At 33.7% G+C, this 137,810-nt stretch overlaps 8 protein-coding genes, 2 long non-coding RNA genes and 1 other non-coding gene across 25 annotated transcripts; 6 read left to right on the top strand and 5 right to left on the bottom strand.

Moving 5' to 3' along the window:
* Positions 1 to 4,449: 4,449 nt before the first annotated feature.
* Positions 4,450 to 6,096, bottom strand: LOC147394833 (uncharacterized). The gene has a single exon (XM_086454869.1). It carries the CDS (start codon positions 6,014 to 6,016, stop codon positions 5,177 to 5,179), a length of 840 nt encoding a protein of 279 aa, XP_086310995.1. The 5' UTR covers positions 6,017 to 6,096; the 3' UTR covers positions 4,450 to 5,176.
* A 12,605-nt stretch (positions 6,097 to 18,701) lies between these two features.
* On the top strand, positions 18,702 to 25,113 carry LOC147394832 (uncharacterized). 12 transcript variants are annotated; one of them, XR_015181628.1, is made up of 9 exons: positions 18,702 to 18,872; positions 18,993 to 19,042; positions 19,183 to 19,293; positions 22,136 to 22,208; positions 22,352 to 22,436; positions 22,536 to 22,606; positions 22,991 to 23,322; positions 24,461 to 24,543; positions 24,662 to 25,113. XR_015181628.1 is itself a non-coding variant. In XM_086454449.1 (7 exons), exons 1-7 carry the CDS (start codon positions 21,272 to 21,274, stop codon positions 24,235 to 24,237), a joined length of 315 nt encoding a protein of 104 aa, XP_086310575.1. In that variant the 5' UTR covers positions 21,055 to 21,271; the 3' UTR covers positions 24,238 to 24,290. The 12 variants fall into 12 exon arrangements, 1 of the variants encoding a protein (XP_086310575.1); XR_015181627.1 differs by lacking the exon at positions 18,702 to 18,872 and having other exon boundaries at positions 18,880 to 19,042; positions 22,991 to 23,042; positions 23,209 to 23,322; XR_015181629.1 differs by lacking the exon at positions 18,702 to 18,872 and having other exon boundaries at positions 18,880 to 19,042; positions 22,365 to 22,436.
* Positions 25,114 to 26,771: 1,658 nt separating this feature from the next.
* LOC147394831 (putative inactive poly [ADP-ribose] polymerase SRO5) lies at positions 26,772 to 29,942 on the bottom strand. Its single transcript, XM_086453727.1, has 6 exons — positions 29,784 to 29,942; positions 28,962 to 29,678; positions 28,601 to 28,842; positions 28,367 to 28,503; positions 28,174 to 28,269; positions 26,772 to 27,195 (listed from the first exon to the last, which is right to left on the bottom strand). Exons 2-6 carry the CDS (start codon positions 29,594 to 29,596, stop codon positions 27,109 to 27,111), a joined length of 1,197 nt encoding a protein of 398 aa, XP_086309853.1. The 5' UTR covers positions 29,597 to 29,678; positions 29,784 to 29,942; the 3' UTR covers positions 26,772 to 27,108.
* An 11,198-nt stretch (positions 29,943 to 41,140) lies between these two features.
* LOC147394830 (cinnamoyl-CoA reductase-like SNL6) lies at positions 41,141 to 47,852 on the top strand. 4 transcript variants are annotated; one of them, XM_086454758.1, is made up of 6 exons: positions 41,141 to 41,474; positions 43,126 to 43,176; positions 43,348 to 43,547; positions 45,843 to 46,037; positions 46,131 to 46,284; positions 47,417 to 47,852. In XM_086454758.1, exons 3-6 carry the CDS (start codon positions 43,371 to 43,373, stop codon positions 47,701 to 47,703), a joined length of 813 nt encoding a protein of 270 aa, XP_086310884.1. In that variant the 5' UTR covers positions 41,141 to 41,474; positions 43,126 to 43,176; positions 43,348 to 43,370; the 3' UTR covers positions 47,704 to 47,852. The 4 variants fall into 4 exon arrangements, with proteins under 4 accessions (XP_086310884.1, XP_086310885.1, XP_086310882.1 ...); XM_086454759.1 differs by having other exon boundaries at positions 43,014 to 43,176; XM_086454756.1 differs by lacking the exon at positions 43,126 to 43,176 and having other exon boundaries at positions 43,351 to 43,547.
* A 2,692-nt stretch (positions 47,853 to 50,544) lies between these two features.
* Positions 50,545 to 50,633, bottom strand: LOC147394829 (small nucleolar RNA snoR1). The gene has a single exon (XR_015181896.1). It is a non-coding gene; the product is annotated as a small nucleolar RNA snoR1 (small nucleolar RNA).
* A 25,898-nt stretch (positions 50,634 to 76,531) lies between these two features.
* LOC147394828 (uncharacterized) lies at positions 76,532 to 81,016 on the top strand. The gene is made up of 2 exons (XR_015181296.1): positions 76,532 to 76,939; positions 80,016 to 81,016. It is a non-coding gene; the product is annotated as an uncharacterized LOC147394828 (long non-coding RNA).
* Positions 81,017 to 82,665: 1,649 nt separating this feature from the next.
* Positions 82,666 to 86,369, top strand: LOC147394827 (universal stress protein A-like protein). Its single transcript, XM_086453136.1, has 4 exons — positions 82,666 to 82,919; positions 85,517 to 85,638; positions 85,740 to 85,858; positions 86,113 to 86,369. Exons 1-4 carry the CDS (start codon positions 82,730 to 82,732, stop codon positions 86,219 to 86,221), a joined length of 540 nt encoding a protein of 179 aa, XP_086309262.1. The 5' UTR covers positions 82,666 to 82,729; the 3' UTR covers positions 86,222 to 86,369.
* Positions 86,370 to 88,359: 1,990 nt separating this feature from the next.
* On the bottom strand, positions 88,360 to 91,621 carry LOC147394826 (Tudor/PWWP/MBT superfamily protein). Its single transcript, XM_086453135.1, has 2 exons — positions 91,484 to 91,621; positions 88,360 to 91,332 (listed from the first exon to the last, which is right to left on the bottom strand). The coding sequence occupies exon 2, from the start codon at positions 91,285 to 91,287 to the stop codon at positions 88,618 to 88,620; it is 2,670 nt and encodes an 889-aa protein (XP_086309261.1). The 5' UTR covers positions 91,288 to 91,332; positions 91,484 to 91,621; the 3' UTR covers positions 88,360 to 88,617.
* A 1,767-nt stretch (positions 91,622 to 93,388) lies between these two features.
* Positions 93,389 to 97,233, bottom strand: LOC147394825 (ADP-ribosylation factor-like). The gene is made up of 7 exons (XM_086453783.1): positions 97,073 to 97,233; positions 96,235 to 96,392; positions 95,125 to 95,195; positions 94,538 to 94,657; positions 93,968 to 94,086; positions 93,787 to 93,868; positions 93,389 to 93,653 (listed from the first exon to the last, which is right to left on the bottom strand). The coding sequence occupies exons 2-7, from the start codon at positions 96,380 to 96,382 to the stop codon at positions 93,648 to 93,650; spliced, it is 546 nt and encodes a 181-aa protein (XP_086309909.1). The 5' UTR covers positions 96,383 to 96,392; positions 97,073 to 97,233; the 3' UTR covers positions 93,389 to 93,647.
* A 3,878-nt stretch (positions 97,234 to 101,111) lies between these two features.
* On the top strand, positions 101,112 to 104,311 carry LOC147394824 (uncharacterized). Its single transcript, XR_015181394.1, has 3 exons — positions 101,112 to 101,239; positions 103,092 to 103,209; positions 103,809 to 104,311. It is a non-coding gene; the product is annotated as an uncharacterized LOC147394824 (long non-coding RNA).
* A 19,942-nt stretch (positions 104,312 to 124,253) lies between these two features.
* Positions 124,254 to 131,814, top strand: LOC147394823 (putative boron transporter 2). The gene is made up of 12 exons (XM_086453159.1): positions 124,254 to 125,703; positions 126,231 to 126,313; positions 126,413 to 126,605; positions 126,692 to 126,830; positions 127,594 to 127,759; positions 127,895 to 128,061; positions 128,413 to 128,586; positions 128,721 to 128,816; positions 129,454 to 129,591; positions 129,679 to 129,998; positions 130,935 to 131,199; positions 131,295 to 131,814. The coding sequence occupies exons 1-12, from the start codon at positions 125,600 to 125,602 to the stop codon at positions 131,586 to 131,588; spliced, it is 2,139 nt and encodes a 712-aa protein (XP_086309285.1). The 5' UTR covers positions 124,254 to 125,599; the 3' UTR covers positions 131,589 to 131,814.
* The last annotated feature ends 5,996 nt before the right edge of the window (positions 131,815 to 137,810 follow it).

Genomic DNA, 137,810 nt, shown 5'->3' with positions numbered 1-137,810 from the left:
ACACCCTTGGCCTCTGAGTATTGAAAAAACTGACCTTTCATTTTCATTACATATTAAAAAAAAAAGACCTTCTTCTCTCACAAAGATTTGTCATCTTCAAGCTCTTAACATCTTAGATAAATCTTTTATCAATCAAAATATTTTATTTTTGATGGGTGAGTTGGACTTGAACCACATCCTCAAAGTTGTTTTGCAATATGTCAAACTAACTGAATTATGGGTCTAAGCCAAAATTTTGTTCTCAAAATAGATAATTTATCGCTTTGAAAATTAATTTATAAATGAGCTGATCCTATAAATAACTGATTTTTCATGCATGACTTGGCAAACACCTTTATTTCAATTATTGGACAATATGTGATTACGTGTAATTTAGTGTGTCCACCAGACAATGTGTATACTTATGCAAAAATGGATTTTGATCCTTAAAATGAAAAATGAATAATAACTGCCCTCGCAATCTTGGCTAGCTTAGAATATCGGCATAGACGAGACACTCTTGAGCTGACTTGAATGGGTCAAACAAATATATACTAAAATTTATTAAATAGTTTAACTGTATTTTTGATATTTTAATAATTATTTTTGTTTCTGGAAAAAAGAGAATATCAAATAAAATATATAACTTGGCCAACGAATTTCCAAGTCAACCTGACTTCAACTCAACAAATAGGTTCACACAAGTTTAACTGAGTTAACTAAAATAAAAATTGCATTGAATCGATTGGGCAGAGTTTAGAATCGACTGCATCAGTTTTAAATATCATGGACACCACCACCACCCACATTTGGAGATGTCTATGGGGTGGGGCTGGGCCAGCCCATAAGTGGTATGTTGCTAATTGGGCTTCAAAATCATCCCTAAGCCAAACCTGTCTAGTGGCCGAGATGGGCCAAATATTGATTACCTATGCCCAAGTGCTCCAATTCATGGCAACAAGTATTGGACCAACTTAAAGATCCGACCGTCAGTTTTCTTATATATATTGTTACCAGATATGGCCATCCATGGGCCTTGCTCCCAATACCGGCCCAAAATATGAGTTAGGCCTGGCCTGTATTTAAATGGGCCTGATACTTTAAAAAAAAACTAGTCCACTATAGACTGGTTCAAAGCCCGTTTGAATCCCAAACAACATTTTATCAATAATAAAATTACATAGCAAAACTCCACCATTGATTTATTTTAATATCTTCACTAAACCGAGATAAGGGTTTGGCATGGCTGAGATTAACTATCTTCTACACCTCAAATATCCGTCGACTGTTTTTTTTTTTAATGGTGATTTGAACTGATTCTTGGCAGAGTTACTCGGAATTTAAAAACTGCCTTGGACACGTTGGGTCATATTTTGTATTCGCTAATTAATATCAAGATCTCCAAGTCCTAAAACAATTCTCCTACCTCATTTCTCCCTCCATTAAGAGTTTATAACGATCTTCGGACAACATTGCTTGGAACTGAGGTGGCTCTATAGAATCACTTCTCATCGAAGCACTTCTATAAGAATCACAACAGTGAGATGGAATGTTTCATGATAGTGTTTACGATTTTTTTTTTTTTTTTGGGTGGGGGGATTGCCATATATAATACATCACTAATTTTGGTCTTGGATGGTAAATAAATACTTTGTATCAAATATAATGTTCTTTAACCCCGAGGGGTTAGCCTAATGGCAAGCGGAGCCTTGATAAGCTCCTCAGGAAGAGTGGGTCAAGTGTTTGAAACCTCATAAAGCAATGAATTCCTTGGGACCACCTTCCAGGGTCTTGTTGATCCTAGACTCAACTAGTTGCACGTAGGACTTTCCGAGGGGCAATGAATGTGACCGTGGAATTAGTCTCACTTGAGTGGTGGGGATGGCCACGATAAGAAGAAAAAAAAAAAGTATTATGTACTTTGGGGTCACACTAATTCAATAACATAAGTAAAATAGAATATTTTATATTTTTGATCTATTAGAGCTACAAATGTTGGTATTTTGTTATGGTTTGAGAGGATGTTCGTGCTCAGAGAGGTAAGAAAATGGGGTTGTCTAACCATTTAGGATGGGTCGTCACCATTGGAAATTGATTAAAATAAAATAAAATCGCAGACAATGTAGTAAATATTGTTTAAAAAAATTCAACCAAGACATTTTGGTAAATATAAGAAAAGTGGGGGACAAATCCATCTTATTTACTTATGTTCGACAACCCGTCCAAATCTAACTTTCCACAAATGTAAGAACTCAAAAACACTCCATGATGCTTCTGCTTCTAACCAATTTTTGACTTCAAATTCTTGTGAGAAGCAGCGAGTTTAATGCTTGTCAAACATTATCTATCTTTAAGTTTAAAATCACTTTTGAGGGTGCAAAAAATGGAAATTAGGCCCTTTTTATCGTGCGTATGATCACAAAATTTGAAATTCATCAAATTTTGGCAAAAATATTATAAGAAAATAGACTCTGCCAAAATATACAGCCATTAATTGATTGGTCCAAAAAAATAGGTGATTTTTTTTCTTTATCCCTTGATTCTCAGCTAATCCTTTCCCCCAAAAATTTGGCGAGATTAACCAAACTAACCAAATAATGCAGATTTCTTCTAAGTTCTATGTGCTAATATTCATTAGATTGATGTTGGAGTGACCTCAATGGGTGACACACGAGGACATCTTAACAAGGTGGTGTGCGCATGCCCATAAATGTGTTGTCTCTGGGATACGAGTAAAATGCATCTACGGGCATATGTGCACCACCACATCAATGTGTCCTCCATATGTCCCCTACTGAGGTCACTCTAGCACGACTCTATTCATTAATGCTTCTTCTTGATATTAAGTAGAAATGTTGTGGTCCTTCACTCAATTATGTGGTCTGGAAAAATGACATGTTCCAACTTGACTAGAAAAATACGTTCGATGTTTTATTTTAAAGCAAAAATGAGTATTATGCAATTAAGACAATTGTTTTGGACTACGTCTTCCAATGATAGGCCACTCTCATACAACAAACACCAAACCTTCACTTTTTGTCACTTGTGTTCCATGACCATAGACCCATTATGTTCCACACAATTACTTGATAAGGGTTTTCCTCATTTTAGGTTTGACGATCGCCTAAAAAATTCAACTTTTGATTCTTTTTAATGTGTCAACTCATTTATACATTCCGTGTTGAGATATACTTGAATTTGAATGGCAACTGATTATCAGAATACCTAATACTATATGTTTATACCCAAATTAGGAGGAGCGGGTGGGGGGTGAGAGAGATGTATAACATCAATTTTCTCTCCATGAAAAAAAAGCTCATATTCGACGGCCCAAAACCATCACATTTCTTAAAACTTAACAGACCATGATGTCAAATTTTTCATTATTGAATTTTTTCTTCCAACAGGTCGAAACCATCAAATCAATGGAAAAGGGAGAAATTTAATAGCTTTAGGCCATCGAATTTAAGGAAATCACAAATTACTACGGTCCTAGGTTATCGAATTTTTCAATTTTCAGTAGTGTGTACTCCCACTTATGAGGTTCATATAGACTATGTTGTTCAGTTGACTAAAATCTAAGGCCTTGCTTTGTGCATAACACATCATGTGCATTTGCAAATGTTTTGCAATGCAAATAATTTGAGATAAATGATTTACTATTGCTTGGTAATCATTGCGAAATCTCTTGCAAATCTTTAGTTGTGATTAGTTAGTATTTTATTTTTATATTTTAATTCATTGTGACTTTTCAAATGATTTGCGACACTTTTTGTGTTGCAAATCATTTGTTGAAATTTCTGAAGAAGTTAGGTCATCAATGCAAATTTTCTTGCATTGTGAAACCTAGTGCCAATAAATTGATTTCAAAAAATTATTTGCATAGGGCCAACTTATCTAGTTGCACCTCTACCCTTACTAAGGTACCTATCAATCCCAAATAATCGATCCATTTTAATATTATTAATTATATAAATTACTACTCTCACTTAAATTAATCTTAAAAATGAATTGTTTAGATTTTTAAGTTTCAAGTAAATTTAATAGGGCTAAGCATGTCAAAATGAATTAAATTTTTACAAGGATGGTCTCCGCAATATGGATTCTTCTCCTTTGTAAGGTTGTATCATCCAATATGTCGTGTAAAATTATAACTTCTTGTCTGAAAGAATGAAATCAAATGCAGAAATGAAGTATTTTTGGTTAAGGTGATATGAGAGATGTGTCATCCATGATAGTCAGATCTATTGAGCCTCGTATATCTTGTTGTGTTCTACATGTTCTTATTTTTTTCAATTGTTATGCCGTTATGGTTTGCTATGGAGCTTCATTTGGCCGAGAAAGATACATGAACCATAAACTATCAAATTTATATTGATAAAATTTTGATGTCCTCAAACATTTGTCATCCAAATTTGTAAAGTAATTATATCTCAAACTTTACTCAGAAGGTACATAAAGAGAGTGAGGTTCACAATTATGTTTTATTATATAGATGAATAACAAGATCATGGTGTTTCATGAAAAAGCCCAAATCGAAAGGCCATGAATCACTTATCTGATTATCACGACACGTGATATTTAGCTCGTGTGATCATAATCACGAGATTTAAAAAACAACTGTTTCCACTCATTCCGATTCCAGCGAGTCAAAACACGAACTCCACCAGTGAGTACAGGATCAGAGAAAATCCTTCCCCGCAGACTCGCACTGCAACATGAAAGAACCTCGTATATTAAAGAGCTGCCACGTTGACATTTACTTGCACATTAAAGTTGTACGACGATCTGCTCTGTGTTCTTGAATAATGATTTTCTGTTTAGAAAGTTTTCACTCGATCAATACTCGGTTGACGTGGCACAGATACAGAACTATAGATATTTTCTCATCCGGAACAAGTACAGATCTAGTTCGAAAATCATCCCATCCTGGTACTTTTCGTCTTTGGCCGACCAACACATTAGCTTTAATGGAAATTTCAATGACCTGGGAAAGATGATTTTCTTTCTCCATTACAGATTTAGAAAACTATGTATAGGATTTGGGAACCCTTTTATTTACACGGCGCGTTACAGACATACTTCAAGTAGAGATCTTACCTCGACTTTCGTCAAAAGAAAAAAAAGAAAAAAAAATCCACCATAATCAAAGATCAAAATTAAAAAAGTAAGAAAAACAGAGAAAATATGATGCAGCTCAGAACGGGGAGAGATTCCTGCTCAAGCCGTTCACGTTGGCAAAGAATCCAATGAGATCTTTCCTGTACGGAAGATACGATCGTCTTCGATCGAGCTCCTTCGAGGCTCGATTCCTCACGTAATGAATCTCGTGAGGTGACGCTACTGGATCGGGTGAGATTCTTTTGGTTTTCGCTTTTTCGACCACAGTAGACTCCTTAAAATCGATTCTTTCCTTCGAAACTTCAGATTTCTTCTCAATCTTCTCCTCTCTCTCCTTCGATTTTGAACAATTCGTTGAACGAGCCAAGAACACCAAGGTATCCTTATTGTCGCTGTAACTACGATGGATGAGATCTCTTAATCTCCAATTCTTCGATGTTCCAGTCGAATTGCTTTTCTTACATTTCTCGATCGATTCTCCTTCTTCTTCTTCAGATTTCGGACAACAAACACAGTAAGTTACAGCTTCCGAAGAAGACGAAGATGTCTGTGAATCTCGTTCATCACTCAAGAGTTTCTCTAAAGGAACTCGTACGGACGAAGGTTTCGGAGGCTTATTGAAAATCGGTCGAATCTGGCCGTTATCAAAGATATCATCCGCGGAAATCGTTAATGCTTCGTGATCTCTACAAACAGTCGAGAATTCGAATTCGAATTCGACCTCTTCGTCATCTGTAACCTCATCAGAGTGATCTGGATCTTTTGTTGCATCAATTACAGTAACACTAGCTGGTAATCCAAATTCCTCTCTTTCGTTGATGAATTCTTCGCTAACTTTAGTGGCGATTTCTGCAAATCTGACTGATGTATAGCTACTAAAGCTTGGAGAGATCGAGAGAATGGAACCACTTTGCATTTTTGATCGAGTTCTTGAGTTGGCTAAATTAAAAGTGAGGACTTTTTTGTGGGTTTTATAAGGTTCTGAATCTGAACCGGTTTGTGGATTTGTTATAAAAGCAAAGAAAGCCAACGCCGTCAATATTAAGTGGTTTTTTCCGTGATTCGCACGCCATTTGGCACGTGTCTCTGCTATACGTGTATGTATGACTGTATGGCCATTTTCTTCTAGTAGGTGTTAAATTAACTAGAGTGTGGATCTTGTAGTTCCTGAAGTTGAATCGAAACTTTACTCCTGATCTACTTTCGCCACGTGGAAAGCAATATCTGGTCCTTTTGTCAAATTAAAGAGAATTTTTATTGGCACCCCAACTTTTACCCATTATATCCTAATTAAATTTAAAAAAAATAAGAAAAATTAATAGTATGAGAATGTCAAAGTGAGGGAAAAAGCGAGATGTCACCATCAAGAGGTCAGAGTAGTCATTGATGTCCACTTGTTCTCTTTGATGGATTATGTCAATGCTGGCAACTCTCTTTTTTCTTTTCTTTTTTATTTTTTTTATTTTTTATTTTTTATTCTTTATTTTTTATTTTATCTTGTGCAGGTATAATGAATTTTTTTTATTTAGTTTTAGTTAGGATTAAAATAATTTAAATAAGTGGAGTATAATAAGTAAAAGTTGGGGTGCCAATAGAACTTCTCTTGTCAAAACTACAGATTATAATTCAGTTTAATTAGTGGCTGGATTCCGAATATTTCGTTATGGGCTTATTTAACAGGCGATTGTAAAGAGAGAAAATAAGAGGGAGGTGAGGGTATTATGATCATTTTCATAAGAGTAATGATAATCTGACATCCCACGTGGTATATTCAAATTACTCTGCTGACGTGGCATGTGTCAGAATCATAGACTTTCTTTGACCGGATACATATATGCACAGATTTATGGGGATGTATAATTGTGTATGCCGAGGCAGAAAGTATATGGTTCTAACACATGCGGCTATGGGAGAGTATTTGAGTATGCCACGTGTGAAAGTCAGGTTATCACAACTCTTTTAATAAAGATTATATATCTTAATCTACACTCCGCACGTGTACACAAGGGCAGATGAGCTCACTTGTGTCATGCGTGACCAATGCGCATCTAGAAGGTCCATGTACATCTAAGCTGGATTATGGTCATTTCCATTATGCAAAATAATGATATTTAATACTTTGCCACGTCAACTAAGTTTTCTAAAATCTACGTAAATATTAGAATTTTAGAAAAAATCTCCCTCCCCTCCTTATTAGTCAGGCGTACTATCCATGCCTCTTTACTTAGGTTTAAAATTAATTCAAATTTTCCTCACAGATTTCATAGGCTCTCCACTGTTTAACACGTCAAACCTAACAAAGGTAATTTTGCAAATTAGGGATGTTTTCAATACATGTGAGTTCATGTAATTGGTCGATCTTTCATCTTGTTAGATTTGTGATGAAAAAGTCTGTGAGCAAAAAACTTTTCAGAATGCCATGCACTCTATAAGTATGATTGCATTTCAAAAAGAGTCTTGATTTAGAATAATGTCTATGTTGCATTTTTTTCATTAGAGATTAAATACATTGGATTGCATGTCTATATAAAATAAAATAAATTGACTTTATTAAGAGCCCAATACATTTTAAACACCTACAAAATGGTGCAAGACAACGTTCCTATTCTATGGGAAGTGGACACCATTCTTGACCAAGCTTCTTTCATAAATAGGAAAATTTTTCTCCTTTTGGAGTTTAAATTAGTCAAATTAATATTAATCTTCATTGTTTGGAAGTTGCACTCCTATTTTTAAATCTCAGACCATGTTTTTTTTATATTAATGAAATAAAATAATAATAAAGAGAGAGAAAAGAAATGGAGAGTTATTGACTAATGAGAATAGACATGATCCAATCTTTTAGATATAATATCCAATAGTTGAGATTTATGCTTATCTTGATAACATATATCTCAGAGATACTTATCCCAAGAATAAATCCCAACTATTGGATATTGTATCTAAATAACTAAGATCATGTGTTTTTTTCATGAGTCATTTTTCACGCGTAAAGGGATCTAATCCATAATAATAATAATAATAATAATAATAATAATAATAATAGAGAGAGAGAGAGAGAGAGAGGTATAACTTGTAGGAATATTTGAAAATTAAAAGAAAAATCATTTTTACAATTGAATTGAAACCAACAAGTTATTGATCCCACTTGAATTTATTTGAGGGTTAGATTTTAAATCCTATAAATCAAACGGTGGAGATGAACAAGCGGCATCAACATTGATGCACAAACTTTATGCTTTAGCTCAGTAATCATCTCGATTTACATATTTACCATGATTGCTATGATGAACAAGGGAGAAGCATGTTTGAGGAAGAGCATGGTAATTTGCTAAAGTGAGTTGCATCATCATTCATTTTGTTTAATTAGAAATTAGTAATCACAGAGGCCAATAGGGTAGACATAGTGCTAGCAAGCTTTGAGTGCAAGTAGTGTTTGTGTTTTCTAAATAATTACAATTAAGAGGTTGATACACCTATGGACAAATACTAATCAAGTTCATATTTTGAAATTATTTGATCGACAAGATTCAATTTGGGTAATTAAGACAAATTGGATGAAAAATCCTAAAAGAATTAGGAAGTAAGCGATGTTTTTCCGATTTCCCAAGCATCTTCAACCAAGGGCGGAGCCGATAAGTAGGCAGACAGAACTTTGAGATGCCCCTTATTTTTAATTAATTACATATCTTATTTTTCCTGCACTCCCTCATTTTCCTTTCCATTTGCCTCTTCCCTTCAATTTTTTGAGGATGAAATTGCTTATAGTCAGAGTCTTCTCTCATAAACTAATTAGAAATGACCTAAATACTTTTCTTTTCAACTTCGAACAAAAAAACCCTCTAAACTGAATTTCTTTTCAAAACTATTCATCTTCAAGTCTTTTAAGTGTACCATTAACTATAATTTCCAACCCCACCCCACCCTGTATCGTCCTTCATATTTTTCTATATATTGTTATTGAGTCTCAACTGAATCACCTCTCCGGCTTTTTAAACTGGGATCATAACTCGGTAAAGTTGATTGCCTCATCGACAAACAAACATACAAATATGAGTACCTAGTAGGCTTTATAACCATGTCGCAGGCAATAATAACAAACTTGTACCCAAACAACAAGGCAAATATAATTATTAATGACCAACACATGCTGCTCATCATTAATATAACTAAATAAAGCGCCCATAAATAGCCACGTCATCATAATTGCACAACTCAATTTCTTTTAGGATTTTGCTGTCGTGAGCTCACGTTAGGTGCATTAAATATACTTTCCATTTTGATATTTGTATTGAAATTGCCCTCAAATTTTTTTTAATTGCGCGAGGGTGAGATAGGATTTACTGTGCTTCTCACAATTATGACGTGGAGATGCATACATAACCGTAGATGATTTTTATTCGTATCACGAGGAAATACATCTATGATTATGTGCACATTGCACGTAAGACTTGTGAGAATCGCAGTTAATACCTTTTGTCATTCCAGCATTTTTCATTTTTGTTCTATTGGTGTATTTAATGCACTTTAACATGTGCCCTTAGGACACATTAACAAGAATCTTTTTTTTATTTTATAAATATAAAGATAATTATATATATATATATATATATATGGTCAGGTTCAAGGGCCATGTGAGAAAACATGTAAGAAAACTTTCGTTTTTCAAAATAAGGGTTAGAGGTTTTGGATTGAGCTGATTTTTTGCAAGGATGGTCACTATGATGAGAAGATCATCCTCACAAAAAATCAGCTCAATCAGAAACCTCTAAATCCATCAAAAGTGATTTACAAATTAGTGATAAAAATTGAAAAAAAATCGACGGTCCACATTTTAAATCACTTTTAATGGGGTTAGAAGTTTCAGATTGGGCAGATTTTTTTTTTTTTTTTGGATGATCTTCCCATCATAGAGATCATCCTCACAAAAAATCAGCTCAATCTAAAATTTCTAACCCATATTTTAAAATTTTATTTACCGCTGAAAGTTTTCTTGCATGTTTTCTCACATGGCCCTTGAACCTGACCCATATATATATATATATATAAAGAACTTGATACAATCTCTTTGAAAATTGTCTCGTGGCACAATGAATGGGATTCATTAATGCTATAGTATGTATTCTCTTGTTAAAACTATAAATAAAAGAAAAATTAATTTGATAAATTATAGTAAATAAAAAAATAACCCAAAAAAGTAGCTATGAATTAATTATGAAAAATTATCAAATCCAATAACTTAAATCACCATTAAAATTGGACAAGTATATAGATCTACTAAACCTCTTATTGACATAGTGAGCAGATTGAATGTCCCATAAAGCATTTTTTGCAGGTGTAAGACATCAAATTGTTTAAGTACAAGTAACAAAAAAATTAATTTAAGATTCTCATGATGTCTTGGCTTCTCGAGAAGCTTTACATGTGTGAGGAGCTTTCATCAAACCCGGGCTTCTGCTTATCATACGTTACTGAATTTCTCAGGATATACCCTTAGGTAATTTTTTAGAGTCATGATTTTCTGACTCGATTTTTTTCACTCAATCTGTACTCGGCTGACATGCCAAGGACACATAACCATAGATCATTTTCTTCGGAATACACAATGAAAAAGATCTATGGTTCTGTGCCCTTGCCACATCAGCCTAGTACGTACCGAAGAAGAAAATCGAGTCAGAAAATCATTAGTCAATTTTTTATGTTGCCACACTAAATACGCAGATAATTCTTGAAAGAAATTCAAGTCTATGACATTCAAATGTTCTTATTTTAATAAATATATTGAGTTAATATCCTTTCGATACCAAAAACTTATTTAGATGCCTAATGATCAAATAAAAAAGGATTTAAGATGAATTAATGCAAAGAGAGACAAATCTAATATAAAGTCAACAGAAAGAAACATATATTGTAAATAAATCTAGTCAAAATAAAATTTTAATACTTGCTTAGGTGCTAAGTATGAATTTGGGGTCAATGGGTCCACATTTGCAGAACTTCTGGAAATCCCAGACCAGAATAATATTCTTGGTGAACACTTCAATCCCTACGGTACAATTAAATCGAATTATTTTTGTTTCCTCCAAGTCCTTGTTTTGTGGATAGGACTTATGTTTGGGGTCCACCCACACCAAGAAAAAAAATATAATAAAACCCATATAATAAGCGTCCGTGACCGTAAATGGTTATCTTTTGTGTTGTCGATGGATCGAATCAAACCCCATATTTCTAGGTTTGGATCAAAGATTAATGGACTTGATTTGATAATTTATTGGATTGTGATTTGGTAAATCAAGTTATAAACCTAGACGAAATGTCTAATATGTTAGAAAATGATGTATGACAAGTTGTAAAAGAATTCATGAAACGTTTCGATCGCCATAACTCCAAACGTACGGCTTAGACCCACATGGGCCCATAGGCTTGAAGGGGCGACGAATTCAAAATCATTTGAGAAAACCCATATTTAAACAAAAACGTTGAGATCACTAAGATCAATTGCTTTTCATTCGTTTACTTTGTTTTTTAGACAATTTTATTATTTTGGTAATTTTCATTTAATTAATAACTTTAGTTATAAAAGTCAAAATCATGAACCATTGTTACTCCCTTACTAGTATGGTTAATTAGTGTATATTTCGTTGTTTTTACAATTTTTAGTAATTATTACTATTTTGGGCAAATCTTGTGTTTTACTAGGATTATGACTTTTTTCTATAAAAGCATTGTAATTGAAATGTAAAGACATCTTTAATTTTAATAAAATATTTCTTTGAGACTTTTTTTTTTTTTTCTGATGGATTCCAGATTTCTTATTCTTTATTTGTTTCACGCTGTATTAGAAAACATTTAAAAATTATGTATCGTTTGATACGATTTGTAATTTTTTAATATACGTGTGATTTTGACATAACCTCTAAGTCCATGGTCTGGGGCATATTTGAGATATCTCGCGTTTTCAAATTGATGACATATTTCTTGATCTTATTCTAGCTAAAATGACATAATCGGCCATGTCTTCAATTGAAGATGAGGGTATTTAGGTCATTATATTGCTAGAATTCTAGTGTAGACTGAGGTCAAGACTCAAGAGAGATGTATATCATTTGTTTGAAAAAATTCTGTGCTCATGATCCCATCTATTAAAATATATATGAAATCCAATGATTATACATATCCCGATAATATATATTAGTAATACATATCCCAATGATATAATCGGATGGTTAAATTGTGTTTTAAAGGTTTTTTCCATGAATTGACCCTCATCTATGTTTTAAATTAAATCTAATGGATCTAATCCAATTGCAATTGGATCGGTTTTTCTTCTGATCCAATATCCAATCCAATCCTGATCCATTAACAGTCCTAATCATCCCACAAAGTCCATATATTAGATGGTCTTGCCTATGTTAAATTCCTCAACAAAGTCCATATATTGGCAGCCTGGCACTTGTTAATCTCTTTAAGCAGTCACCAAGTCCATTATTTCAACAATCACGATTTGATTGACTAAGATGGTAGAGAGAGAGAGAGAAATAAAGTGGTTACTTTTGAAAATCGAAGCATGTTTTAAGAAATTTTCAGAAGAATCGCAATCCAAAAAATCATTAATCAACTTATTGTACCTATCTAGATCCATAAAGTTATGTTACCTAATTCGTTGACGTTGTATTGAACTATGAATCAATTCGTTTTGTACTAATTCGGTTTTGATTTGCACGAACCCAACTTTGAAGTTGATAGTCCGCTTCAAATTTTGAAGAAATCTCGTTACAAGACACGTGGTATTTTGTATTTATTTTATATCTTACATTTTCATCAATTTTTATAATATCTCCTTAGAAATGTCACGGGTGATTTAAAGGAGAGAGGGTTCCTTTGAAATTTTGAAACGGGACGGCCCGCTTCAAAGTGAAGGGTACCAATCAACATTAAATGTCGATGTTGTCAACCCCTCCACTTTTTTGTAGTATTTAAAGAGTACTTATATTCACACACGAATTTAACTAATAACACATCAAACTATATGGAAGCAATCATTTAATTTCAAAAGGATTAGTGTGTTATAAGTAAAATTTGGTGTGCCAATAGAATCTCTCTATTTGAAACCCCCCCGTAAGTTTGAAAACTGACCGAAGACTCATTTGACCTTGGTCATTAATAAACTAATGAAAAATAATTAAATGTCTCATCCAGTAATCAAATTTAAAAAAAAAAACTATTTCAACCTAATCCAACAAATTGGTTTCATATATTCTAGAGTGACGAATCACAAATTGTAAACCCAAATTCGAATTAAGCAAACTAATGAATCAAGTAACATAGACACGAACATGCATCGAATTATTGTATAAGGGGTATGTGCAAATGAGTCCGAAATGATATATTTTTAAATAATGCTGAAGTTACTTCAAGATTGTACCTCATATCGTACATCTTGATGTGGAAGTGTGTAGGAACAATAGATGCTTTTCATCGAGGTATGAGTCAAAAAGCATTTATGATTCCTGCACACTTTCACGTCAGGATGTGCGATATGAGATATAATATTGAAGTCACTCTGGTACAACTTTTTTTTTTTGTTTTTACAAGGTAATCGGTATCAAATTGTTCAAACTATCATCTTTGTCAAAGTCTTATTTTCCCATTCTTGAAAAAAGTCAAAATTGTGAAGCTTTTGTACCATTAAGGACCAAGTCATCAACCTTTGTCCGTTATTCATACTTTAAAATGACTCTCAACCATTTATAGATTTCAAGCTTTACAATTGAGTCTTTGACCAACTAAATTCCAAAAGCCTTTAAAATCTGGAGCCTCTAACCGCAAACTAGCTTGGTTTGAGGTCATTTTATGTGGTTAAGATGAGACGAAAGATACTTATTTCCTAGATGAGGAACAAATATATATAGGTAAGAGATGAAGGTGTGGAGGAAAAAAACTGAGATTAATTCAAATGGATCTCAAGGAAACCATATCTTGCTATTAATTAAAGAGACGATTGCTCTATTTTTTTCTTTCATGGTTTGTAATTAGCAAGTGATGGTGGGTTTTGAATGAAGATCGTAGGATCAATATTCATAAGCTTTAACTAATTTAGAACTTGGAATTATTAAAAGAGACGATCTCATTTTAATAATTCTGTCGAAGAACAACTTACCAAGATCATGTTTAGTAAAGCGTGAACTTAGGTAACACGTTGAAAATTTGTTTTTATTAAATTGGTTTATTATTACATGAACACTAATAAGATTTTTTTTTTTTAATAAAGAATTATAACAATGCAAAATATTGAAAAATACTTAATTATGAAAATTCTAAATACCCAATTCATTATTATTTTCTGTCTATATAGTCCTAAATATTTTCATAGATAATGAGATGCTACTTCCCTATTTTAATGATAAATACCAAAGATATTGATTTGGTATATCACATTTACATTTATTGAGTACCCCTCTATGATATAATAATAGATTTAATGAGAAAAAAAAAGTTATTCTTTGCATCTAATTGTCAAAATTTTTGTCAATGCTATACCAACAATAAAACTTTGGTATAATAGTCCACGAAAGTAGCTCAAAATGTCATAGTCAATAATGTACCATGTGTCAATAGATATTTTTAGTTTGAGTTGTGATAATCTAATTGTGATACCCCGAGTTCTTAATTCATATCTCAAGAAAAATCAAATAGGAAATTTTGATAAAATTCTGAAAATGGAACTTGGGATAAAACGTTCGGATTTTGTTATGTTCACTTTAATGAAATCCAATCTCATCATTAAATTTAAAATGGTCGAAAACATACTTTAACCTATAAACACGTTCAAATTTGAATTCAAATGAAAAATTACAAATCTTCGATTTTCATATTAGATGAGGATAAAAAGTGAACTTTTGTTAAAATGAAAATTAGAAGAATTTGATTGTACCATTAGATCCGCAACGAAAAATTATGGAGAATGGAATATTCACTCGTTAGTTTTCGAGTCCAGAATGTCGAATTATTGTAAAAAAAATTGAAAACAAGTTTAAAAATATCAATTTCGTCCCGTAATTACTTTATATAAAATATCTATAATTTTCTTTTATGTTCATTGTCTTCTCTAAAGCGTCAAAAACCAGCAACAAAGCTAATTCAAACAAACGTTGATTTTTCAACCACTTCGAGTCGAGTTTTGTCGCGATTAAGACCCCATTAACCATCGACAAAGAAAGAAAAATTATCCCCATCATCGAACACTACAAATCCACCTCATCAATCTCTCTCCCTTTCTCTTTTCTTCTCCTCTATTTTTCATAAAAAAAATCATTTGAACCACATAGTGAGTCTTGATATTTTCAATTCAAAATTTCATCGACTTAAAGTACAAACTGTTTTCCACTAAAGAAGGGGAAAATAACGACATCGTCATGATCTTTGAAATCACTAGGTTCGTTTCAAAATCAGTCGCATCTAATTCTAGTTTGTCTCGATTTTTGTATAGTTTACCTCAATTTTCGCACATGTTTTTTGTTTCTAATGACAAAAAATAAGTAGGGGGCTTATAATTCTTATTGATAATCATAGATTTTAAAAATGCATTTAGGATTGTTATCAAATTTTTTTGTTTCAAAAATTATGATTTCTTTTATTTCAAATTCATGATAAATATATGTGTTTGATGCGTTTTAAACATGTTTTATAACAATGTATATGTAAGTGGGTTCGTCAATTTGATCTTGTGCCATTGCCAAGACCTTATTTGATCCAAATTTTATAGTTTTTCAATTTAAATGATAAAGTAAATTTTAAATTTTGAAAATTGATTTGCTAATAAAGAAATTTACATTGATTTGATAAATATTAAAAAGTTCGAAGAATGTTAATTTACTTCTTATTGTCACGAGGTAATTTGCATGCTTATTTACTTTTTGTTAGCTTGAGGTGTTGTTTAAATTTGTGCAAGACTACACCGTACTGTACTGTTATTCCATCTAGTCTAGATGGGCACAGTTGCATGGTAGGAAATTGGATATCCCTTCTTAGCACTGTCATGTTAATTTCTTATTTATTTTCAAAGAAAAAATGATATATGTGTGTGTGTGTGTGTGTGTGTATCTATTTTGTGAACTGTCAAAGAGTTTGTAAATACTTGAAGAGATAGTCTGTCATATCATTAAGAGTGATATACTGTCTTGAGATATACGGTAGGGACATTCAAGCTCATACGTAGTATGAAATACGTATGAAAATGACATCACAACTGGAATCCAAGTTTATTTATTTATATCTTTTTCAGTGAATGTTAATGTAAAGGTGGTCATACATGAGTGGGGATGTATAATAGGAATCACATACACGCCTGATAGGCATAGACGAAGATGGCTAGTCAGTGATCACTAACAGTCTAAAATAATCGAACGTCTTGACACATTGAGAAAAGACCTATCTATTATGGTCATGTCAAACGGCCAACTTGAGATGGATAAATGGTCACCCAAGTGTAGTAAGTTGCAACGACCGATCACAAAATTAAGAATTAACAGTGCGATTCCACACTGGTGTAGCATTAGAACACGATGACTCGACTGGGAACTATCTAGTTGTAGAATCTCAACTCTCAAATTTCACTACTCCACTATTATATATTATGTATTTGTTGCGTTATTTTAAATTATAATATGAAAATTATATTTACTAATTCAACTTTATTAATTATAATTGTATAAAAAGAAAATGATGTAGTATGAGTACTGTTGATTGATGAAATGTGGATTTTAACTGTTTAGTTGTTTATCCCTAGGTATATGTACCAATTAATTGTAGTTTATTCGATAAAACTTTTGCATGTATTGAAACGATTTAAAATGCTTATTTGTTCATGTTAGAAAATGTTTTTAGTCGGAATTGTTTGTGTATCTACTAAATAACCCATGTTACTCAAATTCTTTTTCTCGTTTTTTTAGTTTCAGATCCAGTATTTGAAGAGGCGGGTGTAAAGCAAGTTAGTGAGAATCATCTGATAGGTTAGATAGACAACCAGAGTCTATTATCTAGTAAGCACTATGACTATACCTATTAGGTTGGTCAGTTCGTTCAGGTTATATCATATGTTTTGATTGAACGTTAGGATTCTATTAGTGAAAGGAAACTTTATAAAAATCATGTATATTAATTACTTTCTCCGCACTCTGATCTAGCCTACGTTAGTAGATGTAATTAAGCTTTCGCTGTTTTTCTATATATATAATATTATTGAAATCGTTTATCAAGTGAAACATGTATTGAGTGCCTTGGAATGTTAACATAAACACAAGAAATCATGTCGAAATTTCGAGGTATCATCTAGTGCCTCGGAATCTGACATGAGATTTTATGTTGTTTCGGGGGCACCATACTGGCCTTCTTTTCTTGAGACACCCCCATCACAAAACCATACATCATTTAGCTCAAGATACACATGAAAAGATTTATGGTCTATAACTATCAGGTCAGGGATCGTATAGGTAGGGGAAGGGGGTTGGATATGAAAAAAGGAGTGTGAGATTCTCATTAGTCTTGTAGTTTAGTAACATTACTCAACTCCATTGAACGCAAGTTCTAAACATGGGATTCCAAGACGTTGGTTGTAGAGAGATTATTTAATGTGAATATTATTTACTTGTCAAATAATTAGTTTATGTATAGGTGAAATATATTTAGCATTGTTCACATCAATTAAGGATTTGGATTAAGTGTATGTAGTAAAACTTTTGAAGTTTGAATGAAGGTGGTCCATCTTTAAAATCCAGACTTTAGAAGCTTTATTTATAATCGAAATTCAAAAGTTTTGAATTAACGATGGATGAATGCTAGGTGAAACTTCTGAAGTTTGATTTCTAGTTTCAGACTTCAAAGGTGTTACCAAACATACACTAAGATAGCTATGACTTTTTTCTAAATCCTGTTAATGATTGTTTGATCACTTTAAAGTTAAAAAGTAGATTTGAGTAAAATATAAGATCAAGAGAGAATTTGTTAGTACTTATTGTACCATGTTGGCAAACTATCGTCCCTAAAAATTAGGTCTAGGGCTGGCAATGGCGCGGGCTTGGTTCAGCTTCGGCTCAGTCCTAACCCCACCCTAAAGATGTGGGCTCTATCCTAATCCAAGACTAAACCCCTATCGGGCCTAAACAGGCCAAACCCTAACCCGGTCCACATGAGCCCAAGCAGAAATTGGGTTTTGTTTTAGGCTTGAATATTCTAAACTTGGCCCGGCACAAACTATGAGTTATTGATCCTCAACTAGCAAGAATGAATGACTCCCAACATTGCTATCAAAATTTTAATTCTAAGCTAGTTGTAATGACAAAACATGGAATTTCACCTTGACAACATACAATATTGGGTTCAAAATAAAAATAAAAAAGAATGAACAAGAAATTATTAATTAAGAAATCAATCACAATACATGAATTTACGTGACATACACTATCCACTACGTGAAAATCATGAAAATTAAAGAAAAAAATTGTTGGGCTCGGCCCGACGAATTTTAAAAAAATAATTTTGACGGCTACGGGCCCACGAAATTTAGACAAAATTTGCGCAGATATTTTCCCGTCTCTCTCACTCTGGTTTTTTATGCGTTTTCCCCCTCTCTCTCACTCTCTCGCTCTGATTTCTCCGTGTTTTTTCCTCTCTCTCTCTCTGCTTCGTGAGTAGCTCTCCCGATTTTGAGAAATTTCCTGCGTTTTTTTCCCCTCTCTCACTCTCTCACTGGTTCGCGAGAATCTCTACTGATTGTAAGAATATCTCTCTCTCTCTCTCTTTGTCTTCCTCGATCACATCTCTTTTTATATCTGATCGATCTCTCTCTGTATCTGATTTCTCGATCTGTCAACACTGAAAATGATGGAGTGAAGATGAGATCTAGGGTTAATTGGAGCCTTAAAGTGATCTCTCGATTTCTTAGGTTGGTGGATTCATAATGTTGTTCAGTTTATTGAAGATGAGATCTAGGGTTTATCATTCCACGAACTTTTCGATCTCTGAATTGGTATTAATCATTATTTACTTGGTTATGATTTTTATTTTTTCTGTGAATCTAAACAGCAAAGATCAATGTTCATATCTCAAAGCTAAGTTGAAGCCATATCTGTTGATCCAGTCCATCGTCCCTCACAATCCCACCTCTCTCCAGCTCTCTCATCTGACTTCATCAAGGTTCATTTTTTTTTTCGTTTTTATGATGGTGATTCATAGATCTGATCTTTAAAGTAGGTTTTTAATATTGATTTGGTGTTTTAATTACAGCATTATTGTTTTTTTTTTATTGAATGTTTGTGTTTTGGATTCCATCTTGAATGTGTAGCAGTAGTTTGGGGGGAAAATTCTGATTATATTTGGTTCAAATCATGTAATTTTCTGGTAAAATATTTAGAATTAGATTATGTAAATAGATATTCAGAATTCAAGATCTTGTTTTCTTCTTGTACTATTTTTGAGAAGCTGATTTCAGACTATAGAATTAAAATCTCATTTTCTGAACTTGATTTTGTAGTTGTGACACATAAAAGTAGAAAAAACACATTTTTACAAATGCAAGAAACAGATGCTGTATTATTTTGTAATTTTAGCTTAATGTATTTCTAATTATGAGATAATTGCTTTTATAATCCTAATCAAAAGTGACATCAGATTTTAAAATCAATTATTGGTGAAGTTGGAAATCTGAACCAAATGCCCACAAATAATATCAAAGTTGCATGCTAATTTAAGTTAGAAGTGACTCTTCTATGGCATTGAAAATCCTCGAGAGTGAGTGTGCTGGATGGAGCTACAATAATTAAGGAATGGGAATTCTGCTCAAAGCATGATTTTCCTCAAAGTCTCTCTCCATAGATTCTTTAGAAAGCTGGGGGGTTTATTCGTCGTCAAAACCTTATATCAAAGATTTGGAATTTTCTTTAGTACCAAATCTTCAATAAAGTATATTGAGATTGATTTTTTTAACTATCTCAATCCACATTCTTTTATAATAGTGTTGTTCGTTTAGAATTTTCAATCTGCATGTTCCTTCTAATTACGATTGTGATGTAATCGGGGCATGTATTGCATGAGATACAATTCTTTGATTTTGCAAGTTTTCATTTTTAACTCACCTAATGATGATGGTAATGGGATTACCAATTTAAACCCAATTATGTGTTTCTATAAATTATTTGGTGCATGCAGATGTTTTTTATTTCAGTTTCCAATAACTCTGTTTCTTTTAGACATTTAAATAGGATGATAACATTTGAACTTGTAAAGAAAAGCACCTTCTATCACTTTCTAGTTGATCTATCTTATGACTCTTAGTTCTCTCTTCCTGAAAATAATCAATAATAATATGAGACCGCTCAAAATGCAAACGATTTCAACTTTTTCAACATGACCCAACTTGTAAACATTGGAATCTATAGGTGCATATACTTGAATATTCTACCAAACTCTAATAGTAAAGAGGGGAGCTTAATGCCTCTTCTTCCATGAATTCTACACAAGTGCTCACGTGTATGTGCGTGTGTGAGAGCTTGTACATCTGTGTAATTGCTTTTGGCAAGGATCACGCTATTGTAAGCTTTTTCTATTTTGCTTATAATCTTGATTTTGGGTTCCCTAGTTGCCTACAATATGACTATGCTAGTGACAAACATCATTAGTATTTTTCTGTTGTCCTCTATTGGAACTTATGAATTCCAAGGTATTATATAACATTGTTTTTAGAATACAACTCATCACTTATCTTAAATGGTTCTATCTGATTCTACTTCAGGGCACTTTCTTAGGAAACAAAACTCCTCCTAAACTGTTGTAATACCTAATAGTGCCCTGTTAGTAAATCTGAGCTGTTTAATACTTTTATTTTCAGAATGCAAACTTCCAATTTCTATTTTAATTGGTGTCCAATTTCTAGTTTGAGTGTTGATTAGATATTCGATAGGGTCTGTATCATTTAGTTTAATTTCATATATGCAACCATATTACAATTTGATTATTATAATCTCATATGTTCTTTTTTTCTTTTTCTAGCACTAACTTATGATTGTTTGTCGTTCGTGTTAGAACAAAGTCCCATTGGTTTCACAGTGAGGGGTGCATCAATTACACATTTATCTTCGTCCTTGCCGTTTTCCACGTTCTCTACAGTGTCATCACCATGGCTCTTGGACAAGCAAAAGTAAGCAAACCTTCTAACATTTTAACCTATACCCATATCTCAAATCCATATTTTGTGTGATCCATAACATGGTCACACCGATCAGTGTCATCACCATGGCTCTTGGATTGTAAGATTCATTCTTATTTGTTTTGTTGATCCCATGGAGTGACTTAAGAAAATTCTCAAACTTTTTACTCTCAAAATTGGCAGTTTGCTTTCTTTAGGCAGTTTTTCGGTTCGATAACAAAGGTGGACTATTTAACAATGCGCCATGGATTTATCAATGTAAGATTCATCTCCGTTGTGTCTAATACACATATGTCGTGTGCATGGCCATGATCAAGATCTGACACTGATCGGTGTGACCACGTTATGGGGGAGGTTTTAGTTGACTAAAACCCATTTTCTCTTTAAAGTATGTGTTATTATTATACCCTATTAAAAGAAAAATCAAATTTCAGGAAACAGTTTGTGTTGTGGCTTGAGTTGCATTCCTTCTCCCTTTACATCCCCTGTTTCTTGATAGTAGTGCATAGTTGTCAGAAAATTTCATTGTTATTTTTCTCATGCATTTTTCTGTGCTTACATTAAGGTTCTAAACTAATTGCTTGCATTCAGTTCAAGCATCTGAAACCTAAGGTTAGGAATTAGAAGACTTTGTATTTATTTATTTGCTAGATTGGGCAGAAGATCAAGGCTATCGTTTCAAAAAGCAGGAAAAAAAAAAAAAAAGCCTTATTTTCAAGAAGAATAAGAGATAGGAGGGGAGCAACTTGTTCAGCTGGAGTGATGACCATATAGGTGAAACTTGTTCCCTTTTTAAATTGATTTCTCATGTTTATTATCTTCTATGGATTACAGGTGAGATTATGGGAACTGTTGGAGCTGTTGTCTTTTCAAAGAAACGGAAGAATTTCATCATTAGTGGTAGTAGGTGAGCCTTATTTGTTCCTGCTTGGAATCCCTTCTTTTGAATGTTTATAGCCCTTCATCATTCATGGCGGTTGCTTGTAATCTCTTCTTTTGTTTTGAATTTCTTGAATGGTTTCTACTTGCATGTATGTGTTTGAATTTTAGTTGTGTGAAGTAGAGGTGTAGCTATTCTGGGACATTCCGACCTCCAAATTGTCAAGTTGGTTGTGGCCAACCCAACTCAATGATGGTAATGACTCTTATAAGAAAACTTTAGTAATAGAACGTGCCTCAATCCATCAATGATTTCTTACTATAACCTTTTTCAAATTAATGTTCACCTTATTAGGTACCATGTGCCTCGATCTTGGGGATTTTTCAGGAACTCCAAGTTGACACATTTACTTCAAGATTCATTGGGTAAGTCTGAGTTGAACAAAGTCGTGCTTGTTCAACACCTCAAGTTACAGACTAGTATCAAACTTGATATTCCATTTTAGTTATACATTCATGAGTTTAAGTGCATGGTCGCATCTCATTTCAGGGTCACATATTAAGGATACATGTCCAAATAGAAGGTGCTTAGACATTGTCTAGTGTTAGTGAGTGTCTGATCTGACCAGAAACAATATGTTCTTAATGAGTAAAATTGTGGCCACCATCCTTTACTTGATCAACATTCTCCACCAGAGTATACTCTGGTGGGTACAATGGCAGCAACATTAATTACAGTTGAAATTAACTTAGTGATTGATTGTATTGATGTTTTTCTAACTTACATGTTTGTCTTCTTGTAATTTTCAGAAAAAGCAGTGGTTTTTTCTAGGGGTGCATCCATGTATCGTAGGGTTACAAGGTACATGAGAATGTCATTGAACTCTCTCTCTTGGAATTAGTAGCCGAGTAGAAGCTTGGGTGATTTGCTTCATAGTAGTAAAGGACGGGTTATCCAACTTGCATCATGATTGCGTGCCTCCAATTGTTCATCAAAACGTGAAATCAAATAATGTTTTGTTGGACAGAGAGTTCAGTGCACAAGTGGCAGATTTTGGGGGTTTCCAAAGTGGTTGATGTGATCAGCATTGGGCCTAAATCCATGTCTGCGATCACAGGTTCATGTGGTTATATTGCACCAGGTTAGTCAAGATTACATCATACCTGTTTATTCTATTTCACATTGTCATCTTTAATTGAATTATGTTCTATTTTTCATATTGGGTATTTGAATTTTCACCAATTTATTTGCCATATAAATCTTTTCATGGTGTATTGGCTTATAATATCTCCCATTGTTGTTGATCTACAATGTCTGATTACATATATTTTCTACTTAGCTTGTATGATCGATTTGACGAGCTTACATAGTTATTTCTATCGGCCCTTGTTCTGTTTCTAACAAACTTACACAATTAATTCAATATTTCCTGTTCAATTGTTTTTTTTTTTTGTTCCAATTTTAAATAAATCTATTGTGTTTGGCCTTTGTTGATTTTTAACCGATTTGAGGGATTTTTCCTTCACCCCTTTGGTTACATTTTGCAGAATTGGCAACTGCCCAGAATTTTCATTTTATTGTTGACCATTAACTAGGGTCCATGTGGTTGATTGGATAAATTATAGGTGTTGTAACTGCTACTGACCACCCCTTCCCAGCTTCCCCAAAGAAATGTGGGCTAAGATTTTTGCACACTAGGCTTAACCTTTTTTATTTTTTGGTATATTGGTAGGGTTCACCTCATTTGTTACCAGAACCAGCACCATCTCTCCAGTTCAAATCTAACCATTAAGTGAGAATCAAGGGCATTTATAGAAGGGTCAACCTGGGAAAAATGGCTATTTGGGTTCTAATGTGAAAGCAGCCACAAAGTGGGCTTCTACAGACATTGACTGTGTTAGAATTCTGTTCAGTTACTTTACTATATGCAACTTTACTATGCAGGTACAATATGCAACTTTACTATGCAGCCTTATTCGTGCGATATATGTGATAAAGCCCTTTGAAATGACATCATTCAGTTACTTTGTGCAGGAAAATGGTTTTGATGTGTTGATCAAAAGAATTGTAGCCAAGGCAGGAGATTGTGTTGAAGTGAGCTTTCCCCTCCAAATATAAGCTCCCACTTTTACTCTGGAAGATCCTTTTGTTTTACTCTTTTTATTATGTGCTCAGTTGTGCACTTGGTTCCTTTTATAGAACATGAGAAGAAGTTGAAATCACTTTATACTAAAATATCAATAATTGATTCGATGATTCTGGGTGTGCTTGGAAATCAGGTGAGGTGCTTGTACCTGAAGAGTTCCATGGTAAAGCCTGTTCGCATCTTCTGAGGAGTTTGTTTTACTTGTCATGAGAAGAGGTAGTGTGAGAAAGACTGGTGAATGTTTTGTCGAAATGCTTAAAATTTCCTTTAAGTTGATTGTTTATGAGTGATGATTCTCTGATTGCCTATAAACAAGATGATGGATCCATGACAGTGAAAACCTTCAATGTGACCTCTTACAAGAACATCGAACGGTCGAAGATAGCGTTCGATGTGCCCGAAATGGAAGCGGAGTACGTAGATGGTGTGATGAGGCTATATGCTACGGTGGTGTTGCCGAAGAACATGGCGGGGGCGACGGTGAATCAAGTGTGGCAGGTGGGGTCATCTGTCACTAATGGAATTCCTAATGTCCATGGATTTAGACATATAGTATTGAGGAGAGTTGGTTCTCTTACAGTTTGTCTATAAAGTTACTTCTTAGGCTTTCTCTTAGGTATCTCTTAGAATCTATTATTGCTTCTTCAATTGTTTGTGTTTTGTGTTCTAAATTAAATCAGGAGTGTGACATAAATAGCTGTATATATATATCATATACTGCTTTATTGTCAGTTATTTGTAGTTTCGACAGAATTTTCGATCTTAATAAATAGGTTTACATGTATATTAATTTTGGGTTATTTAGTTTAGTTTGGAGCTTGTTTTATGATTTTTTTTTTTTTTTTTCTTTTTCTGAATTTTTTATATATTATTTCGTTCATTGTGATTGGTGAATTAGAGGACCGTGATATTGTTTGTTAAACCTCCAAATTTGACGGTCATACTCTATGGATTTTTTTTTGTTTTTTTTAATTCCATTCTCCAATAGTTTTTGATAGTCCAGGGCCGTCAAAAAAAAAATTCTACAAGAGAATATTTGACGGGCATATTTGACAGGAGGGTCCGTCAAATTTCTCAAAATTTGACGGGCTAAGACCGTCAAATATGAGCCTTTTTCACATAGTGATCGGAGAAAAATCACACAGAACCACACCAAAAATCCTAAAAATCCTTGAACATAGTTGTGCTAGAGCTAATATTGGGGTTTGATACATACATATATATATTTTAATTTTATTGTTTAGAAAAACTGTTCTACTATCTTGATATTTACAAATCCGTAGAAATTTCTTTTTAAAGAAATACTACATAGGAAAAAACTCATAAATTTATATATTTCAGATAGGGTTTAAGATTAGGATAGAGGAAAATATAGGCTTGGAGGCAGAAAATATTCACTAGTGAGTATGAAATGAGCATGACAACTCCGAGTCCGAGGATTGCTAGGTCTCAATCCAATCACCGAAAAACTCGAATCTAAAAACCACTCAAAGACATTATAAGCATCACAGGGAAAATTACAAAGATGTAAAGAGATTGATCCCCAAAGCGTGCAGTCCATTGCTCTTGTAAAGGGAAAGCGGTCATCAAGAGTAAGTGAGGCATGTCACCTTGCTAACAATCACTCTTTCATAGTGGTGATTACACAGGACATGCAAACTGATATGCATCACATAAGTATGGGATTGATAGACTTGGTAGGATGTCGATACATGCCAACTCAAACACGTGTTGGCGTCCATGAGCATGTTATTGACCAAGCAATCTCTGATCCATATCTTGCTTGTTACCTAAATCCCATGCAAACAACTACACAATTACAGTCTACATGATCGACCCAATCTAGATATGGTCTAAACTATTGTTTGCTTGTTGAAAAGCACCTAAGGGAATGCATTCAAATATTTGTATCTTTTTTATGTTCATTGTGATCGAACATTGTAGTTCCTTTCATGTCGAGTCCTCAAAACTCCTGAAACCTCTAATTGCTTTATGTTTCAGAGGCAGTTGACCAAGGCCGTCTCTTGTCCGGTATACAAATTCTGAGGGGAGACAGGGTTTTCAGGGAAAAATATGATAAATAAATTGCGTTTTCGAACTAAACACTTTTCGAAACGTCAGGGAACTTGGTAGAAGAAGGCAATCATTGGCACTATGCAATTGGTCGCCTGAAAGTATCCAAAACTCTGTGAATAAGGGTTCATTTGAAGGCAAATGTAAGTAATTTTCCCAATCATTATCCTGTATTCTGCCAGATTTTCAACCAACTTAATTGATGACACAAGAAGTAACCAATTCCAATTCCATATCATAGATGAACGGGGCACTAAAGGCCGGATCGAGATTTTGTACCACACTAAGTTCTAGGGTCTAGTAAAAATATTGGTGCAACTCTACTAATGAATCATATAATCTGTAACTTAACAGCAAGATGTATATTACAATTAAATTTCCAACTCAATTAAAACCCATTCATTGATATTTGATATATTCAGTACACAAGTATTAGAAAGAGGCCCCAATTGCCAAAACAACCAGACAAAAACAAAACAAAAACAATGCTCATGGACCTGGCTTTGTGTTCACAACTTATGCCATTTTCCCTTGTAAAGGAACAACAAGCTTTAAAGTCCCCTATAATTCCAACTTCATTTCACCGAATTGCACTCCTTTTAGAGAACGAAGTAGGAGTATCCTCAGGTACTCAACCTTGTTGCTGCAATGTAACAAATCTTATAAGAAGTCAGAACGCCACATTGTCATCTTCTTCGTTATGTATAATTAGGGACTTGAAGGCGGAGAACAACTCAAACTAGTTTGAACTTGCTTTGTGTGGGGTTGAAGCGTATCAGCTGTTGATTCTAGTTTCTGAAGACACACAAACAAACAAGACATTAAGGTTAACATGTTCAAAACTTGTGGACATGAAAAGTGAAATAAAGATAGAATCAATCCAAAGAGAGCACAATTCATGAATTTAATCAGTACAAAAGCATTTGGTGAACATTCTTATCATTCCTTCATAGAACACAAATATGATAGATAACTAAAAATTAAGAGAGCACCGCCACAGCTTTCATATGGAGGGCAACTCTTGACTGGAAATAGGGAGAAGAGTGTTGAGAGTTGTGTTATCCGCCTCTGCTCCCAGGAATCACGTGCTCACGTACCGTACCCCAGTTCGACCCATGACCCTCTTATATTCATAGTTGCGCCTTCCTCATTAGATCGGTCTTTTGGGGTAAATGGTTCGTCAACATGGTATCAGAGCGCTAGGTTCGTATAGGTCATAGATTCATGTCTCCTTGAAGGAATTTTTCACCCTCATGGGTAAGGGGGAGTGTTGAGTGTTGTGTCATCTGCCTCTGTTCCCGAGTATCACGTGCTCGTGTATCGTGCCCTAGTTCGACCCATGACCCTCGTATATTCATAGTTGTGCCTTCCCCATTAGATCGGTCTTTTGGGGTAAATGGTTTGTCAACAAATAGTGGGGAAGGTTTTTTTTCCTTTGAAGGGTAAGCTGGACTTAAACCGACGATAAAAGGGTATATCAAGTTGTTCATTTGTTGCTACTAGAATCAGCAACCAACACAAGAAAAGGGAATTTCATCAAATTTCTAATTTCTATCAATATATCCTAATGATGTTATTTACTTAAAAGTCGGAATTACAGTTCATTCGAGGTACTAGTGCTGTGCTAAGTTTTATTAAGATTGGAAAATTTTTCATCCTTAGTATCACAACGCTTTCAGTGTCAACAAAATCTAGATGCAAACGTTCGGATAAAATAAAGTATGAATGTTATCAACAACAAGAAACCATCTATTTCATGATAATAACTCGCACCTTTCCTTGAAAAGATTGAATTACTGTAATTAGCAACTTGTCTCCCGCTATTTGTCTCAATCGTTGTATCAGATACTGTCGTGCAATTTTCTTTTCCTATAAAAAAAATTTGCACAAGATCTTAATACCAAAAGCAAATTATACGTTATCTTCATAATACTTTATGATCATATATAATGTCAAATGTACTTACTCGGTAATCACTGTGATATTTCTCGATCAAATCGATGGTATTAGGAGGTAAGAACTTTGCAAGTTGTGATATCAGAGTCGGAAATGGCAACCAAGCTGACTTGGGTTTTCTCAATTCCTCTTGTATTCTCGAAAATCCTAAACAATTAGACAAAAACAAATAGTTGATGAGTACCAACATTTTAAGATAATCTAGACTTAAAAACACACCTATTTGTGATGTTGAATTACTAACCTTCCAAGATAGAAGGAGCCTTGAAGCTTATAAGGTATTCTGGCAAAATATGGGTGTTCATATGTGTGCTCCAAACTATATACCTCTTAGGAGATATCAAATTATCTACCCCAGAATCAAATTCCTCGGAACTCGGATGAAATTGTTCGGAACCAGAGCGAACGACCTCCATATTTCCCAAGATTACACGACAAAGCAACACATGTTGTAACCCGCTTTCATCGATAATAGAAGATATTGCTCTGAAAATTCATAATTAAAAAAACACAATTTGTTACTCTTTTGAAGCCAAAAAAAGGAGTTAATTTCAAGGACAAAATAAACAAAAAACCAAATCATGAATCAAAGAAGAAAACAATACCCATCAAGCGAATGACCTTCGGGCGAAAGATAGACCCCGGAACCAAACAATCCGCCATTGTCAGGTCTTCGACATTGACCAAAACCATGATTAATGATACTGTCGATCTCATTCTTAGAAGAACCATACCAAGCAAATTTAACATTAGCACTGCCACTGCTGCATTTTTTCGCTGTTGCCTCGGAAAAAATCCTAAATGATTGCGATCGGGCTTGCCCCGATAAACTAGAAAACCGATTCTTATGTACAGAGACCACGCTGGTATGCGATCCAAAAGAACCCATTCCAGAAAGAAAATTCTTCTTGATGATGTTGAAATCTTTGTCTTCTTCTCCCAATCTAACCAACCCATTTTCACCACTAAAAAACCCAGTTTGTTTCCTTGAATTTGAATTTGAATATGAATTCGAATTCGAATTACTACTTTCAGAATCAGAAATCGACATTTCTTGATAATGAGTAGTCTCCAATCCTGAACTAATATAAGTATCTTCTTCCCTCTGTTTATTTAACCTATTTTTTCTTGATTTCTCTGTTAGTAAACCCTTACGCCTACCGTTAGTAATGTGTTCTACACTCAGAACTGGTGATCTACGCTTCGTTATGTGTTTCTCCATTGTTGGAATCGAATTCATTAAAGGAAAAACGAATAAACCCAATCTACAAATCGATGATTAAAAACAGAATTACGCCCTTTGATACCCAAACATCAAGAATCTGTATTAAAAAAAAAAAGATCAGAAATGAGGAAACTTAATGAGTTTCTGAAACTTAATCAGTAATCTAAAAATTGAAGCTCAATGGAGAAGATGGAAATAAAACCTGTTTGAAGCTTTGAATTTGGAAGATTTTAAAGGTTGGAGAGAAGTCAAAGGAGAGAGATTTGGTTGGAGGGAAAGAATTTCTTGGAGAGGAAGAGAAAGGGTTTGAATGGTTCTTATAGCCGCCTCGCAAATTGTTTTCGTGGCGGTGAGGACCGCTACTTGTTTCGTGCCGACTGTTTTCAATGAGATAGGATGAGGTCGTGGCCTTGTGGGGGGTGTTTAGAAGTTTTAACCGACTTCAACTTTTGGGTGATTTAGATCTACCCCCCTATGTTTTTATGGATATTATAAATACGCCCCCTTTATTTCGAAACTGATGACATGCATCACTTGACCTCAGTTTTTTAAATTGATTAAGAGGAAAATACTCTAATGCCCACATATTTAATCTCTAGCAAAAATTTCAGATTTTTCTTCTCCAAATCAGTCATCTTCAACTTCTTTTGGATACAAATTTTAACTTTAATTTATTTTAAGATTGAATCTACTTCAAATCTTCATCGTTCAAATATCAAGGCAAGATACAATTTTAGAGGAAGTACAAATTACAAAATTATGACATTTTAGAGAGAAAATTTTAAGATATTTTACTAAAAGAGGTAAAATAGAAAATGATGGATGAAAATAAGATTGGATAGATTAAAGGTATCTTGCAGTTGAAGAACTTGAAAATAATTGATTTTAGGGAAGAAAAATCTGAGTTTTTGTCTAGTAATTAAAAATGAAAGCATTTGAGTTTTTTCTTATAATATATTTAGAAGACAAAAGTCAAGGGATGCATGTCATCAGTTTTAAAATATAAAAGGGTCTCTTAAGTATTTAAAAAATATAGGGGTATGTCTAAATCACCCTTTGTTTTTTCTTCTTTGTGGGTCTTGCCAACGTGTACACTTACTGCACACGTTGAAGTAAAATAAATATACTTTGAAAATTGGTATGATGGTATTTTGGTAAAACTAATTTTTTTAAGGATATTTTCGGTATAAAATCCAATTTTTAAAGTGTAGTTATTGCTATTTCACGTGTGCCGCACACGTTAACAAAGTCCCTTGTTTGTAGGGAAAATACCAAAATAGTCATGCATGTTTGCTTTTTGGAATAGGATTCGTTAGGAATAATGATTTTATGAAACCCCATCAAACATACGCCCTTGACATAACATGTGCTAGAAGCATAGATTTTTCTTTAGGATATACAATTGCACATATTTATGGGGATGCATAGCAGTGTTTCCCAAGAGTAAAAAATCTATGATTCTAATCAATGCCAAATCAAGGGGCGTGTGTCTGTCACAATTGCGTCAAAAAATCATGGTTCTTTTGTTAAAGAGAAACCCTTTCCTTATTAGGATAGCAAGGGAAAATGCCTTACTAAGTCTCATCAATCGTTAAAAAGACCTTGAGATGCATAAAATACGAATCACGATGTTTCTTTTTTTTTTTTTTATGGTGGATGAGACGTAATAAGGCTAGTTGGATTATTTTATTTTTTTGTTGGATTATTCAAATACCCTATGATTCAAACGATGAATACATAAAATAAATATGCAATAAAATAAAATACAAAATCAAGAGTTACTTTATTCAAAAAAAATATCTTATTTTCAAGAGAGACAATAAAAGTTTCTTATTGATGAAATTATATTAATCATAGGATTTTCTTGATAAAAAATATGTACAACTTATTAGGACTTCCAAAGTATTTTCTAGTATCGAAAATATCTCCAGGAGTTGGACAAATGCCAAAAATGTCTTCACCCCAAGTTCTCCATTCCTCCACTGAAGTAACCTGGGATTAGGGTTATAAATAATAGTTAATGTGTTAATTAGATGCGTTCAAACAACTTTTTAAACAAGTATTTAAGGGTATTTTTCTGTAGAAATTTTTTTAGGGCATCTTAAAGTGTGTCCTTAGGGCCCATTAAAATATATATCAAAGGAGTTATGCATCTAATCTGGTATTTATTTATTTTTATCAAAATGAGTATTTACTATTAATCACATTTATAATTTTATTTATCATATCCTTTTTAACAAAAAATTAAAAAAAAATATTGAATCATATTTAGGATTTACTTTAGATTGAAAATAAGGACATAAAGATTAGTTCAGCAACATGCATATCCTTTTATGAAAAAGATCAATTTATTTGTATGAATTTCAGAGGGAGGGGGAGTAATTGAGTTTAATGTCATTATAGTAGATGTTTACCCTCAACATACGCTCCCATCATACAATCATAGATTATTTGGCTTGGGACACACAAGAAAAAGATTTCATGTTCTATGTATCCCGAGGCAAATGATCTACGATTCTGTGGTGAGAGCGTATGTTGGAGGGGCATCAGAAAATCATTATTCATACTTAAAATATATGACCGGACCAATAATTTTAACAAAATACTTGATTATTTTGGTAAAATATTTTGAACTTATTTAATTTTTTCTAAAACTATTGATTTTACCCTAAAATCTATCATCATCAATGAAAAAGTCATTCAAATAAATATTTTATTTATTAAAATTAACTATCTAAGGGGTATGTATGTCATTTTGAACTCAGAGGACATCTTTCTTCAATTACCCTCCTTGGTGAGATAGGATGGTAGTATTTTTAGGGGTAGAATAATATTTCAGATATTTTCCGGCAATATACGCGGCATTAATGATGGCTATATAAAAATTATGATAAAGTTCTCCTTATCGAAGACCAACAAGAGCTTTTCGGGGCAGTTAGGCGGAGATAACTGTTAACGCGGTTAATGCGTGTGAGAACCACCAAAGCAGATACGTACGTCTTGTTCGCTTGTTGTGTTGCGTGACCTGTCTGTCTCGCTGTCTCTCTCAAATCTTAAACACCGCCGTTACTTCTCTCAAAAGTTGTCTAAATTATATTTTCTATTGTATTTTGAGGATTCTAGATAAGCCCTCCAAATTTTGATGAATATTTGAAATGCCATTGTATTTTCAAATTAAAGAAATACCCCCTACCTCAATCTTTTAAAGACTTTTATGTAATGATCTTAAATGCACCCATCTTAAAAATGAAGCCTAAAACCCTTGATGATCTTCTCTCCCGAAAACCCATCATGTCCAAGTTCTTCAATGTCTTTAGTAAATTAAACTTTGAACCCTTTGATTTGGCATAATTTCTTGTTGATCCCTTAATGTTTTGACAGTTGGACTTACCTGCCTTATAATTATCTAGTGGATTCATTTACCCCCTTTTCATATACTTGTCGTCGTCCAAACAGTTAAAAATGATTTTTTTCTTTTACTTTTTGTAAATATAATTTTAGCCTTTTAATAATATTATTCTTTTTTATAAGCAAAATAATTTTCATGTGAAAAAATGGGTTTACTTGTGAAAGTTTAGATAGAGACATTTTTATAATTTTATAATTTTATAATTTAATTATTTTGTATACAAAAAAGAAGATAAAATAAGTGGGTAAAATAGCATGAATTTCAACACAATGTAAAAAAGCAAGGTAAGTGCAAAATGTTAACATGTTAGGGGGTCAACAAGGAATTACCAAACTACTGGGGGTCAAAATATAATTTACCCTTATTTTAACTATTCAACCTCGTCTCCAATCATTATCTTCGTCTTTGACATCAATTCCTTTAGAAAATCCTTGATTTTTCTACTAACAAATCTACCATTTGCTATTTCCTGATATCTTGCACTTGAAATTTAAGGGTTGGAGGAGATCTTAAGGTAAAAGTCTTTATTTTAGATGACAATTTTGAGGAGAAAAATTCACGAAGAATTTTTTTTCTTTCCGAAAGTCTTGCCTCATGCTTCAAGTTTGAAGTCTAAAGAGAAAGAATCTCAAGATTGAAAATTGGAATAAAAAACATATCCCATGTGAAGGGTTTGCAGGGAGAAAAATCATGAGCTGTAATCATAGGTTGAAGATGAATGTATTTACGTGATTTTATTATTATTATTGCAGTGTAGAGAGAGACCATAGAATAATATTATCACTAAAAAAACCTGGGTATCTCAAACATTTACCAATACATGACCCCGATACATAAATGGGACCAATTAGTTGCACACCAACCTTGGAAAATAACCATTTTTTTTAACCTATTAATTGCATTTTATTAGTAATAACATTAAGATTTAGGATTATTCACCTTCTTGTGTAAATTGTAAACATACTTGTTATACAATCAAGTGTTTTCTATAAAATATATTGAACCAACAATAATTTATTTGAGCATGATTGAAAAACAAAAAATAAAAATCAACAAACAAAGGAGTACAATATTTTTCTTTATTTGAGTGCAATTATCTAAATGAGGTGCAATTGGTAGTGGGTGGTGTGCAACTAGTCGACCCCTACATAAATAAAAATTTTCTTGATTCTTTGATGCACCTAAGTTTTTTCAAGTTATCCTACTTTAAATTCTTTGACCAAGAAGTCAAGGGGGCATGTTATCAATTTGAAAACATGGGTATCTCAAACATTACACTTATGTTTTAATTGATCCTATACTATAAATTCCTTCACTAAACGACACCGTGGGTGATAAAAAAAAAAGAAAAAAAAGGAGGAATTTAAAGAGTATAAAAAGGAGAATAAAAAAGAGAGAGAACAAGGCCTTTTGGTGAGTCAAGTGGTGGCACATGTGTTGGTGGGTGCTTGTCTTCGAGACCAAGTTACCATCGACACAAGAAAAGAAAGAACATAATCTGAATTGAATTATACTTCTAAAATTCCTCGAATATATAATATATATAAAAAAATCATCTTTATTGGTTATTTAGAATAATAAAATTGTGAATGATCAAGTGGGCCATGCTCATTCAAATATGGAATTTGTTCAAACCCAACCATCGATGGAAAATCCAAGAGTAAGGCCATAGAAATAAATTGTTTGGATGAATGGAACTTTGAACCTGAAGTATCGACGAGGAGAAGGCATGGGTTTCACTTTGACCCTCTAATTGACACAAAATTTATATCGACACCAAGAAAATGACTTCCACAATTGTCTTAGAGAGTAGTGTAATGATTTTGTAACGCTCCCATTACAAAACTGTAGATCATTTGCCTCGGGATATGCATTATCATAAATCCTTTTCTTGTATATCCTAAGGCAAATGATCTACGATTCTGTGATGGGGGGCTTGTGTTAGAGAGGGGGTGTCAATTATCACAACTCTTAGAAGTATTCTATATGCCTCATCTAAAAAAAATGGAAGGAAATAAAAATTACCTTGATTGATGAAAGAGTCATGTTGGAGTGACCTCAAGTTGGAACCTCATATCACACTTCTTGAGGTGAAAGTGGATAGGAACCCTACATACTTTTTCACTTGTATCTCGATGAAAAGCATATATGGTTCCGATACACTTTCACGTCAAGAAGTGTGATTTGAGGTTCCAACCTGAGGTCACTGCAGCAGCATTATTCTTAATGAAATAGTGGATGGTTAACATTTAAAAAAAGAATAATGTTGAAGTGACTTCAAGCTAGAATCTCATATCGCACTTCTTGACGTGAAAGTGAATAGGAACCATAGATGCTTTTCATTGAGATACAAGTGAAAATTAAAAGCATCTACGGTTCCTATCTACTTTCACATCAAGAAGTGCGATATGAGATTCTAACTTAAGGTCACTCCAGCATGACTCTCTAAAAAATTAGATTACATGAGTTTATACTTACAAATCTCATTTTCCAAGGAAAACAATCTAGAATAATATTATGGGCAAGACATGTATTTTAGTATTCATCGCAATCGAAAAAAGGATGGTTGGATGGACCGGCCACTAACTCGTGCGGTCTGCAAAGTTTAATTCTTTTAATTTTATTTTAAATAAATGGTTAATAATGAACAAAAAGGTGATGAGAAAGATGCTAGACTCTTTAGCAAAAGAAAAAAAAAACTTTTAGTATTCCTTCGTCAATACTCAATCTTTATATTTTTTAATGTAGGATCCATTTCATGTATATATAAGGGTGATATTATGATATTTAAGTGAATATAACATGTTTACAATACTAAATTTTCTTCAAAAGATGGAAAGAAAAAGCTATGAATCTTTAAAGTCATCGATTCCGACTATATGATATTGTACGACCTTTAAAGTTATTGATTCCTAACATATAATGGAGATTCAAAGTTCATTTGATCGATGGAACGACATACGTCAGCATTGGTGCGCGTGAGGGGCCACCCTCAAGGATTTATCCCAAAAGTTACTTGGTGCGTATTGGGGGGGACATCACATGCCTTGAGGATTAGTCAAGTGTTCTAAGTGGCTCAGATACCTCGATTGAAAAAAAAAAGGGTAATGGCTGGATCCACCCATATATTAAGTGGCTTGGGCTAAGTCTTCGAAAAGATCATTAAATGCAAGCTCAGCGTATCTTTTTGGAGTCAAATTTGTAGCCTTAGCCAGGCTTAGATTAGTGTTTTTTTAAGAAAAAAAAATTAGAAAACAAAAGAAATAGAGAAATAAGGAGGGATCAATTGGTGCCAATTGAAACCGAAATCAGAAATTAAAAACCACTTTTTGGATCCCTTTTTGTGGGAATAGATCAGAATCAGGACTTTTGGAACCCAACCGATTGAGAATCTAAACCTATAAAAATTGAGAATCAGAACTGTTTAAGAAAAAAAAAACTAATTTTATCAATAAATCCACAATCAGTCGTTCAAAAACCAAGAAATGCTTTAACTTTAGTTGCAAGTTAAGGTTTTATGGGAAAGAATATAAAGCCCATCATTATTTCGAGCAGTGGCCAATCTAGTCCAATTTACTTTGAAAGTTGGGCTAAGGGTGCATGTCCTTGGGTCAGCCCGGCCCGTTTATACTCCCTCTTGGACCCTATCATAGCAAACAGCAGTCCCCATCGCAAAATTGGCCCAAATGAGATTGGCTCATGGTCAATTCTGTTGACATTTTTGAAAGGCCCGTGTAAGTGGGTTTGGGCTACATTAACGCCCAATTAAGAACAAGCTGTTTATACCTCATCTGAGCTATTCCAACCCACTAACACGAGATACTCATCATGTCTTAAGTATAGTTTTCTTATAATAAGGTTGATGAGTCCATGCTCAATCACAACACTATTTTTTATACAGATAATAATTATTTAAATTTATAATAAAAAATTAATATTTGATATCGAAAAATACAAAAACTTGGTTGATTCAGCCATTTTTTTCCAAAATTCGGAGCAGTGAAGTCGAATCCTGGATGAGTCAATGTCATACGCAATTTAAAATGACCATCTCGCTCAGAATGACTTGAGTAATCACAGTTTGGGACACGTTTTAAAATCACGACAACAACTGCATCGCGTTGTCTTTGAAATTTCAAGTTTTAACCAATGTTCTAAAAACCAGACCGAACCTATGATTAGACTAGATTCCACCGGTTTTCATTATAAAATCGATTACTAATAAACAATTTTTTTTATTAGAGTAGTCCCACATGGTCAGGGTACTACTGGGATGTGCAATGTATAAAGTGAGCGCAACCCTCTCCTTGCAAGCCGGTTTTCAAGGAAGAGTTAAGCCCATGGGCCTTAATATGGTATCAAAGCGGGTGTACCTCAAGGATGGGTTGAGTTAGTATCTCCAACCCTACGTGGCAAGGGAGAATCGAGTGTCTCTAGTCCTGATACTAATCAAGAGTGTTAGAATAGTTCCATATTGCCGAGATATATTAGTGGGATGTGCAATGTATAACTCTCCTTGCAAGCCGGTTTTTAAGGAAGATTTAGGCTCATAGGCTTTAACATTTTTTTTTTAACCTCTTTTATGAATATAATTAAAGGTAATTTAAGATGGAGATCAACTAGTTGCGCACCATTTTTTACAGGTTGCACACAAACCTTTTAAAAAATCTCTTTTCATAACCTCTTTTTTAACCTAATGATTGCATTTCAATTCATAACTTTCAAGCGTTTAAGGCTTATTCGTCTTACTACAATTTTTTGTTTCTTTACTTGTACTCTACTTCGCTCATGATCTACGCTCATGCTCTATTTTTTCCGTGATTCATTATGTTCATGTTCTCTTTTTAATCAAAGTATTTCAAACAATAATATTTCGAAACATACAACGTAGTAAACATGGTTTCAAAATAGTCAAGTATTTGCAAAAATTATTGAACCAACAATAATGTCTAGAGGTATCGTGGGAGAAGAAGAAAATTTATTTAGAAAAGAAAAAGTCCTTCATTTTTTAGATTATTTTTGGAGTGTAATCATCTAAATGGACTGTAAAAGGAAATTTTTAAGTGATGGAATGCAATTGACAATAGGTGGTGTGTAACTAGTCAATCCCTTAAAGAAAACTCTAAACATATTTTAAGTTTTTAAATAGAATCGTGATAATATGACTTGCAAGGTGGCATACTCAATCAACTCCTTTAACATGACAAGTTTAGGAATTGTAGATATGTACATCTAGGGATACATGATTGCAATTTCTCACAAAAAAGTGTATCACGAGGGAGTTGTGTATCCTGAGACATACAGAACTACGACTCCCGAGCCTGACCACCTCAATGAGTCAATTGTGTATGTCACCTGGCGAGTCATATTATGAGGACTCTTTTAAATAAACACAAACCAGTCCAATAAATTTGACATACTCTTGGTTTAATCATTGGTTCAGTTTTTAAGACATTGATTCAAACTTGATTTTAAATTACAGAACTATTTTTTTTTTGTTTATTTGGCCGAATATTTAGCAATGATCCAACGATAGCTATGTCATTTTGTCGTCAGCATGATTTCATCATCATTATTAGATCCAGCAACTTCTTTTCTTTTTCAATGGCAGACAAACCATCTTACTTTATCAAAGAAAAACCTATCGATCTCATCGAACAGATCTAATTGGTCTACGAATACTAAAATTCTACCTGAAAGAAGGTAAGTTACCAACATAAATTCAAGTTGAAATTATGCCAAGATTCTAGAACTGGCTACACGCAAGTGAAACGAATTCAATAATTAGGTAATATAGGTAGAGCTACGTAGACCTGTGGGCCCAACATGTTGGACTTGAGTGCCACCTGATCTTTAAGCAATGCAAACTCTCTCTCTCTCTCTCTCTCTCTCTCTCTCTCTCTGTATATATATATATATATATATATGGAAAATGCTAAGGTGATAATGAAGGACACTGCGTTAGACAATGAACTACGTGGAAGTGTGAATGAAAACATAAATATTTTCCTTGAGATACAAGTCAACGAATTTCTCTTCGTAGAATTTTTGTTGGAGAGCAATTATTCGAAAGGAGTGTTGAGTTTTTAAAAAAAAAACAAGTGTGTGACTACTATTGAATCTGGGTGATCAACAAATAGTCACTCCTTAAGTTTAATCATATAGGGTATTTCAAATATTCACAAAAGAGTTGTTCTAAACTAATTTCCTTCAAGATTGCCTTCAACAATGTGCTGACGTGGTAGAGAATCATAGATTTCTTTCCTCAGGATACAAGGAAAGAAATCTATGGTTGTCTATGTCAAGGAAGCGAGTTCACCATTTTCCTTCACAAACACCTTGAGAGACATATAGCAAGTTTTGGTCAAGAGTTTGGATTCATACCCACTCGGTGGAGGATTGAAACATTTCTCTCACACCCCAATATATGTCATGTAAACCACAATCCAAAGAAATTAGGAAAAATGGATATTTTAGACATTAATTTCTAACCTTGGGGCTCATGTGGCATGTTTTAAGTGTGGGAGGAGGGTTTCAATCCTCCACTTTGGTGTACACAATCAGGACTCTTTAGTCAATATTAGTGAGGAAAAGACTACCCTCAATCCATAGGTTGAGGCTCTCCTGATGGTTGGGATGTTAGAGATTCCAAATAAAAACCTATCCTTAGGTAAGGGCGGATTTACAACTTGCCCCCATACAGTTAAAAAAAAAATATAGATTTTCCTCTTGAGAATTTGATATATTTTGAATTTTCCTTGAAGATTGCCTTCAACATTGTGCTGACGTGGCAAAGAATCATAAATTTCTTTCCTCGAGATACAAAGAAAGAAATCTAAGGTTGTCTATGTCAAGAAAACGAGTTCACCATTTTCCTTCACAAACACCTTGAGAGACATATAGCAAGTTTTGGTCAAGAGTTCGGATTCATTCCCCCTCAGTGGAGGATTGAAACCTTTCTCTCACTCCCCAATAGATGTTATGTAAACCACAATCCAAAGAAATTAGGAAAAAGGGATATTTTAGACATTAATTTCTAACCTTGGGGCTCATGTGGGATGAAGGTTTCAGTCCTTCACTCTGGAGTACACAATCAAGACTCTTTAGTCAATATTAGTGAGGAAAAGACTACCCTCAATCCATAGGTTGAGGCTCTCCTGACGGTTGGGATGTTAGAGATTCCAAATAAAAATCTATCCTTAGTTATGGGCGGATTTACAGCTTACCCCCATACAGTTTAAAAAAATATATAGATTTTCCTCTTAAGAATTTGATATATTTTGAATTTCCTTCTCTCAATCCATCGGTTGAGGCTCTCCTGACGGTTGGGATGTTAGAGACTCCAAATAAAAATCTATCCTTAGGAATGGACAGATTTATAGCTTACCTCTATATAGTTTAAAAATAAAAAAAGGATTTTCATCTTGAGAATTTGATATATTTTGAATCCCCCCCCCCCCCCCCACACACACACACACACAAGTTTTTGGGTATATTAGAACCCTTCTACTTGATTAATATTTGGCAATCACCTCCTACTCTTAGATGACATTGATCATTGACTTAAAGCTTTTCTCATAGACTAATAAGAAATAATCTAAATACCCTTTTCTACAATCTCTAATTAAAAACCCATGAATTTTCACCTCAAAACCACTGATGTTCATATTATTCAACCTTATTGAGCAACTATAGTTTACCCTCACTACAAGAAAATCCTAATTCCACTCCTGTCCTTAGGAAAAATGGTGTTAATCCCTAGAAGATCGAACTAATCTTTGGAAAATCTATGTTTTTTCTTGAAATTCTAAGTCATATTGATGGAGTGGGTTGAGGTTAGAAAAGTCCTACTAGAAATATCCACCTATGTCCTCAAACAGATGATACGTGACTTTGACCTAGGTCTTCTTTGGGAGATCAATATTGTAAATAACCTAAATGCCCTCATGTTCAACCCTTAAGTAATTTAACATTAGTCAAACTCATTCAAAACTTAGGTCAAGGGAGGTATGTCATTAGTTTAAAAACATAAGGGTGTATCTCTAATATGATCAAAACAAACATAGAGGGGCGTATCTAAATAACCAATAAGTCAATAACTAAAAAGTTGGTGACTATATCTATGACTCCCTTGCTCACCCTCTCTCTTCTCTGCTATAAATTCATATTGTCAAATTCGCAATCCACTCATAGAGAAGAAGAAGAAGTTCTTCCACATGTGTCGGCTAGTCTTTGGTCTTAAGGAGATGGAGATCGTACCCAAGACTCATGAGACCAAGGTGAAAACCTTAGAGAAGTTTTGTGGTCGAGGGTGCGACGGTAATTTGCAGAGTAGAACAAAAGGGGAGGAAGAAAAAGAAGAAGATGAAGAAGAAGAAAACAGATTGGTTTGTGTCACCAGTGGTGTTTCTTTCTTGGGTCTCGCTATCGTGAACCTTCTCTTGGATCGTGGATACTTTGTTCGAATCTTAGTCGACAACGAAGGTGATTATATTTATTATTTATTATTTATAATTTATCCTTTCTATTCGAAGGAATTTTTCGATCCAATAGGGTGTCCTGTTTCGATATATAAGAACGGTGTCTACGTGGCATAATTTGATTAGTAAACAAATGCATTGGGCTGCTTGAACGGCTTGGTTAGGAGCCCGAATTGTTTTAAACACCAACTAAAACATGCCACGTAGACACCTAATTCTATTTTATAGGAACGGAACATCGTATTGGTCCATTAGTTCCTGAGTCTTTTTCTCATCTCAAGCGACGTCTGTGGTTCTCCATCAGCATACGCTGAGAGTTGAGGAAAAGCACAGATTTCCTTCCTAGCTATTAGCTTTGGTGGTCTAAGAGTACGAATTTTCTGTTGATTAGTTAATGCCCTGACGCCACGTGTATTAAAAATACTTAAAAACCGAACTCCTAACTGCTCATAAATTTACTTTCTACCAACTAAATATAGGTGGCGTGATGGCTTGGTTCATCAACTTATTACAGATAGAGTCGTGATAATCGAATTATCCGACGTGGCAAATGTAATAGACTACTCTGACGTGAAAAGTTCAAAAATGTAGATCTGCACTCCTCGGGATACACAACTGCACTTTCCCATAAAAAAGTGTATCTCGAGAGAACTTTGTATCGCAAGGAGCACAGATCTACGATTTTCGAATTTGTCACATTATTGATTGAGTTTGACATGTAGAATAGTAAGATTATCACAATTCTTACAGATATTCCTTTAGAATCATAATAATCTAACTATCCCCAGCAGCAAACTCAATCTACTACCCTAACGTGATGAATTAAGGAATTGTAGATCTATGCTCCTCGGGATACATGACTGCACTTCCCCATAAAAATATATCTCGAAGGAACCATGTATCTCAAGGAGTGTAAGATCTACGATTTTCAAAGATGTCAAGTCAAGTAGTGGATTAAGTTTGCCACGTGGGGTAGTCAGATTATTATGACTCATTCCTTTTTTTTCACATACTCCTTGATTACAATCTTCTATTGGAGATTAACAAGAAAAAATAAATGATCAAAATATCTCTTTTCAACTTATTGTCAGAAATCCTTGAATTTTTTTTCCCTATATCTTTTTCCAAACTTTGGTTTTGGTGCAATTCATCTCACCAATGGTTTATTTCTAACTTGATTTTTCGTTTTTTAAATCTATATACAAAATAATAAAATTTCCCCCCCCCATAATCCAAGGGTTGGAGATGATTATTATCCTGAATTAATAAAAGTTATGAATTAAAAAAAATAAAAATAAAAAAAAGGGTCACCAAACATATTGAAGTTGAGTTGTGATGAAATGGCACACTTAACCATACGCGGCTGATGTGGCAAGTACACAGAATCATAAATCTTTCTCTTCAAGATACACAAGAAAAAAGATATATGATTCTAGGTATTTTTCACGTCAATCATGTTCAAATCATGTACGTTTTTGCTCGACATTTTATCTTTAATCTAAATTTTTAGCATATATATTAAAGATGTGACATTTTGGAAAAGACTCAGGATCCAATACGGTGTCTTGTACCTATAAAATATGAATAGTGCCTGCATGGCACTATTTAGTTGGTGTTTAAAATACCCTGGGCTCCTAACTAAGCTGTACGTGCAGTCCAAGGGATCGTTCTTCTTCGGAAAAAATAAAGGCTTTTTAGACAATAAGGTGAAGACTGATTTTTTTGGGCATTTTCTATTTATTGAGTCTCTCATAAAAAACTTTATGATCATTTGTTCCTTTTAATGTGACATTTGGAAGATTAATTGAAGTAAAAAATGTTACATTATCAAAACTGTTATTTTATTATTACACTGAATTATATAAAACTACGTACAGAAGAATTGGAGAAGTTGAGAGAGATGGGGATGTTTGGGGAGACTAGAGAAAACAGCAGCAACAACAACAACAGTAATAGAGTTTCAGCTTTAATTGTGAAGGTGAAAGATGTAGAAAGCTTGTGTGAAACCTTTAATGGATGCCATGGAGTATTTTACACCTCTGCTTTCACTGACCCTGCTGGGGTCTCTGGTTACTCTGTAACTCCTAATGACTTATAACCTAACTTGCAAAAAGCCACTCGAAATTTACTCGCCGACATGTCCACAGAATCATAGAACTTTTTCTTAGGGATACACAAGGAAAAAGATCCATGGTTCCCTGCACACATCCATGTTAGTAAGTGAATTTCGAGTGATTTTTTTCGAGTCAGTTATCATTTGTCTTCAATTTTTTCTTATATATTTGGAATTTTATATCCTAGAAAAAAATAGTCTTTCGGATTTTTTTTATTTTTTCATTTTACTCGAAAAGAATCCAAATGATCATCGAGAGAGTATTTTTTTGAAGGAACTGATTCCCTTACAAAATGGTCTTGAGTAAATAAAGTTCCTCCAAATATGCTTCTAAGTGTTTGATTGCACTTTGGAAAAATATCAAAGTGAAAGACAGATTTTAGTTTAATTGGGTAGAGATAATCATGAGAATATGACATTAATATTTCTCCAATCTGATTAGAAAATCATTTTCTTCTTGGAGTCAAGTTAGAGAATATTTGCCCATCTCAAATAAAGAAAATAGTATTCCATATAATTTCAAATCTTGGTTTGATGTTTCGTCTCATTAAAGGAGGAGACCAAGTTCTCTTGGACGAGATAAACCATTGAACTTGGAGTTGCAACTTGGATGGGTTGGAGGGTAAACACAAGCTCAATTCAATCTGATCATCGAGTTAAAGTTCATTAACCCAAGCTCAATCCAAGATTGAACTTCAAAAATCAAGTTGACCCAAGGTAGGTAATTGTGGGCGGGTTAGGTGTGTTGGGTTTATGAGCAAACCTAATTTTATTTTCAAGTTAGGCAATTTTGGATGGATTGAACTCATTTTTCTTCCTTCAAAAATCTATAAAATACTATGCTTAAACATATATAATAATAAATTTAAATATATATTTTAAAAAAATCAATAAAAGGATTTTTTTTCCTTTAGTTTTAAAATTTTATTTACAAAGGAAAAAGTACCTTTTTTTTAATTTTTTTTTAATTATATTTATATGTTTATATAGCATCGGGTTGAATTGAGTTGCCCGGAGCTTCACGAACGCAACCCAAATTCAATTCAGGTTGAGTTTTCCTAGTCCAGGTTCAACTCATTTTCCATATAACCTAGCCCAAGCTCGCCCATCAATCGGGTTGAGTTTTGGTTAGCATGCTCAAGTTGCAGTCCTAATTTAACTTGCACAACGTGAAAAAAACTCATATTCGACGGTTCAAGCCAATCGAATTTCATAAAATTTGACAAACCATGACGTCTAAATTTCATTGTCAAATTTTTTCTTTTGACGAATCGAAATCATCAAACTAATGGAGGATGAGATAAATTCGACAACTCTAAACTGTCAAGTATAGGGAACATCACAAGTTACAACAGTCCTAGGCCGTCGAGTTTTGGTTTCTAAAATTCATAGGCCTTGGCCTATTGATTTTTCCTGTAGAAATTTTCATTTGTAATTATTTATTCATATATATTTATATGAATTTTTTTTATATAAAATAAGATAGATTATAAGATGCTTTATTATAAAATTATATTTTATTTAAATAATAAATGTTTAAATTCTAAAAATGGAAAATTAACTATGTTCATTAAAATGTACAATTCATGATTGACTCGGACGAGTTTTATTGATTCAGTCAAGATTATCAAAATATCATCCAAGTCAACTCGTTTATCACTCGAGATTTTGCATATGTGAGAGACCATGTTTATCTATCTTGTTCATGGACGATACTGAGGTGTTCTCTCACGAGATTTAAAACCATGGAACTTATCCACCAACTAATCATATTTTCTTCGAAAAAATATTTTCTCGTTGATGCTCTTGCGCAAACATACGGATGCTAAATTGTACCACTAGTGTGAAAGTGGTACATCTAACATGGGAAAATCAATTTTCTCATATAGAAAGGGAGGAGAGAGTTTAAAAGCGGATCCTCTTAAATAATTTTTTTTTCAAGAGTAACTTGTAGTTTCTTTCAATGGTGAGAGAGTGTCACTTTGTTTAAAATGGGGAGTTTAGTGATCGTCCATTTTCAAAGTCTTGATCATGCAAAACCTATTATTTTGAATTTTTGTTTAAAATCGCATCTACCCATTTTTCATGCACAATGAAACATTCACGAAGGCACAAAGCATTATAGGGGAACTTCAAGCCGTCTCCTCGAACAGTAGGAAGATTACATCCCACGAACTGCTCTACAATCTAAACCGGCATATTGGCCCTCCAATGAATGAAAACGTTTTCTCTTAATAAAATCTCCTTTGTTTCTACAAGAAATACTTGGCAGAACTAGAAATGAAAGCAAGTGAGAATGTGATGGAGGCTTGCAAGAGGACAGAGTCTGTTCGAAAATGTGTGTTCACGTCATCTCTCTTAGCATGTATTTGGCGTGAAAATGACTCATCAGATCTTTCTCCTATTCTTGACCATAATTGTTGGAGCGAAGAATCAGTTTGCAGAGATAAGAAGGTAATTTATTCTCCTTTTAGCATTTAGATTTCATGGAAATATGTTAAACAGACTAATATCTATTTTATTGTTATTTAACTTTAAAAATGGCAGCTATGGTTTGCATTGGGGAAGACAATGGCTGAGAAAGCTGCATGGAGAGTGGCTGAGGAGAGTGAGGTGAAGCTAGCAACAATCTGTCCTGGCCTCATTACTGGGTCTGAATTTTGTCGTAGAAATTCGACACCTTCGTTCGCTTATCTCAAAGGTATTATCTTGCTCTAACTTAAGCCCATCCATTTTTCTATGTATTTTGGATATCTTCTTGAAAAATCTAACGTGAATTAGAACAAATTCTATGATTATTTTTCTCTAACAATGTCACCAAAACCTTATTCCAAAGATTGGGAGTCGGCTAAACAAATTATGTTTTGACATTCCACTCTAACCAAAGCCAAGTCTTATGTTATTGAAAGTGATTTCATATCGGCTTTCACTACATCCATCCATGTTATTTTGAGTATTTGTCTCACACTTTCAAGTCATTCAGCTTGAATATTTCAACTATTAAGGGCTATAATTAGCCTTCTCTGAACATGCCTAATCCATCTCAATTGATTTCTTTTAGTTTATCATCTATTGGAGTTAATCCTACATAGCTCAGCAATATTTGCATGGTTGAACAGTATGTTGTATAAATATCTTGTATTCAAATTTTTGGGGGTTTCTATTTTTTAAGGTTACTAAAAGAAAATTATAGAATATTTCTTAAAGGATTTCTTCTAGTTTTTGGGGGAGATAGATGCATTTAGCAACTCTTGATTTTATAAGTAGAGATTTCTAAGACTGTAAACTAAGGCAAGAAAATAGTGATTGTTCTTGTTTTGACCATGGAAGTAGGCACACGGTCTAACCAAGCAAATTCTTGTTGTTCGTGTGCGATTTCTATTTTTGCTGCTTCAATTTTTACACAATAACTATGCCCACAGATGAGATGAGAGAAATTTATCAAATTTAACTAGAAGGTGGCATGTGCAAGGGCACATCTCTAAAGGGTTTATTTGTAATTTAAAATATTAGTTAAAGTGTGACTTTGAAAATTACATAGTAAAAGGATATTTTTATAAGTTTAAAAACTAATATTTAGGGTTATGGAATTGCAAATTTCTTTGACTTTGATCAAAATAACCTTTGATTATATTAGTTTAAATGTTAAGATAGGGGCATTTATGCCCATTCAAATTTTGGTATCGAACCACTTTTACTCGGCCTTCTCTCCTTATAATAGTAAAGATAAAAGAAATTATAGCCTAAGATATCTCCCTATACTTCTCTCCCCTAATTTTCAAAGCTTCCAAATACGTTCACCATGGACTGATTAAAATGTACGAGTGCTACAGGAGCACAAGAGATGCATGCCAAGGGGTTACTAGCAACAGCTAATGTTGGTAGAGTGGCAGAGGCACATGTGTGCGTATTCAAAGCAATGACAAACACGGCCTTTGGAAGGTACATATGCTTCGATAGTGTGATCGAGAGAGAGGAAGAGGTGGTCGAGCTAGCAAGGCAAATGGGGACACCAGCACATACAATTTTGGGCAATGCCCCAAGTGATTCACCGACACGATTCCAATTGTATAATGGGAAGCTTACCAGGCTTATGTCGCAACAATTAAGATGTTTGTAACTTCACCACGTTTTTTTTTTTTTTAATCTATTAATTTTACAGATTAAAAAAAAAAAAGCTGGTCTATAAAAAGTATGTTATATGAGAGGAAGGTGGAGGATTAATGTTTTTTTTTAAGGGACAATGATTGCATCGACCTATTTTTTGAAAATATGTATCAAAAAGTCCCTTATAAATATATATGAACTCTTTAGTATTATTTTTATCAAATATTAGTCTAAAAATAATTTTTGAAACGAAAATACTGTAACAACCATTTTAACAATTTTTAAGGTTTAAAGAAATGTGTTTATTTGAGAATATTTTAGGTACTCCTATGTTTTAATAATGGTCATTTCTTACTGAGGATGATTACAAAAAATATGATGATAGAGATGAGTATGGTCATCATCAACATGAAGTTGATTTGATCTATGTATGTTAGATTTACTAAAATATATAAATAATTTTTAATAATTATAACATAATTTTAAAATTCAAAATTTATTCAACTCAAAAATTAGCAAGTCGACTTAAACGAGTCAAATAAAATTATATTGAATTTATAAATAACTTTTAATAAATAAAAATATTTATTTTTTATTTTTCACATAAATATTAATAACCAAATAAATTGGTTTTTGGTATATTTTTAGATCAAAATACTTTGCAAAATAGTTAAAAGGGTATTTCAAGTATTTTTCTTAAAAGAATCTTCAAAAGATCCTTAAGAAGTTAATATTTTATTAAAGGGGACTTAAAATGAGATGGACACATTCAACCAAATTAAATTACAACTTTATTTAGAAAATTTATTCAAGTTATGTCCAAGGGTAAAGAGATATAGGTTTAACTTTCTGTATTTTCTTTCTCTGAGGGCGCGGGACGTTCGCGGAGTCCGTGCCTTCCGTACCACCACAAGACTGGTCGTTCTTGGGCGGATCCCGCTCCTAAACATAAGGGATAGGGGGAAGGGGGCCGGGCCTATCATATCAAAAGGGTTTACAAAAGAGCGCGGCCACCTATTTCATTCGACGTTCCAAGGCAGGGGTCTGCCCGATTCAACCGATCAATGGGGCGAGCGCGGCCACCTATTTCATTTGACGTTCCAAGGCAGGGGTCTGCCCGATTCAACCGATCAATGGGGCGAGCTCATCTGCTTTGATCCAGGAGAAAGCCCAGTCAGCTACCTTTTCGGTGTAGGTCACGTGACCTACATTATTAACAATTTAATAGTAAGGGATTTGAATTATTTGGTATCAGAGTTAGGACTGTCACTGGGCTGAGTTTGGGCCATACTTAGACCAGCCTTACACTCCTATCGGACCTAGGCAATAATAGGCCAAGGCCTGCCAGGACTGCACCATTTGATGTTATTTTTAATCAAAATAGAGGGTTTAAGATTCTCATCAACTTGGCAATAGGTTAAGTTGACACCTCCACATATCCAATTAACTAGATCGGTTTAAAACTCGAGTTCGCGTCACATCTCGTCCAGGTCCGACACTGAGTGGTTAGTGACTAGTTTTCCGATACGATTGAAACGACTCGTTCAAAAAGTAAAAAAATTGAGCATTAGTCTTAAATCTAAGTAAAAAAAAGTGACTTTGTGAGTAGGTCTCATTCAACTCCAATATGGGCGATACGTCTTTCGATCTCAGACAAGTTTTAAAATCATGGTTCAGATACAACAATATTTTAATCTAAATATGAATCCAAAAGTTTTATATGATATCCGAATTCAAATTTGACATATGTTCTGAAACTCTATCCAAATTTAAATCCAATTATCTTATTGGATATCGAATAATATTTGAATAGAATTCAAATAATTTATATATAAAAAAAATATAACTTTTTCTTATCCAACTGATTTTTCATTATTAAAAAAAAAACTTATTATATATTATATTATTTATTTAATAAATAAATCAAATAAAATAATATATATTAATTCAAATTGAATATTATGAGATTCGAAATGTTAATATTCGGCTCACTAGTCCATAAGGGTAGATGGGGCTCAATAATTTTCCACCCCACAAATTAAAGTCGAGCCAGGGCCTAATTGTGTCCGACAAGGGTCACTATTACATTACAAATTATACACTATTACAAATTTTAGAGGGACATAAATACTTTTTTAATAAAAGTAAATATATATATATATAATTATAATTTAAATATATTAATAAGACAATAATATATTAATAAGACAATAATTACAAATTCACCAAAAATTAATATTATAAAAATTAAAATTTTTTTTCTTTTACAAAATTGAAATCTAACATTTTATTCGGCCCGAATCAAGAAAGAACCCATAGGGCCAAACTAGGGCTTAGTCAACTAAGGCCCGATAGCAGTATAGGGCTGGTTTAAGAAGACACCGGCTCTTCAGGACTGGATGAGGGCCCAATCAAACCCGGCCCAGACCAACCCATTGAGATCCTTAGAAATGGGCAGTAATGGTGGAAGGAACCATTACCAATGAAGATGGATTCGAACTCAAGATCTGATGCGTGGCCTTGGATATCTCACCAACCCTTCTTAGATGGTTGGGGGACAAGGCTTAAGCTGACCTAAACAATGCCATAATAATGCTTGAAATTGGAACAAATTAATGAAATTCAATAACCTAACCTAGATCAATTTTAATTTATGATATTTTAAAAAGATTTTAAGAAAATAAAATTAGAAAAATGGATTTTTGTTAAATAAACCATTTATCACACTAAATAGAGTCTGTGCGACACTTTGAAGCCAATCCAATCCATCTTCCCCAAATAAAACACACTAACAGTATATTTGGATTTTGGTGTAAAAAAAATAAATGAAAAAGGAGAAGAAGAGAAGAGAAAGGGCTCAGAGAGTTGCTAACAGTGCTCAACGAAGAGATCAAGTCTCTTCTCATACAAGAGGTGTCAGAAATAGCACTCTTCATCTTCGCCCTCTCTTCCCTCCTCCCTTCAAAACTACAACTACAACTACAACTACAACTAAAACAAACCAACAAAAACTCACCCAAATCGTCCTACGTTTCTTTAGGGTTAGGGCTTTGGTGTGATGTATTTATAATGGCTTTAGGGTTATTTAGGGTTTTCGAGAGACCTCTTGGTATAGAGGAAAACCAGTATGTTAAACATTACTACAGCTCCCTGGTGTTGTCACGCTAATTTATGCCACGTGGAATGGAAAATTGAATCAAAGAAGGGTTCTGTTCATCCTACAACACACTTCCAAAAAAAAAAAAATAATAATAATAATAATCTCAATTATACTAATTGCACCTCATTAGAAAATCATTATCATCCTTCTTCGTTTATAATTTTTTCGAAATCGTTGCTAATACAGATAGTAGACCGAGCATGCATCTAGGTTTTGCTTAGTCCATAGACCATTGTCTTGTCCAAGGACTAGTCTAAGGGTACATGCACTGCCTGCACATCACACACACTTGGAAAGTGAGCGTGCGCTCTCGTTGGTTGGTGGCCCCTGAGGAATTAAGGCTCATACTAAAATTAAAACATTTTCAAAACCAATCATTTTTTTTTTTTCCTACTTCTTAATCATAAAATTTTATGAATCATTCTTGATAATGTTTATTGACTTATTTCAATTAGAAAGATATGCATTCATCTCCATCTTCTAATGACACCCCCTTGCACCAAAATTCATTGAGGTGGGGGGCATCGATGCCATTAGTCTACACAAATAACGGATTACTAATATTCCAATGCCAGCATTGCCACGATCAAGGACTAATTGGGACAAGACAATGGCATGGGCTCATAGAACACATAAAATGAACATGTCACAATCGCCTACATTCATTAGAGTCATGGTTTTTAAACTCGTCCGAGACTGAGACGTATCGCCCAAGTTAACTCGGTATCGCAGTCTAACGAGACCAACTCACAATGAGTCATGAGACGACCGCGTATCGTGAGTTATGTGAGTCGTCTCGGACGATATTTTCGTAAAACTTGTCCGAGACGAACGAGATATCCGAGACATTACAAATTTTACATTAACTCGCGAGACAAATGAGTTGTATCGGACGAGATTTTCAAAAATTTCGTCCGAGTTAACCGAGTTTTGCGAAAAAAAAAGTTACAAATGAAAATTTATGTTTTATTTTTACAAGCAATAGCTATTGAGTAATATTATTACTTTCTTGTGATAAATACTTAAATGTATTTTTGATAATTTGTTTTATTTTTTCTTTAGAAGCTTTTTGATGAAATTTTCATTAGAAATTTATACTAATCTTTAGGAAACATGTGTTTTATTTAATTACCTTGAATTTGATTGATAGGTATATTATGAATTTTTTTTTTTTAATTTTATATTTTTTTTAGAGGTTCATTTTTTAATAGGAATCAATTCTGAATTTTTCAGATTTTCTCAGATTTTTTAAATAGTTAAAAACCATTGTTTCAATGTTGAACGAGACGAGACGTATCGTCCGAGTCAACTCGGTATCAGAGGTGGACGAGACAAGACCAAATACCGAGTTTAAAAACCATGATTAGAGTTGAACGATTAAGTTGAACAATGTTCTTTAATGGATCTTACTTAAGTTTGTGATTGTGGCTTTAATTAGGCCAAGTCTATTGGGCCTTAATTAGGCCCATGATAAAGTGACCTCAAGATTGGATCTCATATCGCACATCTTAACGTAAAATTAGATAGGAACCATAGGTTCTTTTTCACTCATATCTCGATGAAAAGTATCTATGCCTCTCATACACTTTTACGTCAGTGTGTCAGATGTGAGGTCAAAATCTTGAGGTCACTTCAGCATTATTCTAAGAAATTACATTCACAGGAATTTCTTCACAAATCATTTTTCAATAAGTACTTATATGCATCTATATAAAATATTTTATATATAAGTAATCGAACATGACTACCTAATGGGCCTATCTCTCAAATCCAAACCCAGTCCATCATAGGCATGATCAAACCGAATCCCAGCCCATTGACATCCTAGTTCTACTCACTATGAAGGTAGGTTTCACCTGTTTTGGACCTAGGTCATGAGATCAACTCTCCATACACCTCAAAAATTACATGATATTAAAAAAAAAAAATTCGTAGTTACAAATTTAATATTAAACTAGAATATGATATAGGAAAAGTTTAATTATAATTTTTTTTTTTTCCTTTTCTATGATGGGGGTGTGTCCAAACTTACATCCAACTAGGGGGGCCGCATGAACCAGGACAGGAACCAAGCCATATGAGACCCTCCCCATGCACTTTCAACACCTGAACATCACACGCACCAAGTAAGTGAAGGAATGCTCTCACGGGTGGCCCCAAAGAAATATTGCTCATATTGGGTATCGAGCAAACAACCTACGGACTCTCACCGCTTATTGGATTCAAAATTGTCATTGAACCACCCCCTCGGGGTTAGTTTAATTATAATCTTGATTTTGCCTATCCAAATTTACATCAAAATTAAAAATGGTAAAAACAAAAAATACAAAGACATGAAAGATTTTACCCTTAATAAGAAATTATAAAGTTTAATACTCAAAATCTTTATAATCCCCAGGGGTATAATTTTTAACGATGTTTGAGACCCAATTCAAATTTCCAAGAGATCCATGTTTAGGGAATCCCTAGGAATATCTCCTCATCTAATTCATACGTTTAATATTAGTAGAAATTAGATTTTTTGTATTTTTTTATATAATTTTTTTTTTTTGATAGTTATGAATTTCATGATACAACAAAAAGTCTAAAGATCCACACATTTTAATCAAATCTTTGAAAAGTGTTGAAAGTGAAGTTGATGATCTGGTAAACCATGTGAGTGGTAAAATCTCACATTTACCCTTTTACCTAAAAATAATCAAACATGTAATATATATTTTTTAAAACAATATATAATTCATATTTAATTTCCTAACTTGCTAACAACAGACACTAGTGATAAAGATGGGTTATCATACGTCTCATTCCTGCCTTTATCCTTCACATTCCAGCTTCAAGTATGTATTTTGTCATCTTTTTTAATTATAAGTTTATAGCTCTTCAATAATTCAACATTGTCCCAATTGCATGGAAGAGTACAGAGATAAAGTACATATCATATATAAACAAAATGAAATTTAATAATTTTCATACTCAACATACCATTTCCATCATCAATCAAATCTTATCTCATAGATTTAGGGGTCACCTAAATAAATCATTATCCTTTATTCAATTATCTTCCAGTCTAGAGCCTTCCTACATATAGTGTATCAACTATGCAACCAATTATGGCATTATTTACTAACAAACCTAATTTTTATTTACTCTCAGCAAATAAGAAGAAAGAGTCATGATGAATGCACGCAGTCTTGGTACACAGTCGGGTACGTTGCTGATAAGGCAAGGGCACAAAACAATAGATTGTTTTCATTCGGATACAATGAAAAAAGATGTGTGGTTCTGTGCCTCAGCCACGTCAACCGTGTACCAAGACCGCGTGCATTCATCATTATTCAAAAAGAAAGTAAGAAAAAAATTCCATGTGGAAAGTAATATATCTAGAAAAATGATTTTCTTGAATATTTTTAGATGATCATTACATGAACCCTAATCGGGTATTTATAGAGATTACATCAACCAAGATATAGAAAGTAAGTCCAATGTAAAACATCCTAATTAATATAAATCACACATAATGCTTAAATTTAAATATCATATTTATCAATCATTCTTAATATATATAAAAAATACTAATTGATATATTCTCAATATATTAATTTTCAGCACAACCATCCATTTGTGATGAGATAAATTGTTAAAGAGCAATGCATCTTATTATATAACACCCTCTGTAATTGCATAGTCCTTAACGAAGGATTATATGATTGATTTCTTTAAATAGTTGCTCTTGATCTCATTAAGTGATATGTTATTATATTGTTCAAAATTCAATTGTGTTTTCTTATGGTCACGTCTTGTATCTGAAGTCCATTATTGTTGCATCATTCTCATTTTTGGGTCTATTGAAGTCGGTTACTTAGGAGACTAGGTCAATCGTGATCTCTCCCAGGACCATACAAAGTAGGATCGTACAGATTAAATTAAAGGATTTTTATTTGATAGATTTTACAATAAATTTTTTTTGAGATTATAAGACGTAAATGTGTGAACTTGGAATATTTGTAGAGATATAGAAGGAAGTGTGGCATTTATTGATGGATTAAATTTACAATGATACAATGTATCTCATGCACCCTAATACAATGCATCTTATTCTCTAATAATATGTATGAATTATATTTACTAAGGGTTAGTTGAGTTGGTTAGGTTGACTGAATTTGCTCTTCAGGTCATGTCTTCAAAATTCTATGTCTTTCTACTAAAATGTGACTATTTAATGTTGTACACGTGCCGAGTGGGATGACACAAACAGCCCACCAAAGCAAAAGAAAAAAATATGTATGAAATATATTTTATTATAATCTTTTATTAGTCAAATCCTAAATTTAGATATTATTTTCATTTTCTCCTTCAATGTTCAAGTATCCGTAAGAACCTAAGATAACCCCCCTCCCAAAAAAAAATTATAATCTAAGACTGTTAACAAATACTTATCGGTTCGGATTTAGCTATATTCGAATTTGAATTCTAAAATTTTATTTGATACCTGAATTCGAATCCGATTTTTTTATCGGATATCCAAAAATATCCAATTTGAATACAAATAACCTGTGGAGAGAAAGAAATCTCGATTTTTCCTAAATCCAACTGATTTTTCATAATAATAATAAATAAATAAATAAAAATTCTTATCTTCAATTGTATCATAATCAAAATAAATAAATAAATAACCCTTGAGCTCAATATTATAAATATATTATATTATAAATCAAATTCGGATTTTCGACTATCCATTGACCCCACCCCCATCACTTAGGGATACATGTGGGGTAATTTGGTCTATAAAGATTAAATGTGGTAGTTTTGTCTTGTATAGAGAAATTATTAAGTTGAATCCACTTAAAGGAGGAAACTACAAGAATTAATAAATTGTAAGGTTTGAGATGAGTTTGGCAGATTCAAATGAGAAGATATAAAGGGTAGAGTTGGCACTCTTTATTTTATATTCTGAAAGTTAAAAAATCAATAAAATACTATGGGACTGATGAAGTGGCGCGGGCCTCAGCAAAAGCGAATCTATTTTCGTTGGGCGAATACTTGTAGTAAAAGATACTTTACTAATAGATGTTGAACGCGTCAATTCATAAATTTTTTACTTCTAAATCATCATTTCCAAATCTAATAGGATCCAAATATAAATAAATAATTGATCTAAAATAATGTCTCATTCTTATAATAATATATAATGTTTATGTGGCATATTTTAATTGAAAATTAAATATATATGTTACGTACCCTCCACAAAATGGTTTTATTAGGAGTTGATGTGCTTTAAACTCCAACCAAAACGTTCAACATAGACACCTTTCGTATTTTATCGAAACAGAACAATTTACGTGATCCTGACTCTATGATAAAATGTTACAGAATGTATATAAATTACGTTATATATTTTATTTATATTTCAATAATCAATCAGTTTGATTTTAATTTCAATGATGGAGTAATTGTGAGAGAATGACTTCAAAATTTTCACCCAGACAAGAAAATATTTTTTCTAAAGATTTTTGTTGAATATTATCTCAATAGGATGTAAATTTATTTTTTCAAAAATTTAAAATATAGGAATAATGAAAATGTGTGGGTTTTTAATACTTTTATGGTCTTATTCTAATTGTAGACCACTTTAATATAGTCAAACTCCTTGGTATGGATTTAAAACTTACAAGTTGAAGCTTTAAAATGGGTCAAAAGAAATATCAACTTTAATTGAATAAGATAGGGTAACACATGCCTTTGCACGTGACCAATGAAATTTAATTGTTTAAATTAAGATTATTTTTCTTTTTTATTAATAATAGATTTCCCATTCCTTTCTAATGAGAACTCTCTTATCAACTTGGTCAACTTTTGAGCAAATAATGAAATCTCATCAAGTTGACTCAACCGGGTCAAGTTAAATAGACTGAACTCCTGGTTGATTCAGTTCTAAGACTCATTTGAACCAACTCTTGGTTTCTGAGTTTTAAAACATATATTAGGTACCTTACCTATCTCATAACATGTCTCCATCTTCAATGAATATTTTTTTTCTTTAAAACAACTCATCTCTCTAAGTTTAATTTAAAAAAAAAAAAACATGATATAATACTATATAGGGTGGCAATTCTTAACATGACTCACACAATTACTGGGTTTGAGTTGAGCATAATCGTATCAATCCGTCTAACTCAAATATTAAACAAGTTGTATCCAAATTAGGGATATCTTTCCAGACAGATCATGAACTCAGGTTGAGAGATTGGCATTACAAAGTTCCCATTGACTACAACATAAAATGTAAATATTGAAAAGACCAGAACAGCTTGTCTCAACCTACCCCAAACATGATTCAAGACAATTTGCAAATGTTGCCAATACACCAAGCACATTTTGTTTGCTTTTAACCACCAAGGGTTACTTCAGATAATAAGGGATACTGGATTTGTTCCTCAAGTCACACTTCTGAATTTTTATATGTCCCTCACATAAAAATAATTATATTTAACTGTTAAACACGTGCAAGGTGATTGGTACATGCAATCCATGAAAGTAAAAAAAAAAAAATTACTTATCTATCCTATACAAAAGTCATACTCAATAGCAATCTTAAGGGGGAAAAAAATCAGTACATGTAGGTTGAGATAAACTGCATAGATCATCACTAAATTGAAAAAAAAGTAAACTTCGAGCATTAAGGGATACAACCAGGTCGAAATGAGGCCAACAACTAGCATACTAATGGTACTCTACTAAACAGGATTAAACCAATGATTACTAAAAATGGTTCGAACTTGGCTCTTTAACTACCTGACAAAATTAATTGGCCGTGAACACAATTGAACCAGATTACTAAAAAGAAAATAAAAAGATCTAATAGTTAAAGAAATTGAGGCATATCGAATTATTATCAGTCCAGGAAATCATAGTCAGAGAAATTACATTCAAATTCGGAAAATGGTGGCGATTCATCCACGTAATTGTCAAAATCATCATAGGGGTCTAAGTCACTGCCATGAACCATTTCAATGCCAAGGCCAGAATTGTTAGACAAATGTAGACGTTCAAGGCCATTGCTTAAAGACACAAAATTGTCTTCATCCTCATCATCATCGACATCATCATTGCCATCGTCATCATCATTGACATAACCATAATCATCGTCATCATTATCATCATAATTAATATCATTGTCACTGTCATCATCATACCAAAAATGCTGTTGAAGACCATTATCTTCCTCGTAGCTTGAATAATCTTCCTCGGAACCCATCATATATAAATATATATATATCAAATCAAAACAAAAGAAAAAGAAGTTCCATGTTTATGTTTACCCAACAAAGTTCAATGTGTTTCCTCTATATATAGAACCCAGTTTTTATTGGAAACAAACTTCATTAAGTGTTCTTCTTGGGAATTGAAAGGCCTCCAAAGCATCATTAGAAGTCGAGAAGACTGTAGAGCTCCCCAAACTTAGAAGTATAGAACCCAGTTTTTATTGGAAACAAACTTCATTAAGTGTTCTTCTTGGGATTTGAAAGGCCTCCAAATCATCATTAGAAGTCGAGAAGACTGTAGAGCTCCCCAAACTTAGAAGTTCGAAAGGTCTTTGAGAGGGTGCATGATTTAGACATGCCCCTCCACATTTTGACCAATGTTAGAGGTACACCTCAAATTTCATTAAATAGGAAAGTTTTTTTAAGTCTCAAGGGTATGCTCGTAATTATAATTTGCATAATAGGCCATTTCCGGCATTCAGACAAAAAAAAAAATGATGTTGGTCACATATGAAAATTGCTTACATCGACATTTTACATTTAATATAAACTTTTCTAAGATTTAGGATCCAAAATTTGCAAAAGAAATTTGTACAGAAGTCACTTATATAACCCATGGAGGATCTTATATTATGATCCATTAACAGTTGAATCGGATTTTTTTGGTGATCTCAGTTCTATAATCAAATGCAAATACTGAGTAGTTCCAAGTCCGTCTGATTGGTCCCGAATCAACCCTGAGTTCATCATTCATGGCACTAAATATTATATTGGTTAATGAAAATATTGAACAGCTCCAAGTCCGTCTAATTGCTCCCAAATCGACCCTCGATCAATCATTTATAGCACTAAATATAATATTGTTTAGTGCTAAAGTAATCCTAAGAAAACATATTTTTTTTAAACATCTGCGAGTGTTTAATTGAACTTAAAAGGTTATCGAAACAAGAGTTGATTTTAATTTCTGCGATGGAGTAATCGTGAAAGAATGACTTCAATATTTTGACCCAAACAAGAAAATAATTTTTTTAAAGATTTTGTTGAATATTATCTCAACAAGATGAAAATTAATTTTTTCAAAAAAATAAAAAACTGCGAGTAATGAAAATGTCTGGGTTTTTAACACTTTTATGGTCGTGTTCCTATTGTAGATCACTTTAATATAGAAACTACTTTGCATGGGATTTAAAACTTACAAGTTGAAGCTTTAAAAGGGGTCAAAAGAAATATCAACTTTAATTAAGGTAAGGTAGCACATGGCTTTGCATGTGGCCAATGAAATTTAATTGTTTAAATTAAGATATGATTTCTTTATGATTAATCATAGATGTCCCATATATATCTCATGCTTCAACAAAACTTATGAGATCTGATTCTTGTAGGGTTGGCAATTCTTAACATGACCCACGAAATTAGAGGGTTTGAGTTGAGAATAATCGTGTCGATCCGTCTAACTCGATTATTAAACAAATCGTGTCCACGGGCAGAGTCAAGTTTTTTTTTTTTTTTTTTGTAGTGGGGGTAAATTATAATTAATGGTACACTAAAGAACTTGAAGATGAATAGTTTGAGGGGAAAATTCAGAGATTTTTTTGTTAGAAGTTAAAGAAAAGGATATTTAAGTCATTTTCAATTAGTCTATGAGAGAAGGCTCGATCAAGAGGCAATTTCATCTTGAAAAATTGGATGGGGGAAGGCAAAAATCAGAGGGAGTGGGGGCAAATAAGATATGTAATTAGTTGAAAAAGGGATATTTCAAAGTTCGGGGGGGGGGGGGGGGGGGGCCACTGCTTCCTTACTAGTTCCACCTCTGGTCGTGTCCAGATTAGGATATCAATATGTTTAATTAACATGTTGTATCAACCATCATACAACCCGACTTGTATATAACCCAACTAAATTATTAAGAATGATGATTTTCTTACTCCCTGCTCTGACATATTTCCCATCTACTCTCCCGACGTGGCATGTGATAGAATCATAGATTTTCTTTCTTAAGATAAACAATTGCATATGTTTATAAGGATGTGCAGTTGTATATCCTGAGAAAAGAAAATTTATGATTCTATCACATGTCACATCGAGAGAGTAGAGGCGGTGTATATCAGAGGGGGGAGTCAGAAAATCACAACTCCATTATTAAACATAGGAGGTATTTCAGGTATCATAACCTATGGAATTTGTGTGAAAAAATTGAAGAAACGGATCTTTATTGGGAAAAAAGTATATATACTACGTTATCTTTAAAGCAATGATCTTTACTTTTGATCTGGTAGATGTAAGAATTACTGCTTTGTTCCTCGAGATGGATCGTTATTTCTTAGATTCATGGGCAAATTTCTATTTTTTATTTGATGGATTCTTGTTTATGGGTTTAATTTGAACTGCAAAACCTACTCATATGGGCTTAAATGGTAAACTTGGCTAATTTTTAGGATTGTTAGAGAAATCTTGTATGTTCTTTGCAGGGGATGTTTAGATTGGAAAAACTATCTTGGAGTAGCCTTAGACCGGAAATAAAGAATCTCAAATTGGGATGGTGACTCTTGAGAAAGACTCTTTATTAAAGATATGTGCCGAATAGTCCCCTTGTAAAGAATACAGATTATTTAAGTCTCACTTAATAAATATTAACCTATTAAGAATCTTTTGAAGGTTTTTTAAGAAAAATACCTGTAATATCATTTTAACAATTTTACAAAGTGATTTGATCTAAAAATATACTGAGTCAAACAAAAAAATTGACAAATTTATTTGATTATTAATATTTATGTGAAAAAATAATTATTTATTAAAAACTATTCATAAATTCAATATAATTTTATTAGACTTATTTAAGTCGGCTTGCTAATTTTTGAGTTGATTCAATTCGATGAACATTCAAATCAAGTTTTAAAATTATATTTTAATTATTAATAAATTATTTATATATTTTAATAAATCTAACATACATAGATCAAATAAGATTGATGATGATGATGACGACCATACTCATCTCCATCATCATCTTTGTTGCAATCATCATCACCATCAATATTAGTTAAAGATTATTAATTTTGGGAAGAGAAACTCAAAATTTATTTTTCATCTATATCTTCTTTTTTTTTCATTGTTCTATAAAAGATGACCATAGTTAAGGGGTTTGTCATTAATTTTAAAACATTGGAGTACCTCAATTAAACACATTTCTTTAAACCTAAAAAATCATTGAAATGATAATTATGGTATTTTCACTTCAAAAATCCTTTTTAAACTAATATTTGATCAAATGAATACTAAAGAGTTCATATATATATATTTTTTTTGGAAGGGATTTTTTTTATACATATTTTCAAAAAATAAGTCTTTGAGGTCATTGTCCCTAAGAATTTTATCACTTTAATTGTAACATGTTCACGAGTTATGCATATCAACCTGAATACGACACAACCCAACTTGTCTACTACTATTAAACTTGTTACATGATGTCGGGCTGTTGTAGACATCCCATTTTTGCATCCGCCTGATTAATCAACTCGTCAACCCGATTGCAATGATTCCCAATGATGGATGTGTATTCCATTGCTTTATTTTGTTACCAGATATGTTTCAGAAATCCGGATGAGGTATCTCGAATTGACAAAATTTGGAAACCACGATACGCTAGGTAAATACGACCCCAGAAACATAGAAATCATCATCTTGCAAATCAAAAAGAAGCTTCACGATAAAAATCACTAAAAACTATCAAATTACCAAAATACCCCTAACCTCAAAACAACCCCAGAGCCTACGTTACGCTTAGGAAAACTCATTCAAACACATAAAACAACAAATCGAAACCAAATAAATCATTTCGCCAATTTTCACAGAATTCGACAAAATTACGAAAATGCCCCTCATAAAGTTCACGACCATTTCACACAAAAAATTTCATAAATAACACAAACTAATATTTCCATTGAATTCCTCACAAAAAATCGATTCTAAAACATCTTGGAACATTAAAAACCGACTTAAAACGTGAAAAGTCCTCTCCGGGGACAAAACGGTAATTTCACAATTTTCATAATTAAAAAATTCGAAATTAATAAATAAAACATTAAATAATTAAAGTGAAACATTAATGAAATTAATTTAAAATTTTGAACCTAAAAAATCGATTAATCGGACTCTCAGGCAAAATTGTTGAGGGTTCGTGAGATATTTCTTTAAGGACCCCTCAATTTGGGGGTCCAAAGAATTAAAGAAATAATGGAAGGGGATTCTCCGAAAATTAAAAGTAAATCAAGCAAGACTGAAGTCAAGGTAGTAAAGTCAATTAAGTGAGACTGAAGTCAAAATTAAAGTCAATTAAGCAAGACTGAAGTCAAGATATTAAAAGTCAATCAATTAAGACTAAAGTCAAAACATTAAAAGTCAATCAAATAAGACTAAAAGTCATAATAGAATTCTAATTAAATAATAACTCTATCTAATAGAGTTCTAAATTAAAAACAATTCTACCTAAAACAATTCTAATTAAAACACAATTCTACCTAAAACAATTTTAACTAAAACACAACTCTAATTAAAAGATCTTTAATTAAACACTAACTCTATCCAAATCAACCCTAAAAAAACATCTATAAATAGAGGTGTTCACACCCTATTTTCGTATCAAATCATAAACCCTAAGAGAAGTAGGTCTAGAAGCTCCCCTAACCCCCCATAAACCCTAGTTTTTGAGCCCCAACTCCTTACCTAACATCCCTCCTTCAATTTTAGTCTAGAAAACACCTAAAAGCCCTCCAAAAACACCCCTAAATCCGCAACGAACTTGAAGAGTTCAGATTCAAAAATAAGAAGATACCTTGTCTCGGAGATCCGAAATTAAATTCGGAGACAGAACGAAGCAAGGGAGTACGGTACAAGGAGCTCTTTTGTCAGATCTGAGGGAACAAAGTTCTTGCTATCGGAAAGGTAAGTTTTTATTTTTATTTATTTTTATCTAGGTTTTAGCAATGTAATTTACTTGGGAAGTTAGTAGAAACCGGCTTTGGCCGGGCAGGGTTGGTGCCTAACACCTTCCAACCCCGTAACTTGATCCCCGAATTCAGATTTTTTTATAGTAGATTAGTTCTTTTTATCCATGTTAGAGTCAGTTTGGTTCCTAGACCACAATAACTAGGTGGCGACTCCCAAACCTCAAGGGTCAAAAGTGGATCCGTGCACCCCGCGGATCGAGGGCGCTTTCAGTGGCGACTCCACTGGGGACTATTGAGGATCAAACTTGAAAAACCCCAATTATGGGAGCATTGTCAAGATGACCTAGTTTTTTTTATTTAGTTGGATTTATTTTATTTATTTTATTTATTTTTTTATCTTGATTGTAGATGATTTTTGGTATTGCATTTTTTTTTTCTAATTAAGGATCACTTTTTGATGACCCCTAAATAATGAAAGATTCAAATTAACCTATGAAAATGATGGAATGATGAAGGTTGGACAGAAATATTAAAACGTTTTTAGAGAATATTCTAGTGAGAATTAAGTCTGGGAGCATTTAATAAAACATAGATCTCGTCGAGTAGATTAATTTAGAATCTGAGTTCACTCAATTTCGTTATCGGAAGCCTTAGATATCATCGATGCAAGTTCAATCTGTAAATCTAGAATTATTTCTGAATGAAAGTTGGGACAGCAATGTTAAAACTTTTTTAGAGAATATTCTAGTGAGAATTAAGTCTAGGAGCCTTTAATAAAACATAGATCTCGTCGAGTAGATTAATTTAGAATCTGAGTTCACTAAATTTCGTTATCGGAAACCTTAGATATCATCGATGCAAGTTCAATCTGTAAATCTGGAATTATTTCTGAATGAAAGTTGGGACAGCAACGTTAAAACGTTTTTACAGAACATTCTGATGAGAACTAAGTCTGGATACCTATTAATAAAATGTAGATCTCATCGAGTAGATTAATTTAGAACTTGAGTTCACTCGATTTCGTTATCGGGAGCCTTAGATATCATCGATGCAAGTTCAGATTGTATTTTCCTAATTCACAGAAAATCTAAATTTATCTAATGTTGGCACAATTAATGTTCTTGAGAGTGAGCTCATCCCAACCATTGTCATTCTATCATCAATGTAACACCTATTGGAATCTCGATTTATTTTGGATCACCCAAAAGTGATCATTGATTGGACCTTAAAAATTATAAAAATTATGCCTATTGCAATGTTTGTTTGATCATTATCATATGCCATATTTATTGATTAATTTACCATGATCTTGTTTGAAATACATGATTGATGTTGATCGTAATGTTAATGTGCTTATGTGATGGGAATAATGTGATCTTAATTGAATATTCATATGATTTGAATGATTTTGGTTTTGATTAAATGTATGATTGGATCCATGGGCCCATTTGTTTGAAAAAGGTCCCGGGCACACCCCACCCTGTTTTGCACACACCACATGCATGTTTACTGTTTTACTCACTTACACGTCCCATTTAGCCAACGTGGCACTAGTGCGTGGCCCGGTCTCTTCGGAGATACGACGTCATTCATGAAACCCACAACTCCAGTCACGTACCTTAGGGTATATCAAACTGGGGGCATTAATACCGTCTGATCAGGTGATTCTGATAGATACATTGATGCACCCAGGCTGGAGCGACCTGAGCCTTTGACCTATTGTAAGCCACACAGTCACATGTCCCAATTACCAACGTAGTACTAGTACGTGGTCGGTCCCCTCGTGGGATGCCAAACCATTTATGAAAGCTACAACTCTTGACTCGTACCCGTAGGTATAAAAGATAATTTAAGTATATCAATTGCACTTCTTGGTCAAAACCGGTGCCTAAGCAAGATCTTGCCCCGCTGTACCCTACTGTACGAGGGGGATAGACTACGTCTATTCTAGACGAGAGGTATTTAAGTGGGCCCTTTCTCAGCATTGTGCGCCACCTCTCAACTGGAGATCAAACTGGCTGTTTTTGACTTCAGAGAAGTGAGTTGGGGTTTTAGATTATCACCTATACGGTATATCAAACCAAGTCACCATGTATCGAGAGGTATATAGGTGTGCTTGGGCAAGGGTGGCTAGATAAAAATGCATTGCACGTAGTAAACCTAGAGTCTAGAAGCCTTCCTATAGGTCACGACCCAAACTGACTATGGGTGTTCCCGGGTTGCTTTATTCAATCCAACCAACAGGTAGGTGGGCAGACCGATCCAGAATAATCAAACAAAACCCGCAATATCGGTCCTACCCAATCGGTGAAATGTACTGATTAATTTGAACCACTTAAACCAGTTGACCCAATAGACAAATGGATCAAACTGATCAATACCAAATCAGTTGGACTAATTGGTTTTACTTTTAAAGATCCAGACCACTTTATCTAGAAAGATTCGATCTTAAGATCAAATTAATTTATCTGATTAAAGTTTCAATCCCAATCAGGGGTAGACCCGCATCTAACCTTTCTCACTTTCTTTGTCACTATAGACTTATGGTGCATTTGGATTCGATTTTCCGTCAGAATTGGGCTATTTTATGTCAAAACTTTAATCATGTGGTTAAGAGTCAATGGTTAACCTTGGTTTACTTCCAATCGGGTGATAATTGATCCCAAATATTTTAAATCCTAATCTATGTCATTTTGGGTCCGTCAAAAGAGTCGTCTAGTCAAAGTACCAATGTTAAGTTCAAGTAGTCCATCCACCCAAAAGGACCTTCTCTCTTTGTAGATAATTGTCCCTGAGTTTTCTTTGAGTTTCAATCCAGTTTTTGTCATTCTTTAAATCCAGTAGTCGAGTTTGTCAATCAATGTTTTTCAATTCCAATAAAATATAGAAGCTTCTGATTATCATACGTGTAATAATGATTTGAGCATAATATCTAACATGAGGATTGACTTAGAGCTCACTAATCAAACTTAATAAATATTGGAATTAAAGAGTATACTTAAGAAGTGCAAATGGGTACTACATTTTCCTTAGCAGAACATGAGAAGAATAATAAATTTACTTGAGAAATTCAACAACGTTCTTGCATGATCTCATAAGGATATATGGATGAATTACACAAAAACATAGATCAAGTCAAGAGTGATTTCAAAGTCAAAGATTATCTGTCAAAGATGATATAACTAAAAGCATCAACAAAGATGCTAAGACTTACAAGTGGATCTACCATGTTTTTCACTCAAGTAAAGAAAGTTCTCATTCACAAAAGAATATGAGATTTCTTTTGAAGTTTGGAAATAGTTGAACGAGTCAATGTCAAATACAAAGAACTCAGTCTCACTCAACTCCGTAGAAGAAGACTGAAGATTATTCTTTCTCAGAAGAAGACTGAAGAATATTCATTCTCCAAAATGAAATCTTAGTTGACAGAGTAATCCAGATATCGAATTCCTAAAACTTTGACCGAGTTAAGTAGCATTCACAAAATGAGGCCTTCATTGGTCGAACCATTTTCCTATCTTACCAAGAAAAAGATAATCTTCTTTAGCCCCTTGCAGCCTCTAAAAAAATCAAATAGCATGTTTCTTTCTAAACCACACCAACCAACCTTGGGAGGGAATCTTAGTATGAACTACGTTTTGACCTGATCTTAAAAGAGAAAAAAAAATATTTGGGGTACGTAGGCAACCTGAGAAATTACTTCAGGCCCGGTCATGAAAAAATATATTCTCTTAAGGAAAGTATCATCCAAAAAGAAAATCCCCTATTAAAATGTTCAAAAGAAGATAATGCCAACTAGGGGCATTAGCAAAAAAAAAAGAATGCCAAACTAGGGGCATTAGAAAAAAGAATCAAAAGAATTGATAAAAAGAAAATAATGCCAAACTAGGGGAATTTAGAAAAAAAATCAAAATAATTGACAGAAAAAAGAGAATATAAGACTAGAGGCATTTGGGAGATAATGCCAAACTAGGGGCATTAGCAAAAAAAAAAAAAAAAAAGAATGCCAAACTAGGGCATTAGAAAAAAGAATCAAAAGAATTGATAAAAAGAAAATAATGCCAAACTAGGGGCATTTAGAAAAAAAATCAAAATAATTGACAGAAAAAAGATAATATAAGACTAGAGGCATTTTGGGAAGTTGAGCCTTATATCTTTTCTTTCTAAACCATATCCTAAGCCCACCTATTAAGTCCTCTTGAATGCTAATTGACTCGGTTAAGGTGTAGGGAACTGAGAAGTTGTCGAGTTGGTTATACAAGATCATCAAGAAAAAAAAGAGAAGCCCGCTAAGTCAAAAACCCGAAAATGCGACTTAGGCAAAATTTAAGGCATAACCATAAAAAAGAAAGCATGCTAGGTTGAAAACCTGAAAATGCGACCTAGGCAAAAATCAAGGCATCATCAGAAAAAGAAAAATAAAGCCCGCTAGATTGAAAACCTGAAGAGGCGATCTAGGTAAAAATTAGAGCATCATCAAATGGAAGAAAAAGTCTCATCAAGAAGAAAAATTCAGAAGGAAGCTTGTACAGAAATTACAGAACCATTCAAGCCACGATATTTGTCTTTTAGCCAAGAGCTCACATCCGATGAAGATAATATTGAAGTCGAAAAAATCAGAAGTCATCTTGAACATTGTAGGATCTTCAAAAGTATGTTTACTTGTTCAAGTGTTCGCTAATGGTAGATGTAGAATCATCAACCACTTTGAAGAGGAAGATCTTCTATTCTAATATTTATTAAGATTTTTTAAGTCCAGCTCAAGCATTTTTCAAAAGAAATTCTAAAGAAAATGATCAATTCTTTATTGCACATATGATAATCTTAAGAATCTTAAATTTAAGAGAATGTTAGTTCTTCTATCTGTCATACATCAGAGTTCATATTTTCAAGCGTAATCCATTCTATCAGTCTCGTACTCAAGTTCCAATTAAAGCCAACCTTGAAACTAGGGGCATTTTTGAAAGTCATTTAATTCCAAAGTCTTGTTCTTAATCACATGATAAAAATGAAAATCTTATTTAAAAGTCCGATGAAGTCAATGATAATTATGAATCCAAATACATGATAAGCTAATAAAGGCCTGATCTTTCAAACTTTGAGCTCGATTTTGAATCATAGAATCAATTAATAGGATTGTTTAAGTTCCTATAAACTAAGCCCGAGAAACGTGACTTAGTAAGTTCGAGTCCGAGAAACGAGACTCCAACTTTTTGAATCATAGAATGAATAGGCTTTTTTAAGTGCCTATAAACCTAAGTTCGAGTCCGAGAAACGAGACTCCAACTTTTTGAATCATAGAATGAATAGGCTTTTTGAAGTGCCTATAAACCTTAGTTTGAGTCCGAGAAATGAGTCCCCAACTTTTTGAATCATAGAATGAATAGGCTTTTTGAAGTGCCTATAAACCTAAGTTTGAGTCCGAGAAACGAAACTCCAACTTTTTGAATCATAGAATGAATAGGCTTTTTGAAGTGCCTATAAACTCAAGTTCGAGTTCGAGAAACGAAACTCCAACTTTTTGAATCATAAAATGAATAGGCTTTTTGAAGTGCCTACAAACCTAAGTTCGAGTCCGAGAACGAGACTCCAACTTTTTGAATCATAGAATGAATAGGCTTTTTGAAGTGCCTACCAACCTAAGTTCGAGTCTGAGAAACGAGACTCCAACTATTTGAATCATAGAATGAATAGGCTTTTCGAGGTGCCTATAAACCTAAGTTCGAGTCCGAGAAACGAGACTCCAACTTTTTGAATCATAGAATGAGTAGGCTTTTGGAAGTGCTTACAAACCTAAGTGCGAGTCCGAGAAACGAGACTCCAACTTTTTGAATCATAGAATGAGTAGGTTTTTTGAAGTGCCTACAAAACTAGGTTCGAGTGCAAGAAGCGAAACTCCAATTTTAATAGGATTGTTTAAGTTCCTCTAAACCATAGTCGGAGTTCGAGAAACGAGACTCCAGCTTTGTTTGAATCATATTGAATTAACAAGATTATTTAAGTCCTTTAGCCCGAGAAGCGTGGTTACAATAGGTTCGAATTCGATAAATGAAACTCATTTTTTCGAACTCTAAAAAAGAATTTCAAATAGGATTTAACGAAGTTCCTACATTGTTATGACTCCAATTACCACATTGTTAAACCTTGCCATGATTGTTTTCATTGCATAAGTGCATTTCAATTTTGAATCATTATTGTCAGTGAGAGAAGATCTCTGGGACCTGACACATTTTTACTCAGTTTCACACAGTACACACACTCACACTTGCACTTTTTAGCCCAGGAGAATTCTTTAAAATTCAAGGATCTGACACTGTCAGTGAAAGTTCATGCTTAAGGACCTGACAACATTTTTGTTCGGGGAGAGTTTTACCCTCAAGGATCCGAACACCGACGAATTGCTAAATCAGGCTGCAAAATGAACTGTCACTAGCTTTGGCATTCGGATATCGCACTATCTACCAAAATAGATTTGCTATCTAGTTTGCTTCAACCCTCTGCCAAAGAGGGGCATCTGTAGACACCCCATTTTTGCATCCGCCTGATTAATCAACTCGTCAACCCGATTGCAATGATTCCCAATGATGGATGTGTATTCCATTGCTTTATTTTGTTACCAGATATGTTTCAGAAATCCGGATGAGGTATCTCGAATTGATAAAATTTAGAAACCACGCTACGCTAGGTAAATACGACCCCAGAAACATAGAAATCATCATCTTGCAAACCAAAAAGAAGCTTCACGATAAAAATCACTAAAAACTATCAAATTACCAAAATACCCCTAACCTCAAAACAATCCCAGAGCCTACGTTACGCTTAGGAAAACTCATTCAAACACATAAAACAACAAATCGAAATCAAATAAATCATTTCGCCAATTTTCACAGAATTCGACAAAATTACGAAAATGCCCCTCATAAAGTTCACGACCATTTCACACACAAAATTTCATAAATAATAAAAACTAATATTTCCATTGAATTCCTTACGAAAAATCGATTCTAAAACATCTTGGAACATTAAAAACCGACTTAAAACGTGAAAAGTCCTCTCTGGGGGCAAAACGGTAATTTCACAATTTTCATAATTAAAAAATTCGAAATTAATAAATAAAACATTAAATAATTAAAGTGAAACATTAATGAAATTAATTTAAAATTTTGAACCTAAAAAATCGATTAATCGGACTCTCAGGCAAAATTGTTGAGGGTTCGTGAGATATTTCTTTAAGGACCCCTCCATTTGGGGGTCCAAAGAATTAAAGAAATAATGGAAGGGGGTTCTCCGAAAATTAAAAGTAAATCAAGCAAGATTGAAGTCAAGGTAGTAAAGTCAATTAAGTGAGACTGAAGTCAAAATTAAAGTCAATTAAGAAAGACTGAAGTCAAGATATTAAAAGTCAATCAATTAAGACTAAAGTCAAAACATTAAAAGTCAATCAAATAAGACTAAAAGTCATAATAGAATTCTAATTAAATAATAACTCTATCTAATAGAGTTCTAACTTAAAAACAATTCTACCTAAAACAATTCTAATTAAAACACAATTCTACCTAAAACAATTTTAACTAAAACACAACTCTAATTAAAAGATCTTTAATTAAACACTAACTCTATCCAAATCAACCCTAAAAAAACATCTATAAATAGAGGTGTTCACACCCTATTTTCGTATCAAATCATAAACCCTAAGAGAAGTAGGTCTAGAAGCTCCCCTAACCCCCCATAAACCCTAGTTTTGAGCCCCAACTCCTTACCTAACATCCCTCCTTCAATTTTAGTCTAGAAAACACCTAAAAGCCCTCCAAAAACACCCCTAAATCCGCAACGAACTTGAAGAGTTCAGATTCAAAAATAAGAAGATACCTTGTCTCGGAGATCCGAAATCAAATTCGGAGACAGAACGAAGCAAGGGAGTACGGTACAAGGAGCTCTTTTGTCAGATCTGAGGGAACAAAGTTCTTGCTATTGGAAAGGTAAGTTTTTATTTTTATTTATTTTTATCTAGGTTTTAGCAATGTAATTTACTTGGGAAGTTAGTAGAGACCGGCTTTGGCCGGGCGGGGTTGGTGCCTAACACCTTCCAACCCCGTAACTTGATCCCCGAATTCAGATTTTTTTATAGTAGATTAGTTCTTTTTATCCATGTTAGAGTCAGTTTGGTTCCTAGACCACAATAACTAGGTGGCGACTCCCAAACCTCAAGGGTCAAAAGTGGATCCGTGCACCCCGCGGATCGAGGGCGCTTTCAGCTGTCTATTTGATAAATGGATCAAGTTCAAATCTAAGGTTTTAATACAATTATTAAAGTCGTGATAATATGACACCCCTATCACAGAATCGTAGATCATTTACCTCGAGATACGATTATTCATATCCCAAGGTAAATGATCTATGATTCTGTGACGGGGTCGTACGTTAGAGAAAGGCATCATAAAATCAATCATATCCCGAGGTAAATGATCTATGATTCTGTGACGGGGTCGTACGTTAGAGAAAGGGGTCATAAAATCATTATACTAATTATTAACCAATTAGATTCAAATTTGATGAATTTTTAGACTACCCTTATCTCATATCACGACACATATAGGCCATTGTCACTCTATTTAATATAGAGTCCTGATAAAATGACTCGTTGGGTGGCATACTCAATCGACTCCCTGACGTGGATAAGTTTGGATACCGTAGATCTTTCCATCTCGGGATACACTTTTTTTTTATGGGGAAGTGCAATTGTGTATATCGAGACATACAGATCTACGATTCTCGAATTTATCACGTTAGTGAGTTGATTGAGTATGCCACTTGGCAAGTCATTTTACCAAGACTCATTAAAATAATAACGAAAACCATTGAATATAAAACCAAATTGCAAGATTTGTGATAAAGCAGACTTAAATGATGTTGTAGATGGCGGGCCCTATACTTTGATGAAAAGCATTTGGTAGGTCTCATTCATCTAAAGCATTTGTTTAGATAAGGAAAAGTAGAAAACGCAAGCTACGGTTATCTGCTAAGGCGGTGTTTGTTTGCGCTATTTTTCAGCGCTTATTGCTGAAAAAAATTAAATTCAGCACTTTTGTCAAAATAGCGCGTTTGTTTACTCTATATTTTCAGCGCTTATTGCTGAAAATAAGTGAAAAAAATTCAGCATTATTTTTATACTGAAAAAAAGTGTTTAAGCGGTAAGCACTTCGCTTTTTTCAACACGGACAAGTATGCCCTTTGTTTTTTTGCGCATGGACAAGTATGCCCCTATTCTTAAAAGGATATTACCTCTTATATCCCATGGATAAGTATATAAACACCCACAAATTAATAAACCCACACCATAGCTAAATTATTTTGTCTTATATGGGTTAAAAGTTTTGGAATGAGTTGATTTTTGGTGAGGATGATCTTTACAATGAGATGATCTCTACAATGAGGAGATCATCCTCACAAAAAATCAGCACATCTTGAAACTGCTAACCCTATCAAAACAAGTTCAAGAACCGTAAATTGTCCCTTTTTTTTTTTTGAAAATTATTTTTGACGAGTTAGAAGTTTCAAAATAGATTAATTTTTGGTGAGGATGATCTCTAGATCATATAGACCATCCTCACTAAAAATTTACTCATTCCAAAAACTTTAACGCATATAAAACAAAACAAAAAATGGCTATAGTGTGGGTTGCCCTTATTAATTCATAGGGTGCTTTTATAATTACACATCCTTCATTTCTATTAAAAATTATTCATCCAAAATTAAGTTCTTTTAAAGTTGATTTCAAATTTTGGTGACTTGTATGACATTATTATTTTTAATTTGAAATTTGTGGCCTTTTATAAATAGAAATTATTATTTATAAATTGAAGATCTGAGTATTATTTATTATTTAAAAATAAATTATATTTTAATTTTATAAGAAATAATATATTTTATTATGTTTGATAATAAATAAGCATTTGAAACATGCAAACAATGTATAATATGATTGTAAGGATAACAAAGACAATTTACCAGTTTCAGCAATGTGTAACAAACATGATTCAGCATCTAAACAAACAACTTTTTCAGCACTTAAATTCAGCGCTTATAAGTTTCAGCACTTAATGCTATTTAGCACTTATTTTTTTCAGTTTAACAAACAGCACCTAAGTTACAGTGTTGTAAGATCGGTAGTTTGGGTCTACCAAATGATGTTGGTCCCACACGTTTGTAGTTTTGCAACCATATACCTTATACACTGCATCCGATTTTGATACAAAAGATAAGCAATTAATTGTGGGTTCATACAACGACTTTTCTTGTTTAAGTCCCCACCATCGATGCTTTTGACTTGCAAATCAAATAATCGCTAGAAGACGATGATATGGACCACCTTTTGTCTATGATTTTTTGAATGGTTATTTAGACACGTCTCTCTACGTTTTGATCTATATTAGAAATACCTCCTTCTATTCGGGAGATTTACAGAAAATTGCAGGTGTCAGCTAACTTACTTGGTAAAGTCTTTGGATGGTGATATTAGAGACTTAGATTCAAATCCCATCAACATTAAGGGCGTGCTTGATAGCGCTTCTAAACTCAGCTTTTGATGCGTTTGCGTCAAAAAGCAAATTTTGACTCGCTGCAACGTGCTTGATAGCGCTTCTAATATTTGCGTTATGAAATTTGAAACGCAAATTGTTATCGTTGACCGCAGTTTTGAAAAGCAAATAATAGCAGCTTCGCACAGCTGAGTTGAAAAGCGGGGAAGTGAAAAGACGAAAATGACCTTCGTCTTTTATCAAATTTTCAGCCACAGTCCGCGATAAAACAAAAGACCAACAGCAGCCCTTCGTCCATTCTCTCTCTCTCTCTGTCTCTCATCGATTTCAACAGCATCGATGATCTACTTGACGACGATCAACGCCATTGACAACTCCGAGTCCGATCGACGCCATTGACGACGACGAATCTCCTGAACGCTTCTGCAAATCAAGATAGATTTAGAAGAAATTCCCATTAGCCCCAAAACTAGAGAAACCCATAATTATAATTAAGGAAAAAATTGAAGATCAAAAGGGGTATAATTAGAAAGATTACTCAGTTGCCATTGTTGTTATTGGAGCTCTGGTTTTGCTGAAACAAAGCAGTTTTAGTGAAGAAGAAGGTTTGGTGCGAATCTTTAGTGTCGAAGTACGGAGAGAGAAGGAGTTCGGGACAAGTTGTGTAGACGTCAAGAATGACGAGTTGCTGAATGTGAGCTCAGCCATTAATGGCTCTTTCTGGAGGGGAAAGATTCAATGTCATTGCAGAGAGGAAAGACTCCAGATACTGTACTCTAGGGAGTTAATTAGTTATCCAACTCCATACCACCTTGGAACTAAGGGTGCGTTAGAAATGGGAGCAACTCCCACCCTAGACTTCTAATTGATTTAAACGGTTCACCAATTTCATAGAATTGTAACTTAAAAAAGGTGCTCAACTCCCATTTTTAATAAATAAAACCTTAGTTCAAACCAGGTCTACTAAGGTTGTCATCAATGGATCGAGTCTGGATCGGATCAGGGTTGATTTGGTACCAATACAATTAAAATCAGATCGAGCTAAATCCGATTTTATATACTAAATCTAAATCAACATCACACATCACACATCTCAATAAATATATAATATAATTTATATACTTTCTAACATGTTATTGTATCGGGTCCTTACTAGATTAATACATGGTTCATCTAGATCTTATCCAATAAGATATCGGATCGAATCCTTATCAAAATCCAAAACATCGATCCATACCTGAAGTTATTGGATTTGAACGGATCCATACCTAAAATAATTATTTTAATTTTTATATAATTTTATTATATTTATATATATTTAGTGTAATTATATAATTATAGGAGTATTCTGGTAATTTTTAATGTATTCTAGGTGCATTATCAACCTTAAGGGTATTTTGGTCATTTTACCCTAATACAGTAAATTCTTGAAGCTGTATCAAGCAGTAATTACCAGATTCTGACAGCAGATTCTGACAGTACAGCACTTTTAGAAAGCTCTATCAAGCAAGCTTTTCAGTGTTTCAGATTCTGACAATAGATTCTAGCAGCAGATTCTGACAGCAAATTTTGACAGCAGAAGCTGACAACTGAATCAATCAGGCCCTAAGTTACTGAACTCATTAAAAACAAGCTTACCTATCCTAAGAAAAAAAAAAATTCAAAAAATAATATACAAACCCTTATCTTTGACCTCTTGTCATAATTCTTGATGTTTATTGGATAAAATGTCATCTTTAAGATGTTAACGTATAAGGTAATTCATTTTTAACTTATTTAACCACATCTTCAATGTCTTGTAAAAATCCTTCTATTATTCTACCTAAAAATCCTTTCAAGTTATTGAGATTTGCAAGTTGAAGACCAAAGGTAAATAATTTTCCCTAAAATCAGTCTCTTCAAGTTGTTAATTTTCAGTAGAAATCATCTTTAACCTATTCAATCTCGTCTTCAATAAATCAACTAAAATCTCTTGTAGAAATCATTGATTTTTCTGCCCAAAAATCCATCTATTTTACTTTTTCAAAAATTATATTTTGTAGTAAAGTTGAAAGGGATAGAAATCTTAAAGTTGAATACAAGGGTAAACAACTTAATCTTAAGGTTTAATCATTGAAGATGATTATTCTTGTTTTTGAGCAAAAATCATGGGGTTTGGAATATGTTTGAGTGTATTTGGGTCATTTAAATTAGTCTCTTAGAGAAGACTTTGGTCAAGGGGTACATCATTAGATCGAAAATGCAAGGGGTGTCTAAATCACTTCTTTAAAAGATAATTTAGTAAAAGCCCTATAAAACTGACGATGTTAAATTTACTCTTGATAATTATTCTTGATTAAAAGTCAACACCTCTTTTTTATCGATGAATTAATATTGAAATTTTGAATCTTTTTTTCTTCCAGAGACCTTTCAAAAATTAAACTATTAAATCAAATTTTCACTTAATTCATAAAAAAGACCTTGTTGTCAAGGGTGGTGAATTTAATCTTGAATTTTATAGGGGCAAATCTAATAATACCAATTTCACAGGTGGTTTTATTAAATTATCCTTTCTTTTTTTATGAAGGTGATGTAGACATGTGGTGGTACCCACGTGTCCGTCGATCCCTCACCATCTCACGTTCAAGACACCAGCGAAAAGAATCTAACGGCAGAAATTAAAAAAACGCAGAGAGAGACAGTTCCCGATATTTTTTGTCATTGGGAAACATGAAATCGTGGCTATCCGAGCTCTGTTTTATATTTTTAGTCGAAAGTACTTATTTATAGATACTCCCAGGAGTTGTTTCCTTAAACACACTACCTGTTTCATCTTGAGCCACGTGGAAAAATATTTGGGCCCATTGACCAACGAATTTTTGTCCAATCTACGTTGAAATAACAAATCAACAATCAAACCACCGATGGACCTCTTCGAAAGCTCATACGCTACGACGCTACGTGGATCAAAATTCAAACCTGAGTTGTTTTACAATCCAACAACCGGTAGTACATGATCCAGGATCTTTAATTAACTAATCTCGTTAATCTCCAGTACAAGTAAGCCAGTTCTGAGAAATCATTATAAAACTCAAAAATTAAAAGAGAGAGAGAGATAGAGAGAGCGTTTTGAGCTGCAGAGATGCTAGAAAACAAGAGCTCTTATTATCGAATCGGCATCTCAGATCTGATTGTGTTCTTTCTCTTGAGTGGAGAAGAGGTACCTAAGCATCAACGGTGGAGATGAAGTATTTCTCTTCGATTTTGTGGGTGATCAGTGTAGATCAACGGTTTCATTTGAATCCCGAAGAAAGATCAACGATGCTGAACTCTTAGAAGTTTTGGGGACCATTTTCATTGCAAGGTACGTTATGATCTAAGATACTTACTGTACTATTATGATTGTAATAGTTCGAGCTTTAAGCACCGTTTGATTCGCATCGAACGGTGATTCAGCGTTAGAAATCTCGTTATGACGTCGCTACCATAATGTACTTAAGTGAAAAGACGGATATAGTGATGTAAAATTTGATTAATTACAGATGCGAATTGTTGATAAGGTTATAGGTGTAGGGGTATTTCTGTCTTCATAATTATTTTAGCCAAATTTTTGGAACTCTGAACAAATGGCAACTATTGAAGTGTTTCTTCGTTATTTTTCAATTTTTTTTCGACTTTATCGAAAGTGTCCCCTTGGTTGAAAGAACTTCGCTCCTTGGCGCTTTGGAGCAAAATTGCTCCAAAGGGCTCACCTCTGGACACGTATATTAGATTACACAATGGGTTTAAAGCAAATTTATTTATGTAAAATTTTCAAAATAATTAATCTTTTAAATATCTATTATTACAATAAAAGAAGGGCAAATACACACTATGTAGGTTTTTATATTATAAAAATACCTTTAGATACATCATTAATGCATTGAAAATAATCATAAATAATGCTGAAGTGACCTCAAGATTGGACCTCATTTCATGACATAAAAGTGTATGGACATCGTAGATGCTTTTCCCGAGATATGAGTGAAAAAGCATCTATGGTTCCTATCCACTTTCACGTTAAAATTTGAGGTCCAATCTTGAGGTCACTCTATCACAACTCAATTATGATATATACCAATAAAAATTGATAATTTATGGATATTTTAGAAATACCCCTTATAAAATTGGTGATATTAAGTTTATCCCTTGCACTAGGCAAGATTAGATTTATCTCATTTACAGTAAATCAACGTTGTTTTTTTTTTTTTAATGATTTAATAGTGAAATTTTGATTTAATCGCATTTTGAAGGGGAAAAAAAAACAAAATTTTACCTCTAAATCATCAAGAAAACACAACATTGACTTGTGGTCAAAGGGGTAAACCTAATAACACCAATTTTACAGGAGATATTTCTAAAATACTTTAATTTTATCATTTAAAATTCTCTTTCAAAATGCCAAGTAAGTTTTTTTTTTTTTTCAAATTCATATTAAATATATATATTTTTTAAATATAAAATTACTTTACATGCATCCAATCAATGAATTAGAAATAATCTAATGTTTAAGAATATAAAAAACAAAAGATCACGAGTTCCATCCTCGTTGGGAGATCTCATTATTATTGATTTTAAAAAAATAATCTAATGTGATAATATAATAATTACTATTTTAATTTTGTAGAATTTACTTTATAATGATAAAGAAAATTATAATCTTAAATAAATACTCATTTTTTAACATTTTCTATGATGCACAATGGTTGAAGTCAGTTTTGACAATTTTATAAGAAAACCTGTATTGGCACCCCAACTTTTACTTATTATATCAAACTTCTTAAATTACTTATAACACCCCAATTAAAAATCAAAACACATTATTCAAAGATTTCATAGGTTTAGCTCAAATGTTAATATCAACATTACAAAATATTATTACACTTATTTATACAATTTAAGTAGTTGTTTACAATTACGATTAGGCTCACATAAAATCTTAAACCAAAAAAATAGAAACCTAGGAAAAAAATAAGATAGCTTCTAATGACACTCCAATTTCTCCTTATTCTCACTCATTCACTTAATTTGTTTATTTTTAATTGGGGTGTAATAAGTAAAAATTGGTTGCCAATATCAGTTCCCATAAATAATCATGTAATTTCAAAAGTTGGTGTGACAATAAAATTTCTCTTTTATGGTTGCTTTGTATTATCTGCGTGGGGAGAATTGTTGTAAAGCCAAATCAGGTGCAGACATTGACGATGAAGAAATTTTACGAAGATACCATAGGGGGAAAATCTTTCATAAATTTGGGTTTCTTGTCTTTTTTGTCTTAAAAGTGTTATTTTTGAAACTTTCGGTGGCTGGTCTGTCATTTCTATCCAAAAAAGGATTGTTAATTAATTACACCTTTATCAATAAAAGTAAGGATAAATTTACTAAAATACCCTCTCTCTCTCCCTACGGAATCCTTCAAAATTACCTAAAGCTCCTCCCCACAACTATCCCTCCTCAAAATCTCATTACCATTGTAGTGAGGTGCTTGTCAAATAGACTTTGATGTCCAAATTATATTCTTTTTTATTTTGTTTGTGTGAGCAAAGATCATCTTTATTTATAGTTCCAATTTAATTATTATAAATGAAGCCTTTTTTGGATTGTCTTTTAATTTTCAATTAAAACGATTTTATGCTTGATATTTTTTTAATCGTCAATTACAGAGTTGGGATGATCTCAAATCTTTCTTTCGTTGACTTTAAATGGTGATATTCTCAACTTCCCTTTCACCTTGACCAAAATCAACTTTTCTTTCACTATCCATCCCAAGTAAACAGGTCAAGATGAAAATATTATAGCGATCAAATTTTTGAATGAAATCGATTGCTATGTGATATAGAATCATCCCCATTCATCAAGTTATTGGTTGTGAATATATTATTACACAAACTTTGCTTTCAATTAAATCAAAACTCGTGCTTATTAATCCGATAAATCAAAATTAATTAACAAATCTTACATAAGACATTTCCATAATGTATGAGGGTAATCAAGGTAAGATATAATTGTAGCACAAACCAAGTAGGGACAAAGGTATTTCAGTTATTAAATGCTCATTTGCTGTCAATTTGCCAAATAAAGCTGCCTTAGCAGAATAACCAAAAATAGTAATCGTAGGCTTGGGCCTTAAAGCGTTCGGTAATTAACATATAACAGATGGCAAATAATGAGATTAGTTGTTGGTTAACTCTTACCTAACTACCTAATGTACATAATCTAAACTCTTCCCGAAATTAACTAAACTTGTAAACTATACATGAACCTCTCCATCTCTCGAGAGATTCCTTATTTCTCTACGTAAAATAAAATCTCACTTCGAGGGGGAGAGACAGAGACAGAGACAGAGACGGAGACGGAGAAAGGGTTCTTTTTTATTAGTGTGTTTGAGTTTGATTTTGCAGGTTTTTCAAAATCGACACATCAGATGGTCGAAAACCCACGATCTTGTGTGGATCAGATTCAGAGCCCTAAAGACTCAAAAACCAGAGTGACTCGAAGGAATCGTTATCCAGTAGACGATCCAGGAGATCTGATCGAGTGTTCTGGGGAGTATTGTTCATCGTGCACCGCAAGCTTCATGGCGGACTGCATTGCTGTGTGTTGCTGCCCTTGTGCGATAGTTAATCTTTTGGTTCTCGCCTTTGTGAAGTTGCCTTGGATGATGGGGAAGAGATGTTTGAGATTATTGAACAAGAAAAGGAGAATGTTGGAAAAAAAGAAGAGAGAGAAGAGTAGAGAGAAGGATGTTGTTGTTGAAAGGGGAGGGGCAGTATTGGAAGAAAAAGAAGAAGAATTAGAGATTCCAATTGAGGGTGTTGTGGATGGTGAGAATTTCTGTGCAAGAGTTGAGGCTGAAAGGGTTTGGTTAGAGTTGTATCAAGTGGGCCATTTGGGTTTTGGTAGAGTTTCCTTCACTGGAATTCCTGAAAAGGGTAATTAGGGCAAAATGAAAAAAGTTATAATTAGTTGTTGAAATTTGAAAGTGGCCCTTATGAAGGCTTTGATTATCAATATTTGACAGAATCCTAGGATTCTATGATTCTCTCTCAAGGTTGAAATTTGAATATTACATTTTAAGAAAAAAAATTTGGTTTATTTTATATTTTTATTCAACTTTTATTTCCCCTCTTATCCTCACCCTTATGAGACTAATCCCATGGTCACGGGCACCGCCCTCTCCAAAAGGTCCTACGTGCAATTGGTTGAGTCGAGGGTCAACCAGACCTGGAGGGTGGCCCTAAGGTAATCATTGTTTTGTGGGGTTTCGAACATTTGACTTATCCTTCTTGAAGAACTTATCATGACACTTGCCACTAGTCCAACCCCTTCCAACTTTTTATTCAACTTGATTTGTGACTTTTAATCATTAGATTTATAATTTATATTTATATTTCTTTTCTTACTCAAACGTATCTTTTATATAGATTTTTATTATATTTTGTTAATGAGTCATGCTGGAGTGACTTCATATCGCACATCTTGACGTGAAAGTGAATAGGAACTATAGATGCTTTTTCACGTCAAGATGTGCGATGTGAGGTTCAAATCTTAAGGTCACTTCAACATTATTCTTTGTTAATAGGTCTAGTTAATCATAGATGATTTGAAGAATCATGTGGAATGCTTTACGATTACATTATCTATGGGTTTGTATGATTGCATATAAAATATTTTCAAGAAAAAAGAGATTTTTTGAAATAAATTGAATTCAAAAGTTTGATTGCACGTAGAAAAATGAGTGAGAGACTAAGATGGATATTAATAAAAATACTTAAATGCTCTCTTCTTCAATCTTTTGCTCAAAATCCTTAATATTCTACTTTAAATTTTTCTAAAAATCCAATGTGATTCTTGAGGTTTGGAGGTTGAAGGAGATAGAATCATCAAGAGGTAAAATAAAATTTACCCTACACATCAAAGATGATTGATTTTGATAGAAATTGAATCATTGAGGTTGAAAGGTGAGGGTATTTACATCGTTGAATACTTTCACCTTTCATTAGTCTCTAAGAAAAGACTATGGTCAAGGAGTATGTCATCAGTTTGCAATATGTTTGAATTATGTTACCCAATTCATTGGTATTACTAACCACGAATTGGTATGAACAAAACTAGTTCGCAATACGAGTAACACTGGATTCGTAAAATCGAACAAATCACAAATCCATCGAATTCATGTTAGAGTGACGAACCATGAACGATGTTAGAGTGATGAAAATGAATCGATGAACCAGATAACATATGCTTGAGTGGTATGTGAAAAGTAAACAAATAAAAAAACTACGATGGTCTATAAGAAGCAAATTCTCAAATAGTATGCATTTCTTATAATACCAAGTAGTTGTCTTTACAATAGTGCAACATCAACAAAATTGGAAAATCTATAAGTTTAAATTTTGAGGTTCACGGATCATTAATTTTCAAAAGCCTTCAATCAATTAGCATTATTATTATTTTCATATCTCGGACATGTATTATTTTAGAGAGAGATTTACCCACAGATTGATTTGTTACAATTATGTTACAAAAATCTCTCACTTTATCAAGTTTGTTACCAAACAAACCTTTACCAGACTAGCATAATTAGCTTAGTAAGATTTCAAATCTTATCCCCACATGGATTATCAAATTGGAAATCCAACTCCATGTAATTCTCAAATTTAAATTAAAATTCAACTATTAAAACTAACTTCTTTAAAAAAAAAAAAATTTTTTCAAAGTTCTTAGAATTTTATCCTAATGGCATCAGATCATATTTTTAGATGCAAATTAACGTACCAATTTGAATTTTATGAGGTGGATCCCTGTTTCAATGTTGGCTGAGTAACAAACATGATAAATTAAGGTTTGGTGGAAAACAAACTTCATAAAGTAGGGTTACCATAGAGTTGTCAGAACTTTCAAGGGATGTTTTTGTAATAAAAATGCTACGGTTCGATCTAGTGAAAGATTCTCCTCCAGGTGTCGAAAACCTACACACCTACCACCCACACGTGCCCATGAGAAGAGCACACTAGTACACTACAGCTTATAAGTTTTAACCGCCTTGTGAGAACTGAAGGAGGTCATTTGAGAGAGAGAAGAGCGAAGTGAGCAGAGAGAGAGAGAGAGAGCAATGGAAGCTGGAGCGGAATCGGTACCGACTCGGATAATGGTTGGGGTGAACGAGTCATCGATGAAAGGTTACCCACATGCATCAATTAGCAGCCGCGGCGCATTCGAGTGGACTCTTCAGAAGATCGTTCGAACCAACACCACTGGTTTCAAGCTTCTCTTCCTCCATGTTCAAGTCCAAGATGAAGACGGTAAAATCCTTCTCTTGTCTTTCTTCTATTACTTCTTTCTTAATTTTCTCTGTTAATTTTACTTTTTATTGAAAATAAAAAAGAATTCAGTTGGATCGATTTTCATTTCTTGATGTTTTTGGAAATTTGAATCATTTAGGGTTTATAATCACTGTTTGTTGATCAAAACATGTGAAATTGAAGTTTTTTTTTTAATCATTTCTACTCGCAACCGTCAATCACACCATAAATCGTCATTTAGGGTTTAGGTCAATTTTCACATAGGAACTCACATAGCAGACCTAAAACGGATTCATAAGTTCTTTTAGGGTTTCTTGATAGGTAAAGTTGGATCTCTTGTTAAATTAGATGGAGTTCGGTTGTTCAAGAAGTAATATTTTCAAAAGAATTTGCTTGTATGTGTATTTATGTTGTGTGTGTATGTAAGAGTTGATATCCCATAAGTTGTCCCATTCCTATAGAAAGGATCGGTGTCTACGTGCCATAATTTGATTGTAAAATTAAACACATTAGGCTTCACGAATGGCTTGATTAGGAACCCCAGGCATTTTAAAGTCAAATTAAAGCATGCCATACCTATCCTATTTTATAGGAACGGAACACCATATTGGATCCTGAGTCGTGTATGTAAATGCTAAATCTAATGGTTAGGATGCAAGACTTATTCCAAGAATACATCACGAGTTCTCTAAGATTTATTTTGATAGGATTTCGCATTTACACGAATTGTGTGTGAACATATGAGTTCATTTTCAAGAGTCTATGGATCCCAAATGTTGGACTTGAACTACTGAGTTTTGGATCCTAGCTTGGTAATAAAATTAACAAATTTCTTTTGTACACATGTTTATTGGACGGTGGCTCATTAATTTTCCTACGCACCTTGATTATTATTGGCTTAGAAGATGATGGTTTTTGAAACCGTTGTAAAGAAGACATGTTAGGTCTTTCAAATGATCAAAGGAGTAACTAAACCAACAATATTCTTCAGGAAAATTAGAAGAACATATATGGTTGATTCCTCGAGAGGGAGAGACAAACTCTATAGGAGCAAACCTTCCCACTTCATAACTAGTGGGTCTATTTTTTATTTTTATTTTTTGAAGCATTCTATTTGCCTCACGAGTCTTTCTAGATCAAGCTCACAAGTCCCAAGAAGTTCATGTAGATCTAGTTTTCTTAGTCTAGTTGAGTTTTATGGTGATGCTTGAAAGGATCTAAGGTGGTAGTCACTTCGTCATAAAGATCTCACTCGGTAAATGCATTGTTTCCCTCAAGGAGGGGTAGCCGAGTGATACTGTGCGCTCTCTTTTAATTGCTTGGTAGTTGAATCTTGAGGTTTCCAACCTGACTTGGGTACTCAAGCTTTCCCAAGCGACCTTGCCTTCTTTCTTTTTCTTTTTTCTTATTTTTTACCATGGTCCAAGGACTATCTGAGGACCCTGTTAGAGGATTGAAAGATTCTTCAATTCCCCAACCATGTTATTCATACTGCTTTTGACACTAATTTTCCTTTTTTCCTTTGGTTCTTTCCCCCCCTTAACCTTGTTAGTCAATTGTAATCAATCATTTTCCGTAAGGTGGTCCATGCAGAGTTCTTAATTTGTGTCTCTGGGGGTTTTTGGTCATATAATGGTTAAGTTTTACACCCATTGGTTTACTTTGTTCCTACTTAGTTTGGCAGATTTTTACTTCTCCCCTTCTATATTAATTTTATTTAAACTCTTAAGAATATCCTATTGAATGGTAACAGATTTCGTTGGTAACCATGTTACAATTAGATAAGCTGATATAAGATTAAAATCATATATAAGTGATAGCTGAAAATAAAATAATTGAACAATTTAAAGATATCTTTGGTAATGTGTGGGGCGTTGTCTGACATTTGGTTATGACATGGTTTCGGATACATCAAATTCTTAGAACATAGGTTGGAAAGATAATTGATTAAATGCCAAAATTGTGAAATGATGTGCTCAAACACACACTTCATTGTGGATTGCATGCTTGAATTTCCTCTTGGACAGTTGAAAGTAAGGTTTCCCACCAATTGAGGTTTGCACACAATGATTGTGCAAGCTCTTTCAATGAATTCCTTACCTATGAGACTAGACTCCAATTTTGATACAATCATATGTTTGTAAATATTGAAACTGTAGTCGATTCTTCTTGTTTACCATTACTCTAGATTTCTCTCGAGTAATACAGATCATTTGGATAAATCATCTTATCGGTAATATGATGGTATCCCATGCATGTGTTCCATGGGTATGGTATCCTCTTTGTAGGATATCTGTGAAAGTGTTTTCTTTCCTTTCCGTACTTCATAGGTAAGCTAGGACCAAACCTTTTAGTCAAGTTTGCGGCAGAAAGCACCTTTTGAGTTTTGGCAATAAATCTGAGAAGCCGGCAGATAACAACGTATAGACAGACTGCCAAGTACAATTGTTGCTTAGGTTATGTTTGTCAATTTTTGGAATCGTGTATAGGCAAGATGTGACTCAATCTACATCTTCTCTCTCCCAACTTGCACAACCAACTTTGATTGCTTTGAATGGAATTACTTGCTAACAGTATCTTGTTTTGTTTCATGCCAGGGTTTGATGACATAGACAGTATTTACGCATCACCTGGGGATTTCCAAAGCATGAGACAGAGAAACAAGGCAAGAGGGCTACATTTGCTCGAGTACTTCGTTGGGAGATGTCACGAAGTTGGGGTATTGACCGATTTCCTCACTGTTGTTTCCTGGGGAGAGTGAATAAACTTACTCTTTATCTTGGGTAAAATAGAAATATTAAATATGGGAATGTTTTCTAGGTTCCCTGTGAAGCATGGATCAAGAAAGGTGATCCCAAAGAAGTTATCTGCCATGAGGTGAAGCGTGTTCAGCCAGATCTTCTGGTTGTGGGAAGTCGTGGTCTTGGCCCTTTCCAAAGGTATGCAGAGTCTTGGTTATGTGGACATTCATTTTCTGTTGTGCTCATTCTCGTCTTCATTGATGATGGTTTACTCTCTAAAGTTTTGGTTGGTTTTACCCCACCCCACCCGGACTCCCCACAAAAGTATTTTCAGATAAACTCGTTACAATTATTAAGTTGCGGGTCTAAAAGGATTCTAATTTTTTTTCCTTGAAAGAGATATTATCTCATCTCAAACGATTTAAGAACTTACCCATGATAATGCTCTGCAGGGTGTTCGTTGGAACCGTCAGTGAGTTTTGTCAGAAGCATGTGGAGTGCCCTGTGATTGTTATCAAACGCAAGGCAGATGAGATGCCACAGGATCCTGTTGATGATTGACTGTTTCTACTGTGTTCGAATTCTTCGTTTTATTGTATTTGAGTAAATTTGCTAGTTACAACATCAAACATTATCACACACAATCCTAAAAGAAAAAGACAAAAAAATAAAAACAGACCATTTGATAGAAAAGCTTTTGCCAATATTATGTGCCATACCAAACTTGTTCTCTCTCTCTCTCATGCACTTACTTTAGCTTCTTCAATTTCATCGGGTTTTATTTCAGATTTGGCTTGATCAATTTCGGTTAACTTGGGTTCTTTGATTTCCTCGTTGGGAGCTGGTTTGTTTTCCGGAATCCTCTCGTTGAGCCCATCCTCAATGTTGCTCTCTTTGCTGTGGGAACTGTGGTCTTCCCCGGCCTTTGGATGGCAGAATTTGCGAGCAGAGATTCGACCGAGGATAAAAGCGATGACTGAGACTACAAGTAAAATAGCCAGGAATATGAAGACCAAACCAAATGAACCCTTGGAATTGGAAGAAGGCTGTTTTGGTCCGGTTGTTGGGTAAACAATGTCTGGCTGAGTGTCCGACATTGCTGCTGGTTGAGTTTTTGAGAGGATGAAAGATTAGTTATAGTTTAAAATGGGTTCCTTTCGAGTCTTGTTCTTGGAGTGTGAACAAAGGGCTGATTTCAGGATAAGTCTAGGAATAAACAAGTACATTGGTAGTTTGTTTACAATGCTCTTTTCAAGTTTCAACCTCGGACGACTTGCCTGACGACCAATGAGATAGTGACATGTGGTTAGAGAATACGTAAGTAACCTATCTCATTGGTTTGGATACTTAAATTTTCATATTAACAATGGGTATAGATCATTTTTAATTTAAAAGTGGGGATTTCTTTCCCAAAAGGAAAGATATTTAGAACCTTTATTGCCAAAGAAGATTAATATTAAATACCTTTATTGCTTAAGAAGGGGTGTTGTTGAAGTTGCTTTAAAATGAGACAAAATAAAGGTCCTTAGCTTTGTAACCTTTGGTCGACATTCGTGGGTCCAAGTACTGCTTAGCCACTCAAAAGAAATTAAAAATGGACTCTGCTATTACCACACGATCATATTTAAACTACACATTATCCTTTTATAAAATCTCACTGTAGGAGCCTATTATTTTTAGGGTAAATTCTCAAATAATTATCGCAGTTTTCAAAAATATCAGAAGTGTTCCATGTTTTGACACAACTACCACATGATATCGATAAAATGTCATCAAATTGTCAACATTTGCAACATTTTGCAAATACGAAAAACTTTTGTAATTATTTGAAAATTACCCTTAAATAAAGGTTATATAACACCACACTTGGGTCATTTTAAGAAACCTCTAGATTTTGGTGAATGTTAGAAATGCCTGTATTTTCAAATTGATGACATCCCCCTTGAGACTTTGATCATGCATGAGACTCCAACTTCTAATACCTTCATCTTCAACCTTTGCCAGACCCCAACTTCTAAGGTTAAAGTTTTTACCCTGGTCTCAAGCCTTAATATCACACCTCAAGAATTAGATAAGGAGGTTAAAGACTACCGATAAAAGATCAGGAATTTTTCCCGATAGGTTCAAGACAATGGGGACTAAACCATGAAAACATTAACTAGGTTGAAATAGTAAGACAACGGCTTGAAAAAATAGATGTTTTTGTCGACCAATAAAGATGAGAGCATTTTGGTCATTCTTATTAATCTCTCATGTGAGACTTTTTAAGTAGAAAAAAAAATTTCATCTGTTTTAGTAGAACACATGGAGGTATCTATAATTTTCACTAAATATAGTAACTTGAAATTAAGAAGGATGTTTTATACGGTCAAGCATTTTGCAGCAATGTTCCTTAATATTCATTAAAAAAATAATAATAATATAATGGTCATATATCCCACATTCCATAATAATCTTATATTACAAAAATGATTCTCTGATACATGGTCACATTTTCTATTTACTATTCCTACATTCAAATCAGGGGCATAATGATAAAAATTGTCTGCACTTTCATTAAAGAATAATTACAAAATGGGGTATATAACCACTTTTGTACCTATCGTTTAACGAATATAGATGTGGCTTTGCTCATAACTAATAAACGAGCAACCAAAGCCAGCTCTTTATAAGCGATCACCACAACAAGCAACCCACACTAAGCTCAAACAACTTCTGTTTACTAGAAAAAAGAACGGGCAAATCGGTTACAGAGAATAGAACAGATATTAAAAGTTAAACAACAACAATTGGTCACATTACTACTACTCCTACATCCAATGTACAAACCACCCTCAAAGAAAACATCAATCCTACTTGCAACTCAACTAACAACAAACACTACCCTACAAGAAAGGAAATTAAAAAAAAATTAAAGCAAGGAGGGTTAATGTAAAAATGTTTCATATTCTTCTAAGCTAAGTAGAATGTGATTCTACCATTGAGGTTACCTTATTCAGAAGCGCTTTCACCTCACCCTCTAAATTGGCTTTCACCTCTTGTGACAGCTTATCCCACAAATTCTCCAGCAGCGACGTCGTTGTCTTAAGCTTCTCCCTTACAAAGAGAAACGATGGGTCATCATCACCTCCCTTCAATGGTGGATGAGCGGGTGAGAGATACCTGAGTCGGTAACTGGCAACCGCGGGTCCAAAGGGGCTGGTTTTTGCCAAACTGTTATAAGCTTCTTCGGCATCAGAACTCCTTGTGTAGACAACCCTGGCACAACCAGAATCTTTCAATACCTCCGTTTCTGATTCATTCAAAGTCCCAAATTTACCGAACATTGCGACCAAGTCATCTTTAGAAGGCAAAGATTCTCCTGGGGCAAACATCAAGAGAAGAGCTGCTCCCTTAGTATCGTCATCATGATTTGACTTTGACTTCTTTTTAGGACTCTGCAACACCGCATCTCCCTTCATTTTTCTTTTCTTTTGTTCGGATTTACCTTTAGTAGCCATGGGGTGGTCATTCTCGAAGATAATTCCCGGTGATCCAAGTTTAGTGTTTAAAGAAACTCTCTTTCTACTGCCGCGCCCAAATAAGTATTTGTTATAGATCACAAAATCAGACCCATTATGATATAACGAGCTTCTCAATCTTGTAAAGAAATCCTTGATGGTGTCGGAACGCTTCTCCTTAAGATATAAAGGATTCAGAGCTGCAGAGCGGAAGTCTAAGAGCATTTCCCGTGCAGATGCCTTGACTTTCACGATATCAATCTCGTGGTCTTCTTCTTTTGGTGTCTGAGGTCCAACACGGGATTTCTTTGACGATTTCTTCTGAAATGTCTCACTACACTTCACAATTGGTGCAGACCCAGTAGCCTGGTTTGCAGCCCTTATCATACAATCCCCTAAAGTAGAAACTTTTGGAACATTTGGGGTATCTGTTTCCGAATCTTTAATTGAGACCAACCTCTTGCGCCCTCGTCTTACATCTGTGTACGGAGGAGACAAGTACTTGCTCTTCTTTCGTTCCCTCAACACGGGCCCCGATTTACTTCCTTCTTCCTTCCATTTCTTGGAAGGAGGAGCCCTTTTACTCCCACCCGAACCTTCTTCCGTTGCCTCATTGTCAATTGCAGTTTTGGAATCGTTGTTCTTCTTTCTTTTCTTGGACGCCGATTTTAGTTTGCCCGACACAGTTTCTTCTTCAGCCACATCATCCATGTCATTCGCCATAAGTTCAGCCATGCTTCTCTTCTTCTTTCTATGATATAATTTAGACTCCGAAATTCCAAGCCATTTTTGGCCATTTCGGCGAGAAATTATAGGCGAAGATAGCCAATCCTCTTCAGTTGGGCCCGCAGTTAGGTCAACTGTTTGACCTTCAAAATCGCCATTGTCTACTAATCCATTTCCAGCATTATCGAGAGGGTCTGTAACTCCCCGAGGTTCATGGTACATGGGTAACTCGCTATATCCCTTTGCACGATAGAAAGCCGACAACTGGCTCTTAAACACTGTAAGCTCAAGCATACCCGTTGTAGAAACAACTTGAGCAATATCACGGAGACGTTCAAGAAATTTTATAGGTTCATATTGTGAGATCGTAAGTTCACCAATACCACCCTCAGGCACGGGTACTCCAACCTTTATTCCAGCATTCATGGCCAATGGTCTAATAAGTCTAGTCGGGGTTTCTGTTGCCACACAAGAACAAGTCATCTCCAACTCTACCTGTCTACCAATCTCATCCACGGCCTCCTCTACAGCTTTAACAAAGCTTTTAGAGATACTTTGCTTCACCACCGTATTGAAATTTTCTTGAAAAGGCTTTAATTGGGATGGATAACACCAAGCAAAAGTCCCATCCCCAAAGTACGCCACCAAGTAACGGTCCCTTCGTTGGTACCCCGCAGCAATTTTCGATGCGTCGGAGGGATTATAGATTTGTCCGGGCCACCATGGGTGACTTTTAATCTTACCCCACACAAAATCACCCAGTGAGAATTTACGTTCTTCATCGTCAGTTTCCTCTTCTTCATCCAATTCTTCTTCATTCTCTTCTTCTACTTCTCTATCCAATATTGGATTCTCATTACTCCCCGTTTGAGCTCCACCACCCAAGTTACCATGAACTTCCACGACAAGTGGAATATTGTCCCCCGTAACCTCGATCTTCGTACCCAAATCAACCCTATCGAATATCTTCTCACCCACCAATAACTTTTTCTCAATTTCATCTTTCCCATCCTCATTAACTGCCAAAACTTCTCTGTTCTCTCGATTCTCTGAAGAATCTCCACTCATCTTGCTTACATCTACAACACCTCCATTAACCAAAGAACCCTCAACAGCATCACAATCCATTCCACCATTTTTACTCTCATCGCGCGTAGAATCTCTCTCTGCAACTGAAATATTATCCCCAATTCCGTTCTCACCAATCTTTTCGACCGAAATCTCTGTTTCGACAAGATTACTGTCTTTCCTGCTAACTGAAACCTCTGGAAGTGGAACTTCTGAGGGTAACCCTAAACCGGTCTGAACCGGATTCGAACCAGAAACCCTAGATACCCCATGTTTTAGATTTGTTTCACCTTCTTCTAGGGTTTCCTGAGTATCTGATTCTAGGGTTTCCATTTTGAGAAACGTTTCAGGGCTTTTCTCTATCGATGGATTTCACACCTGTAATTGAAAATAATTTCTTAGGGTTTTGTTTTCATGGATATTTAAAATTTTCAATTTTTTTTTTTTTTTAATGAGAGAAATTACGAGAGGAAATCTAGGAATTAAAATAAAATAAAGTAAAAATTAAAAATAAAAATAAAAATATTACCTGAAGATGAAACTCGAAGGTTTGGTGTGAGAGAGATTCGATGCGAAAGATTTGCAAAGTGTCTGAAGAGATCGATTTTATGGAACGCGACATAGTTAGAGAAGTAAACATTTTATCCTGAGTTCGATAATATCGGGGAAAAAAATGAAATTATCGTAGCGTAAATCTCGAAGAGAAATTGAATGAAGCAAATATCGAGGCAGTTTTTAAAGTTGAGGCGGTGTTTATCTCGTTAGTCCGTTAGAAAGAGACAATAATTCTTTTACACGTGGCAGATAGGGAGATAAAATATCTCACTATACCTAATTTTTACACGTGGCAGCTAGCGATACCAACATAGCTTAATGTCATGTACGCTGGCTGTAGCATACCGATTGGAGAATGAGATCGATGCGACAAAATTATGAGTAGGGCTTACACATGGCCACCTAATTAGCTAGCATTTGGACACGTAATTAACTTTAGATGGATTATTTTAAAAGAGATTCTATTGCCACATAAACTTTTGCTAACGCCACCTCAATTCATATGTAATCACTTCACTAAGATATCTAACGGATTCGTAAATATTAAAAGTGACAAACTCATAAAAACATGTTTTGAAAAATAAAATGCAGTGTATCAAACTCAGAATTCCGTTATATTCAATGCATAAGAGGGACGTTCACCCTTATGTAAATCATTAAAGAATTAAAATAAATTCAGGGTGGTGTTGATAAAACTTGGTGTTGCAATAGAAACTTTTTTTATATAAATAATAATAATAATAATAATTTTATTGATGATATCATATTATATTTCTGTGAAAAAGTACTAAGAATCATTCATGAAGATTTATTAAATCAATAATCGAAGTGTTGTAATCTGCCAATCCATCAAAAGTTAACACATAAGATAAGTGGGTCAACTGCAAATGTCACAGAAGCAGGACATCAACCTTTGGGCTTAAAATAAATTTATATAATAGTAGCTACCTAAGAACACCTATTTTGAATTATAAAAATCATATAATTCTTAAATTCAAGATTTCTAAAATCTAAGCACTTTAAATCCTCTTCCCTCACTCCTATCTAGTTTTGAATCCATTCCATTCTCTCATATTTTACCACATAGGACTGGCCTATTTGCACCCACCGTTTTGCGTGTCTCATCCACAAACATTGATTTCTAAATTACTAACATATCCACTTCTTTCTTTTCTGTTTTTTAAGGATGAGCAGACTTGGTATGAACATACCGATTGGGACACTATATGAATCTGTCAGATACCTTTAAATAGATTCGATAGGTTCCTACTAAATCTATGTAGACGAATTCGGTATTAACCTACCTAATGAAGTTTTATTTTAATTTTATTTTTTTAATCAAGATTTTTAAACCACCCCTACACTAGAAGTTGAGGTTTCCACAATCATTTCCAATCTACTTTAAAAGCTCTAAGGGTATTACTTCTTTAACTACGAAATCCTTATTGAAACTTTCATAGATTCAAAGAGAGAAAGAGAGAGATGAGGAGGGGAAGACCAAATCACATTCGGTATGGGAAGGTGGGTGATAACAATAAGTAGATGAGACAAGCAAAAAAGTGGGTGCAAATAGCACGCCCCTACCGCATACCATGGCCAAAATCACTTTTCCCATCTTTCATACAATGTGTTCTACTTAAGATCACTTGTCTGGGCAATTCGGTATTGATCTGCACTTTGACGAACTCTAACCCACATAGAGCACACCCAACACCAACATGGGCGTGCGCAAAACACTTCCTTAGCGAAACAATGCTATTTATGCTTCAACTACTTCAATGTATGGCCTAGGTATTCTCAAATAAGTATTCTTGGTAAAATCCTTCACAAGGGTTCCTCTTCAAAACGAATGCATAAAAGATTAAATAGTGAGATCATGTCAGAGGAAGAAGACATTTCATATGAAGGCCACACCACAGTAATTCAGTTACAGCTAAAAGGATTAGCTAAAACATCATTTTAAACACCAGAGAAAGCTTGTTTTTAAGGGTTTTAAAAAAAATATCCAACAACAGATCCTCCTATTACACAACCATAACCAAAAAGTCCTAAAAAAACAGATCCGCTCTGCTCTCCGAAGTAATCGCCACAACCATGAAGCCCACATATCGCAGTAAATGCATAGATGATGATATAGTTTACCCCTGCATCAAAAAAAAATGAATCAACAACCTCAAGCATGCGAACAAGAACATTAAGCAAGTTTGGTCAATAATTGGATGATGACATAGATTTGGTATCAGAATTTAGAATCTTTATTTAATTTCATGCACTTGCCTTGTTAGCGATGTTGTTGGAGAGCCACTCCAACCCCTCATAGAGGCCCTCACCAGAGGTCGCACATGTGCTCTGGATATACCTGAAAAGACCATAAAAAATATTAGATTCTAAAAGTAGGACGACTTCACGTGAATATAGGTTATCTCACTTATCACAAAAGAAAACATGGAACTTTTACCAGTGGCGTTGGCGGAGAGAGTGGAGACCAAGCTTATCAGTTATCTCCGCAGCATTCATTGCATTAGGAAGATCTTGTTTGTTAGCAAATACAAGCAAGACAGCGTCTCGCAACTCATCCTGAAAACAGATGTAAGTCATTCAGCCCCCTTTTCTATTGAATCCCTTCGATACAATTAAACCATCAAGATGTAGCAAGGGAACTATGTGCAAACAAAATGGTTTTTGGATTTTTTTTTTTTCCCCCAAAGTACATAGAATTTTGACCTCTACAATCCTGAGGAACCAGATCATGTTTTTGGTTGCCACAACATGAGGTCAACGACCCTTAGTAAGAGTTGAAATCTTACTAAGCAAGGGTAGTTGGACTCTTTGAAGCACATACTTGATGTCAAATCATTTTATCATCACTGTTAGCATCAATACCTCATTACAGCTACTAATATTGATGTCAAATCAATATAAGAAAAGATATTTCGAACAACTTACGGATGTTGTAATCAAATTTACTTAACATGTATATGTAATGACCATTAAATATAATCATTTATTTGGTTCAATGGTGGCATACCTCATTCAACATCCTATGCAACTCATCCCTTGCTTCAACAACTCGGTCTCTATCATTGCTATCCACCACAAATATCAGACCTTGTGTGTTTTGGAAGTAGTGCCTCCACAATGGACGGATCTATAAAATTAAAATGATATCTATCACATGGACATAAAGCATCAGCAATTTAACGGCCATGGAGATGATAAAAAGATGCCTGTTAAAGTTAAACCATGATGTCAACTGTACAACAAATTATTAGGGACTAAGAAGAAAAGAAATTACAAATGAAAAAGCAAAACTATAAAAGAAAAGAAGAGAGAAACAAAAAATAAAATGTTGGAAACTGTATCCAGTTAATAGTTGCATGTGGTCTTAAAAAAATAATAAATAAAATAAATAAATAAAGAGTTGTGCTGGAGTTACCTCAAGACTGTACCTCATATTGCACATCCTGGCGTGAAAGTGTGTGTTGGAAACATAGATGCTTTTTGAATCGTATCTTGATGAAAAGTATCTATGGTTCCTATACACTTTCACGTCAGGATGTGTGATAATCTTCAGGTCACTACAGCATTATTCATAAATAAATAAGAAACACATACCTTGTCCTGACCCCCAACATCCCAAACGGTAAAGCTGATGTTCTTGTATTCCACAGTCTCCACATTAAATCCTGCAAAAAGATAAGTACTTGCATGTTTATGGTGATCCAAAATAGCACTTGATTAGACAGATTTACAAAAGACCACAAAATGCAATGCACTGAGAAAACTAAAGAACGTACTTGCAAGAAAGTTAATGGTCCTCCAATTAAAATGTCAGGACTATAAATGAATTCCACCTACTTAACAAATCCTAAAATGTGTCATTGAAACTCTAAGAAACAAAAACAGGAAGAAAAAAAAACCCTCTAGAATCACCTCCAATGCGTATATTCCACCCATTCCAAGGATGATTAAACAAATTCTAAAATTTCCTTGAAATACAGAACCGGTATGACCGAGTACTTATTTTCATGGACACTTGATTTAGTAGTTAGCGCACACATCCAAACAATGTGGCGGAACCCTCCATATCCTGGGAATTGATTGTTTTATCTATGCCTCCATACCCATTATAGTAAAGAAAAGAAAAAATATCTTGGAGTCTCAACTGGGGTACTGAAAATCAAGGACTGAATATTATCTAATATGAGAAAACAACAACTGTCCAACGGATGTGGAATCTTTAAGTGACCAGGAAAAAAAACAAGGCATAGTTAAACGATATTGTATCAAGATTCTTTGCATGTATGACCCATCCAATTTAAGTTGCATCTACTATTACTAAGTGAACCATTTGACCGTAAAATAGAAAAACAGCAAATGAGTACCGGAGATGATCTTATTTCTTTCGTTATTTTGATTAGCTTTTATATTCCATATTAAACAATAACACCATTTCTGGATGTTTAAAAGCATTTCCAAGGAAATCATCTTACTTCCTCCACATTTCATGTCAAACCTTGCAAGAATACCACTTTGCATCTTAAAATATTATAGAGAAACAAACTTTGAGACAAAGAATTCAAGATTATACCACAATTCAAAACCATTTCAACTCATACGAGCAGAAGGGGGAAACTCAATCACGTGATAAAAACTAGCAATATCAACATCAGGAGGGAATAAAAAAACAGATAATTTAACAAATACAACGTGCTAAAGACTTACCAATGGTAGGAATTGTCGTAACAATCTCTCCAAGCTTGAGTTTATACAATATAGTTGTCTTACCAGCAGCATCAAGACCAACCATCAGAATTCGCATCTCTTTCTTCGCAAAAAGACGGCTGAACAGCTTTGTGAAAGTCAGACCCATGGCTCTTCCTCTGTAAAAACTCCAAAAATGAGCCACGGAAAACTAAATCAGAAATTAAAGATCTCCAAAACAATAAAATATTAACCCTAACATAAGATCAAAAGACCAAACCAATTTTGCTTTTGCCGATCACATGATTTCACGAGAAATTTAAGATTTTAACTCAAAACAGAATTTTATGAAATCATCTATTTCTTCAAACACTAGAGATGAAGGCATGATCCTCAAGGGACAAACAACATCCTGAGAAGTGTCTCTAAACCTCTAATAATACCATAATCAAACACACAAATAGAATACGATCAACCAACGAGTGGAAATCTAGCAAATAACTTTATTTGACCATAAATTTGAAGTGCATCCGATAGATCCAAACGATTAGAACAAAAGATCACTAACAAGAACAAACATAAAACAATTATAGTTGAATCATTTAAATATAAAGAAATTTGCGCATCCAGATCACCAAATCCGTCAATAATATCATAAATCTACAACCAAAAACATCAAATCCAACAAAAACAATTCAAAAAACCAAGATTTTCCGATGAATTCCAAACAGGATTAAACTTTTTTACAATGAAACGTAACTTATCCCAACAGATCTACATCTAGATCAAGAGTTTATCTAGAAGTTAAAAAATAAATAAATTAGGGTTTCGGAAACAAAACGCGGGAGAGAGGCCTTACCTTTCGAAGACTACGCAAAGGATCGACTTGAAGAAAGAGCGACAATGGCAGAGAACTACAGCTTTCCACTAACGCGCAAAATGGAGGTTTGAACGTTCAAGAAAGAACAAAGAGGAGATCGGGCCACTAAAATATCCCTTCGTTTCTCTTTTAAATGACTAAAATACCCCAACTGGTCTCACCGAAAGTGGAGCTAATGGTTTCAAAACTCGATTTAGTGTCTCGTGTCGTTCATGGACGAGATCGAATAGTCTCGGACGAGTCAACTCGTCTCACATTAGATAAATTATTTAACTCGAATTTCAATTGGGAATGGACGAGATCATCCTCACAAAAAATTAACACATTCCAAAATTTAACCCCATCAAAAGTGGTTTACAAATTGACGATTTTTTATTCTTTAACTTGTAAATTGGGGTCAGAAATTAAAGAATTGATTGATTTCTTGTGAGAATATGATCTTTTCAATATAAAGATCATATTCCCAAAAATTCAATTTATTCCGAAACTTTTAGCCCGTATAGGATAAAACACTTTGACTACATTATTGGCTATTGAACACAACCTAAATATATAATAGGGTTTAAGCATAGGCAACGTCTTTGGGTTTTATCGTTTTAGGGTGTGAAAGAAAAAATAAAAATAAATTTAAAAGGATATTATTATAGAAAAATGAGAAAAGATGAAAAGTAATATAGAAAGTTGTAAGGATGTTTTTGAAAAATAACAAAAGAGAAAAGATAATAAAATTATGAGTATTCTTGAAAAGGGGAAAAAAAGATAAGATAAAGGAACGAGGATTCGAGATGTTTTGTTTCTGAGGACACAAACCTTAATATAAAAAGTGGGATCCACTATTGTATTTTATTTTATATATATGAAAAAAATTATAATTTTTTTTATAAAATAATATAGATTAGAAATGTTTAATCACAAAATCAATTGATATTAACCTTATCACTCATTGCCTCCTAGACCAAAATGGCTTGTTTACTCAAGTCATCTCAGTCTTGGACAAGTTAAAAATTATGATTTTAGTAAAAAATTTCCAATGATCAAGTAGGCCGGACATCGTATATCTCGAACGTATGACTAACCTATGGAGAGAAATACATTCGAGTCAATTTCATAGAGAATCCCTAGGAAATTTATTCCTATCTTAGTCATTGAACATATATCTCGAACGTATTTCGATTCCAGTGCCATCACATTTGTGGGTAAATATCTTCTTTAGATAAATTCACGTATAACAGTGTGTCATAAAATACTATCTCATCACAGCTGTGGATAAATATCTTGTTTAGAAAAATCAATAGCTTTATCTCAAAATTTTGGGGTAGAAAATAATAAAACAGTATTTCATGAATAATCTTAATAATAATAGTGAGAAAAACATATAAGTTGGACTTGAGGTCCATCATCCTCAGCTGACCAAATCCATAAACATCGCCAACCGGCCATGATAAATATAGATCCATGAACACAAATGAAAAAAAGTGTTGAAATAGAACCTTGTCGGATGCTTGAACATTATAATTTGTAGGAAGGTTGTACTTGTTGACCGTGTTTTACACTATTGCTTGGGAAATTACTTAAAGGATCCTGGCAGATGGATTTATTTCTAATAGTCCCTAAGTTTTAACTTGATAGGATGTTTAGTAAACTTTTTTATTGCTTAATGATCCATCATAATTGGTGAACTCACCACTTTTTTATTTATTTGTTGAGTTCACCATTTTTTTTTTGTTGAAGTCAGGGCTTTTTTTTATTTATTGTCGAACTCACCACTATTTATTGTTGAGTTTATCATTTTATGTATTGGAACTCGACAATAAATAAAATGGTGAACTCAACCCATTTTCAATTTTCAAGTTTTTTTTAAAACTAAAATACATGGAAAGATCAACTAAAAACTTGAGATAATGACTTGTTTAGATGATTTAACCCAAAAGAACCATTCTTGATCAATTTTCATCCAAAACACAAAGAAAAAAAATGAAAAAAAGCCTAATTTTTATATACATCTTCTAAATATTTGAAAAAAAACCCTTGAAAATGACTTCTTCATTTTAAAATTCTTTTCGTTGGAATGGAGTCTCTAAAACTCGATTGAAATGTCAAAAATCTTTTTTTTTTCATTTTTTTTGTTTATGAAAACGATGAGTTTGAGCGGTTAGGACCTTCAATCGTGAGAAATGTGGGAGATGAGATCCAGGGACTATTAAGAAGAAAAATTTTACTAAATGAACTATTAAGAGGCTATCCAAAACTTAATACTGTTTAGAAAAAAAAAAATCCTTCTATCAAGGTCATTTAAGTAATTTTTTCATATTTCTTCCATTGTATAATAGATTACAATAGGATGGCCTAAAGTAAATATATGAGTTGATGGTGTTTTACTCCATTTCTTCCATTGTATAATGGATTACAGTAGATAGCTGAAGTAAATATATATGACATGATTTTGAATGGCATTGAATGGAGTAACAAGATTCATATGAGAAGCCTTAAAATAGTACAGGGTAAGGTTTCAACGATGAAATGTTGATGACATTCTAAAATAAACACGGATATAGCTAAAATGAACAAAGATGACAACATCACAATGAGTGTTACAACTGATAAAATTAATTTGGCGGAGGATCAAGGGTTCATTCAAGATTGTGCAACTTTTAAATCACCTTTTTTTAAATAAATAAATAATTAATTAATGGGTACCAAACTTCTTGTAGCTTCAATAACCTGGTACTAATCTAATGGATTTTAACTATCAAACACTACCTTCTTTGATCTTGTGTCTCATTTAAACGATTAAGCCAGTAAAAATCCTGACAAAGTAATAAGGTTCTTAACCAACGAACATTTGGCACAATGGTTATGACATTCCTTCAAAAAGGGAGAGGTCCCGAGTTCAAGTCCCCCCGCCCCCCCATAGGGATTTATCCCTGCTTACTTGGTATGTGTGGTTTGTGGGGTATTGCATATATCCAATAGGATTTAGACGAGATATATATGGTGTTCTAAGAGGCTAGTTGTCTTGCCTCTGCTAGTCGAGTCTATGACATGTCGTCAAAAGATAATAAAAATAAGATTCTTAAAGAATATTTGCACACATTTTTCTTTGTGTCATGATTTTGACAATCCTAAGATATTCCTATAAAAAATTGCAACACTTGGCTCTTTAATATTTTGCGATATATTTTTGCATATGATGGAAAGTGTCAATATTTCAATATGACATTTTAATTCATCTAATTGTTAGATCATGCGTTGCCAGCTTACCTCATTTGTCATCAATTGTTCATCATATAAAGTGAATTTTGAACTAGATTATCTCAAATATGGTTTTAAAACTCAATTTCGCAGTCTCGTCTCGTCTTGTCCATGCTAGATACCGAGTCATCTCAAACAAGTTTTCTGATACATTTGAAGCGTCTCGTTTAAAAATGAGAAAAATGAATATGAGGTTTTAAATCTCGTCTGAAAAATTGATTTTTTTATCTCGCCTATGTCTGATACCGAGACGACTTGGACAATACGTCTCAGTCTCAACGAGTTTTGTAACCACGATCTCAAATTCCTAACCATTCACAAAAGAATGATGCTATAGTGACTACGCCGAATTTTGTGTTCAACACTGAGTCGAGTCGTAGTATGCAAGAAATCATAAATGCTTTTCACTTATATGTCGAGGAAAATATCTATGATTATGTGCATACCTCCATGTCGGCTCAGTGTTGTAGAAAGTAACTTCAGCATTATTCTTCACAAAAACGTGTGGAGTGATTCATTTCTTTATCTATGAATAACCCATTTTGGAATCTGAAGCGTTTTGAGTAAAAGTGAACTCACCATCTTCCCATTGTTGAGTCAAGGGTATTATTGTCACCTAATAAAACGTTATGTCCAATGAGATTCTGTAACAGTTGGCACTTAGCAACGTGATTCATCCCTTCATACGCTGCCACGTGGCATATTAAGAGTACAAAGTCCAAAGTAATCTCTGTATGAGGAGGTCAAAAGCATCTCTCAACTGAATTTAATAAGTATGGTCATGGTCAACTGCTATGGAAATTTAGTCAGAAGGTGGAAGAGTCGATGACTGCTTCCCTTCATTTTTCGATTTCACCATTAATGGGGGAAACTTTGAGGGATTTTCCGCTCAAGGTAAGTAGATGTCACATTTTTTTCATCTCAAAACTGTTTTCAATTTGTCTTTTCATGTCTAATTTGGTCGCCCTCTTCGGTGCATGATCTTTTATATAATAAATGTTTATTTTCATAATAAATGTAGAAGGGTATTTAAATATTTTGACAATCAATCCGAACATAATAAAAGTATTTATTATGAGAATAATAAATTATTATGTAAAAGACTAATGTAGCCTTATCATTTTTACTAAATGACAATATGAGGAGGGGTATTATTAGAAAAAATGTAGTGAAAAATACTAACATCCCCGAAGTCTGTCATGATAGAATTTCAAAGATTGTTATGGAGTGATAAAATCTAAAATTTGCTTACTTTATCTGTGGAATCTGTTGGCTTTGCAGAACCAGACTAATTTATGAAAATTAGCTTCTCCTTGGTACTTACTAGTGAAAATTGAATGTTTTTAGGATCAAAATCAGATTTTTTTTATGACATTTCATGGGGTGGTGGAACTATTTCATTTACCCTTTTTGGATGGGGAGTTGAATGGTGTGGCATGAAAAGGGTGTTCTCCACACTGGGTATTGGGTTTCTGGTGAAATTTAGATGTTTATAGGATCAAAATCAGATTTTTTTTACCTTTCATGGGAAGATGGAACTATTTGTATTTCCTCTTTTAGGATGGGGAGTTGAATAGCGTGGCATGAAAAGGTGTTCTCTACACTGGGTATTGGATTTTTGGTGAAACTTAGATGTTTATAGGATCAAAATCAGATTTTTTACCTTCCATGGGTTGATGGAACTATATTTATTTCTCCTTTTTGGATGGAGAATTGAATGGTGTGGCATGAAAAGTGCATTCTCCACACTGGATATTGGGTTTGAGTGTTTAGCAGTTCTTGAATTTCCTTACATATGCCACAAACAGGATTTATATTGCCAATTCTAAGGGAAAAGAGACTCTGTTAATGAAGATGGATCTCCTTTCATTGCCACTAATTGTGGAGAAAGTTCATTTATTAGGTGGAATTGCGGGAGCTGTTCATAAAATTTCATATTTTATAAGGTTAGGACTTAGGAGTGCTACTGACCGAAAGGGGTTCGACCATATACTCAGATTTGTGAGAAGATTTTTACATATTCAGATGGGAAAGTTGGAATCCCAAATTGGGGTGGATGAATTTAATATTTGTTTGAAGTTAGATTGATTTTGATGACTTTGGTGGTAGTAAATGAACTTTGATAGTTGATGCTAATTGAAAAGAAAATTGCAACATAGTGGCTATGATGAATCTTGTGGAGGTGTAGCCATTGTGGCTATGAAGCTTTTGATTGCAATTGTTGTGTAAATGTCTCGTATTCTGTTGAGCTACGCAAAGCTACAGGGGAGCAGGGGTACGAAAAGGGCAATCATGTAATATTTTCTTAAGGATTTTCTATTTTGAGGGGGTTCATGTTTTGAGTTTAACATGATTTGATAACTCTTGGTTATATAAATAGAGATCCCTCGGGCTGCAAAACTTATGAGAAAATAGTGATTGTTCTTGTTTTGTTCCGTGGACGTGAACACACTGTCGAACCACGTAAATCCTTGTGTTTTGTGTGATTGTGTCATCTTTGCTATTTAGTTTTTTACTGTAACTACCAAAGATCTGGAAAGTTCTTAGTGTCTCTCAAGTCTCATTGTTGAAAGGAGAGGGATCACTTCTTGTTATTTGTTTATAATGAAGTTTCGAACTTTCCTAAAATATTATGTGCTGTATGTTGTGATCATGATCACTTATTTATTTTATGTCTGATTGTTGAGTTGAAGATATTATTCTGATTTCATCACTACATGTTCTCACCGATGTATTTTTTTTTCAGGTTAAAAAGCAGGCTGTCTATTAGCTCTCTGCTGTCTCTTCATGAAGTATGGCTTCCATTGGTGTAGTGCCACATTATTGTTGCAACAATTGGTGGTAGAAATGGTCGACCCAAACAGGTATATCTCAGTGAAAATTTTCTGATTCACAATGGATATTGTGATTAGGTTGTAGGAGAAATGGCATTGTTTATGAAATGCAGACATTAAATTTCTTGGGTTGAAGAGAGAATAACAAATTTGCAAAGATGTGGATGAGTCATTTTGTTTTCTAGGATTAACGAGAAGTTTCTCTTTAGAACTAGATGTGAAAATACAATAAAATATCAAAATGAGAAATGTAAAATCATCGATTGAGTGATAAAATATGTCAAATTTTTATGGGGCAATTTAAAGCATCCATATGTTTTGAAAACTAATGAAGTTCATAATGTGGTCATACTAACAGAGATCCTTTTTCCTCAAATTGCATGCTAAGTTTTGTTTTTTTTTCTTTTTCCTGATTTGTGTCTCGGACTCTAAGTTACATGGCAAAACATGTTTTTGGCCATGGTTCTTTTGGAATCGTATTTCAGGTGATCCTTTTTATTCAGATTCACGACCATTTGTGTCCATAATTGAAACTTTGGCAGTCCAAGTATTTTAGGAGGTCAATTGTAAATATGAAATCCTTAATCTGAATTTTTTAACCGTTCAACCTCTGTGGCCTTACTTTGCAGGCAAAATGCCAAGAAACAAGAGAGACTGTCGCAATCAAGAAGGTTTTGCAGGATAAGAGATACAAGAACCGTGAGTTGCAAACGATGCGCCTTCTTGAACACCCGAACATTGTCTCACTCAAACATTGCTTCTTTTTGTTGAGTGTGGCATTATCTGCCTCCACTCCCGGGTGTCACGTGCTCACTTATCATTCCCCAGTTCGACCAGTGAACCCTCTTATATTCATAGTTGCACCTTCCCCATCAGTTCGGTCATTTGCGGCAAATGGTTTGTCAACGCTTTTCAAAAACAGAGAAACATAATTGAAAATTATACTGTTACTTAAAACCATAGGAAGAAGGCTCGAAATACTGTTAATCATTCAATTATTATTTTTATTAATTTTTTCCCGGTTTATGTATTGTTGATTGTTTGGCATGATGTAATAATGTTCAATTCTATAAAGGAATTATTTAACTTCTGATTAGTAATGGCAGATTTGTTGAGTTTTGGCATATATTCATGGGGGTATTGGAGTTCGACACAGAGACATTAAGCCACAGAACCTACTGGTTTGTATACACGATGATCTATGTCCAATATATGTATATATTTCATTTCTTTTGTAATCTTCTTCTTTTATAGCAATTTTGTGAAATTGTTATGGGAAAACATGAATGTTATTTTCAGAGTACCAATTCTTTAAGATTAGTTCTTATGATTTGATTTTGTGCACCACAAGTAACAATAATTGCTAGGACTTGGACCATAGCTTAGTTGGTTTGACACATTGCAAAGCAACTTTGAGGTAGTGGCTTCAAGTCAAGCTGACCCATAAGATAAAAGTAACAATAATTGCTAAGTATGGCAATTCAATGATAATAGCTGTTTAATGAAAGTTGTAGGATCCGAAGATGAGATTTTTAAGGGGCACTTGGAATTTGGAAAGAACGGGAATTAGATTCAGATTGTCCCATTTTTGTTTTATTTGATCACATCTTGCATTAGTTATTGTCAAATATAACCAACGAGTGTTGGACGTAGTGGCCAAAGCCTCCCTCCAAAAAGGGAGTGGTCTTGTTCACAAAATGTGGTATATTTGCATTTGTTTGCTCTATAAATTATTCTACATCTATCTATAAGGGGTCAAAGGCGAGCCAAACATATCATATATTTGCTCTCGCTATTACCAAGCACCTAAGCTCGTATATTTGCTCTCTGGAATCTATAAACGAGAAAAAAATTCTATTACCGACACGAGAAGAAATCTAATGCATGAATCCGAACTATACAGAATTCAAATTTCCGCAAATCAAGGCTCACCCTTGGCACAAAGTGAGCAACCTAGATATATATGTTAAACTTTACCATGTTTATCCACATTTCTGTTTCATTAACAAATTAGTTAAGCTTAGATTTTTCTTTCTAAAATTATATTCAGATATTCCCCGAGCACATGCCTGCAGAAGCTATAGATCGTGTATCAAGACCCCTTCGGTACTCACCAAATTTACATTGCAATGTTGTGAGTCTTTCCATTATTTCTTCTTCATGTGGGTGGTCTTTGTTTCTTTCAATTTATCTGATCTCTTGTTTACTGGGAAGTTGTCTCAGATGTTTTAACATCTCATCCAACAGACTTTTCCAAAATCATTTGTTCTATCGTTGCAATTGTTGATTACCTTTTCATTTGTCTTCTATAAAATCAATCCAATAATCTTTTGTTACTTTTTTTTTTAATGCAATTAGAGGCCTTAATCCATCCATTTTTTGAAGAACTTTGTGATCCAAACACTCGTCTCCCTAATGGGCAGCTCTTGCCTCCTCTCTTCAAAGGATCGCAGGCAACAAAAAAACCCATGCTTTTTTTCCTATATAGTGTTAAGAAAAACAGGTGCAATCAAAACAAGAAAACAAATCGAAAAAATCAAACACAAGATGCAATCACACAAAGAACATATACGGATTTTACGTGGTTCTCTCTAGATTAAGGTACGTCTATGGATCACACTCATTCCACTATGAAAGAAAAATCACAGTTACAAATTACACCATTTCACCAAAATACCCCAAAAAACCTAATAAGGGTTTTACATAATATTAGTGAAATTAAAAAAATACCCTTAGGAACAATTCTTTCAGGGGTTTCGCCCCCGAATTCCCCAGCAAGCTCATTGCCGAGTTCAAGCGGGAAGATGTGGCTTGATTTACAATACCTCCTTGTTGACCAGTACTATCAAGCTCTACAAACCACAACATATGGGATGATTTTTGGTGAGGATGATCTCTATGATGGGGAGATCATCTTCAACAAAAATCAACCCATTCCAAAATCTTCTAAACTCAGTTTACAAGTTGAAGAATCCTGAACAGTCCATTTTTTTTTAAACCGTTTTTTATGGGATTAGAAGTTTCAGAATGGACTGATTTTTGGCGTTGATGATCTCTATGGTGAGGAGGTCATCATCACCAAAACACAGTCCATTCCAAAAGTTCTAACTCATATAGGATAAAAAGTGTGGTTTTTTTTTTTTTTTTTTTTTTTTTGTGGTTGACAATCCTGACCTATATAAATAGGATAGCGTGGCCAAAATGGGAGCCAAACCTATATGCCTGGTCCAGACCCTGGCTCACCCGGTCCCACCTGTCGATAGTGTACCCCCGTTAACAAAAAAAAAAAAAAAAAGATCTTAAATCTCAAACAGTCTAATTAAACACATAATCCAGTAGTGTCTCCTTACAAAGAAAGAAAAATCCAATATCCATAATCTTTTAAATGATCACAAATATTCTCATTCCCTGTGTTTTACTGAGAATAGCAACAAGTTCAGCTTAGACAGAAAAAGACTAAAGTGTTTATGATCAATTTTCAAGAGATCACAAATCTTCACTTGTTTCTCCACATAAAACATATGTTTTCACACTTTTAAACAGTTTTGGGATGGTTTTGGTATTAAAAATGAAAAACTGATTCAATTTTGAGGCGAGGACGATTTTAATATACCCCGCCCAATATGTATTTTTGAGAACTACTATTTTTGTGTCATTTAAGTGTCCTCGTATCAACTTAGCCCACTTCAATGAACTGGAGCCTTTCTTGTGGATGTAAATTGACCTATAAAGCCTAGGCCTAACAAAGACTAGTTATATTGGTAAGCTTAGGCCCAAAATGAGGCCTAGCCCATTTTCCTATCATAAGAAAGCACTTATTTCAAACAACAGTTAAAAGGGCGGGGGTGGGTTTTAGAAAAACTAGGGTGGGGATGGGTCAAAAAAACCCGAGTCAGGGTTGGGGATGGGTTTAGCAAAACCTGGTCCAAACCCGCCCCATTACGATCCCTAATCCCAACCTATGTTACCAGGTTCGTTGGTCCAAATTTGGGTTCGGAGTTCATGGTTCGCCAATCTAAAATGAACCTGGTTCGTAGGAGTAGGTAGTAGAGAAAATTTGTTTATGGGTTTGCTTTGGTTTTCTAGATCGGTTCGCTTGTGCATATATATATAATTCAAATATACAATTATAATATTTAAAAAATTAAGTTGAATATAAGGTAATCTAAATTTTAAATACGAATAATGAAAAAAATAAAAATTAATTAAAAAAAATATTTGGGTTGCCAAACTAAATTGATGGGTTCATCAAACCCAGTTAAAATTGGATGGGTTCGTGGTTTGCTAGATTTTACGAACCTAGTACAAAGCAAATTGCACCACAAACTAGTTCGCTTTGTACCGGTTCAAGGTTTGTACTAGTAGTAACGAATTAGGTAACATAGATCCCAACCATTTTATATATTACTTTATCTCTACTAATTTTTGCGAAGATACCAATTGATTGTGGTCTGTTGTAACGAAGTAATGAAAAATATTGAAAGTACGCTTGTCTTCAACCTCTTGTCAAAACCCTTATCCTCCCCATCCCCCTTGAAAAAAAAAAAAACAAAAAAAATTTAAAAAGAAAAACCCTCCATATTTCTTTCCTAAAAATCCATCGTCTTCAACCCACCCTTGATTTATTTGGCAAAATAATCCATCATATTTATTTATTTTTAATTTAGAAGATGTAAAACCAGACACAATTAACCAATCAAATCGTGTGTAGAACAAATGGCAATACTATTACCCAAGGGTAAAGAAAGGTTTTAAATAGAATAATTTATCAAAATGGAGAACTTTTCAAACTTATCTACCAAAACGATAAATTGTACATTTTATTTTTTAAAATGGTAATTTACCATTTTTGAAAATATTTTATTTGATCAAAACAGTAATTTTCATATTTTTACTATCGAAAATATCTGTCGAAAAATCTTTCTGACATTATATAAAATGCATTTTGATCTAATTTCAGAATGATCTTTTTGACATTGTATAAAATACATTTTGATCTCATATCAAAAAAATCTTTCTAACAAAAAAGGTATTTTTAGTTATTTTTATCATTTTGATAAAATAAAATATTTTCGAAAACGATAAATTATCATTTTTGAAAATGATATGTACAATTTACCGTTTTGATAAATGATCAATATGTTGTGCATGTTTTGATAAATGAGTCCCGTTCGACACCCAACAATTTGACCAACATGTTTTGTCCTACATGGTTAAAAGTTTTGGAATAGGTTGATTTTTGGTAAGGAATCATCTCTACGGTGAGGAGATCATCCTCATAAAAAATCAGCCAATTCCAAAACTTCTAATCCCATCACAAATGATTTACAAAAAATGGATAGTCCACAATTTTTCAACTTATAAACACAGGGTTAGAAGTTTTGGAATGGGACAAAATATGTTGGGAAACCATAAAGATCATCCTCACCAAAAATCAAATCATTTCAAAACTTTAACTCATGTAGGACAAAACATGTTGGGCAAATTGTTGGGTGCTGAACATTTCCCTTGATAAATTTGCCTTTTAAATAAGATGTTAATATGGGGTATGTTGGTCATTTTGTATTTAATCTCTCTAGTAAAGAAGACCATGGTCAAAGCGTTAAGAATTATCGGCCATAGAGTATGTTATCAGTTTAAAAATGGGAAAATTAATTAAAGAACCCTAGCGGAGGGGTTTGCCTAAATTACCTCAAATATACTTATTGGCGAAGTAAGTCGTACACCGCGTTGCCAACTGTCGTATTTGTCGTAGACTACTCTTTACTATGAAATTTAACACGTGTCGTTTTTTCTTTGAATAAGGTGAGATTATTTATAACTTCGTGGTGTACAAAAAATTTCCCTCTCGACAAATACTTTCTTGTCGAATAAGATAAATTATCTCTCATTTACCAACACTAAGCTTTAAGACTATAAGACAAAGCAAGAAGTGGGATCCACAATTCTTAAAACCTTCACGCGGCCAACATCAATAGATATCTCATAAGAAAAAGTAAAACTAAGTATGTAATCTTGTATATATTTTAACGATAATGCTGAAATAACATTAAAATATACATCGATTATACATTCTGATGTGATGCACACATAACCATAGACGTATGCATCACCACATCAGTATAGATATACATTTCAATGTTACTTCAACACGATTCATATTTTAATTAATTAATCTTCTAGTCAAACGTAAGCCTTACTAGCTAATGACTTTATAATTCCACTCATCATCATCGAAGTTTTATCTAAAAGATTTGGGGTCCGTTCGATGAATATTATTCGTTCCATTTTATTATTTCAGAACCACACCTTATGTTAATTAATGTGTTTGTCGTTCATTAAAATTATTCCTACATTTTGTCAAATAAATTTATTTGAAATTTTCACTTTCTCGGTCTTTTTCAGTCATTTATCTTAATAACCTCATCTTTACTTATTATAATCAATTTATTTATGTGATATTTCTTGATTACCAACATTAATTCAGACCCATAAAGCATAATTGGTCATAGCCCAACATGATTTCATACTTTTATAACCTTTAACTTGTACATTTCGTTTACATAATCGAAACATCTCAATAACATGTCTCTATCAAATAATCAATTATTGTTCATAAATGCCTTCAATTATAATCATTTTTTTTAAAATATAAAGTAGTTGAATTAATATAAAGGTAGATCTTGAGCTGTCCCGCAACAATTGTAGATTAGTATAATCACCACATCTTCTCAATTGGGGGTCGTTTCTATTTTTATCTACCATTATTTTATGTGATGGATTTCGATATCATCGAGACTTTTTGAACCATCCCCAAATGATTAGTCTATCAAACACTAGAATGATTATCTACAAAATAAAGAGTCAAGATAATCTGATGCCCCCATCATAGAATCGTAGATCATATGCCTCAAGATACACAAGAAAAAGATTTATGTTTCTTCGTATCCAGAGGCATATATGATTTACGATTTTGTGATGGGGGTGTATCTCAGTGGGGAGGGCATCAGAAAATCATTATTCTAAAATAATCCTATTTTAATGTATCAAATTGGTTTAAGTTTGAATATGCACCTTTTTAATTTTTTAATTTTATATTGTTATTAAATATATTTATATGTGTGGTTAACAAATGCTTAAGGTAACTGAAACCTAATTTCCTCCTTTTAAGTGATTTGTTAAAACCTGCCAGCTTGATACAATATGCTTTAATGTTAATGATGCAAAGAGGAATCTTATTAAAGGGTTGATGATGAAAGTCTAGTTGTTCTTATATTCCAAAAGAGAAAGGCTTACAACCTTACCCTCTATTATGTCATCTTAAGTCAGTCCCCTCCATTCTCTTATATATATAGCCAATATATATACATGCTGATGTCTAAGACTTCATGGGACATTAATTAATATCTTTCAAAATCAAGTTTCTTTCTTAAATACTTTATAAAAAATAAAAAAAAGTCTTACTATTTTGTCTTTAAGTACAAAAAATTATGATCATTATTTAATAAAATTAAGTTACTATTGCCCCACCAAATTTTGCTAATGCAACACCAATTCTTATATAAATCACACAAATTAGTGTGGCATTAGTAAAAATTGGTGTGACAATAGCAACTCTATTATTTAATGGTATATTTGTAATTTATTTATTTATTTTTGAGATTTGTAATATTTACCATTGAACTTTACAATAAAGCTCTTTTGTTTTGTGTGTGTGTTAAATGAGAAGATAGAAATCTATTTATGAAATAAACATAGTCATAGAAGATGCAAATATATTTGAGATGGGGTTAAATTTTAAATATAGGAGTTCAATGGCCGTTCATTTTCAAATTTAGGATCTAACCTAAAAAAAGTTTTTTTTTTTAATTTTGAAATTGTTTTTCAAACCCAATCTAGACCACAACATCAAGAGAGGATCCATGTAGCAGTTCACATGGCCCAAATGAAAACCTCAGTCTAGACTCTACATGATTTTTTTGGTCCATGTAACCTTCTCCCACATAGAGATGGGGGTTACATGGACCGAAGGACCATCTATTTGTATGTACATATTTATTATTAGAGTCGTGATTTTTTTACTCAAAAATTTTCACTCGGTCTACACTTGACTAATGTGGCAAGGACACAAAATAATATATCTTTTTCATCGGGATACACAAGAAAAACGATCAATGCTTCTATGTCCTTCCCACGTCAACCGAGTGGAAATTTTCGAGTCAAAAAATCATTAGTGTTTTTATTATTTAACAAAAAGAAAATGTGTATATTTATTAAGAAAATCAATAAAATCTATATATTTTTTACTTTAAATGGGATGCATTACCTTTAGCTATCAGATTTCAAATTTAACCACTTCAACCCTACACTATATGTCCCACCAAGTGATGGTTTGGCCATGGCCTTCAATCAATGGGATACTTTTCGAGTCGTGATGAATGCACACGGTTTAGGTACATGGATGATGTGGCAAGGGCATATAATCATAGATCTTTTTCATCGGGATATATAGGAAAAAGATGTGCAATTCATGTGCCCTTGCCACATCAATTTCTTATCCAACCACATGCATTCATCATTATTCATATATTTTTTTTAAGTGGTGGAAGAAGATGAGTTTGGAGCTCGATTCTTACTCAAAATTCAGTAGCAGACCATTTGGATTCTCTTTCTATAAATGAAAAAGTATATATTTTATTAAATATCACTTGAATAAATTGATGTTCCTTGTCGAGTGTGGTTGATTGCATCACTATTTAACCGAGCTGAATTTGGAGTAAAAAAATGATGAAATATTGGAATTGTTGGATATCGACACCTTGATGTGAATTTGAATAACAAAAATAATAACTTTTCTAATCTCAAAGGAATGGTTCAAATGAGAGGAAAACATAGGATTCCTATGGATCATTAGATATTTTCTACATATTAATACTGAATTTTTAGGGATTGATGTCTAAATTTATTGAAAATCTCTAAGAGTATTGATGCAAGGCGGAGAATAATCTTCCAAGTGATTCGTTGATTCTTAAAAGAACATTGAATAATTGGATATCAAACACTTGTTAATTCATACAATATACCAAGCAATTGAAAATATAAAAAAAATTATCTTAAAAACATAAATTTTATTAATCAAAGATGTTCTTCGTATTAGAATTATAATACTATTTATAGAAGAAAAAAAAGTCTTACTCTTAAAAGAAAAAATACAAAAATAGTAAAGACTACCTAGTAAAATTGCCTAAAAACCGCGTAAACAAATGCATCGGCTCTAGAAACGAAAACTCAATAGCTAGTAATTGATCTTGATGCTTTCATTCAAGAATGGGTCTCCTTGAATGATTCTGACTCCATCACCGAATTGGACTCATGTGAGCCTAGGCCTTATGCCTTACTTCTTATGCTTGAACGTTTGGCGATCCAAACGTTCTATAAATTCTTCTGCTATGATCTCTATACATATCCTGCTATGGTCCGCACATCCTGGTAAAAGTATGTGTTACATTACAAATACAGCCTGGCATATTATCTTAAGAGAGAAGAGTTCATAATTTTATAATTTCATTTATGATATATTATATTATATTTATAATAAAATATAATAATAAAAAAATTCAAGCTAATCTGGACTGTGAATAGGCCCAAGCACTTATGGGCTGGGCTGGGCTAGGCTTGGCCATTGGTGAATTTTTATTCGGCCACGCCTTTGGACAGGTTAGACTTCGATTATGAATTTTGGATTGACTTCTCTGTTGCCAACAAGTCCAATTTTTCTTGGACAACTCTAGCAACAGATCCTCGATAACACTTTTTTTTTCTTCCCCTTCTGTAGTACATTTTGAGGGTTGAGAGAATGTCATATTGTAGAGACATCAAAATCCTTTCATTTAAATTGTAAAGTTCAGTGATCATCTATTTTCAAAGCCTTCGATCAAATTAAATATATATATATATATATATATATTATATATTTTTAATTATTGTTATTTTGATATTCGCCATGATCCTTGGATGGTTGAGGTGTTAGATTTTTTCAACCTGATAGGCGCTCTCTCCACCATGGAAAGAGTGCTAGCGGAGTTATAGGAAATAAGTACAAAGGAAAATGCTAGAATTAAACTAACAAAGACACAAAAGTGACAAAAATGATATAGTGACGTGCACATGACCCTAGATGCTTTTTATTCTTATCTCGTGGAAATGCATCTACAGTAATGTGCACGACACTATGAGTTTTTGTCACGCTTGTGTCTGTCTCCCTTTGTGTCACCCCAACACGACTCAAGTGCAAAAGAAGATCCACTCTTGATGATCTCAAGATTGATCTCATTTTGCATTTTTGTGACGTGGAGATACACACAAAACCGTTAAATGCTTTTCATCTGTATCTCCAATGAAAAGCATCTATGGCTAGCGTACACGACCACATCCTAAGGTCAATCTCTGAGGTTACTTCAGCATTATTTTTAAAAGAAGAAAGATACGTGTCAGTAAATGATTGAATATAGTGAGAGTAGTTAAAGCTTGCCGGTGTGTATGACATTTCAATCTTGACAATTGGATATTCGTATAAGATAGATTATCTCTTAATTACCAACCCTAGGCTTTAACTAGTATGTGGGATCCACAATACACATAAATCCAATAACAACTTACTTCGGTTTGTTAAAAGTTTCCAAAAGATAGCAACTTGGTTTAGGTTAGGTACCTTCACATCAAGATGAGGTGACCTCATCACACACCGCCAAACACCTATAATAATTAATAATTGTAAGAGACATTGTTTCTCTTTATTTATATGATCTGTTAATTAGTCAAAGACGACCTCAAATTTATTCAATGAATCTTGTTCTCTCATTCTTAAAATAATATGTGTCCCTCTATTTTTCACTATCTCAATTCACGTTCTTTTCAATCGTTTTCTCAATATTTATTTTTAAATATTCATATATTTTTCTAATTAAAATTATAATTAACTTTCGTTAAATGTGTCTAAACCATCTCAATCGACTTTAAAAAAAAATTCATGTATGTGAATCACTATTACATTTTTTTCTTCATCTTATTTTTCTTAGTATTTCCATTCATTTAACTTAACATTCTCATCTCTATTATACTCGATCAATTAACATGACATTTGTTGATCGTCATACAACATTCCGTTCCATAAAATATAGTTGGTGTTATTGTCTTCTAACATTGATGATTCTATAATCCAACCTTACAAGTAAATTAAGTGGTTCATCGTTGTCATCTTCAAAGTCTTATTCCATAGATTGGGATTGATTGATTGAATCCATTTTGCATTTTTCTTTCAAAATTCATGTATTCAATCGTATTCAAATTTGTTCTCATTATCCCTATCATGTTTCCATTCTTTTAGAATATTCAACTTATATATTCTTTCTAACAATTAGCTCGTAATTAGCCTTTGTTTCATATGGTCAGATAGTCCCAATCAACTTTCTTTTAGTTCATCACTCATTAATTAGAGCGACTCCTACATTTTCATTAAGAATCATTGATAATCTAACACTCCTTTTTCGTACACTCCCTTCATAAAACCGTAGATTCATTGCTTCATGATGCACAAGCACAAATATTTATGATTTTGTATATATGGTTCTGTGAAGGAAAAGTACAAAGAGTATACACACAAAAAAAGTCAGATTATCATGACTCTTTCATTAATATGCTTATTTCTAATTTATCTTTGCAAGAAAAAAAAAATTGAATTGGTTAATCGCAAGGTGTAATTACCATCTTCTCCATATAGACTGTTTCTAATTTTTATCAACAGTTATTTTATGTGGGTTTCAATAATTGACTTACAAGATCATATAATTTAAAATAAGATAAAGTTGCCCTGATGATCACGATCCCCCCATCAAATCACTAGAATGATTATCAATAAAATAATCATAATCCGCATGTATTGTGTTAGTTTTAAGCTGCTTATGCACCTTTTTTTTTATTCCATTTAATCTATTTTAAATTACATTAAATATATGTCTTTATTTATATGGGTGATTTGGTTAACCTTTGCTTAAGGTTATTGAAACTTATGTTCTTCCTTTGGAAAAATTACTAAAAGAGGGCTAAATAATTTAATATTTACAAAAAAGAATTTATTTTTTCAAAAATTACCAATAACGAATTAAGTCATTGAACAGTCTAGCATTTTAGTAACTCGTTGGACCATCCAACGTTTTAATGTGTTAAAATATACTGATTTACCAAAAATGCCTTCTGAATGATTAAAACGCTGGGTTGTCCAGTGTTTTAATAAGCTTATTTTTAACACCCCCAACAATTTTTCCTTCATTTAAAATGTTGGACTGTCCAACAAGTTACTAAAACGCTGAATTGTCCATTGATTTAATTCTTTTTTGGTAATTTTTTGAAAAATAGATATTTTTTTTGTAAATATTAAAATAAGTAACCCTCTTTTAATAATTTACCCTCTTTGGTTTGAGTGATCATTGATTAAAGCAAGCATGCCAGCTTGAACATAATAACTCATTATACTCTATATGTATGAAAGAATGATGCAAAGGGGAATCTTTTTAAAGGGTCGATGATGAAAGTCTAGTTGTCTTTATTAATCCAAAATAGAAGGCATCTTCGACATAAGTCAATCCCCTCCTTTGTCTTCATCATCGCTTTTATTCAGTTGTTTGAACTTCTTAGAAAATACCTACCCAAGTTCATACAAACACATCCAATCAATCAGAACTTATAATTCAACATCATCAGTTTATCTCTATCATCATCATGGTTTTAAAATTCATTTTGACGTCTTGTCTCGTCTATGAACGAGCCCGAGTCATCTTGAACGAGATATCCCATTTATTTGATTCATCTCAGACAAGATTTAAAGAAAAAAAAAGACTTAAAATTAAAGCAAATCATGTATTTGAGATGACTTGTCAATTCATCCTGTTGGTGGACACTATGGAGACAACTCGGACTAGATTTAAAACCATGATCATCATCAACCATGATATTTATTATTGTTATTTAAAAGAGGTGGAGAGAGATGGCTGGAGATGGTAGAGGGAGGGTTGTGGTGAGTTCCAATAGAAAAGTCCATGTGGGGTTTACAATCAAAAGTTCTAAGACGTAAAGAAACATAATATGTACAATAATTGGGACGTGAGAAAGGCGAGTATGGTTGACAAATAAACATTAACAAATGCTTTTTTAAATTACAGAAATACCCTCGAATGGATCCATTAATATAAATTAGAATAAAATAAAAAAATTATTTTACAAAATTTACTTTACAAGTAATAAAATATGCAACGACAAGAATCCATGGTTTTAGGAAATTTTTACTCTACCAACACATGTAGGGTGGATTTAGGGCCGTCCCCTCCCCTCCCCTCCCCTCTCCCATCCCAAACACACAAGAATTTTCGAAGTGAAGACGGATGTGAGTTATTGCAACATGTATTGCCCCCACAAAAAATTCCACCAGTTGCCCCCAAAAGAAATATTTCCCTTCTTAATTGCTCCCATGACATTTAACTCATGATTCTAATCGTGTAAACCATGACATTTGTATTTTGTTTTTATGTGATCGGGGTCATTTTTTTTTTTATAACCTTAAAACAGGTTTTCTATTTTATGATTCTTATTCGAAGATAATTTTTGTAAATAATTTATTTAGAAGTTTAATGTAAAAAAAAAAAACCATTGAGAATAATCACAAAATCCTTGTTTTGTGAAAGAAGATAAAAATCTTTTTTAAAGAATGTTTATGAAAGTAACGTAGTTGTCGAGGATGCTGACTTTAAATCTGTTGAAGTGAGAATAAGGTATGTGTATTTATTGTGAAACTTTGAAAATAACTTTTTTGGATGGCATCCCCAATTAACACTTCAACCACTTTTAACACCATTTCTCCCTTAATTGATAATCTAGTGGTGGCCATCAATCAAACCGACTTAATCTTTTAAGTGGTGGAAAGAGTTTGAGTACTTGAGTTTGAAACTTGATTCTTACTCAATGCTCAAGAGCAAAGCATTTGGATTATTTTTCAAAATGTGAAAACGTAGATATTTTATTAAAATTCATTAAAATAAATTGATGCACAATGTCTAGCGAGGAGGATTTCATCACATTTTAACGGACGTTGAATTTGGACTCTAATTAAAAGGTTGGAACTGGGCTCCTCTAGGGATGTACATTTTATCTGAAACTCGAAAATCAGATCGAAAAAATGTACCGAATCAAAATCGATAAATATCGGTTTGAGTCTGGGTTTGCCTCTCCAAAACTGGATTGAACCTGTTCTAAGGGCGGAAACCCGAATCGAGAACTGATTTATTATATTACGTTTATTTTTACTAGTTTTAGCCTAAATTAGCACTTAGCGAGTTGGTAAGACGATGTGGCTATGCCAAGGTTTGATTCCCATAAATCCTATTTTATTTAAAAATATTTCAATATAAATCTTTGAATTTCGATTCTATCATAACCTAGACCGATCCCAAACCTTAAAAATACCGAAAAATTTTGATTCCATCTGGGTTCGGTTTTGACCTTTGAAACTTGAATCTGTACCTAAGATTTTCGGGTTAGTCTTGGTTTTAGTCACACTCAGACCAAATTCGAAAATTTGATTCAGTCCAATTTAGATTTACTCGACTGTACATCCCTAGGCTCCTCCATAAGAATTCGAAAAATAATAATAATAACTTTTCTGACATTAAATCATATTTGAGTCACTCTAAACGTATGAACAAAATGAAAGGAAAAAACGACAAGTTTCCTACGTATCAATTTTGATTTATTAGGCAACTACCTTCCAAAAAAATATTGATTTGTAGGGAAAAATATATAATTTCTAAGTGAGCCATGCTACACTTACATCGTACAACATTGTTAATGCAGAGAACCATTGATTTTCCTTGAATGTACGACACTTGTATCTTAAGAAAAAGTATTTATGATTTTGTGCACACCACCACGACGCGAGGGTGGTGTAAGTGGTAGTGTTGTAGGAAGTCAATGTAGCATTAATCTATCTAAGAATTGATATTTAATGGAAATCTCTAAAAATATCATCACATCTCCACCATTTATTTGATTGAAAAAGTCAAACGTGGTTCCATGCTAATAAATTCTAAATAATAATTAAAAAACTTGCTATGTCAAAGCATGTGAGACATTAGAACAACAACCTGGCACATAATTTCCAAGTGGGGAGACTTCTTATTTTTATTATCTTTATTAATATTATAATAAAAGAATATCTTAGTTTTGAGAAGATTTGGCTGTACATGACGATGAAAACCGACTTTCATGCAAGAGCTGCTCATGATAGGCTGATATTGGTCTACATTGTTGATATATTAAGGTTTAAATCACATGGATTTCCCTTTCCATGGTATTATTTAATTAACACGAACGTAAGTTAAATTGTTAATTAAATACCAATAATTGTACTTATGGAGGATATTTTTCATTCGGTACCAGAGGGCGACACGTGGTACCTAGGGATTTGAATTTGATATAAAGATACGAGGTGACTCAGTCAAAAACCAATTATGAGTTTTGGTCTCAATTGGAGATAATCAGAGATTAGATAAAAAAAGGATTAGAATTCTAGTGAGAGAAAGTCTCAAAAAAAAAAAAATGTATGTGGATCGGATATTTATTAGATACATTCTTATATCACCAATTAAGATCTACCTTCTAAATCAAATAAGGGTCAAATCGATAATATGATCTAATAGGATCCTAGGGTTTTATCTCTATAAATAGATGGATAGAAGTATTAAAAGGTATGAGTTCCCCTACCCTTTAAATTTTGACACTATTTTTATACTAAGGTTCTGACTTAGATGTCGAAGAGGTGTTGTTGCAGGCACACCCAGACACACGAGGAGAAGAGATCGCAAGGTATCATCACAAATCCTAAGGTAAAGCAAATTTTTGCATCTACATTACCCATAAAAATTGAAGAGATGAAACTATGGAAGGAACAAAATATTATAATTTAATTTCTTCAACTAAGAGAACAAAATTTACAATTTTGTGATAGAGGGATTCCCAACATTGGTATAAAAATTCTTGATCGCCCCAAAAATAAGGGCATTGAGATTGTATTTTTTTTTTTTTTTAAACAAAGACATAAATATAAGGTCTTGAGTGACAGCAAAATTCAAAAGCATAATTTAGTAATATACCCTATTACGTTACCTCCTTCAAAATACTAGATTAGGTTTACCCTTGATAAAAAGTCAACTTTGCATTTTGTTGATGATTTAAAGTTGAAATTTTGATTTAATAATTTAAATTTTTTAAGGGCACTTTGAGTAAAATCAAAATTTCAGTGTACATTCATTAAAAAAAATTGATGTTGACTTTGATGTTGAAGAGGTGTTGTTGTAGGCACACCCAGACACACGAGGAGAAAAGATCGCAAGGTATCATCATAGATCCTAAGGTAGAGTAATTTTTTTCATCTACATTACCCATAAAAATTGAAGAGATGAAACTATGGAAGGAACAAAATATTATAATTTAATTTATTCAACTAAGAAAACAAAATTTACAATTTTGTGATAGAGGGATTCCCAACATTGGTATAAAAATTCTTGATTGCCCCAAAAATAAGGGCAGTGAGATTGTATTTTTTTTTTTTTTTTAAACAAAGACATAAATATAAGGTCTTGAGTGACATCAAAATTCAAAAGCATAATTTAGTAATATACCCTATTACGTTTACCTCCTTCAAAATGCTAGATTTGGTTTACGCTTGATAAAAAGTCAACTTTGCATTTTGTTGATGATTTAAAACTAAAATTTTGATTTAATAATTTAAAATTTTTAAGGGCACTTTGAGTAAAATCAAAATTTCAGTGTAGATTCATTAAAATAAATTGATGTTGACTTAGATGTCGAAGATGTGTTGTTGTAGGCACACCCAGACGCACGAGGAGAAGAGATCGCAAGGTATAATCACAAATCCTAAGGTAGAGCAAATTTTTGAATCTACATTACCCATAAAAATTGAAGAGATGAAACTATGGAAGGAACAAAATATTATAATTTAATTTTTTCAACTAAGAGAACAAAATTTACAGTTTTGTGATAGAAGGATTCCCAACATTGGTATAAAAATTCTTGATTGCCCCAAAAATAAGGGCACTGAGATTGTATATATATATATATATTTTAAACAAAGACAGAAATATAAGGTTTTGAGTGACAACAAAATTCAGAAGCATAATTTAGTAATATACCCTATTACGTTACCTCCTTCAAAATACTAGATTAGGTTTACCCTTGATAAAAAGTCAACTTTGCATTTTGTTGATGATATAAAGCTGAAATTTCGATTTAATAATTTAAATTTTTTAAGGGCTCTTTCGAGTAAAATCAAAATTTCAGTGCAGATTCATTATAAAAAATTGATGTTGACTTTTTATTAGGGTTAAACCTAATCTTGCATGGGGGGGGGAGTCATATTGGGTTAACTCTAACCCAAGTTAACCCAATCTAGAATTGACCCAATCTAGGAGAGGAAGGATACGATTGATCCAGTTCGGTATCCAACCCATAATGAAAATGGTTGGACCAATGGGCCTGAAAGCCTAAGCTTTAGCTAGTTGATATTGGTATATCCAGATCCGACCCAAATGAATCCCTACCTTGGCCGCGTGGTGATAATGTATAATTTATCAATTAGAATGTGATCATGGCTAAAACATGTCCCATAGTACATAACTAAATTTTTTCGTGCCCATCTTTAGAGGTAAGGGGTAGAAGAAAAAAGGCAATAAAATTATAAAAGTATTATCGGAAAAAAGAGGGAAAAGAGGAAAAATAATAAAATTTGAGGGGTGTTATTGAAAAATAAGAGAAGAGAAAGAGTAAAATATAAAATTAAAGAAGATATTCTTGAAAATGGATAGATTGAGAAAGACAAAAATATAAAAAATGAAGGGATGTTATTGAAAATGAGGACAAAAGAAAAAGTAATAAAATTGAAAGTTAAAAGGATATTCTCATAAAAGAATAATATTGAAGTGACCTCAAGATTGTACTGCATATCACACTTTCCTGACGTGGAAGTGTGTAGAAACCATAAATGTTTTTCATCGAGATACAAGTGAAAAACATCTCCATGTGAAAAGTGAGATACAAGATACAATCTTGAGGTCACTCCAACATGATCCTTCTTTAAAAGAGTGTGGAAGAGGAAAAGTAATCAAATAATACTAGAGTGACCTCAATATTGGATCTCACATCGTACACCCTAGCATGAAAGTGTATGGAAATCATACATATTTTCCTCTAGATATGAGTGAAAAAAGCATATATAGTTCCCATATACTTTCACATCAAGATGTTCGATATGAGATCCAATCTTGAAGTCACTCTAGCAAAACTCAAAGTAATAAATTGGAGAGGTATTTTTAGAAAAAAAGAAGAAGAGAAAAGATAATAAAATTGAAAATTGATGATTTTTTTTTTTTTTTTCATTTTGTAATCCTACGTTATTATAAGGAAGGGACAATTAATACCAAAATTGCAAAATAGGACTTTTGTTTAACTTAATTAAAATAATACCCTACTTTCTCAACCGTCCAGCTTCCTTGCTTGAAAATTGAGAAATCACCATATTACCCTTGACTTGGTCAAATAGACAAAAATAATATAATTTTGATTAGGTTTTTTTTGGGTCGACATGGTTGATAGGTGCATGAAGCCTGATTTATGGAACATGTAGTACTACATGATGTAACTCTATGGTTGTTAACGTTTTGCTGAAATTACTTGTCCAAGTGTCCAACCATATGTTTTTGAAATTTTTTATCAAAAGGGCCATAAATCCGTACAGCCATTAAACTTGTTTGTTCATGTTTTGCTGAAATTACTGGTCCAAGTGTCCAACCACATTTTTTTTATAAATTTTATCAATAGATCCGTACAATCATTAAACTGAATTTACCTTTATACCCCTGACTTTCATCTTGAAATAAAATATTATTTTTAATTGAGGTTTATAAGAGGGCTAAAAATGTAAAACAACAACTGTGAGTGGATACCTAATTTGGATAAAATTAAATAATACCAAATGGGGGTCATGCCTGTCCAAGTTTTGATCAATATTAGACATACTCTAATGCTTTCAAAGTGATGACATGCTGCCTTGACTTAGGTTTTATCCAAGAGACCAATGTAAGATGACCGAAATGTCTTTGCCTTCACCTTCTAGCTAAAATCCATTGGTTTTTTCCCCCATAAAATCTACCATTTTTTAAGATATTAATCAAGAACTGTGGGCTTTTCTCCCAATTCAAGCTCTTGAACCTGATGGGAAATTATTTTTAACTATTCATACTCTTCATCTATCGATCATCGTCTTCTACTTCCTCCAAAAGACATCTTTGATCTTGAGGTTTCTCGATTGCAATAAGTAGAATTTGAAGTTAAAGACGAGGGTAGAAGATTTTACCTAAGAAGTTAAATATGACTAATTTTGGGAAAATACATCTTTTTTTTCTTTCTTTCTTCTAAGTAGAAAATACATCGTTGTACTTCTCTGAACATTCTATTTTATTATTGAGGTTTGAAGAAAATAAATCTTAAGGTTGAAATCTGAGGATAAAAACTATACTCTAAAATCGAAGATGACTAGTTATGAGTGATTTTTTTTTCTTCTAAAGATTAAAGGTGAGGGTATACACATCATTATAGTATATGAGAAAAGGCCTAGGGAATGTCTAAATCAATCATACCAAAAAAGAGTCAATCATATTACTTGGGCCTACACAACCAACGCTAACAATGACAACAATAAGGAGTGTTTCGGCACAAAGTAATGATGTAAAATGACCGAATGAACACAACACAATCTTTCATACACTCCATTTTATTTGGACCATACCTTCAATTACAATATTTGTCTTCGTCCGTATTAATTTTACTTTCCTTTCAAACAACAATGCTCATAAGAATGAATACTTTCCTGCAAATTAAGTGATCTAAAAAAGTAAATGTGATCTTTAAGAGAGTTAATTTTCTTGAGCAGTTTTTAATTCTTTTCGATCAACTTTTTGTTTAGCTTCCTCCCATATTACTTTAATGTGTTTTAAGTGACAAAATTCAACCGTGGATACCTATTGAGGTGATTTACGTATAACCTCTTGGTTTTAGTGAATATTTGCATGTTTTCAAAGGAAGGAATATCCCTTGAACAAGGTCCTGTCTAAGAGACCAATAAAAATGACCTAAAGCCTTCATCTTCAAACTCTAGTCAAAACCTCTTGTTTTTCCTCCCAAAAATCTTTTGCCTTCGAACTCTGATCTTTTTTTATTCTTATTTGTCCTTGCCTTCAATCTTTTTCCAAAAAATCCTTGATTTTTGTTGCAAAAATCTATCATATTTAACTTCTCCAAAAACATTACCCTACTTTTAAGATAAGGGTTAAAAGTTGCGACTTTGTGTTCTAGAGGTCCGAGACCACCGGTGTTTCAAATAGAACCTTGCTATAGTGACTCAAAATAACACTTGAGTGTAACACTTGTATCTTGAGAAAAAGCATCTATGATTTTTTGAACACTTTGTAGTCTAGTAGTGTTACTTTGAATGTTATTTCAAATCACTTTAGCATTTTTCTCTCTAAAAAAGTCCAAGAGCATTTGCAAGGAGTTGAAATGAGGGCATATAGGTCATTTCCTTTAGTATTTAATAAAGGACCACGGTCAAGGTATATGTCATTAGTTTGAAAAAATTGGGAATATCTCCAAATATTCACAAAAAGATTAAAATAAAAAGATTCTTACTTCAATTGAATATTTCCATTACTTGGCCATTTTTTGTTTTTCCAAAGTCCAAGCTTTTCAGTTTCTACTTTCTACATAGTTTAGTACAGAAGCTTTTGGTTCTCTCTCTCTCTCTCTCTCTCTGTAGAGGTGCAGGTTAGAAAAATGTGACACATTTACTAATTTTACTAAAAAACCATAATTAGTTAGTTAGTTTTGTTTTCACTGTCCCTTTCTCTTCTGTTCCTTTCGATTATTTTTATTTTTTTAGACTCAAATAAAGAACCATTCATGCTTAGTCACCTCACACTCTCCTGCGCACAACCAACCTTCCATTTGCAGAGTTTGTGTTCCTGACGATTCTCTCACCCTCTCTCTCTACCTAGCTTTCTCTTGTTTTGGTTCTCCATGTTTATAAATCGCAATCCTTTCCTGTTTCATGTAATCTTCTTCTTAGTTTCTCTTGATTTCTCCCCATTTTGCTTGTTTTCTTGGATTTCTGTTCTCATAGATTATGTAATTGAAGGTTTATATTCTGGGTTTCTTGTTTCTAAGCTCTTAGATTGTTAGTTTCTCAAAGGGTATTTCTATGTTTGTGAATCATGTAAGGTAGGAGGAAGAGTTCTTGCTTGTGTTCTTGGTGCTCATTTCTTTGAATCACTTTGTTTAGGCTTTTTATGCAATACCCATTTGCTCTAATTTGTTCTTTATAATCTTGAGTATGTTTGTGATCATGGGTTTTCGCTAATTTCACTGTTTCGGATTTTTAAGCCCTTGCGATCAAGGACCTAGAGAGATCTCTGTGCCAATTGTCTTTAGATTTCGAGGCTTTCGATTTCCAATTAGCTAATGCCCATTTGCTTCAAATTGTTTTAATCCATCCTAAATTCAGTTTACAACCATGGGTTTCCGCTAATTTCAGAGTTCTTTGTCTGTGGACCTTTGAAATTTGAATCTAAGGAGGATTGTCTGTTGAGTTCTAGCATGTAAGAGTCAGACCATGTAACTAATCTCTTAAATTCTGATGCATTTCGGTTTTGCCGGGGCAATTGGTTTTGGTTGTATTTGTAATTGTAATCAGTTGATGGGTACATCCTTCTGATTGTTGAAAGGAGAGAGAATGGATCTTAGGTCTGTTGAATCTATCCGTTAGTTGAGTTCTTAGAAGATGGAGAGTATTCGTTAATTTACGACCGTCGCAACTCCCAATGAACTCTGTTCTCTAGCATTACTGATGTGCACAATCTTACATTAGTTCCTAATCAATTCATTTATTCTTCCTAGCATAACACAACATACACATACAGCATTCTTTTATACTCTTCAATATGTAAAGGTTCATTTATGTATAGAGTAATTCATGGACCAATTCAATGGTCGCTAATAACATAGATAATAATGAATCCTATTTTGCTCTTCGTTCCAAATCGTTTATTGCTCAGCTATTCCTGTTCTTCAGCCCCATAGTTTCTCCTATTTTTCGTTGGTGATGTTAGTTTGAGTATCGTAATGGCCTCTTGAGTCATGTAATTCTGCGTCCGAGTTTAGTGTTTTTTCAGTCCTTTCTATTGTCTCAGTTGTGTGTCAAAGAAAAAAAGAAAAAAAAAACAATTTACAATACAAGCAGATTATCATGGAGGAAACATTTGTGCCCTTTCGAGGGATCAAGAATGACCTTGAAGGAAGACTGTTGTGCTACAAGCAAGATTGGTCTGGTGGTTTTCGTGCAGGTTTCAGGTTTGTGCAGCTCATCTTCCATCATGAACATGGTACTGTCATTTTGTGCTTGATTATGATATATGGGTTTATTATGCTCATTTTATATCCAAAGTTTGCATCAACTTTATTTTCTCTCTACCCATCTCAGTTTTAAGGACAATATTGTGTTGTACAGTCTATTACTTGAATCAAATCTTGAAAATATTAGTATTTATTGGTGAGTGCATATTTTTCTCCACTCTCGGGGGTGTGTCATACCCCAAGTTAAGCCCCGTGACCCTCTTATATTCATAGTTCTCCCCCTCTCCAATAGATTGGTCTTTTGGAGTAGTTGGTTGGTTAACATGGTATCAGAGCGCTAGGTTTGCATGGGTCATGGGTTCGATTCTTTCCACCCTAATTGGTGAGGGTGAGTGTTGACTGTATATTTTCCTCCACTCTTGGGCGTGTCATAACCCACTTAAGCCCAGCTGATTGTTTTTTTGGAGTAGTTGGTTGGTTAACATTTATTTCATAGAAGTATAACACCCTTTTGGTTAATCCAGGATCCTTGCTCCCACGACATACATATTCTTCGCTTCAGCAATTCCGGTTATATCTTTTGGAGAGCAATTGGAGAGGAATACAAGTAAGAGGGCAGACTAGTAGAAGCAATATTCTTCTTTCCTTCCTACTTTGTTGTATAGACTTGTTTTTAAAACATGTGTCTTATGATTTGTTGGTACAGATGGTACTTTAACCGCGGTCCAAACACTTGCATCAACAGCACTTTGTGGCATAATACACTCAATTATTGGAGGACAACCATTGCTTATACTTGGGGTTGCTGAGCCAACTGTGCTTATGTACACGTTCATGTTCGACTTTGTGAAGGACAGAAAAGATTTGGGGCAAAAGCTTTTTTTGGCCTGGACAGGATGGTATGTATACCTGAAACACTTCATCTCCAGCCTTGATACTCAAAGACACATAGTGAATTATTTTGTTCTCTTGGTTGGGTTTTCAGGGTTTGCGTGTGGACAGCAATCCTACTATTTTTGCTAGCAATTTTGGGTGCGTGCTCCATTATCAATAGGTTCACTCGTGTTGCCGGTGAGCTATTTGGTATGCTTATAGCAATGCTTTTTATGCAGCAAGCTATTCGGGTGAGGATACTTTATTTTCTTTCTTTATGGTTGTATTCGATGAAAGTATGCGAATATTTACATAGTTCACCTGATATTGGATACGCCCATCGATAGTCAATCCGGTTCACTACTAGAACTAAGAAATCCACAATGAAGGAAACAAACGTCATTTTGTTTTACAAGAGCAACACCATAGCACCTGATCTCTTTCAATTGTTCTCACAAACTGAAAAGAGATAAATGTAACTTTAAATGGTAGTCGTACACCCTGAAATGAAACGCAACCATCGAATATGTCCTTATTTTATACCCAAAAAAAAAAAAACTGGAAAATTTTCTCATGTGCTGCAAGCTTTACAAACCCACCAACTTACCCAAAACAAAAAAGCCAAATTCATTTTTTTCCTTGGTTTTATTTAACATTCATAATATATACTTCAACTATATTTTTGACCTTATCTATTTATCCTTTTTTTTTTTTTTTGTGGTGTGGGGGGGAGGGGGGGTGTATATAAATGAATTCTTTTAAGGAACTAAGGTTAATAGATATGATCATTAACATATGGGAAAGACTCATAAACCATATTGGTGAAACTAACACCATGGAAATGAGGGTAGTTTAAGTCTCAGTCTCCAGCAAATCCTCTTAAGGTTGTTAGACTAATTTCCTTTGTTGTGGTAACCTATAAATGAGGGATCATACTAATTTGTTCTCAGATTGAATGTCAATTGTCATCTTCTATGTTCACTACTTTGAAGCTCATGAATTGCATCCTATTAGGGACTTGTGGATGAATTCCGCATACCAGAGAGAGAAGATCCCAATCAGACAGCACTCTTACCGTCGTGGCGTTTTGGTAATGGAATGTTTGCATTGGTTCTGTCATTTGCCCTTCTTCTTACCGGATTAAGCAGCCGCAAAGCTAGATCTTGGCGCTATGGGGCAGGTACTTACTTAATTTGAACTTCTTAACAATGTGTTACAAAGGAACATAGGCATAATCTTATATCATGGATTATGGGTTTTGAAATTTATTTCTCTTTCTAAGATGTCTAACTAACATATGTGTTTGTAATTGTAGGTTGGCTACGGGGATTCATTGCAGATTATGGAGTCCCACTTATGGTGCTTGTGTGGACTGCTGTATCTTATATACCAGTTAATGATGTTCCAAAAGGAATCCCAAGGCGCCTCTTCAGCCCAAATCCGTGGTCTCCTGGTGCTTACTCAAATTGGACTGTGATCAAGGTACTTTACAATCATATATATGATTATATTATTTTCATTCTCCCATTTCAGTTGAATCCTTGCTATGACCACAAGACCATCCAAAGCTTTGGTAGAAAAAACTTTGAAGCAGCCTGGCTGCTTCAAAGTCGGACTCACAAGTTATCACCTGCACCCACCTTGAAATAAAGCTTTTTGTAGATTCCTGTGGGGGCTCAAAAGAAACAGTTGGGGAAAATTCTGTTTTATAATAATAAAATAATCATTTTTTGCATCAATGAAAGTAGTGGCCATGTACTCTATTTGGTTGGATCCTTGCTATGACCACAAGACCAAAGCTTTGTAGAAATTAAATGGTCAATTGATTGGCAGGAAATGTTGGATGTGCCGCTGATATATATTTTTGGAGCATTTATCCCAGCCACCATGATCGCAGTGCTCTACTACTTTGATCATAGTGTTGCATCTCAACTTGCTCAACAAAAAGAGTTCAATCTTAAGAAGCCACCATCTTTCCATTATGACCTTCTTCTTTTGGGTTTCTTGGTAAGCTATTTCACGACTTTTAGTTAATTTTTTAGTTGAAAGGATTGAACTAGAATTTAAATTGCGTGCTTGAGTCCATTTTTCATGCACTTAACATAGCTTATTTTCTGATCCTTATTGTGCTCTATGAGAAGACCATAATATGTGGGCTCATTGGCATCCCCCCTTCCAATGGTGTTATCCCACAATCTCCGATGCATACGAAAAGCTTGGCTACTCTGAAACATCAGGTAACATTGAATTATAATCTTATATAATGTAGACACTAATGTAGCATGTCTAACCACCAATAACATTGCAAAATGTGATAGATCATCTCATTCAATCTAGAGAACTTTTGGCCAATGAGACGTCTAGATGGGACATAATGATTTCATACCCACTCAATAGGAATCTTTGTTCCATCTTCCCAAATAGGGAAATGCTAAATTCCATGACCTCATGGGGACGTTAGCATTCTCTAACACATCCACTTTCCAATAATACCCCTGCTCATTTTGTCTTTTAGTGGAAAAGACAAGGGTATGTTGGTCTTTTACGTAAAAAAATGCTGAGGGCATTTTAAACTTTAGATTTAAATGCCTTGTTTGCAGTAAATGCTTTGACAATCAGCGCCAACAAACATTTATTATATAAAAGACCATCATACCCTCATCTTTTTCACAAAAAAAAAAAAAACAAAAACAAAACGGGTAGGGTATTATTGAAAAGTGAATGTGGTGGAGAATGCCAACATCCCCATGAGGTCTTGGTAGCATTCCCCATATATATATATATATATATATATATATATATATATATATATATATATATATATATATATTCTTTTGCTTGATATGCTATAAATTAATTTGGGTTTCCTGACAGCTTTTGCGCAACAAGCTTGTATCCACGGTCCGCAAAAGTATCAGTAAAAATTCTAGCTTGGGTCAGTTGTACGGAAACATGCAGGAAGCATACCATCAAATGCAGACTCCATTAGTCTATCAAACTCCACCAGGCCTGGTAAATTAAGCAACATTTTACGTGTTGAACACCGTCATTAGTTTGAATATTTTTATCTTTTATCCTGATGTTTTTTGCTTCGATCAGGGACTGAAAGAGTTAAAAGAATCCACGAAATCCTTGGCTTCAAGTAGTGGCAACATAGATGCCCCAATTGATGAGTCTGTGTTTAATGTGGAGAAGGATATTGATGATCTTTTGCCCATTGAGGTCAAAGAACAGCGTCTCAGCAATTTGCTTCAAGCAATGATGGTTGGTGGTTGCCTTGCTGCTATGCCTGTTCTGAAGAAGATCCCAACTTCTGTTCTTTGGGGTTACTTTGCCTTCATGGCCATTGAAAGCTTGCCGGGGAATCAGTTTTGGGAGAGAATATTACTGCTTTTCACTGCTCCAAGCCGAAGATACAAGTAAGTTCCAATCATATTTTTTTAATTGTTCAATCCTTTTATTGCTGAAGTTAATAGAATTTTTTTTATCTGTCTTTTACCTCATTTTTTTGTTGATACCTTGGGTGTCTGGGCCTCTTAGAGTGTTGAGTGTATACTTTCCTCTACTCTCAGGTGTGTCATACCCCAGTTAATCCCCATGACCCTTTTATATTCATAGTTCTCCACCTCTCTAACAGATCGGTCTTTTGGAGTAGTTGGTTGGTTAACATGGTATCAGACCACTAGGTTCATATAAGGTCACGGGTTCGATTCTTTCCACCCTTATGAGTGAAGGGGAGTGTTGAATGTATAGTTTTCTCCACTCTCGGGTGTGTCATACCCCAGTTAAGCCCCGTGACCCTCTTATATTCATAGTTCTCCCCCTCTCCAACAGATCGGTCTTTTAGAATAGTTGGTTGGTTAACATGGTATCAGAGCATTAGGTTCGTAAAGGTCACAGGTTCAATACTTTCCACCCTTGTGGGTGAGGGTGAGTGTTGAGTCATACCCCAGTTAAGCTCTGTGACCCTCATATATTCATAGTTCTTCCCCTCTCCAACAGATCGGTCTTTTGGAGCAGTTGGTTGGTTACCAAAGAGCACCTTACAAACCCTACGGGGTACACATGTCACCCCTTCCACCGTACCATGTATACTGGCACACTCATTCGGCCCTCGCAAACTTTTGTCCCACCCCGTTGTGGACCTTCATACTGAAATCAGCTTGATTGATAATTTCTAGCCATTTTGATTTGAGCAATTTTCATCAGGGGCCTTGAAGCCCCCAATGAACAGATCCAATGGCTATAAATAATCAATCAGACCACTTTTTGGTGTGATGGCCCACAGAAGATCCATGCTTTTCTGATGCCGCTATATTGCCATATCGCTGATCTCCATTATTTAAATCTATCAGAGCATTGGCGGAGTATCATGCAACATTCATCGAGACAGTGCCCTTCAAGACGATTGCAACCTTCACCTTATTCCAGACGGTTTACTTGCTTTTGTGTTTTGGACTTACTTGGATTCCTATTGCCGGGGTACTTTTCCCGCTATTAATCATGCTTCTAGTTCCCGTAAGGCAGTATGTCCTCCCCAAGTTTTTCAAAGGAGCCCATCTTCAAGACTTGGACGCCGCAGAATATGAAGAAGCCCCTGCCATAACATTCTCATTAGATGTAAGCTCCCTATATATATATATATATATTTCCTTCGATGTAGCTCATTTTTTAGCTCAAATGTACTCATCACGTAATATATATGTACATGATAGGATCAAGATGCTCAAATGAGGAGTGGTCAAATAGACGGTGGAGAATTTCTTGATGATATTATAACACGAAGCCGCGGTGAGATACGCCATACATGTAGTCCAAAAGTAACAAGTTCAACTTCTACTCCACAGGATGAAATGAAGCCTGTCTATAGTCCACGGATGTCACAGAAGGGGTATAGTCCTAGTGTGAGTGAGTTAAGGACGGAGCGTAGCCCACGTTATGTGAAGCAAACACCTAGTCCTCAACTATCACGGCTTGGACAAAACTCCCGTGGTTCAACTCCTGGTTAAAATCCAAGCCATAAATCCATGCAAGTCATTTGTTGTGCTCAAGAGGCCATGTTTAATTCTATGTTCCAAATGTATTATTTGTCAGTGTGTGGTTTCTGTTCTTGTTTCTAACATGTAGCAGTGATATATTCTGTTTGTGGTTGTGTCACCTTTCTTGTATCCCCAAAATAGGCTGAGCAGAGGAACATAAGTATGGTATTTTAATGAAAAATTTGTTTGTCTTAAATGTCTTCCTTAAAAATCTTGCTTAGTTGAAGAATTGGTCTTTTGGGTTTTGTTGTTTGTTTTTTTTTTTTTGCCTTGGCGAGCCACACGAACCAACCACTTTACACGTGTACAACGAGGGGCATATAGAGAGATTCGAAGGTGTGACCTGGGGAGCAATCCCAGTCGCCCTTACCATCTCAACTAACCCTTGGTGGTATTTTTGGGTTTTGTTTATTTGAGTGGTTTAGTTTAACCTATGTTTTATTGTTTAACTTGCAAATACAAATGAATTAACTTGTTTTAAAACTTATAAGAACTCTAACAATGACAAGGGAACAACTGAAAGTCATTAAAAAAAAAAAAAACTTGATTTCAAGGTAGAATAAGTTATTTCAAACCCACTTTCACCTATTAATTACTACTACCATTAATGTTGCTTGCTAAGCAAAAAAAATCATTTTATTTTTTTCATGATAGATAAAGGGTCAGTGATTAGCAAGGTGAAGTCACTCCATACTCCAAAGGTCTTCCTCAGGGTTCTAAGGACCACTTCTTTTTTTTTTTTTTGAATAAAATATATATCACTTTTAACTAAAAACATTATTAATATAAAAAAAATATTAATCTGTTTATAATGTTTAATGTGGTCATTCTTGGTTGGACTGTTGGGATCAATCAATCAATGTGATCTTAAGGCTGAACATTTAAATGAGAGATGTTACGGTCCTTTAAAGGTCATTCACTTGGAAATGAGATTGGTGGGCGCTCTTCTCATTGGCTTTGTTACACAAGGTAGTGGAATAGCATGACTTCCACTATCACTAAATGCTTGAGACTTATGGGTCCCATTATTCTTGTCCTCTTAGTTACATCTTACAGTACTTTTGTCTGGTGAAAGTATCCAAGTAGGATGATTTAGACATAAATGCCCCTAGCTTGAACTAATTGTCTTCAACATATTTTACTATAGCCCCCTGAGAAGTTGGTGATATTAGATTTACCCTCCTAAAAATACAATGCTCCTTTTTTTTTTTTGTTAAAGAATTAATGGTGAAATTTTGATTTATTTTTAAAATACTCTACTAAGCTTAAATTATTAAATCAAAATTTAAATAAAAACAAATATTCATAGTTAATTTATAATAATAAAAAAGGTTTTTTTTTTAAAGCTTATTGTGGGCATCCCCACTCTCCGGGCGAGACTAATCCCACGGTCACATGCACCAGCACCTTGGAAAGTCCTGCATGCAATTGATTGAGTTGAGGGTCAACTAGACCTTGGAGGGTGGCCCAAGGAATTCATAGCTTCATAGGGTTTCGAACACATGACCTATCCTTCCTGAGGAACTTATCAAGGCTATGCTTGTCACTAGGCCAAACACTTGGGGTTATATATAAAAAAAAACATAGGACATTGACTTTCAACCAAGGGATAACCAAGCATTTTGTAAGGGAGGGGGTAAACCTAATATCATCAATTTTGCAGGGGTTTTACAGTTGGTTGATTCAAGATGAAGTCAAATAGTATATAACAAAAAAATTATCCTAAAGATTAAAGATTTTGAAAACAATGGGTTTTTTGGGAGAAAAGTCCATAGGTTGAAGGAGAGAGTATTTAGGTAATAGTGATGATTTAGGTAAAGGAGTATCTCATCAGTTTGAAATCACATGAGGCATCTTAAAATATTCAGCAAATCTAGAGGGCTATATTTAAATAACCCCAAAATTTACTTAATTTTGCAGGCTAGTTGTAGTGATAGAAATAAATAGATGGGATGGGACATGGGACCTCATACCTTGAAGTCTTGGAATGAGTCTGAAGTTGTGAGAGAGCTTTCATCAGTCCTCTCTTGCCAAGCTCATCCATGCATCATACATGTACACCTACTGCACCATGACAAGCACCACCAAATAATGACACTAGGGGGAAAGCTTAGAGCACCCACTCAAAGTTCATAGGTTGAGATGTATAACAAGACATAAAGACACCTACACAACCCCCACCCTAACAAAGGGTTCTGTCCTTATCTGTGTTTCATTTGGTCGGTAGAGATACCTCATTCAGGAGGACCCTTTAACTTAGTCAATATTTATAATCGTGTTTCCATGCAATATTTAAGTGTACAACTCAAAATATTTTAAGAAAATCAATAATACTTTTGAAATATTGAATGTTTTGGTGTCGATGTTATGTTTCTTTACGTCATTGATTGATACTAAAATGTTCCATCAAATTATTTTGAAATAAAACTGACACGATCGGATAAGATATTGACGTGCTCTAATTCAAATATTTTAATGTATCTTGTGAAATTATTATGATGTCTATGTTTTATATGAATTGTCTTTATCGAAATATTGGAAAAGGGGTATTTAGCTGGTTTGATTGCCCAATTGGCTTCATAGATCACACTGTCCTTCCTTCTGATTTGGTTTTCTACTTGAAATATATCTCAAATTGGGTTATTAGCTAAAGCTTCACTATGGATACCATACTAGACTATTTGGATAATCCGCAACAAAACTATATTTGATGAAGAGAATCCATCGGCTTTTAAAACTCTTTGGTCTATAAGATCATGGCTTAAGGAAATGAATTTGAATTTTTCGCAAAAGCCCCCTCCCAAGTCATCTTCAATATGTCTTGTTGTTTTTGGGATTTCTGGAAAGAGATTGAAAAAAAAAAAAAGACACCTAACTATTGAATGGTTGAAGCCGCTCAAGAGTTGCATTAAATTAAGATTTATCATGGAGTGACCTCAGTGGGAACACATGGGGGACACCTTGACGTGGTGGCGCGCGCATGCACATAGATGTGTTTCTCTGAGATACAAGTAAAACGCATCTACAAACATGCGCAAACCACCATGTTAAGGTGTCTCCCGCTGAAGTCACTCTAGCACGGCTCTTAAATTAAATATTGATGGTTCCATCGTTTAAAATTCAGACAAAGCAGGAGGAGGGGGTATTGCTCGAGATTGTTCAAGGAATCTCTTTTGGGCATGATGCTTTTATTTTGGTCATGCATCGAAAAATGTTGCAAAAATCAGAGCTTTGGCGGAATGTTTAAAAATAGGTGATTTGGCCAGAAAGAAAACCATTATAAAAAAGAATTCAAAATAGTAGTTTAGGCTCCGAATAAGGTTACCTTTGGGATTACAATGTTTGGGTTAGAGCTTGTACGTGTAATCGACTCCTTTGTAGTAGCAAATTGATCCATAGAGCATATTTTCGGTGAGAAAAATAATGTTGCAGATGCTTTGAAAAAAATTGTGTTAAATAGATCTATGGTGTCGGATTCATTTGGTTTTAGAAAAATAAAAAAAATTGACGAAGAATTTATTTGATTTTTCTTATTATAAATATAGATTAATAGATGCAAAATCACAAATTCCTATATTTTTTTTAAAATTAATTATATTATGTTATGTCGACAAAAAACTAAAAAACCTATATTTTCAAAATATTAGACAAATCATAATGTAGGCCCAATTCAATATATATTTATATTTTGGGTTGGGCCAGTAATTTTTGGTCTGACAAATATACATGGCACTAGTGAGCATTTTGTTAGACTAACAAATCAACATTGGGCCTGGTTTTAAGGCCCATTAAAGCTTTTTTGAGACAACGGTCTTAAGGGTTATGATCTGCGTTAGACTTCGACATGAGGTGCTGTGGACTCTTGATCAATCCAATTGTAGTTGGGTTTGGGTTAATTGGATCGGGCTTGTATACAGGACTGGATGCGTTCATTCTCTTGGACTCTCCCAACAATCGTACCTAATGAAACCAATTGCTAATAATTGATTTGGATCTAGAAAGGTCCATATCTTACCCCGAATGAGGCCCAAATCCTCAACCCCATTGAGTTTATTGTGAGTCAGGTTTTAGTCTAACGGACCCAAACTTATAGCACTATTCAAATTTACCCAAGAATGGGCTTCAGCCAGGTTATTGTTGCATTTTTGTACTGGCCCAAACTACTCTTTACTTCTTAGAGAGTTCTAAACAAGTTATCTCATATAAATGATTCTTTGTGGGATTCATTTATTGCCGTTTGTAATATTTCTCTAATAAAAATTTCTATTAGAATGAATTTTGACTAAATTAATTAAATACACCCTTTCTATCAATCCTTGTTGTAGTTGGGTTTGGGTCGATTGGACGAGGCATGTGGGCTTGGATGTATAGTGACAAAATTCTTTGATTTTTCAAAAAATTGCAATTAGTTCACAATTCTTGCAATCGGTGATTTAATCCCGTCTTATTCACATAGCTTTGAAAACACGATTTTATATTATATTTAATATGAAATTTTGTAATTTTGTTTAATATATGAAATGTACATTTTTATGACATCAATAAGTAATAGTATATCGTGACTTTCCTGGTATGTGTGGTTTGTGGGGAATTGCAGGTACTTAGGGATTTGGGCAAGATATGTTGCTCTAAGAGGTCAATTGCCTAAATCCCGTTAGTCGGGCACACAGGTATGGATAATTAGTTATCCCAAAGAAAAAAAGGTAATAGTATATTTTTTATCTTTTTTTAACGTTTCCGAATCCAAACATTGTCATTCAAAAAAATATGGACTCTTTAATACTCATTTGATCAAATATTAGTTTAAAAAAGAATTTTTGAAGCAAAAATGCCGTAATTACCTTTTTAACGAATTTTCAGGTTGAAAGAAATGTGTTTATTTGAAGTAATCTTACGTTTTAAAATTAATGACAAGCCCCTTGACTATGGCTATTTCTTATATCACAATATGGGGTGGGGGGGAGGGTTCTAAATGAAAAAAAAAAATTTCCTTATTTTCTTATCCTAAATGAAAATCTTAATAACCAAATAAATTAGTCGAGTCTTTTATTTGTTCTGTATATTTTTAGGTTAAAACACTTTGTAGAGTTGTTAAAATGTTATTTTAGGTATTTTTTTTCTTAAAAAAGTCTTCAAAAGATCCTTGATATGTGAATATTTTATTAAGTGGACCTAAATGGTCCGTATTCTTTTCTAGGGGACTAATCGGTACATATTCTCAGTAAAGAATCCCTCATAGTCATTGTCTCTTAATTTGATTAAACCCAAGTAGCAATTTGTAATTTTATTCATGAAAAATGCATGAATTGTTTGCTTCTCTTTTTTTTTTTTTTTTTTTCAATAAAAGTTTGTTCTTTCAAATCCTTGAACGATTTGAAAAATTCGTGTATTTTAATGAAAAAACGAATTTTTTGAGAAAAATGAATCAAATGATTTTTTTTTTTTTGGTTATGAATATTGTAATATTCAACAAAAAAAATGATGTTAACCTAAGTTATTAATGAGGCTACATTTTCCCCCATCTACTGAACTTCTCAATCTCTCTCCATTGTCTCCACTCTCCAACAACCCATTCGGGCAGGTATCTCTCTTTGGCAAATCGATCTTTGCAACTTAGTCTAGAAGAATTGAAGTTGAATCAATCCATACAACTCGTTATAATTTATTTATTTTATTATTGATTCTCCTTTTATATTTTTCTTTCTCTTAACAGTAGAAATAGACATTTTTTCTCAATCTCTCATCCATTCGAGCTCAAAGGGATGTTTATATATTTTGTTGATTTTTTTTTTAATTTATTATGTCTTGAATTTTTTTTCGATGATTTTTTGAGATCTAAGTTGCAATTCTTTTAGTTAAGTTTATACATGTTTCTAATTGTTCAAATCATCCTAATTGTTTATTGTGTTGCTTAAGTGGAGGAGGAATTAATTATTTTTTCGATTCTAATTTACTATATATGCCATGTATTATAGATTTCAGAATCATAGCTCACACAATTGAAAATTTGCTAACTTGAAAATCATTGGATTATGATAATTATATTACTACATAGATTGACTCATTTCCAAAATGTACCGAATTATTTGTTTCCTAATTTTTTATGTGGAGTGTATAAAACATGTATGAAGTATATACCGCATATTTTTCATTTAGCGAATGTTTGACAAAAATTTTAATTGAATTTTTACA

The sequence above is a fragment of the Akebia trifoliata genome, chromosome 9 (genome assembly GCF_017979445.1).
Source record: "Akebia trifoliata isolate Shusen 1 chromosome 9, ASM1797944v1, whole genome shotgun sequence".
Taxonomy (NCBI): Eukaryota; Viridiplantae; Streptophyta; class Magnoliopsida; order Ranunculales; family Lardizabalaceae; genus Akebia; species Akebia trifoliata.
The sequence above is the reverse complement of the archived record's forward strand: the minus strand, read 5'-3'. Positions and strand labels throughout refer to the sequence as shown.

Excerpts from the sequence above, each read along its gene's own strand:
- LOC147394833 (XM_086454869.1), bottom strand. The coding sequence starts at position 6,016 with ATGCAAAGTGGTTCCATTCTCTCGATCTCTCCAAGCTTTAGTAGCTAT.
- LOC147394832 (XM_086454449.1), top strand. The coding sequence starts at position 21,272 with ATGGCTCTTGGACAAGCAAAA. Across the intron at positions 22,209-22,990 it reads TTCATCATTAGTGGTAGTAG|AAAAAGCAGTGGTTTTTTCT; the intron begins GTGAGCCTTATT and ends TGTAATTTTCAG. Across the intron at positions 23,246-23,287 it reads TGGCAGATTTTGGGGGTTTC|TGCGATCACAGGTTCATGTG; the intron begins CAAAGTGGTTGA and ends TAAATCCATGTC.
- LOC147394831 (XM_086453727.1), bottom strand. The coding sequence starts at position 29,596 with ATGAATTCGATTCCAACAATGGAGAAACACATAACGAAGCGTAGATCA. Across the intron at positions 28,504-28,600 it reads GGCTCCTTCTATCTTGGAAG|GATTTTCGAGAATACAAGAG; the intron begins GTTAGTAATTCA and ends CTAATTGTTTAG. Across the intron at positions 27,196-28,173 it reads TTCAATCTTTTCAAGGAAAG|AAACTAGAATCAACAGCTGA; the intron begins GTGCGAGTTATT and ends GTGTGTCTTCAG.
- LOC147394830 (XM_086454755.1), top strand. The coding sequence starts at position 41,207 with ATGTGTCGGCTAGTCTTTGGTCTTAAGGAGATGGAGATCGTACCCAAG. Across the intron at positions 41,475-43,347 it reads AATCTTAGTCGACAACGAAG|AAGAATTGGAGAAGTTGAGA; the intron begins GTGATTATATTT and ends AACTACGTACAG. Across the intron at positions 46,038-46,130 it reads CAGTTTGCAGAGATAAGAAG|CTATGGTTTGCATTGGGGAA; the intron begins GTAATTTATTCT and ends TAAAAATGGCAG.
- LOC147394827 (XM_086453136.1), top strand. The coding sequence starts at position 82,730 with ATGGAAGCTGGAGCGGAATCGGTACCGACTCGGATAATGGTTGGGGTG. Across the intron at positions 82,920-85,516 it reads TCAAGTCCAAGATGAAGACG|GGTTTGATGACATAGACAGT; the intron begins GTAAAATCCTTC and ends GTTTCATGCCAG. Across the intron at positions 85,639-85,739 it reads GGAGATGTCACGAAGTTGGG|GTTCCCTGTGAAGCATGGAT; the intron begins GTATTGACCGAT and ends AATGTTTTCTAG.
- LOC147394826 (XM_086453135.1), bottom strand. The coding sequence starts at position 91,287 with ATGGAAACCCTAGAATCAGATACTCAGGAAACCCTAGAAGAAGGTGAA.
- LOC147394825 (XM_086453783.1), bottom strand. The coding sequence starts at position 96,382 with ATGGGTCTGACTTTCACAAAGCTGTTCAGCCGTCTTTTTGCGAAGAAA. Across the intron at positions 95,196-96,234 it reads TACGACAATTCCTACCATTG|GATTTAATGTGGAGACTGTG; the intron begins GTAAGTCTTTAG and ends ATCTTTTTGCAG. Across the intron at positions 93,869-93,967 it reads TCTCTCCGCCAACGCCACTG|GTATATCCAGAGCACATGTG; the intron begins GTAAAAGTTCCA and ends TGGTCTTTTCAG.
- LOC147394823 (XM_086453159.1), top strand. The coding sequence starts at position 125,600 with ATGGAGGAAACATTTGTGCCCTTTCGAGGGATCAAGAATGACCTTGAA. Across the intron at positions 128,062-128,412 it reads CAAATTGGACTGTGATCAAG|GAAATGTTGGATGTGCCGCT; the intron begins GTACTTTACAAT and ends ATTGATTGGCAG. Across the intron at positions 131,200-131,294 it reads CCATAACATTCTCATTAGAT|GATCAAGATGCTCAAATGAG; the intron begins GTAAGCTCCCTA and ends TGTACATGATAG.